This window comes from Aptenodytes patagonicus, chromosome 4, assembly GCF_965638725.1.
Source record: "Aptenodytes patagonicus chromosome 4, bAptPat1.pri.cur, whole genome shotgun sequence".
Lineage (NCBI taxonomy): Eukaryota > Metazoa > Chordata > Aves > Sphenisciformes > Spheniscidae > Aptenodytes > Aptenodytes patagonicus.
Genome location: NC_134952.1, coordinates 31,256,782 through 31,371,856, shown reverse-complemented (window position 1 = coordinate 31,371,856; position 115,075 = coordinate 31,256,782). Strand labels below are relative to the sequence as shown.

General features: G+C 44.0%; 2 protein-coding genes across 4 annotated transcripts; one reads left to right on the top strand and one right to left on the bottom strand.

Annotated features, from left to right (window-relative positions):
- Positions 1-39,054: 39,054 nt before the first annotated feature.
- On the bottom strand, positions 39,055-40,058 carry GSX2 (GS homeobox 2). Its single transcript, XM_076337600.1, has 2 exons — positions 39,587-40,058; positions 39,055-39,395 (listed from the first exon to the last, which is right to left on the bottom strand). The coding sequence occupies exons 1-2, from the start codon at positions 40,056-40,058 to the stop codon at positions 39,055-39,057; spliced, it is 813 nt and encodes a 270-aa protein (XP_076193715.1).
- A 16,635-nt stretch (positions 40,059-56,693) lies between these two features.
- CHIC2 (cysteine rich hydrophobic domain 2) lies at positions 56,694-86,218 on the top strand. 3 transcript variants are annotated; one of them, XM_076336260.1, is made up of 6 exons: positions 56,694-56,844; positions 64,296-64,350; positions 64,500-64,655; positions 78,315-78,371; positions 78,538-78,597; positions 81,393-86,218. In XM_076336260.1, the coding sequence occupies exons 1-6, from the start codon at positions 56,774-56,776 to the stop codon at positions 81,441-81,443; spliced, it is 450 nt and encodes a 149-aa protein (XP_076192375.1). In that variant the 5' UTR covers positions 56,694-56,773; the 3' UTR covers positions 81,444-86,218. The 3 variants fall into 3 exon arrangements, with proteins under 3 accessions (XP_076192375.1, XP_076192374.1, XP_076192377.1); XM_076336259.1 differs by having other exon boundaries at positions 56,694-56,892; XM_076336262.1 differs by lacking the exons at positions 78,315-78,371; positions 78,538-78,597; positions 81,393-86,218 and adding an exon at positions 67,806-69,042 and having other exon boundaries at positions 56,694-56,892.
- Positions 86,219-115,075: the final 28,857 nt, after the last annotated feature.

Sequence of the window (115,075 nt, the reverse complement as noted above, 5' to 3'; positions counted from 1 at the left end):
GTCCTTTGCACACCACTGAGCTTGGGCTTGGGCTAGAGAGCTGGATGGACGGCCGTGAGCCAGCCAGGAGCAGGAGGCACTGAGAGAGAGGGGGAGAGACGAATCACTAACATTTATGAATGAAAGACACAACGAAAGGTAACCTTCGCCAGGAGCCAGCCCCTCCAAACCCCACTGCTCCGACGGGACCGGGAAAGCTCTTCTCTTCCTCTCTGCCTTTGCTTTGCCCAACGCAAACAAACCCCAGTAATAAGCAAGCTAGGGGGCACGGCGAGGGCCGGAGGTGCCTGCGGAGGCGAGGGCAGCGCACGTCCGAGTCCGTCCTGTTTGAACACGCTCCGGACGGAGCTTTGATCCCCGCCGGGGAGCCAGCACCGGGTATCTCTGCTTTGTTGGCCGTCGCTATCTGCTGGCGATAAGGGGCGGCCGGGGGAGCTGCCGGGGAGCTGCCCTCGCAGCAGCCCTTCTGCTGCAGGCTCCGTGCGGGAAAGAGGCGAGCGGGGCCGGCGGGGCGATGCGGCGGCCGCGGGAGAGGGGGCAGTGCAGCCCCAGGAAAGGAGCGGCGCGGGAGGCCCCTGCCCGCCCGCCTGCCTCCTGGGGAGGGCACCGGCCCGAGAGCTGCCCGCGGGGCTTCTCCCGCTTCCTCCCCTCCCGAGTCTGGCCCTCCTCCTCCCCCCACCTCTTTTTTCCTTTTAATATTAAACAAAAGAAAAGTTTGTCCTCAAAGTCAAGCGCCAGGATCCGGTGGTTTTTCTCTTTCCTAAGCGAAGGAGAATTAAGCCTATGAAGCGAAGGTGCCCCGAAGGGAACAGGGGCAGAAACGAGAACCGACGCCCGTGGAAAGCGCGCTCAGGCTGAGGTGCCCCTGGCTGGGCTCGCAGGGTCCCCGGCGGTGACTCCCGGCCCTTTGCACGCCCTCCACTAGTGCATCCTCGGCTCGGGTGAGTGCACAACCCCGCTATTGCTTCCACATGTTCCTCCAGGAAATCATCGGAGTCAGATCTGTGAGCAGCCCCTGGTCGGAATGCTAACAGGATACCGTAATGCTTGTGAATAAACAACAGGCTCCCAGTGAGTCAAAAGCGTGGCAAAAAAAAAAAAACCAAACAAAAAACAACTCAGGAAAAAAAAAACACTGCACCCTGGAACTCTCTACCTGGGGGCGGCGAGCGCACCCAGCAGCCTGAACCCCTTAATTTGTGGAGGGAAAGATCCTATCATGACTTGGGTCGGAGCTGCGGGCTCTCCCAGATTTAAGCCCCACGAAGATGTGAGGTTCAGACCGGCGGCAGCAACTGCCTGGAGCTCCGAGGCGATCCCGCCCGGCCCTGCCGGGCTCGGGCCGTGATTTACCGGCGTGAACGCATCTGGTTTAACGTGCGGGGTGGCGGAGGTGATTCCTGGCCAAGTACCGTCAGGATGGGATGTAATGCGAGAGTTACTCTTGCAAAAAGAAAGGAGCAAAAAGAAGGGGAGGAGGCGCCTTCTGGTTGCAATTACCTGCCTCATTTGAATAATGCCTTTGTCATGATCATTATCGAGCGGTAGTTAACGGCTTCCACGTGGGATCTCACAAGACCCAGCGAAAAACAAAAATTGCAAATTCGGGGAGTGGCAAAGCTGCCTGCCAGGCCAGCCTGGCGCTGCGGGCGGGGAGCCCGCCGGTTTCTGCGGGGACCGGGACAGGGACGGCGGTGCCCCGTCGCCCAAGGCCCCTCCGGGGGGAGCGGAGACACTTTCCCCGACGTGGCTTCCCCCTTCCCCACGCTAAGGGCTGGGCCGCGCCGGCCCCACGCCCGCCGCCCCGGGCGGGGGGGGGACCCGGCCGCCGGGAGTCGCGCCGGGCTCTGCCCGCACGGCCAGGGCCGGGCAGCTGCTGCTGGGCCGATCCCCCTCCAAAGTGCCGACGGTGCCTATGGATTGGTCCCGCGCAGAGGAGGTGGTAGTTAAAATAAACCCTCCAGGACGGCTGCTGAGCTCTACCCCCCGCCCCGTGTGGCGCAGGGGGGGTCCCGTCCAGGGAGGCGCGGGGGACTTGGGGTTAGCGAGAGGACAGGCTGGGGGGGGGGATTTTCACCACTGCAGCCCCCTTCCCCTCCCCCCGAAGGGCTGGAGCATAAGGCATCGCGCTAGCCTGTGTTTATGCGGCAACAGATGGAAGCTGCACATCTTAAACAAAACTGCGGGCTAGGGCTGCTCTCGCCTGTTTATGCTCCCAACCTGCCCCCGCGGGAGGGGGGTCCCCCTCCCCGGGCCCGCAGCGCCGGCAGGCTGCGGGCAGCGGGCACCGACGGGGCGGGTTTTTGCAGGGCGGCTGGCTCCGCTCTCGCACGCTTCCAGCGGGGCTGGGAGCCTGCGAGCCGCCCCGCTCAGCATCCCCCCACCCGGGAGGAGTCTCAATTTGCTGCAAGTAATAAGGCCTTTCCTGCGGCTCTCTCCCAGGGGTGAGCCGGGCAGCGTTTAGCTGGCTGAGGCTATTAGGCAGCCTAATAGGTGGCTCATGTGGGGTCCGAGCGGTCTCCTGCAGCGCAAGGGCGGGTGAGAGGGGGTGCCCCGGCTCGGGGCCCGCGGGAAGCCCCGCCGTGGGGCCGCAGCCTTTTGTCTCGGTGGGAAGGCAGGTCTGGGTTTGATCATCGTTACCCACGTTGCAGCAATGCGCGGTGCGGGGGTCAGCCGCAGCCTGCTCACCCTTTTTACCTTTTGGAGCAGGAACCCCTGCGTGGTGAAGAGCAGCTCCAGCCTGGAGCAGACCCCCTCAAGCCCTGAGAGAGGGAGAAAGCGGAGCGGCCTCTCATCGCTTGTCGCTATAAATCTCTGCTTGCATCTATCGCGGAGGGAGGAGAACACAGCGGTGAGGGTTTCCTGAGACAGAAGGGGAGCAAGTCAGGGGACTGCCAAGCCCCGCAAGCCCCCGGGAGACGCGCGCTGCCCGCAGGAGGGTCCTGTGTGCATTTACAGTCCTACCAGTTTGGTTTTTTCTTTCCCTCTCTTCACAACACCAGATTCCCTCATTTTGTTTGTTCACTAGAATTTGGCTCTGAATAGCAGGGATCCCGTGTCATCGGGAGAGCAGGGAGCCAGACAAAAGAAATTAACATTGCCCAACCTGCCCTCCCCAACCTTTATTTTGATTCCCCACATGGTTGGCTAAGGTAGTTCCCCGTGCCTGTCGTTTTCCCACTGGGGCCGCTGCTGCCACAACGTCGAGCTGTTTTGCTTTCATTGTTGCGTTTGGCTCTTGACATAAAAGATGCCAAAGCAGCCGTGGAAGCCTTATTCTTTGAAAACTAGGCTTTGTTTTTCCTGCTGCTCCCGCCCTGACTTCTTGACTGGGGCAGGATAAACACGCCGCTCTGGCCCAGAAGCGGCCCGAACCCAGTTTAGGGGTGAGGTAAGGCAGCCCAGAAGGCAAGGGGAAAACGGGCCGTTCCTCCAGCTAGCCCTTCGCCGGGGCCCTACTCCGCGCTTCGCTCTGCCCCGGCCCCCAGCCCCCGGGGCGGGGAGCCCCGGGCCCCGCCACCGCACCGGCGGGGCCGGGAGGCAGAGCCGCGGGGAGGCAGAGCCGCTCTCGGTGCGGGCGCCTCCGGAGGTGCCCTTCGCCGCCCGCCGAGGGTGCCCGGGCAGCGCCGCCGCCGCCCGCGACACTAGAGGGCACCGGAGCCCGCGGGAGGAGCGAGCCCAGCCGAGCCGGGGCACCGCATGCCCCGCCAACCTTTGGTGTCTCTGTTGTTAATTAAGGGATCGACCGGGTTTGGAGAGGATGGTGAAGCGGGGCCGCTCCCCCATCCCCGAGAATCTGAGGGCTTCGTCCCTGCAGGTCCAGCCCTGCACAGCCCCGGCCTGCCGTGGGCCGGGCGCAGCAGCTCGGGGGATGGTGGCACGCTGCAAGTAGAGCAGAGAGAGCAATTCCTCCCGCGCCACAAATGGCAAGTTTTCCCTCTGAAATTAAAGGACCTCCTCTGCTGATTCAGCCCAGTTTTGATTTCGGTTCGTAATTCCCGAGACCATTATCTCTGTCTTTGTTCTTTTAAGCTGCAGCAATTAATGGATTACAGCAGGACAAAAACACAGCCAGAGCAGGCTGCTCTGATTCTGTGTCTATTTACCATTAGTACCAGCTTTGACTCCTCTGGCTGCTGTGCTCGGGGACCCAGCCCGGAGATCTGCACGGGGGAGCTGGCTGGTGCAGAGACCACCCTGGACATGGTGGTCACGGCCACCCTGGACATAGTGGTCACGGTCACCCTTGGCACGATGGGCATAGGCCAGCCCTGATCTGTGTCAGCATCAATCCCCATACGTGTCTGGGCTGGCCACATCCACTGTACATCCCTCCCATGGGCACAGAAGAGCCAAGGTAGTCTGAGCATCAAGCGGAGGCAAACTCAGGAGAGACCCAACACGTCTATTTACTGGCTACCCTGAATTGCCCACGCTCCAGACATGGGATGTCATTTTTCTGCTTCATCTCATGACAGGTTTTCTTCTGATGCTTAGTGATTAACAATACATCCCTTTGGGATGATTTGCTGTAGAATAACTGGAGCTATGGCCAAGGTTTCTGAATTTTAAGTTGTTTTCTAAAAAAATTCCTCTCCTCCCTGGATGTTTCATGCTCCAAAATACCATGACAAACACTGTCCCTCTGTTTCTGTGGCATGGAGAGATTCTGAGCATGGGTCTCACCCATCCCAAGGATGAAGAGGAGGGAAAGCCATCAACACCTCCTAAGAGCTTGCAGAGTTGGGGTTTGTGTGGAGATGGTGGAGGTCATGAATTTCACCCAATACTTTCCAAAACAGGTCAGCCCCTAATCCACTATTAGGAACTGCAAGAATCAGTATCCGTGTTGACACAGTCAGCAAAAAACTCCAGACCTGGAAATGAATTTAGTCATTCCTTTTAGTCATTTAATTCAATAATTAAATTTATTTACCAAGCTTGTGCTGGAGGTGCTTTGGCAGGAGGTGTGAATCACATTGTCATTCTTCTTGCAATGCTCTGTGTTTCCTGCGCTTAAACACAAGATTGAAATTAGTCCTATAATGCTGATCTGTGATGGAAGAAATCAAGCAGGCACCAATCGCACCTAGAGCCATTCCAAGAGGTACCAGTGACTGAGGGCCACACGTTCAGTTTTCTTTCTTTAGTTGGGAGACAGGAGGGACTGACACACTGAAAAGTCAGGGGAAACTTTTCTGTCACTTCTAGAAAAGGCTATTTGAGCTTTTCCTTTTGTCTGAGGTCACCAGGTTTCAGCCTGTACCTCATCTAATTCTGCAGGGAGCACTTTCTGCTTCAGTTACACGTTTATTTGCCTGTCCATTGTTGACAGTCCTTTAGAGTACCCGGTTAGATGCACTTCACTTGAGCAAGGTGGTTGCAGAGGGAGAAATGAGAAAGTGAGATGGAGGAAAATGCAGGTACAGGACCTTCCCTGCAGCCATGGATGTGAAGCTACAGCTCAGGCTTAGCTCAGACAGGGTAGCTCTGGCATGGCTCAAGAACAGGGGATACGGCAGCATGTAGGTAGGTTTTGATCCTTGGACTGCTGGCTGTTTGAGTCAGATACTCTGTTTTTTAACCTAAATTATCTTTTGGGAAAGAATCTAATGTGGAAACTGGGCCAGATTCTGCTTTGTGTAAATCTGGTGTAACGCTAACTTCAAGGGAAATATTCTAGATTGAATCTGGTATAATTAAGATTAAAAATTGGCTCTGGAAGTCTTTTCTTTGGCAATAAAGTTAGAGAAGTACTGTGAAGAAAAATAATTCAAACCAGAACATTGTTTCAGTGCTCTTTTAAATAACACACGCTATAGGCACTTTGAAGGCATTTGTTCTCCGTGGCAGCAGTATTTGAAAACTTTCACTTTGGTTCCACTAACCAAGTTAACCCTTGATAACCAGCTGTGTTTAAAATATGTTAAGTACAGAAGCTCATCATTCTGAAGGGCATTCTCCAAATAACCAAAAAAAATATTCCATTAAAATGATATGATTGCTGCTGTGGCAGTAGCAAGCTTCCTCTTGCTAGTGAACATTTCACTGGTCTAGCCACAACACAGGTGTTGCAATGAATCTGAATTTATCTCTCACTTGTCAACAGTTTTTTTCATAGTGCAAACCTTGTTATCTGACTGTTAAACTCAACACACTGAGAAGGAGCAATTTTCAGAAGGCGGTTGCTTAGTATCCCTGGGAAGCAAACTCTGAAAGGAGTCCCTAAAGGAATGCCGAAAAACTGAAGACCCATAAATTACTAGACATTTTTCTAGCTCCCATGAATCAGACAACAAGATGTCCTTTAATAGTTTCCGTGTCCAATATCACTTCATTTGTTAGGCCCATGTCCCTAATAGAAACTATTTCACCATAATTTGATTGCAGTTGGTGAGAAGATGCTGGACAGTTTTTTCCAGGTCTAACATTCAGCCCCAACAAAATGTCGTTCTCTTGAGTGGTCTCAGATTTTCACTACAGGTTAACCACATCTTTCTTCAGGGTGTGTAGGAAAGGAGGGGTAAGATAAGAATCTGCTGCCCCTTTCTTTGATTCCTTGTGGTGTATGAAGAATACAAACTTGGAAAATGTGTTTTGCTCTTTTTAAGTGGGGTTGGGATGTAGGAGGAGTCAAACCTTGTTTGTTATTTCAAAAGTACAGGAATATGAAGCCTTGTCTGCCTTCTTTTCACTAGAGGACTCCTTGCTGAATCGGTGAACAAAGACATCATGGTGAAACTGACTCTTTCACAGAGCAGTCTTTTAAGCTCTTTGTTGAGCAGGTTTGTAGAGTTAGGGAGCAGTGAGACACACATCATGCCCCAACCTCCTGCTGCGATGAGCTTATCCACCATCCTTCCTCTGCCCTGCGCGGGTGCCTCGGAGGGATGCAGGAAGCAAACGTGGGAGAGCCCAGGCTGCCCCTCTGAAAGGACCTGTACTGCAAGAGCCGGGAAGACGGGGCCCATTCTGGTTTTACCCATTTGAGGTTTCTTTCAGAGAAAGGGAATCGTGGGATAATCCCCCACCTTCCTGGCCCCTATTCCCATCCACGTTTTGCTTCTTTTGTCTCATGTTAACAGGCTAAGTGCTGAAGGAATAGCAGTAAGGATACAAAAAATGCCCAAATCAGAACAGTGCTCTTTGCTGGCTCTCTTTGTCCGTCAGTTGAGGACACCGCAAAGAAGGAATAGAGCAGGAACAGGTCACTTCATCTCTATCTTCTATTTTCATAGTCAAAGGGAATAGAAACGTGCTTTTCTCATTGTCAAAAGAATACAGAATCTCCTTTCCTTCTCTCTTTGTGATGGGAGAAAATATTTGTAGAGCCAAAGTAAATCCAAATAAATTCTTGCAATTCCTATCCATCACCGAACTTATATTTTCTTGTCTCAGTTATTTTTCTCCCAATGTGCTTTATACAACTATAAGAAAAAGGTATTATTTAAATCCATGCCTCTATGAAACTTTGTTGGGAACCTCTCGTTAAGAAAGCTGCAAGCAGAGTCTCCGGTGGTCTGAATGAATCTATGAAGCCTGCTCTGATTATCCTTTTCCAAAACATAGTAGGATTTAGTCAACTTGACAAGATGAAGGATTTGAGGAAATGCTTTACTTCAGAAACTTCAGCAGCTGTACAGCTGGGGGCTGATCAAAACAGAGCTCGGAAGTATAACTGTAGCCTCTGCCGTTAACAGGGAAGTCGGAGGCACGCAGTTCTGCCTATGGGAGGTTAAAATATATAGGTAGTTAGACAGTTTGAGTGGACAGAAGCCATTGTAAATATCTGAAGAGCCGAGTGCTTTTTTTTTCTGGGAGACAAATGGTCCCCCAGCCCACTTAGCACCTGCCAGTGCCCCTCTGCTGCCCTTTGCCCCATGGGGCTGCTTGTTCTGACGGCTTCTGAAGCTCTCCCGGCTTCAAATTCCTTCTCCGTATGTTGGCTTTTTTCATTGCTGCCTATCCCAATATTGACTTAGGAAAGAAGGAGAGTTAAAAATAGCTAGCTCCCATACCGTCTACAGACCTTCTGCCTAGCTTTGCTTTAGGCCTGTGAATCACAAGCATTGGTTTAAACCATCATTAACATCTGAATGGACATATGGGAGACAAGAGGAGCTAGGGTAGGCAGTCACCTTGTGTAAGTATCGCCCCTCAATTATTTTGAAGAGCAGGAGAGAAGCAGAATCACAGTGGAGGCTGTCTGCATCCCATTTCAGCAGCGGGGATTATTTGGAATTAAGGATGTAACAAATGTGCTTTCAGAAAACCGTGCTGGATCTCTCAAAAAGTCCGGTGGAGCCTGAGTGAAGCCTGCTCTCATTCATGGGTAGCTTTGTTTCCTTCCTTCTCCTCGCTGCCATCCTTGCCTCTAAACCGCTTTGCCTGGCCAAACCCAGGAGAAGCAAGTGTGAAGTCCCAGGTCACTGGGGTACACAGTACGAAGGGGGAGGTGTGTGGCATGGAGGGGGGGTCTTACTGCAGTGGGTGGCACAGTTTTATGAAGGTCAGTAAACCTGGGTTCCATCAGACCACCAGAGAGAGTGGGTTTCCCAGCTGGAAGCACTCAAACATGTGGCCCTGCACTGAAAAACACCCTCGCTCCAGTCTCCAGGAATGCATCTTTGCCATGGTTAGTAAAAGTGTCCCAGAATATCTCAGCATCGCAGTGTTACACAAGAAGAGCGCCAGACTCTGAGAGAGATGCATTCAAATTGGGATTAAAACCAACTGCTGGCTTCCCACCCAGAAGCAAAAATAAAACGAGTGGTGGCTGTGAGCACATCAGCTCCACCCACCTCCACGGCTTCGTCAGCTCTGCAACTCCTGCAGCATCTCCAGGAGGCACAGCAGAAAGGAGACACCACAAAAGTCAAATCCAAAGTAGGCTGTGGTGAGGTGTCCTTCAGGGAGAAAAGCTTTCTGATCTCTACATAGGTTAAAATGTGCCGGGAGTGACTGTTTTGACCCTGTTTGGATTCTGAGAGCAGGTGGTGAATCCAAAATATCCCAGCACTGTGGCTTTCTTTGGTAAGGAGTCAGTGCTGAGAAATCTGATGTCACCCTGATGTCAGAGCTTGCATGTGACACATTGATATGGCAACGTAATGACTAACCCATGTGGACTTGGGTCTCTACCATTTGCTGGGGAGGCCTGAGGAGCAGTCCCACCACACAGTGAGCCTGCAGATATGGCCGGATGGGTAGGACAGTAACATGCTTGAGGACACGCTTGCTAGCATGCCGTGGCAGCAACCTGGCAGTCCTTGAGGCAGAACGCCCATGGAAGGCATGCAGCCACCAACCACAAGGACCATGGGCTGCTCATGAAGCCACTTTCCTCATCGTGTTTTTGTGGCTTTGGAACCTGAAAAAGAGCATCCCTGTGGCTCCAGCCCTGGAGCATCAGGAGGGTTCAGCTCTGGGGACCACAGGAAGGTGGGAGGAAGGAAGAGGGACTGTACAGAAGCTCTAAAATGGCCAAGCAGCAATTTTATATTTATGCTTTGTTTCATTCTTCAGGTTAACAGTGGAGGCAGAGCTGAGACAGGGTAAGTTTGGGAGGTGTTACACATGTATGATCCCTCCACAGCAGGCTGAAATGCCACTGTTTCACTTCTTTTGCAGGAAGAGGGACCGAGTTTCCCCTGCGCGGTTAAGTGAAATGGGAGCACTAATGATAAAATGGTAAAAATCCACCGTCCCTCACTCCTGTGTTCATTACCACCTGAAGCTTTGCCCACTCCCAACACCTGATGGAGTGCCCCTGATGCCAGAGGTGTCCTGTGGCCTGACAGGCATCTCCAAAGCCAAGCTCTATTGGGAAAGATCTGGGCATAGTCTGTGGTCTCCTGAATCCGGGGATTACGCTGAGACCTGGAACCTGAACCAGACCACAGTGCAAGAAATGCCATGTGCAGAGGGTGCAGGCAGAGCTTGCATCCTCCTAGTCTTTATGGTGGTGGTGACAGGTCTCCAGGCTCATTGAAATGCATTGATGCCAGTCCTTAAATTCCCCATTCGGATGGGGAGTGTTTTTGCTGATGATTAGAGCAGACATAATGATTAGGTCCACATTAGGAGCATGAGTTTGTCTGGGGCAGGGAAAATTCAGGGTAGAAGGAACAGCTAAGCCTGTGGAGAAAGCATAGGCAGAGGCTTGTGTCCTCTTGCTGGGATTTAAGTTAATTATGCACTTAGCAATTCACTAAAGCAGCTACAAGGCTACAAAGGTGCAAGTTTAGACTGCCTACCATTTCTGTTCGTATTAGCTTGGAAACCTTTGGGCCCCTGTATATCACACATGAAATACCTGTCGGAGTTACAGTCCAGGAGACTGGGTTTGGCCAAGTAAATGAAATGGATCAGCTCGTGTTTAGTGCTAGTTGCATAGGAAAAAAAGACCAGTCACTTCTCGGATGGTGACTTCACTGGTGTAAATGAGGGATAACTGTTGAAATCCACAAAGTTACAGTGAGAAAAGAACCGGACCAAGAGGATGAGCCTGTTTTCTTCGAAGTCACAGTGATCACCCATGATGTTTTTCACTTTTGGAAAACTGAAATGGTAAAACAGAAAATCTGTGAGGACAACATTATATGTAACAAACTGTACCTACAGGGGTCTCTTAGAAGTCTCAGAAAAATCAATGTCCCAAAGGTGGGGTTCTAAGAAAAGTTTCTAGTGTTTTCATTTCACTCGTTCAATCTATGTTAAGAATATCACCAAAAGGACTTTGTTTTGGAAACACATAAAAACCAGAGCCAACTTTCCACTTCCAGCATCTCCCATTCAGAAGGAATGTGCAGAAGACCTTGATATGATATGAATTAAAAGGATTCTGTCTTTGCCAGCCCTAAATTCCAGGAAGTGAAACACAGCATCCTCATCTGCTCTTGCAGGGAACATTTGTTTTTACTCTAGCCTAAATACCAGACTGTTTCCTAAATCTCAAGAAGTTGACCGTTCACTTAGATTCCTCAGCCTCTCACAACAGAGCAGCAGGCTCTAAGCAGGCATTTCAAGCGCTCTTGCACGCCGTCCAAAATCAGCTCCTGCCCCTAGGGATTTAGAGGCGCCTCTGGAAGAAACACAATGGGATTCCACTGCATGGAGAACTGGTGGGACAGAGCTAGTAGGACACACAGGCTGCCCAGAGGCCCCTCAGTGGCAAGGGGCAAGAGTGGCAGAGTGATGGGGCCAGGAGATCCTTTGCTATCTGAAGCCAGGCTAACACGCCAGCTCGCGACCCTGCAGGGGAGTAGATTTCATAAAGTAGATTCAGAGCTTCATGAAATCCTTCCACAGCCCTGCAAGGGCTGCTTTCAGTTATTGCTTCTTTCATTCCCCTCTGTAGTGTCTTCCATTATTCTTCTTTCTGCGCATAGGCAGTGGGCATCCTACCTGTCTAGCACACATACTCCCAAAAATGTGAAGAAATTCTCTGGCCCCGGCTTCTGAACTGGCAGATATTACCAAGCCAGTCCCTCACTCCCTCCCGAGTGCGGAGTGCATCACGCTAGCAACATCTGACACTCTTCAAAGAGGTAACACACTGCATCTGGTGGAGATGCTGGATTTGCTGCTATCGTGTAGAGGAAGGATGCAGATAAAGAGGTTTCTGCAATCACCAGACAGCTATTAAAATTTAAAGGTCCTGATGCTGGGGACAATTGGGTCAATAAAAATCTTAAATTTGTTGGGATGCCTATGCCTGCTTCCCTGCCTGCTTCCCCCTCCTCTCACCAAATTCTGCTGACGGTGGCATCCCAGAAGCACAGGACTGGTGCAGCAGAACAAATAGTCAAGCATGCTGATGTGTGGGGGTTTTCTCCTGGTTTACACTGGTGTACGATAATAAAAAGAAAATGCTTACAAAAAAGCTGTGACATACTAAATAGTTTACTAAATATTGTCTGAAGTTGCTGAGGGATTTAAGTAGTGAGCAACATTACTCAGAGGTAGTAGAGTAGCCTTTAATCTTGAAAAACACTTAATTAGACACAACAGCGTATTTTGGTAAGCATCGCTCTTTCCCAAATATAGAAAAAAAAATATTATTGTACTAACTACATAAGAATTAATCAGGGACTCCGTGTGCATTGGGTCAAAACCCCTACCTCTGGATATCGCATATAAAAAGTCCTTCTGCTTGGCCATACTGCTTGGGGCCTGGGTTAAGATCAGTGTTCCCAAAACTCACTATAAGGTGGTTAAAAAACTTCACAACATGCTGTACACATATATGGATCACCTCACGTCAGAGGTCCTCTTTCAGCATCACTATGGAAAAAATATGGGACTGTGAGTACAGCTCAGTAGGGTGGCTTCTATCCAAAATCCCTCTGTGGCTAACAGTGCAAAATCCCTGCTCCAAATGGGTTTCTGGCAGCTGTTAACGTAAATGAAAAAGCTTCAGCTAGCCAAAACAGGTTACTGCTTCTTGTTGGAAATTTTTAACAGATGCTTGTGGGAGGTTTTTTTTATTTTCTCCAAGAAATCTCTTCTTTTTTGACAAAATTAAGAAGGCCCAAATCCTAAAATAGAAAAATCCATTTAAAACACTGTCAGGTTCTCATCTTCCACATTTCTTTATGTTTACTTTTTTCCCCTTTTTTCCCAGAGCATGTAAGAAAAAAAGGGGAAAAAAAAAAAAGAGAGAAGAATGACAAACATCCCTGCTGCGTGGTGACTCTCCCCAGCTCGAGAGCTGACACCAAACGCCCAGGTTATCTCAACTCCGCACTCCGATTGGGCTTGTTTACTACTTTGTGCAACGATGCAGTCATGCTGGCTCGCTTTCAAGCTGTTGCAACAGACAGCCACGTCCTGAGACTCTTCCTCCGTCTGTCTGTCTGCAGACTGAAGCATGTTCCCATTTACTGGACCGGGGACAGGGAAAAATTGGGTCAAGAGAAAGACGGGTCGATGCTTGCTCCTTTGCGGCGAAACCAGCGCTGAAGCTTTGAGCTGTGCTGGTGGCACAGGCAGAGCAGATGCTTGCTGCAGTTCTGGACTGAGTCAGGAGATGATACACGCCCAAGAAAGAAGGAGATTGTGATGGGTTTGGTCAATCTAGGGATCCAAGACTCCTCTAAACAATTTTGAGAACAGAGAGTGGTGAAAAATAGGGACAGGACTGAAGAAATGCAAATAGCTCCTTTCCAGCTTCTCCCTCTGCCACCAGTACCATCTGGTTAGAGCTGATGTGGCTGGGTATGGGTTCAACAGGCAGAGTGACTGTAATCCTAAGTGTTCCTATGGTACATCAAAAGACAGAAGAGTTTGAAAAAATGCATAATTTTATGAAAACGTTGAGAAATGTATGGTATGCTGCCTCAAGAAAATGAGATATGCAGTATTTTCAGTAAAGCAGATAACATTCCTACAAGAAACACTTAGGAGAATGTGACTACACATTATATTTATGCTGATTTTAGACTGATTTTTACTTTATTTGACAACTGCTTTGAACAGAAAATAGCATTTTAGGAAGATTTTCATTTCCTATACTCGTGTCAAAAGGATTTTGAGATGCAAAGGTCATTCATTTTTCTAAAGGGCGTGGTGACGTAGATCAAGAAGTTATATCATGGCATTAAATTTGCTTCATCACAAACTTTGATCATTATCGGGTTGTTATGATTCCTATTAGAGAAAAACTTTGAAAAAATCAAGTCCCGATAGCACAGTTTTGAAATGCTATCTCTAGGATTGCTTTTGAAATGCCTTTGAAATATTTTTGTCACATTATTTGTTCTTACTAGATTGGTTTTTTTAATTTTTGAGTTTTGTATTTTCACAAGGGTCTTTTTAGCAAAAAAAAATCTGAATAGCTCCCTCATCAGAGAGAAAAAATATGTCAAGATTGTTTAGTATATTATATATTACTTGCCACTTTGATAATTACCTATTTTGCAGCCACAGGCATAATTTCAAGTTGGCAGTGTCACCTTAAACTTTGATTTCAAGAACGCTATTTTATTAACATGACCTGACAGATTCCCATAAACTAGCAAAGTTGTGCAATGCTTCTCCTGTGTTTTCATCCCTTAGCACAGATGTGTTTTTTCTCAGAAGAGGAGGGCATTGCAGCATTTCTGGAGCGATGTAGATAACTTTACAAGACACCTCTTCTAGAGAAAAGTTACCATAATCATTTATTTCCTCCTCTAACTCATCCAGGAAGTGTCAAAAGCAGCTTGATTTACTGTCTAGAATAAATGATGGAAAAACAAAACATAGGGAAACATACGAGTAAGCTACATACAGAAGCAATTTATTATTGTACTTTTCTATGCACTTACATGTGCAAACATACTTTTTTCCGGCAACTTTCTTAATTTCTCTACATTTTCCCTTCACACTTGGGTTTGTTTCCAACAATTGTTTTTTTGCTCTTAGTATTTTGTCATTTATTTTTTATTGCAGTAAGTACTAGCCAAGATCAGGGCTCTGCTGTGATGGATGCTTTGTATACATGCACGTACATATATATGGATATATATAAATATACATACAGCCTCTCCCAGAGCCTGCAGTCACATGAGTGCGACAGACCAAGTCAGTGGCTGTGTGACAGTCCTTGTCCCCGGCTCCTGGCTCAGACCTCGGTCGCAGGGGCAGTCAGCAGAGCTCAGCTCTGGCGCAGCCGCCATGCGGAGGTGAAGCTGCTCTGGTCCTGGTTTCAGCCAAGACAGAGGAGCTACCGAGCAGTGAGTGGCACTGAACCACGAGCACTGAGGGGCTCCGCAGACGAACTGATGCTCGGTCTGCACCAGGGAACGCTTCAAACAGACACACCAGGTTTCACAAGGGGAGATTTCAGTTAAACAAGAAGCTTCTCAAAATATTAAAGTTAAAAAGAAATCAGAAAAGGCAAAATCCAGGATTTCTGGCCAAGATAAGACTGTAAGAACAGCTGTACCGAGTCAGACCACAGCCAGCAGTGAGTAACACAGAAATAGAGGCAAATGCATAATGTCACTTTCTTAGAGTATCAATCTAGCCTGCAATAATTTGTATCTCAGAGGGAGTTCCTTCATGTTTGATAGTTCCCGATGTCCATGAATTTTTCCAGTTGCACTTTGTACCCCAGCAGATTTTTAGCCTCTGCACATCCATCATCAAGGAGTTCCTTGGAAAGAAGTGTCAGCAGAGCCTCAGGAGAGATGAGTGCCACTGACAACAGTATGGACACCGGCAAGGTTGGGGAGACTCAAAGACAAAATCAAAACGGGGAAAACAGATTTTGGGGATGCCAATAAAGAAAAACGTAACTTACAGCAGGCAAATAATGGGGAGGAAATTAATAGGAAGGGTCATCATAAATTTCATAAAGAAAAGTACAAGAAGCTTAAAACGAACAGTAAGGGACTCTTTACCTATATTGGAAAGAAGGTCTCATGGAAAGAAGCCGGGGGCCCACTGGATCACTAAGGATAAAAGGAAAAACTCAAAATAAGCACATTGCTAAGAAGTTAAGTGATTTCCCTTCATCTATGTTTACCATCAGAAATATGGAAAGATGCCTGCTCTAAACATGGTCACTTCCTTTAAGAAACATGAAGCCATCTTGGAGATGAAAATGTCAGAAGAAACCAGAGTTTACAGGGTGGTAAGGTGCCAGTGCCAGATGTTGTGTATCTAAAAGCTGTGACGAAGCTCAAGGATGGAGGAGCTGAGCAGCCGGCAACGACACACAGTCCCTGCGGCAGCTCTTCCAGGAGGCCAAAGGACTGCGAAGGCTGCTCTCCAAAAGCCTCTCCAGAGCAGCACAGCAAGGAAGAGTCTGCCAATAAAGTCTATTGACATCAAGTTGGGAAGCATCACTGGTAGGCAAGAGGACCAGGACAGCAGGCAAAAAAGAAGTTGTTAAGGACTGAAGTGAGAGAAATGGGATGAAATCCAGTGTGAGAAAGTGCAAGATCCTGTACCAATGGGCTATGAACAGGTTTTGCTGTGGAACAAGACAGACTGTAGACCGATGGGATAATTTTGAGCTCCTAGACGTGTAATGGCCAAAATAAAAAATTCAAAAAAGGAAACAGGTAACAGGATGTATCAGAATAGGAATTGACATCAGAGAGATGGGAGAATAAATGCCATTATACAAGGCACTGGGTAAGATCTCAACTGAAATACCTTGTACAGCTGTAGTCAAGCATACCCATGAAAGGTAAATCCTTGGTACAGGAGAAGGGCTAGCTTGAAAGTGGGAGGATAAGAGGACACCTAAAGAGCTTGGCTGTGTCAACCTAGCAAACTGAAAACTGAAGAAGTATAAATGTCCTGTAAATGTATCAACAGAGTAAACACCAGAAAGGAGAAGACCCATTTAAGAAAAAGCAAAAGAATAAATGTGTTAACAGATATTGGTAAATAAAATAACAGTAAATAAGTAAATATTGATCGTGCACATATTTAGGCTAGTAATCAAAATGTTTCCAAGCACCAGAGTGATGAGGTTAGAGATGGTCCTCTAAAATGGTGGGCTGGTCACGAGGAGCCTTGCAGCAGCCTGAGAGCAGTGAGGACAGAGCTGTGCCTAGCTTCACCTGGGAGGTGAAAGACCTCTCATGGCCCTAGTCTCAGAGGACTAGGCTCCTTATAATCCTGAAAAGCATTTATTTTGCCAGAAGGATGGGACAGCAAAGGCAAGTGAGCATCGAAACTGCTGTATGACATCCCCAGCTTGGGGAACCAGGCTATGAGCCAATGGCTCCTGTTATGGGGAGGAGGCATCTCCCTCACCAGTAACCTCCCCTATATAGGCACCAGTTCTTCCCTTGCTGGTGGCTGCGGTAACTGCAGTCTGGTTTTCCAGAGCTTTTAGATACGTAGAAGAAGCAAACATTTGCCCATGCTGAGAATTAGTGCTGAATTATGACACTCCACAAACCACTGCAGTGCAGAGAGGAATAAATCTCTTTATTATGATGTTCAAAGGTCCTAAATAAAATGAAAACATTAATTGCACTGATAGTTCATTAATTGGCTAGTTAGAAGCTCAGTGTTTGCTCAGGATTTCCTAGGTTACTGGGCAGGTCATCAGAAAGATCACACTTTTCTGAAGCTTGCAGTGATTAGCTGGTAGCTACAGTTTCTCCCCAGTATTGTGTTAAAATGCTGGGGGAGGGGCAGAAAAAAGGCTGGGACTGGAACCAAGACTGCAACCTGTTAACTTCACTGAGATCTGGCACGCTCCTCTGAGAGCAGCTCCGCACGTTGTTAGTGCATCAGTTTGTGAAGCCTCCCTTCTCACCACGCAACCATTCAGAAGTTGGCTGGAGATGACAGCATATCACAAAATACCTTGGCGATGTGCTGAATTGTCTTATTACACTACCACGAGTAAAGGAATGCTATTGAGTCAGGCATAGCTGGAAGCTGTATTTGCAGAGTGATCTGGACCTCATGTTATTTATATCTGTAAAACGATTAACCCTTGCACTCTTCTTTCAACACATTGGTTCTATTTTCTTTTTGAAACGATACAGGGAACGAAGTTTGTGGGTATTTCTTAAGTAACTCTGTATGTAGCTGCCATCATTGCTTGCTGTCAGGGATTTCTCTCTCTTCAGCACTCACATCTAAGTTTCTTCCAATAATTGTATATAGGGACTGGTACTGTGCCAACCTCCTCTCGCTTGTGTGTACTTGTTGCCTTTTGGTTGCTGAGAGACACAGAACGGAGATTTCCCCACGGTGGAGGGAAATATTTCTTTCTGCTTGCTCAGGCTCACGGGGCAAATACCACCCTTGCTTTGTGAGTTTACCTTGTCATCTCTCCATCTCCTCTTCTTCTCTGCCGCTTCCAGAAACAAGAACGTTTTGCCTTGGACCAAACTTTCTGCTTTCCACTGTTATTTTTGTGAATGCTGTAAGGGAAATGCCTGCTTTTCTTTACTCTAGCAATCACCCAGGCATTTTTTTCACAAAGCTTTGGGAGTATGTACCTGGACAGGGATGCTGGTTCACGTCAGTGGGTGTATGACTCACCCGCCACTTCTGGGGACGTCGTCTGTGACTGAGGGGGCAGAGACCTGTATTTTGAAGCTGAAGGACGATACTTCTGTTTCTATGCTCACAGCTGATTGAGTTTTGGAAATAATTTATGTCAACTGTGTCCTGAGTCTGTGCCACGTGGCTCCACTAACATACCCACAAAATCTATTAGAAAAATACACTGGTTGACTGCATCGATTTAAAATGTTGCATGTTTCCTGCAGAGTGACAAATTCCAGCATTAACCAATGGAAAATGAGGTCTCTGTATCAGCACACATGGAGGCAGGAGGGGATTAGAGTCCTTTCAATAATCAAAAATGTATAAAGTTAAGGTTTGATTCAAAGCCTGAATCAGAACCCATTGAACTTGCTGGAATAAATCCAAAGGCTGCAGTAGGCTTTGGATCAGTTCCAGCCTGAAGAAAATGAATAAGTGAAATCTAATATCCTAAGATATATGGGAGCCCACATTAGGTGAGCTAACAGTTTCGTTTTGGACTTCAACTCTGTGCATCTTGTCAAGTCTGAGGCTTTTTTAGCCTCTTAAAAACAGTTGTAGCATGAATGATCTGAAGAAAATGCAACGTAGACGTCTACGTCATGCAGTGGGGCATGTTACACAGATCTGAAGGCCACTGCTGACTGCACGTTGTCCCCTCAGCTGCATGGCACTGTGCCCAGGCTAATAAGACGTGCTGAGCGACAGAGTTTGCTAGCGTCATAGGAGCTTGGCTTTTAGAGCTTCTCATCTCCTCTGCTCCTTGTGCCCATCCCCACATGGAGACTCCACCAGTTTCTGTTCTATCTTCTCAGCTGCTCATGGGATCGCTCCCCAATATGTTTCTCACAAAATGGGTCATGTCAGCAAAAATCTCCTCTTTAAACCAATTAAGTTAACCTGGTCCATCTCTGTTGTCTATAAAAAGGGAAAGGCTTTGCGGGAGCAGTGCCATGGGCAGATGCAAGTGGTAGGGAGCCGGTGGGAGGGTAAGGACAAACAGCTGCACCAGGATGTCTTCCGCCATCCAGCTGCCACCAAAGAATTTACCCCAAAGAGTTTTGCCCAGAAGTATTACCATGGTCTGTCATCTAAAAATGCCTGTGCCTTTTTACCTTTTAAAAACAGTGCACCAAGTCCCGAATATCTTATTCTCGCCAAGGCTTGCAGCCTTCTGTAACCCAGACTCTCAGACACCGACACAACTATTTTGCCCTTGAGCAGAGCTGCAGCCTAGCCCATGGTCAGGAGTTTGGGATTCACCATGATACCGATAAACGGGCATCAAGTGCACACAGAACAAATACAAAGAAAAAACAGAAAAATCCTTTACTGATTTCATTTTTCACACTTTAATTCTTACAGGAGAGAAAGCAAATGTAGAAGGAGAATGGTATTATTCCACCTGTTATTGGTTTTAAAACAGAAAAACTTTCCTATCATCATGAACACACAAACACTGACATGGTAGGATAATATTTTTCCCAGACTTCGGTTTCAAGTCTTATTCCCTCTTGAGACAGTTGATTATGTTTCTATGCAAGAAGAAAGACTATGATTGCAGGATTCTTGCTAGTGTTGCACTTTCTAAATATTAAAAGGCAGCAGTGGCAATTTTGCTAAAAGGAGATGTGGTATGTAACGTTTTCCCATCATGCTTTAAAGCTGCTTTTAAAGCGGAGCGAATCAGCACTGTTTTCCAAATTATGCCAGGAAGAGGCTATAACTCTTAAGAACTCTGGAGAAATGGAAATAACAGTTGGTCGTTTTACTGCAAAAAGCAGTATTACTCTAATAATGAATCATTTGAAACCTTCACACAGCCCATTATAGCAATATTTTAAATCAAACTGTAAGGGAGTTAACCCCATAAATCTGAAAACGGGCTAAGTCCTCTGGGAACAACATTACTTTCTTGATAGGCCAGATTCTGCACCACTGAAATCAAGAAAGATTTTGGCTTTCCTGGGAAAAGATATGAGGAATTTATGTTTTCAAAGTTCAGCCCACTGTTTTAAATGACAGCCACGCCAACTGAACATATTGAGTGCTGTGTTATAGGCATTTTGTCCCATCAGTCAAAATATTTTCCTGAGCTAGTTAACAAAATGTTGATCAGCTCAGCATAAAGAGGTCCCATTCTTGCCCACATAGGTCCAAATCAGGAGTCCCCCCATTGCACTAACACCACATCACTGCACACCTTATGTATGAGAGGAGAATCAAGAGAACGAAGCAGGTGTATGTTACCTGCCATTTAATATAGACTACTCCAGGAAATTTCTATTCACTTGAGAGACTTCTCAAACTAAATGCCTGTTCACATTAATTTTATTCAGCCATATTATATGTACTGGAAAAAAAATCTGCATACATATATATGTTTGGCATGTTAAAATATAGTTTCCTTTCCATTTAAAAAGGCATCAGTCTTTCTCACCCATCACAAGAAAAGTTCTTTCATCAACCCAGTCCTGATTTCTGGTGTACAGTACAGGTTTCCCAACCCTGTGATACTGCAGAAGTGCTCCATGAATTAGCAGTGTTTAGGAAGAGGAAGCAAAGAATGCCAAGAAATCCTCTTGGATTTGTTTGGAAAATATACCAGCAGAATAACTCTGGGACCAATACGGAAACTTATAAAGATGACCTGAAACTGAGGTCAACATTAATATATAGAAGTAATGTCATTAACAGAAGTGCATTTAACTTTTTATGCTGTGTGTGCTACCTCCATCTAGAACTACTCTATATCATGTGCGAAGGTGCTTTTAGATAAAACCTCACAGAAGTTAATGTGTAGTTACCAATATCATATCATTCTGGTACTAATACCTCTTTTTTTCTTATAAAGCTACCAAAGTAATATAGTAGATATAAGCCAAACCTCTTTGGTTTTGGCCTAGTCTTTGCCTCTTTGCCAAGGCTGCATGAGCTGCGTTCCCACAGCAGCTCTTGACTCCATGATGAGGACAGTAGAAAATCTCATCCACTACTCTGCCGTACAGCAGCAAAGCACGAGCTGCTCTATGAACTCGCTCTGAAGCGCACCTCATGCTCTGACAGCCGTGGTGAAGGTTGGATGGGGATGGAGGAACTGGGAGGAGCAAGGGGCTTGACCCCACTTATCCCATGTTTGCTCGCCAGTGGGTTTCATTTCTTGCCTACCAAAGGACTAATGTTGAGTTACTTGCCCAGACTGCCTATGCATCTGCCCATAATTGCTATTCCTAAGTCAAAGGTATTTCACATTTCCTCTGTTAGATCCCCTGGTTCAAAATAAAGCGCCTTTGAAAGGCTACTACTCACTCTAGGGAATAATCTTCCCCAGGAAGGACTGTAAAAAATTCAGAAGCAGAGGTGAAGATGAAGATATGGAGTGAGGAGAGGGCAGGATTGGAAATTAGACCTCCCACCCACATTAGAAAAAAAAACACCTGAAAATCCTCCCACCTCTTACTACACCACCACCCTGTGCCCAAGTAAAGCAGGACAAACCTACAAAAATCTAGGAAAATCTGGGAAAATTTCATCTATGCCTTTGTATGTCCCTCTCAAAGACAGGAAAGTTTCTGAACTGGCAGGGAATACATCCACAATTGTTTTTCTCCCAAACATTAAGGGTTAACATTTAGTAGTAAGAAAACAAACAGTGGGGGCAAACTTATGAGCAGAAGACACCTGCTGAAGAAGCCTGCTGCAACCTTCAGAGCTATAACATAAAAAGCATCAGAACTTGCCCAAGAGAGTCTATTACCAACTTGAATGAGTTTTTTATGCTGCGAGTCAGACCTGGTGAGAAAGGCACTGGCTGATGGAGCTTGACATATGGGACTGGGAAATGGGAAGCTGTCCAACCTTATTTTAGCGCTATATCCACCGAGAAGGAACCTAGAGCAGGCAGCTCTAGCCATCTAAATGCACGTACCCAGGCTGAGCTGGTCGCCTCTGCATTCAGCGGAAAGAGAGAGGTGTCTCCAGAGAGCGATTCAGAAAAACACTTAATCACATACTTAACCTTCGAAGTGTGCTTAAACGATATTGAATTCTCAAATTAAAAGCCTGGGTACATATCCAGTGTATAGCCATAGTGATGAGAGATGAATCAATGGGCATGACATACCAAGAGCATCAATCTGCTGTTCCCTCCTGTTATAAACTCTTTGCAAGATTTCTCTTTAGAGCACATGCCTGCAATGCCTTTAGCTAATCTGGCCTACTGCAGAAGTGGAAGCAGGATCAGGTCTGTAAAGAAGTCATCAAATAAGAAAGTCTTCTGATTCAAAGGCTTGTTGGACTTGGTTCCCAAGGGGAAATCCCTGTACACTGATGAGTGGGATTAACGATAGCACTGTCAACTCTTCTTGTAAATCCATTACAGTACCTCTAAAATGGCTCACTTGAAACACTATCAACAAGACGGCTCTTTGTGTTCCAAGCAAGAGAAGTGTTTGCTTATAGTGAAGTGTGTGTCTCGCTGATGCTCTTGAGTATTTGGAGCTGAAATCCTCTATGCAGTATAATGATTATGTTTCTCAAAGAATTTGAACACACTGCTGGGTATTCTAGGCATCTTAAAAAATAAAAATAGTCCCTTGACAGTGTTGTATACTTAATTTCAGTACCAAAAAAAAAAAAGAAATGTATGTATGTAAATGCTGAGGCATACTTACATTTTATAACCATTATTTAGAGCAGAGGGTGGGAGGTTGTCTTGTCTTTGACAGTTCTCACATTTCTGCAGTCTGGGTAAATGTGAAAAAACAGGAAGGTCTAACACCCTGTAAAATATATAACACAGCCAATTCTTGTACTTTCGTTTTCTTCCGGCCAGTGAGGGTTCATTTTGCCTTGCTTCAGGCATCCAGTCTAAGAATTTATTTAAGCAGGCTGGAATACAGTCCATGGAGGAAAATAAGTGTGCTGACGTGGCCCGAGCCTGTATTTTTTTACATGTTATTTTATTTTTCCTTGGGTTGTCGTGCTTACAGTAAAATTGTTTTCAAATGTGTGCTTTAATTATTACCATTCAGTATTAACAGAAAATAATCTGTGTACACATTTCAGCTTGAAAAAAAACCAAAACAAAACCAGATAACAATGAAATTTCCACCCAAGGTGCCTTACAATCTAATAGTGCATTTGTGTCTCCTTTTTTTTGGAGAAATAGACGCTTGTTATAGTGCCTCACCATCTTCAGAGCGAAGGCTGCAAGTTCTCACACCAAATACCAGAAATATGTTTATCTTTCCGAATTTGCAGTAAGGCTTTGGTAGTGTTCCTGGATCTCAAAGCCAACAGTCTGACAGCCACAAAATGACAGTAAAACCTAGTGTGCACAGTAATTCAACGTAAAAATTCTCTTACTGAGCGTTTAATAAAGCATATTCATTTTTGTTGTAGGTTTTTGAGGAATAATGCACGATTGAATGCATAGAAGAGTATCATAGGAATAGCTGTCTTATGTTATACTACAACCTAGGTTTTATATGTTGGAAGTTCTTATGTCAGTCAATATTACCTCAGGAACTGACCCCGCAGTCAATGAAATCAAAGAGTACTTTGTCACTGATTTCAGAAAACCATACTCTAAAAGAGTAGGCATTTCTCAAAGTGAAACACTTTCTTCTTCCAAACCTTTTAGGTAATCTATAGGAAGATGTGGAAGACTGGAATGGCAATCTGTTGAATGCAAAAGTGGAGATGGCTCAAGGGTATAGACAAATGCACCAGCACTCCTTCATATTGGGCTGATCTTGAGCAGTGAGTAATATAGCCAACAGCATTTCCAAAATGTGGTCTTGTCCAACAATCTGTACTCAGTGGCCCATTATTTTCATCCTCCTCACTCAACATAAGAACAAGGAATGTCAATAATTGTTCTTTAATAAACAGATCAGGGAAAGCCCCGACAAACAATACTTTCTGCTATTGTAAGAAACTGAGAAACTTAAATAAATAATAATAAATAAATTAATAATAAGCTAAAGCAGTGTAAAGGCAGTGACAGCTTTCCATTCGTTTTTAGCAGAGAGCTATTTTGAATCAAGGTGCAGTACTGTCCTAGGGGTTTGCTCTGCATTGTGAATGGTTCTTTGAGGCTTAACATTGGGCTAATAAAACCTTCGATGAATAGAAAAAGAAAGCCGATGGAAAGTCTCCTGCATTGCTGCTACTTTTGGGTTGCCCACAGCACTGCTGATGACACACTGCAATGGCTCTATAAAAGCGTTCGCTCCTTTTCCTGCATGTATCTAAAAGCAGTACAAAATCAGTCTCTTCAGATTTGCATTTGAATATAAACCTTCAGAGAGAATCTGTTTCATTTAGACAACAAATTAGCACCTCCTGCCATTTTATAACCTGCGTATCTGGAAAATTATCTTGCCTTAATGTTGCTGAGATGCATGAATGCATTATGATGCATTCAAATAAACAGTTGCATTTATTTCAGTCCATAGCACTTTGAGTCTATTCCTTTTGTTCAAACTCTATTCCTTTTACTCAAAATACTGATAATAAATTGAAGATGAGATCACTGACTATACATACATGATGGGTGCTTTCCAAATACCACAATAGCAGAAGGACAATAGTGTCCTAAAAAAGACAGCATTTTTAGATTATTAAGTACCAGCAAGTATTGAAAAATGCAAATGAGGGAAAATAGCTAATTCCTCTGGCATGGATAATTAAAACAGAATTATACAAATATTTTTTGTGTTAGATAGAAAACCTAATTAAGCCCTAAATGTGAAACCACCACCCATCCCATCTTCTTATCTGTACTATGAATCTTTTATTAAAAACAATGTAAAGTATGTTATAAACTTAGCCTGGGTATATTTATTTGCTAAACGATACATAATGCTGGGTTCTCCTGAGTGTTCTGATAAGGTGCCAAGTGTGTGTGTGTGTATATATATATATAGGAGTCACACATCTTTTAATCAGGTTTTAACAAATTCTGTTAACAAATTTGAACATTCTACAAAAAAAATATATACTATGAAGAGTTAGAGGATCAACTAACTGGGGAGACTTGGCTTTCATCCTGGCCCGTACTTACCCTCAGTCCTGCTCCAGGCCTGCTCCGACTTTGGCTTTAAGACTTAGCAGCTAACAGTCCCCAGGAGGTTTTTCTGTACGGACCTGTTTGACCCTCACTGTCATTCACTCCTGAATTCCTGTCCCACTTCCCTTCCAGCTGGATGTAAACCCAGCAAGCTGTACCTACAAACCAGCAAAGCCTTCCCAGTGCTTTCCCAGGAGAGTGGGAAACGGCTGACAGCATGAAGTGGCCCAGGCAAATATCACCGTCCTGCTTCACTTTCTAAAACAATTAAAGCAATATTTTCATGCTGTTTTCCACGCCAGCTAGTTAGTGTGTGTGAGCAAACTCCCATTTACGCATACATCCTGCTTTGCATGTGCAAACATATGCCTGCATGGACACTTCAAGGTCTGCTCGTGTGTCCAGTTGTGTTTGCACATATCTGAGCCAGGCACATGGTTTGAAATGTATGTCCCTTGACCTTTTCTGCTGAGAATAAGCGCAGCTCATCTTAGACAAAAAAAATCTACTTTTTGGAGTGCTCTGAGTGGCTGGAATAGGCTGATACAGCAAGTATTGCCTTAGTCACTGTAACATCACTTTCACGATGTTATAGCACAGTTCAAAGACATTTATTGATTAGCATTAATGTAATTAAAGTGGAAGCTTCTGTTCCTCAAAGATGAAGAAGTATTTGCTAATGCACTGCTCCAGGGCTGTGAGCATGCAGTCGTTCTAGCAGAGAGACCAGCAAATTGGACAAAAAAAAGAGCCAAAGGGTGTTAGGACCACACAAGTGTTCCTTGTTAGGACTGGAACGGGTTACCTTTGTGCCATTCCCATTCTCATTTGCGATCATTGCCCCTCGAATGGATTCATGTTGTGCCATTTTCTCCTCTGGCTACAATAAGAATGAAGTTTTCAAACCCCTGTCCCCTCTTTGATTTGGTGGTCATTCCTGTTCCCCCTTTTACACAGTCTGGCAGCTTGAACAGTAAAATTGCCAACGAATCAAAATATTCCTTTTCATAGGGCAAACTTTTGTTCTCCACTTTCTCTTTTCAGCTTTCACCTTTTGCCTTCACCATACCTTCCAAAGAGGGCCCAGGGGGCAACCACCACCCAGCTCCCCTGACCTGACCCCAAACTTCAATCCTCTCTTCTGCTGCGGTGGTTCTCACTCTCCATTAGATGGCATTAGTTCAAATTCCCGCTTGGAGCAAATCGCTCCAAGGGCTGTGCTCCCCACCAAAGTCCCTCCTGGAGTTGGCTGGACCATGTCTTCTTTCACTCCTTGTCTCAGGCCTGGATGTTGCCCATCCCCAGAGTTGTTAATTCTGTAGGCTTGCCAGTATCCCCTGCCAAAAACATGCCTTTTGCAAATGTATACCGGTTTTATGTGTAAATAATCTTTTAAAACACACAATTTCCTATGAGTTTCTATAGCTCCTTTCAGTGTGTAGAAAGAACTGTGCATGTGCTTGTGTGTTTAATATGCATGAGTATAAAACCAACAGATGAACTATAAACCAGTGTCCAATATTATTCTGCTTGCTTTCAAACTGTAAAGATGTTAGAAGGTGAAAGGGAAGCAAGTGCTTCCTTATCTCATTCCTAAATGACCCCCAAAACAGAAAAAGGGAATAACACAAATCCAGTAAAACAAATTTTTCCGTGTTGTTAGTTCTGAGAAAGATGGTGTTATACAGTAGAAAGACTGGGGTATAATACAGCCAGCTTTCCTATGCAAAAAAAAAATATTTTCTTTCTGCAAAATATGACCTAGGAGATTCCCAAGTTCCCTCAAGATAAGCTGAAGTCTGAATAAGATGAAATGGGAAGGCCAAGGTGAAGATACAGAGGGGGACATGCTTGCTGCGGACTGCGGCTTGCTGCAGAGCCTGGGGAAGCTGAAGCTGGTGGTTCTAAATTAAGGTAAAACAGACATAGCTTTCAAACATTTGTATCTCCTGTTTACTTTTTACACAGAAATTGCTCTTTAATTTCAAATGTCAAATTTCTTCATATGCCCTTGAGCTTGCCTCGAGGGGGAAAACACTAACATAAGGAAAAAAACAGTAGATGTCTTCCACTTCCCTTTAGAGTTATGGGAAGAACTAAACACAAGACTAACAAGGGAAAAAACAGTTATGAAAAAAACAGATCTGTACTGTCCTTTGCTCTAAACATGCACTGTGTTTACTCTCTCCTCTTCCTGCAGTTTCATGCTAGTCTTTTCTTTGCAGGTCAGAACCCCTTAGTTCTAGGGGCAAAGGACTCCCAAAGTATGTCAGCTTTATGGCTTCAGGCATGGCATGTTCCTGCTGATATTCCTGTACCTCAAGCATGGTTTTTTTTGCTGGAAAAACCTCTTTCAAAGGCTGCATTTACACTAAAGATTTTTTTAAACCATCTCAACTTTGACCTAGCAACTATGGGAGTGCAGTTTCTGTCAGCAGCGGATACTGTAAACCTCATTTTCTAAACAGATTAAATTTAATGGGAGTAATCTGCCTGTCTGTCTGTCTCTCAAGCTTGTCCCACCCACTCAGCTCCCCTTTAATTTTGGCATCTATTAGCCAATGTCAATCAGAAAGGAGTAGAAGTCTTAAGGATATACTGATGCTCTCTCCTCCCGTGTAGGTGCAGGGCTGTAAACAGGATGACCTGATCACATCCTCTGGTTTTGTGTACTTCTCAAGAAATGGGATGAAGGCAAGGGCAGAAGTTTCTGTAGGAAAGAAACAAGTGCAAAGGATGGGACAGCCCAGAGAACAAGAGGCAAGGAATGACAGGAGGCAAAGGCCATCTTTTCCGGCAACAACACTGGCTTCTTTCATGAGGCTCCAGCATAAACAAGGCTGATACACATCGTCCTGGCAGCCTGTGCTTCTCAGGATTCACTTTCATTCACTTTCACAGGGTTTCCCTCAATGCAAAAAGTAGCATCATCCCCTTTGCTTTTCTGATGGGCACAATGGCCGGTGCCCTCAGGGTGGTGAGCTCCAGCACTGATGCTCCAATCTCAGCAGCATCAGTGCAGCTGCCGAGGTCAGCACCGTGGCAGGGGACGCACGCCCTCCTACCCCATGGAGACATGCATCTGCTGCCCCTGTCACCTGTACTGATAGTATATGCAGTAAAGGACCCCTCCAAGCATCAAGGTGACAATCTCACTCTTGTTCCCAAATATTTCCAAAGGCATCAAGTCCTGAATCAAGTTATCTGAAAGTCTCAGTGCCTGTTTTGTAAAAGATCTTCAACTAACTGGGGTTTTCTTTCTTCTCATGCTCACCTATAATGGCAGCTATCCCTCAAGGTCTGAGTTGATTCCCTAGAACAAATTTCTAGCTTAAACTCATTCTGAAAATTAGTTCTGAAAATAAAAATATCTGCTCATTTTTATCACAATCTGAGAAAGCCTCAAGAGGCAATTTGTTGTTGCTGAGGCAGCCTAGCCCAGATGGACTTGCATTTGGAACCCACTGAATCTTATCCTTGCCTAAGAAAAAACAAAAACTTGAGAGCTACTTTCCATGCATGCAATCACTTGCTCAAATTTAACAGCAATTGGGAAAGAGAAAAAAACGTTGACAGTTTTACTGCAATTTGACAACATTTGCTGAAAACCCAGTGGACTGAGCTGCCACAATCTATTAAACTGTACATTGCCTAAGCCCGCTCAGTCTTGCATTAATTACAAAAGACAAATCAGATCTTGAAAAATGTTTTTATCAAGAGAAAATGAGGCAATACCAAAAAAAAATCAAAACCTCTGTCTTGTGATCTTCTTCTAATGGCAGCAGCATTTTAATATAATGATTTTAGAACTGGTATCTTTTGCCTGTGAAAAATTGACAGGTCCTGCTAAAAAAAAAAAAAAAAGGAACTCCTGATGACTGTTCATTAACTCATTAAAACCCATCTCTCATTTGCCTGAATTAAAAAAAAAAATGCAATCTCAAAACAAAACTATGGGAGCGGGTGAAAATGATGACGGCAACAAGAACATTGATGCTGTTGGCATCACCTAGCAATTTTTTCTGCTACTATCCCAGCTCCCCCACAGAGGTATTGCAGTTTTTACACAAGCAAGATTGACTCACCAACACAGTTCTCCTGCATTCAGTTGAGTCACTCACATGTCTAAAGACTTCGTGGTGTCTTTACTGTTACTAGTTTAATGAAAGACAGCGTAGGATCCCTGTCTGTCCACTCCAGAGTGGATATGCATCAAAAGCCAGGACTGGTCTTTCAGGGGAACTGAAGCAAGAAGCAATGTATCGCTCCTTTATGGTACCTAAACTGGGGGTGTCTGCTTGCTTTTCTGTAGCAATACTGAGAATATGAAGCCATGACCGCTCTGACAACTGTTCTAGAAGAATGGGATAATGGTGGTAGGTTAGTTAAAATCTAAGTCTACTGGAGAAAAATCAGAATACCAAATTTTTGTTCAAATGCATTGCACATGTCTTATGCCAAGTATACTTCTTGGCTCATTACTATTTGCATCTTCTGCATGAATGGTTGACCACATTCTGGCCTAAGCTTCATGCTATTTTGAGAAGATTGGGAGCACTCGTAGCATAAAAACAGCTTGAATTTTCCCTGTCATTGTATCCTTCTCCAGAAGAAAAGGGAAAGGTCTGTGGTCATGTCCATGCACTTGTGGCCAGGGTTGAAAACTGCGTGATCCCAAGAGCAGTTCTGTGTGCAGTGGCACATAGTTCTGAACTAAAACTCATCTGCTATTACAAGAGTTGAATTATTTAGAGTAAGATGACTATGTCATGCAAGATATTTCTCAGACACTTTGAATTTTGGGGTCTGAAAATGTGTTTTACATACCAACTATAGCCACGCATATGTTACGGCCCGTTGGCTTGGAAAGGTAAAACAGAAAAGCAAACTGATTGTCTGGGTCAATCTTAACCTTAGGTCTCCGGTATCTTCTCTTCTCTGCCTGGCCTTCAGTCTGTCCTAGGGTTTGGTGCCCCTCAGCCTGTGAAAACCCTTTGGCAGGCTTACGGTGGACCCCTGTTGAGTGACGATTAAAAAATAAAGAGAGAGAGAGAGAGAGAGAGAGAATTCTTAGAGAAAACGGATGGCTTTGCTAGTATATTAAACCACAGTTTTACCAGAGCCTGTAGCCCTCTCCTGCACGCCTGGCAGGCAGCCTCCCTTGCTCCTCTTTGCAAGCACCCCGAGGCCGGCGGGGGATGCTCCTGGGGGGCTCCGCGGCCGGCAGCGTCGGACAGGCCCGGGCCCGGGGCTTGTGCCCCCCGGGCAGCGCCCCACCCCGCCCCTCCTCCTCCCACCGCCCCTGCCACCAAATACGTACATAAATAAATAACGGGACTGACACATAAAAGACCAAACAAACATACCCAACACCCAACCCAGAACCGCGGTTGTTGGTATTTTTTCACCGCCCCTTCGCATAATTAATATATTCGCGTTTCCTCCCACTCTCCCAATGGGCTACCAGCTGCAGAGGTCCTGAATAGCGAGCTTAATTGGGCTTTGTCATGCAGAATACCTCCATTTTCTATAGCAGGTTACAAAGGGGCCCTTGGCAGACGTGGCGGGCTCCCCCGGCCGCGGGCCCTGCCCGACTGCGCCCATCACCTCTCCGCACGCCGCGCAGGTAGCGCTGCCGCTACCGGTGCCCAGTGCGGGGTCACCGCCAACCCGCCGCCCCCCGATGCGGGGTCACCTCCAACCCGACGCCCCTCCGGTGCCCGGCGTGAGGTCACCGCCAATCCGCCGCTCCCCGGTGCGGGGTCACCTCCAACCCGACGCCCCTCCGGTGCCCGGTGCGGGGTCACCCCCGCCCGCCTCTCCCCGGAGCTGCCCGGTGCAGGGTCACAGCTCCTGTCCCGCTGCTCCCCTGACTGCTCCCAAACGCCCCCGGGACACTCCGATCTGGCCGTGCAAACACGGCAAGAGTCTCTCAGCCAGGGTACGTTTCCGACAGGATCTAATGTTTTATTACGGCTTGGACCTTATGAACAAATGTTCCCGTTTCATAGCAAATCGGGGTGATTAGGGTTAATTGGCAAACCCCGGACTCCAAAGAGATCTGCCATTATAGGCTAATCATACATTCTCTATATGACATAAATAGTGTAGAGTGTGGAGTGTGGATAGTCACCGTGAATTACAGCTAATTATTATTTGGATACCAAGCTACTACTTCTGCCCGTTGATTGGCACTGTGGCCTTCAGAGTATCTTTTTTTCCCCTCTTGTTTCTTGTTTTGACAGTTTAAATCCAGGTCTATGTGACACAGAAAACTAATAAAATTCTCATTTCATTGTTAATCTGATTTCATCGCGGTGTAGTTTTTTACCCTCACACCTGCGTAGCAGGGTGTAATTCCATTAATAATAATTTAAAAAAATCAACATATTCATTGCATGTCTTTTCCCCGATGATATATTGTGAGCAGTGTGAGTTGAAAAAGAGCCATTTATTCTCACCGTGAATAAGTCTGCCTGGAACTGAAGACTTCACCTGCCTCCTCAGTCAATTAGGAATGTATCGAAAATTCTACCAGAAAACGAGTTAAATTAACCGTTAGCTAATTTCCTTGTGTCCCTCCTACATAATCCCCCCTTTTCAGCTTGCCCCAGAAATTACCACATGTTGCAAGGTTCAAATAGTGCCTAATGAAACAGTGACTAAATGGTTCGCTCAAACCCACGGTGAAGCCCTTTCGCTGTGCCTTCAAAGCCTGGGGGGCTGCAGAGGTCGGGGGTCCCCATCTTAAAATAAAATTTAAAAAAAAATATCTAAAAAATCCTCGGGTTTGGCAGAAAAAATCTCACCCGGCCGGGCTGCGCCCTCCCTCCCTCCCTCCCCGCCGCACACACACCGGGGCTGCGGCACCCCGGGCTACGGCACCCCGGCTGCCCGCCGGGCAGAGGAGAGGTGCCTTCCCACCCGGAGCACGGCGCCCGCGGGACGGGGAACCTGCGGGGACGAGACGCGGGAGAGGCTGCCCGCACACGCGGGACGGCCGCCGCGCGTGGGAGCCTGCCCCCGCGCGGGTGAGAACACGCGTGAGCCGCCTGGGGGATTACATACAACTTCATTTTCAACACCCCGCGTCGGTGCTTTCTCCGAGGGCGTAGAAAGTGGCTTGGGAAGGACCGCCCCTGTGCTGCCGGGGTCTGCCGGGAGGCAGCGTTTCGAGATCTCCCCGCCGCTTTCTCTACATTCATACGGTGCCGAAGCGTTTTCTCCCTTTTTCACAGTGGTTCCACGTAAATTGTAAACCTTGATTTGACCGAGGATCCTTGGTTTGAGGACGGAAAGAAAAACCAGCCCCGGGTCGGAAACCTTCTTCGCAAAACCCGCCCGAAGAGGAGTTTTGCCCCGCGGTTACAAGCTCCTGTTCCTGCCTAAAGCGGCTTCGCTGAAGTGTCATCTACTAAAACTCGGTGAATTCCGCAAAGAGAGTCGAGTCACTTATTTGAAACGGTGAGGCTAATACAAAGTCATCAAAGCACTATGGTTCTTGTCTTTAAGTGACAACCCTCTTTATTGAACTGTTTGAAATACGCCTCCTGCTTTTCAATGTCTCTCTATCCATCTTTGTCTGCTCTTCAGAAAAGTAGACAATATAAAGCAAAGCCTGGCGAGCTCCCCACGCTCTGGCTTGGGCAGTGCCAACGTTAGCCTTGAAATTGTCACTCCTTCATTAATCTGAAACTAGTTATTTTTCCAGAGCACACAGCACACGCTTCCGATCTCTTTGGGTTCGCTTCCAACAGCTTAAATGCCCCCGGACGCGCTGGCTGGGGTCGGGGCCGGGGGGAGGCGCGGAGGGGCCGGGGGCCGGCGCATCGCCCGGAGTGGGGCCGGCTGGAAGGCGCGCAGGGGGGCGGAGAGGAGCGCGGAGCAGATCCTGCGTGAAATCGGCGCTTTCACGGCGAGGGCTGAGCGCGCTGCAGCGCGGACGCACGCCCCGAGGTTTCCCGAGTGGCACATTGCATTCAGGCTGTTTGTTATTCCGCTGTCATGCGGGACTCCCCGGCAGCTGCCCGGCGCACGGCTTTCCGCCCCGCGGAGCGGCCCAGTCACCGGCGGGGGCCCGGCGGGGCGAGGGCGCCTTCCGGGGCCGAGGTCCCGCCGGGCACCCCCGGGCCCGGGCTGCAAACCCGCCCCGGGGATTCTCCCCCAGACCGAAACCCGGTTCAGCCGACGGAGGCGGGCGGAGGCCGCGGGGTGCGGTTCCCGCGCTCGTGTTTCAACTCTTCACAATTACCCCCGATCCTTTTCGAGCAGCCGCGAAGACTTAAAAAAAAAAAAAGAAAAGAAAATAAAAAAGAATAATGGTAATACTCCTGGGCTTTTTTGGCCGGGTTTCTTTCCCGAAGGTCTGCGTGCGGTCATCTTCAGGCCCCGGACCCAGGAGGGGAGCGCTCCCCTCCCTGCCTGCGTCCTGCGGGCTGGTGGCAGGATGCTCGCCGGCTTCCCGGGGCGGTGGCAGCCGGACTCGCCCCTTCCTGGCCGTCTTATCCCTGCGGGCACGACACAAACTCCCGAGTGGGCCTGATCCTTCCGGCCGTGGCCTCGTCCTGCGGCAGAACCGTCGGGCTGAACGGTGCTAGGGGGGAAGAGAGCCGAGCGCTGCCCGAGGAGCAGCTCAGCCCCGGGCAGCGCTGCCGCCGCCTCGGCCGTCCGTGCCCGCAGGGGCAGCGCCAGGCGCCAGGGAGCCGCTCCCGGGGCAATGTCCCAGAGGGGTCGGGTCAGCGGGAGGGGCGGGAGTAGGAAATTAGGACAAGCTAGAGAATGCAGGGGGATTAGATACACCGTCCCTTCTCTTTCCCGGCTCCAAAAACGGAGCTACTGAGGATGGAGAGTTTCCCGTAGTCCCCTGGCCCGGATATCAGGGTCCCTGCGCTGTGAGCCCTCCTCTCCGGGAGCTCTCAGGCCCTGGCTGGCGGGGCCGAGCCCGCTCCGTCCGCAGCCGGCCGGGACCGCTGAGCCCTTCGGTCCGGGGGTCCCTGTCCCCGAGGCACGGGCCCAGGACGTGTCCTGCCACGGTGTCCCGGCCGCATCGCGGGTGGGAGCAGGGAGCTACCAGCAAGGGCTGCGTTCCCCCAAGTCTGGGCGGAGGTGCGAGACGCCGGTGACCGGCGTTGCGGCAAGAGCTCCGACAGCGGGGAAAGGTTTCAGCAGCGCCCGGGGGGACTCCAGGGCAGGACTGGAGAGAGCAGCCGGGAAAGAGCGGTGCTTTCAGCACTGCGAAGTGCCGGCAGCCCGCGGCCGGCGCTGCCCTTGGGCAAACAGGTCCGATCGTAGCGTGGTAGCAGGTTCAAATAGGGGCTTCACAACCGGAGAGGTCCGTGCCGTGGATCTGATCTCGGCCGTGCAGACCGAGGTCAGGGACACTCTTCAAGACGGATGTTTTCCTCCTCCCAGTTTTTTAATTGGAAAGAGTTAAATCGAATTAAAGGAAGCAAATAAATATCTAAGGGGGGGGGAGCTTCGTTGGAGGAACGCTGTGTTTGCTCATTCAAGCCCCGAAAGGTTACAGAAGGTCGGTAGTGGGGTCACCCACAAAAGCGTAACTCGCATCCCTCGTGCAAACGCACGGGTTTAGTTGCGGGCCCTTCCCCTCCCGGCTCCCTGCCTGCGGGGCGGGGGCGGCCGCGGGGGCGGGCTCGGCGCGGCGGCTGCCCGGCGGGTCTCGGCGGCCCGGAGGGGCGGCCGGGGCCTCGCCTTTGGGGCCGTCCTATACCTGAAAGCCACCCGGGACACACGCCGTCGCCTGAAACCGCCACGCCAGGGAACAGGCAGCTCCTCTGCCGTCGAGTTACACCAAGATGAGTGGCTCCAGCAGCAGCGGTCGCAGCTTAGCCGCCACACGCTCCTCTTTTCCTGACTGCCCGGAGTGGGGCACACCTGGTGGATAATGCGCAGTAAGTGCAATAACTGCAGCTGGAGTATGTCGGGACCGTGTCTGGGTCATATCCGGTGCTAAAAACAGGAATAAGGCTGGGAAGTTGCATGGAGCCTCACGGTGTGAGGGCAGTGCCACAGCGGTGGTCTGAACCTCTCCAAGGTTTCGTTCTCGACCTCAAAAGAGAAGCAAATTTATTGCTCCCACGGGAGCAATAAAGATAAATGCAGTCACGTTTCCAGTGCTCTCAAACATCGTCGTGACAAGTCCCAAAGAAAAATAAGAGAGTAGCATTTGTTTCTTATTCACTGCACTTGCAACAAATAAGGCTTGGGATCACACTGAATGGTAAAAGGAAAAAGCTGTTATCTGGGTGCTGTCCCATGTCCCCTAGGCCCTTCAGCCTCCTCTATAGCTTCTGTTCCCAGTCCTGTTGCTGGCCATACCCTCTGCCTCAAGGTCTGCCTCCATGATACCATCTTGTTCTCCCTGTAGACATCCTCTTCCAGCAGGCTGTTGGGCAAAAGACATCCCGCACGGCAGCTGCCCCCCAGATACGGGTTACCCGATTCCTGCCAGACTGGATGGGTGGCAGCTGAGGTCTCTCCCGGATCTGTCCCCCCCAGCCCACTGCTGAGCTCTGCAGAACTTGTAGGAACTCAACATCTTAAAGACCCTCGCAGAGCTATCGTGTCAACCCGCTGTTGGTATTGATCACAGGGTTTAAGAGTTATGAGGGAATAAGGGTAGATGGCAGACAGATAAGCAGAGCGACTGCATAATCCGTATTGCCTTAGAAAACTAACGATAAAAGGAATATTAAATAGGGAGCTGAACACTGCCTGTCTTGGGCACTGAAAGAGCGGGGGCGGGGAAGCCTGCACTTCGAACTTTGTGGAAGAAAAAAAAGAATAAAAAGAGGAAGAAAAAAAAAAGAAGGAAAAAACCCAACACATTATAATGTCAATTTGCCTAAATTTCTAACTGTTGAATGCTGGACTTCGAAGCCCTACGATATATTTACCGCAAGTTAGGGTACGCACAACTTCCAGCAGTGTTCCTGTCACACTGGCTTGGACTCCCCAGTGCTAGATTCAGGTTGAGCTGTTTGTACCAGCCTTCTGAGATGTGTCGGGGCAAACTGTTGCATCATTCCTCTCTTCCAAAATTTTTAACATGAAACATTTACTCTGAAATAAAAAGAAATCTGGTGATGACAGCAACTGTCTCAATGGTATAGCTTGTATGTGATGGTAATATGCCACTACTTCCTTTCCACCCTTGAAAGATACATGCAAACGTTGATTACCACAAGAAATAACAACTAATTTCATTTTCCTTTTACTTTTAAGAAATTGTTAAATACTGCAATGAAGAGATCCCTTCTTGTGTATCTTCTAGAAGCAGAGGGAAATACCCATTTATTCACTGAGGTGCGTATTTCCACAGAGTTACACTGAGAACAGATATACTCTCCCAAGAAGTATCTTTGCAGTTTTAAAATATTTTTGAGTTTTGCAATATCACCCAGTCTTAGATTTCAAAGACCGTGATGCTTTTCCTCCCCCAGCAAAGCTTTGCCTTCCCAGGCTGCTGCAGGCCTGTTGACACACACCCCTCCATTACAGGACTGCGATGACACTGCCGAGAGAGAGTGAGCAGGACTTTCTGTGGTGCTAACACCTCCTCCCAGAGCTTCTAGGTTGGAAAAGACTCGATGGGATTATAGGAGCAAGTGCGACACAGGTGAACTGAAGCAGAGGAACAAGTTTCCAGAGCCCACCTCAGCAGATTTTAGGGTAAGAGAAGGCAGCCCCCTCAGCCACGCCCTCCATGAGGTCCCCTGGGAGGAAGTCACAAGGCCCGCAAGCCTTTGGCCCTCTGGTGTCCCCAGCCTGGCAAGTGAGGGGACTGCCACTTGGGTAAACAACATCCCCACCCGCTCAGCTGGGCTGTGGGCTGCTGGCCTCTGTACAGGCCGCCAGCTGAGGCAGTGAAATGCTTGCGATATGAAAGAGTGAGATTTTGTATTTGTCTTCCAAGTCCAGGCTAAAAACTTCGGTCCTGCCTTTCCTTTCGCCTCCTGTTACACTGCAGGTGTGCTGGGCACTGCCTCTGCCCCGAGCCCTGCAGCTAGTCCAGGCTGTGGGGCAGTGCCCACACCAGGCCCTCTCCATCCTACCCCAGACCTGCCCATGCACCTGACCTCTCCTCCAAGACGAGCAAGCAGTGAGAGCGTCACCGTGCTGGGGCTGCATCTCTCTCCAGCATCCAGCGTGTCTGGGTTATTCACATTGCAACAGAAACCCCAAGCCGGCTTGTTACTTGTTCTCTGATTAGAAGCAGAGCAGGCAAGTGAAATTGGAGACATACTTCTGAGCTGAAGCTCCGAGGTTAGGGGTCAAACACGAGAAATGTAGGGATTGTTCAGGGAATTATTTACCAAAAAGGTCTTGCAATAGTTTTGGAGGCTGAAGTCAAAAGTCTAGGTTGGGTTAGTGGGAAACCCACCCAAGGAAAAGGTGCGAGTGGGGAATAACATAGTGTGCAAAAGGCACTTTCTGATCTGCTCATATGGTGTCTGCCAGGACTGCAGGAACTAGGAAAAAAGTTATAAAGAGGCTCATTTGGGACTGACCAGCTCCATCTCCATCCCACTTTGCATCAGACCCCTGCAAGGAGCTCAGGACAGACTGCCCAAGGCAGGGGCAGGATGGGCCCGTGGCCAGGCACTGCCCAGCGTGGGCTTCAACCTGGAGCACTTCAACGCCGTCTTAGCCTGACCCCACGGGTACGTTTGCTCTCGGATCTGCTCCCGAGCCCGGCCAAGGCACCTGAATGAAACCAGCACCGAAAAGACTGGGTACTGTCCCGGCGCCTGAGGGAAAAAAACCCAATAAAAATGTCCCTGATTTCTGATTAACACCATCCCGGGATAACATAAGCGGAGTTTCAGCCTGGCGAAGGGCCGATGAGCCCAGGCGGCCCCCTTGGTGGGGGAAGAGCCGGGTGGTGCCAGCCGGGGCAGCCGTGCCGGGCAGCATCGCCCCGGCGCGGCGCGGGGTGCCCGGGCGCGCAGCCCCTCGCCCGGCCCCGCTGTCGGGAGCGGCGGCCCCGGGCCAGCGGCAGCCGGGTGTCCCCGGCGCGGTGCCGCCGGGCGAGCAGACGGGAGAAAGCTGTCAGCCGCAGCGAGGGCGTGCGCTGGCTCCGGTTGTAAAGTAACACAAAGCTGCTCGGCTTAGAAAAGCGCCTTCATTTGCATTCCGCTCGGCCGGAGCGGGGTCTCCCACCCTCCTCCGCCCCCCAGCCGGCCCGAGTCACAGGGGAACAGAAAACATATTCGGGTTAGTAGCCGATGGCATTTATTTCTAGTCTTTACGGAGGTCTGACACATACACACCAATGCTTTCACCGTACAAAGGACTGCGAAGAAACGCACCCTGAGCCAGCCAGTCCACCTTCGCTGCTTGGACCGGGCTGGCACTTGGGGGGGAGAGGGGGGAGAGAAAAAAACATTAAATTCTCGTCTGATCTCATTTATTTAAATAAATATAAATATAAATTTTATATAAAACTATTCACAAACAAACCGCCGTCCCAAAGCCAAACGACTTATCTTTATTTCTTTCCTTATTTTTGTTAAGAAGTCCGTCCAGGAGGTTCCCAGCCCTACAGGTTTTTGTTTGCTTTTCAGTTTTTTAATGTCTCGTCTTTCGGTTCCAAATATGTGGGTTTTTTCCTTTAAACTGCCTGGGGGGAAGGCGGGGGGCGGCACCCCGGGCCGTGCGAGTCCAGTCCCGTGTTACATGTTAGGAAGAGCAGGTGCCCGCTCCTGGGGTTACATAAATAACGTTTTAGTTGAACTCTCACGACTAAAACATTTACATTCCAAAAATATGTTTATATATCTCTCTCTATTACTGCGAAGGGATGAAAATGAACCTCCCGGCCGGCGAGGGCCAGCCCGGTGCAGGTCGGCGGGCTGCTGTCCCCGGGGCAGCGGTGCCAGGTGAGCCGCCGTGCCGCCGCCCCGCTCCGGGCTGGAACCCGGCGGCGGGAGCGGAGCTCCGGGCCGGGCTCATAACGGGGAGATCTCTTTATCCTCGGTCGCCGATGAGGGGGACAGAGACTCTTCGTCCTCCGACCTAGGGTAATGCCCCTGGCCGGTGCTGCACTTGCAGCCCCCGTGCGAGTTTCGCTGGGTGCCTTTGCCTTCTTTCTTGTGCTTCACCCTCCTGTTTTGGAACCAGATTTTCACTTGCTTCTCGGACAGGTTCAGGTAGGTGGCTATCTCGATCCTCCGCAGCCGGGACAGGTACATGTTGGAGGAGAATTCCCTCTCCAGCTCCAAGAGCTGGGTGCTGGTGAAAGCTGTCCTCATTCTTTTCCCGTTTTGAATTTGGCTGGAATCGGACCCTCCTGGACGGGAAAGAAGCAAGAACTTCAGTGGGACGGGGGAAAGGAAAGGGGCGGGGGGAGAGAGAAAGAAAGAGAGAAAAGACATTCCCCCGCAGCTTTGCCCCCCGGGGCAGTCGCTCCCCCTCGGGCACCCTCGGGGGAACCCCTTCTCCCGCTGCCCCCCCCCTCCCCGGCGGCCGCAGGGCTCCTACCCATGCCGAGGCAGTGAAACCTCCGGGGGTCGCTGACGCTGTAGGTGGTGGCGGCGCAGGCAGGTGGGTGATGCGCCGGGTGCCCCAGGGCGGCGGCGGCGGCGGCGGCGGGCACGGAGGCGGCGGGCGGCGGGTGCTGCGGCGGGTGGTGAGCGTGGCCGGCCCGCGGGCAGCACTGGGCCTCGCCGGCGGCGGCGGGGAACTGGCTCTTGAGCAGGGGGATGGCCCCGCCGCCGCCGCCGCCGCCGCCGCCGCGGGAGGAGTGCAGGTGCGAGGTGACACAGAGCGGGCAGACGCAGAAAGCGCCGCTCTTGCGGGACGGGCAGCCCGGGCCCGACACCGACATGACGAGGGGGGAAGGCATGCTGAGAGGGATGAAGAAGTCCTGGCCGTGGTGATGCTCAGGCAGGGACGGAGCCGGCCTCGAGGAGTCTTTGATGATTAAGGAGTCGACATAGAAAGAGCGGGACATTTCGGAGGGCTGCCGAAGCCGAGGGCGGCTCTCCCAAAGTCGGGTTTTTCCTGCTTGGCCAAGTTGCCACTGAAGTCCTGGCGAGGCGAGAAGGTGCTTATGTTTGAGAGCTGAACAAAAGGGTCCCTGGAGAGGGCTGGTCTTAAAGTCCCCCCGCCTGGATCCCCTGCGCCGGGGTTTTATATCAACTATTTAAACACGTGATGGCTGAAAGCCTCGCAGATCTAAATCTCCCCGGCTTCCCAGGCGGGCAGGAGAGGCTGCCGGAGGGGCGGGGGGGGGGGGGGGGGGGGAGCAAAGCGGGGAGGTGGCCCAAATTGTGCGTGCTCGCTCGCTGCCCGATGACTTCAGTCCTTCTTCTCCGCCTCAGATAAATTATAGGAGCGGGGAAGCCGGGGAGGGGGCGGCTGCCCCGGGCTGCGCCGCGGCCCCGTCACACGTCGCGCTCGCAGGCACATCCCCCTGTCAACACACCCGGGGGGGGTAAAATCAGTCGGAGGGAATTTCTGCTCGGGGGTTTTCCCCGAGGAGCACGCTCCTTTCCCCGCAGGAAGGGAAGGAGAGAAGGGAGCAGGTGATGCGCTGAAACAAGCAGGTCAACGCCGATCCCCCCGGGGTAAAGTATCATTCGTGGGGCCGCGACTCCCACGGAGGCGTGGGGCCGACACCTTGCCCCGGTCCGGTCCACTCCCTGCAGCAGGAGTCCTCCAGGAGACCCTTTCCGCACCAGAGGAGCCAGGGTCACAGATAGAGGCATAGATAAGTTAGGGATCGCGCTTGTGTGTGTCTGTGCGTACATACGCATGTCGGGTGGGTTGTTTTTTTCTTTTTTCCTCGCCCTTTTCACCCCGAGTGAATCTTGCCAAATTGGCAATTACTCCAACGGACAAAGCCTTCAAATATCTGGACACTTCTCAGCCAAACGGTGTCAAAACGGAAAACTTCCAAGTGAACTTCCCCGACCGCTTCAGGATTGCGGCGCGCAGCGCTAATGAAAGGCGAACATGTCGGGGGGGGATTCTTTGATCTCCACCAAGTTTGCTGAAGCAATCATTCAAAGTAAAATTGGATAAACAGCTAAATACGGTCGGTGGCTCCGGAGCATTTCAGATTGCATTAAAAAGCCAAGGTATTCGCAGCATATCACACGACTTTCCCACTGTTTTATGGGAGTTTAAGACGAGACTTATCGTTAATGGAAGGGCGATCGCATTCTTGTTTGGCAGATGCGAAGCGGCGTTTAAAACCGTCCACGGATCCCATCCCACTTGACTCGGGAAAGGGAAGTGACAACTGTGCTCTAAAGCAGAAAACACAAACTATGCCTGATTACCAGAGGCTGAGAAGAGGCTAGGGAGTGAATCAATAGCCGTAACGTGTTCAGAGGCGGTTATCGCGCACAAGGGCCGGACCGGGACGCGGACATCCTACAAGCCCTCCCGCACACCCACTCTCCTGCTGCTAAAACCCAGCAAAATAAAACTGCTGCCCGCCTTCTGATGGAGACGGCATTTCCTCGCCCCCGGGACCAGCGAGGCTCAGCGGTGCGACTCGAGCCTTGTTAAGAGAGGGGCCAGGTCTCGCGCTGCTGTCCCGTCCTCATCCCCAACCTGCCGCGGGCAGCGCCGCCGGGCAGGACCCCCCCCCCGAGCAAGGGCCGGCTGGACGCTGGACCCCGGCCCCATTCGCCTTCCCCTTCTCCCCCGCCACCTCCCCGACGGCCCTAAGCGGGCACAACGCAACAGTGTTTTTAGGGACACTCCGTACTCGGCGATCTGAGGATTTATGGACGGCAATTAAAGTTTTATGAATTGCAGCTGAGGCTGGTTATGGAGCTATCTGAATGTGATTAGAATTCAATTAGAAAGTGTTTACCGGCCGGCGGGGCTCCGGAGTGTAAACAGACAGCTATTCCAGCAATGCGCTAATCCCGCGTCTTGTGACAACAATTAGGGACTCGCGGGGTTTAGGCGGGTCGGCTCCGACCTCACCTACTTTTCCCCAAACTGCTGCCGAGGGCTCAGCCGAGGCCCCGGAGTCGCCAGGCCCCGGAGCCCCGGGCAGCGGCCGCGTCCGGGACGGCTGCCCGCCCCGCCGCCGAGGCCTCCGGCCGCCGAGGCGCTGGGGACCGCGGCCCCCGGGATGCGACGGGTGCCCCTCCCGGGGGCTCTGCCTCTTGAGCTCCGGTGGGGCCGGTGAGATTTTAATCACGGTCACAGTGCACAGGCGTGGGATTTTGCCCGGCTCTCCCCGTCTAAAACACAGTTCATCTGGCGGAGATTTGAATTAATCTCTGCGTTTTCTTTTTTTTTTTTTTTTTTTTCCCCTTTACGAGAGGCATTCTGGAAAAGAATAATAAAAAAAAACCCCATCGACCTCAGTGGAAAAAACTGTGTGCAGTGATAGAGCGGATCTGGGGAGGGGGCTGTCGTAAGGGAAGGCAGACAGAGCAAGAGTCGGATCAAAATTGCAGTTTGTAATTGTTATAATAAACCAAGTGCAGTGATAAAAGAGAGGAGGGAAAAAAACACCCCTGAAAGCCAGAGCAAGAAAAGGAGTCATTTGAAAGCAAAGATATCCCAAACCAGGCGGAATGATGTAAGGCGTGCGCCCACATCACATCGGCCTCGTTACAATTTTATTTTTCAATAATTCTGTCCGATAAAATTTCATTGTCCATTAAGTAATCCCCGAAATGAGAGCTCTTATGAGCCTATAATGAGCTCTAATTGCTACGACTGGGAGAGCCACGTGGAAGGATTTAGAAGGTATTAAGCAGTTGGGTACAGAGCACAGGCTGTTACCTAGCCATTACTTTCATAATTCAAGGAGAAAATTAGTCCTTTTAAGGGAAAATCCTTTGATTCCCTTCATTCTGCTCGGGGTGACAGAGTATAGCTTTGTCTGCCTTTAGTTCAAGACAGTGTAACAAATGAGAATGTAACGAAATTGCCCCCTTTTGAAAGTGGAGCAGTTCAAAAAGAACATCAGAGCCGCTCCCCTGGTCCGCCGAGCGCAGGACTGGGTGCTGGTCCCTCCTTTCTTCCAGATGTCTCTAACACCTTTATGTAGAAGAGATTCACGGCTTAAATGACAAAAGCAACTCTTTCCCTTCCCTCCCCCACCCCCCGCAGCTCCCGGCAGAAGAAAAAGCCATGCCCGCCCGGAGAAAGCGCCGGCTTTCAGGCGCGCATCTCCGCTGAGTTCACGGGAGGAGCTGCCTCCGTGGAAAGCGCCGCAGCCCGGGGACACGTTTCGACCAGCGAAAAAAAAAAACCCAAAACAAAACAAAACAAAACCCAAAACAACCTCTGCAGAGCGGCCGTGGTGGCAAACGTCACGCCGGGGTGACATGCGGTGGCGCTGGGCAGGATGCGCCCCGGGCTGGGTCAGGGAAAGCCCCCCTCAAACTAAAGCCGCGCGTGGGTGAGCGAGGGGCCGCGGGCTCCTGCGCTATAATCGCATTTATTCGCTAATCTAGCATTGATTTCCTATTAGTTTCCAAAGCGATCGGCGATCTCGAAGCCGGGTTTTGTGAAGCGAAAGCAAGCAAAAGACAGGACTTGCCCCCAGCTCCCATTAAGGAGGTCATTATAAAAGCGTGAACAAGTCTATTAATGTTTTATTGAAAGCGCATCGTTAACTTGTATCCATCCTTTTCTGAAAGTGGCATTGTGATATTGCTGTCTGTGGCACATCTTACCCAATATAGCCCGAGATTTCTCCATTATCTGTAACCAAGCAACACTTTCTGAATACCAAAAATTGAAAAGAACCGCTTAGTCTTCAAGAAAGTCCTCAATAATAGTGGAAAAGAACAAAGATCCAGGAGACAACAAAATGCCACAGGGGTGACTTTTCATGAGCAATTATCTCTCATTAATCAGAAGAACAGCTGCAATATTAATTTTCTCTCTTTCTTCCTCTCTTTTCACAGTCCCCAACATTTGAATAATCATAAATTTTGATTTCATGGAGCGGCAACATTGCCAGCGACTTCGAGACACAAGCTACCTACGCAGGGCGCACGCTTTGCACATAGCTCTTATTTTAAGGCTGCCAAGGAACAAAGTAAAGAAAAGAAAAGAGGGGAAAAGTTTGGGCTGGGTTGCTTTTCCCCCCCTTTGCCTCGGAGCACGGATTAAACCAGCAGCCCCTTCCCTCCACCCCTGCCTCTTTCACTCACGGAAAGTAACGGGCGAATGTACCGAGTGTCTGCGCTAGCTTAAAGCGTGGGAGTTTCAACAACCTCGCTGTCCATTTAACTTCCAAACATGAAGCCAAGCGTTGTAGATCTGTCCAAAGAGACAATCTTTGGGCGTAACACGCATTGTGAGACATCAAAAGGCCCTGGCGTTATATGCACTAAGAAGTGCATTCAGCAAGAAGGGTGCAATGCCTCTCTTTTCAGGGGCTCAGCCGCTGATTGTTTAACAAGCGACGTCGCCGCGGCAAGAAAACCGCGCTCCTCCAAAGATAAGGATGTAACATTAAAACTCGCTTTTCTGGATTTCAAAGAATCTCATTGCAGGGGCCGGCGACCGCCACGCCGGGGATGGGAGCCGTGCCCTGGCGATGGGAGCCGTGCCCTGGCGATGGGAGCGCGCAGAGCCGCCTGCCCAGCCCCTCGCTGCCCGGGGGGACAGGGCAGAGCCGAGGCCGAGACCCCACCACCCCCCCAACTCTGCCCATCTCCGGGCACCCGCATTTCCCTCCTCGGTCCCGGCGGGCAGAGGCGCGGAGCCTCTCCCCGGAGACCTGCTCCCAGCCCGGCAGCGGCTAGTGGGCTTACCCAAGGGTTTGCGGGCTGACTGCGGGCTGAGGAGGGAGGAGCCTGCTTCTCCCCCTTCCCCGCAGATGCAGCCCCCCGGTGCCCTTCCCTTCCGTGGGAGATTTCCTTTGCCCCCATCCCCGGTCATAAATTACCCCACCTCGACTCGGCAAGGCAGCCCCCCCCCCCCGGGAAATCGGGCCGTTTCCGAGGAAATGGGGGGTTTGGCTGAGAGACCTGCGGAGCCCCCCCGCACAGAGGAAGGACGGGCCCCTGGCTCCCCTCCCCCGGGACCGCCGAGCCCCTCTTGCCCCAGCGCCCGCCCGCGCCCCGCCGCGTCTGCCACCGGCGGAGCGGAGGTGCCGTCAGGCGGCGGGGCGCGGAGCTCCGGCGCGGCAGCCCCGGGTCCTGCCGGAGCGTGAGCGGCCGCTTCTTGCTGGGGAGAAACCTGCCCCCTCCTTCACCCCCTCGCAGCCTTTGGAGAGACGACGCTGCTCCCGCTTCGCGTTGTTGGTGCTTTTCACCAAGTTTTTTTTCACCCGATTAGAAGCAAATTTCTACGCGAGTCCTTCAGGGCGGCTGTGATCACTCGCGTTTGAGTGAGTGCTTCAAAAAAGCCCCAGCAGCAGCCTTCAGCCCACTCTCTCCCCTCACGGCCTGACTCTGTGTCTTCTACCTTCACCTGCAGGTCTACCATGATAACTGTCTGTAATGTAATGACCAACCAGCAGGCCTTATTCTGCTACCCTTTTTTATTTGGAGTGGGAACTTTCATTATTCACTTTGTGAGGTTCTTCCTAAGTCAATCAGGTCTGTACTTAAATACGTGGGTGTAAGCCTTAATTCTCTCCCTCTTCAGCCCTCTTAAAAAGAGTGTTAGCTCGTTGATGGGTTCCCTTCAGTGTCTGGATGCAAAGGAAGCTTCTTGTTTGCGCCTTCTCGCCATAGTGAAATCCTCAACGGTGTTTCTGCACTGTCCTCCTACAAGAGATCGTGTGGAGGAGCCAGAGAAGGAAATGCCCAGTGAGATTATTGTTATCCGCAGTCTTGTCTGGTATTTCGCTGAGCCTGGCTTTGCCATGTCCCTGGTACTCTTCAGGTATGGGGCAACATCAGGCCAGACACTCTAGGCAGTCGGGGCCCTGGTTTCATTAACGACCTTTGTTTAGAGCTCTAGCAGCTAAAATTGTTAGCTGCTACAGACGACGTGTATGAGGGAAAGCTGTGATGGTGTATCTTTCAAGGGGATAAAGCTAAACCCCTGCAACAGACTCAGTGGAGGTTTATGGTGGGAGATGGAGCTGAAACCCCAAGCTCATGTGATTCAGAACAAGGATTCAAAATGCTGCTGTGGACTCTGGAACATGCCAACCATGACCAGTTTTGGTTTTACATTGATGTATCACAAATCAATACAAGAGTGACGCTTTGTAGTAATACAGGCCCCAATCCAGCAAAGAACATGAGGTTCTGTGTAATACTAAACATCCTATTCCTTTTCTATCCTTGAAATTCAACCCTGGTGCTTTTCGATCCTTAGGGGTCAGGCTTAGGTTGAAGCATTCTGCTTGACAGTGACCGAAAAGCAGTCTTTTGAATTTGCTTCCAGAGGAAATGTCACTTTTTTTTAGCCAGATTAACGGGAATGGACATTAAATGCTGCTTGTGAGAAAAATGAAGAGGTCATCAAGCATATCATCATATTATAGGAACTACCCGCTTCACAGTCTGAAAATTGTATGAATTTTGAGTTCACTTCATCCAGCCTAAACAAATAAAATGGTTATAGTTTCTTTCCTCTTTCCTGCAATGAATGTATGGATGTGGGATAGATCAAGAACCGTAGAGTGATGAAGGAACTACCTGAAGGAGAGATGACAGTACTCCTGCAGACTCAGGAAGCAGAGGGGAATACAGTTAATGACGGAGTTCCTCAAAGATAAGTCTCAGAAGCAGTTGAATTACTTAGTTTAATTTTTTTTCTTGGCACAGCCAATAGAACTTTTCACTATTCATAGGAGAGAGGTGAAGTCAGTATCTGCGGAGACTGGAGTGCCATACTGGAAGAAGTGGATTCTCTGAGAAGAGGAGTAATAGAAGTGCAATGACAAAGCCAATATGAGCTAGGAGCTGAACATGACATTGTGACTGAGGCACCTGGGCACATTATCCATGTTCACGAAGCATCACTGTGGCATGGTCAGGCGACAGGTATCACAGAGCATAACAGGCAAGGCCCTTCCACTAAGGAGATGGAAATACTAAAGCCACCGTGCATGGGGAAACCTTGTCTGGGAGAGAAGACAGCTTTCCATGTCCATCTCAGAAAAGACTAAATCAGAGCAAGTCCAGAGAATAGTTTTGGGAGTATAGTATTAGAGGAACATGGACCTTCATGAGAAGAGAAGAATCAAAGAGAGGAGACATGACTGTTGCTTGTATCAGTGAGGTAAATATCCACAAGAGAGAAGAGCTATTCCATCTAAAGAAGAGTATCACCACAAGAACAGATGGATAGACTCTGGCCATGTAGAAATTTAGCCTGGAAATAAAAAAAAAAAAGCTTCTAAGTATGAGAGAAATAGAATCACAGAATCATATAATAGTTTGGGTTGGAAGGGACCTTTAAAGGTCATCTAGTCCAACCCCCTTGCAATAAGCAGGGACATCTTCAACTAGATCAGGTTGCTCAGAGCCCCGTCCAGCCTGACCTTGAATGTTTCCAGCAATGGGGCATCCACCACCTCTCTGGACAACCTGTGCCAGTGTGTCACCACCCTCAGCGTAAAACATTTCTTCCTTCTATCTAGTCTTCTAGTCTAAATCTATCCCCCTTTAGTTTAAAGCCATTCCCCCTTGTCCTGTCACAACAGGCCCTGCTCAAAAGTTTGCCGCCATCTTTTTATAAGCCCCCTTGAAGTACTGATAGGCTGCAATAAGGTCTCCCCGAAGCCTTCTCTTCTCTAGGCTGAACAACCCCAACTCTCTCAGCCTTTCTTCAGAGGAGAGGTGTTCCATCCCCCTGATCATTTTTGTGGCCCTCTTCTGGACCCACTCCAACAGGTCCGTGTCTTTCTTATGCTGAGGGCTCTGGAGCTGGACGCAGTACTCCAGGTGGGGTCTCAGCAGAGCAGAGTAGAGGGGCAGAATCCCCTCCCTCGACCTGCTGGCCACGCTGCTTTTGATGCAGCCCATGAAGCTCTGAAACTCATTGTGGGATTTACCAGGGGGAATATGAAATGGAAGTAGTTTTAAGAGAGAACTTGACACACTTCTGACTGTTGTGTAATAGTTCCTGAAGTTACGGGATTTTTTTCTGGAGTGAAGACACACACAAAGACTGATTAATATCCATTTTGACACAGTACTGACTTAATTTTAAGTTGTTGATTATTTGAGGGAATGTGTTTTCTAAGAAAGATGCTGGATTGGTATTCCTAGAAACTAAGGTCCACAGAGCAGCTAGAGCATGGCTGGAAGCAGCACTCTACTGCATCTTCCCTGTCCTCTATCCTGTACCATCCGTGTCCATTGCCTGATTAGTGTTCTGGATACCGCCTCTGCTCCAATAGGAACTGTTTTTGGGTTTTTTTTCCTTTTTACATTTGCTGTTAAGACAAAGGAAGACACTTTCGTGTGCCAAAACAGTGTGTTTTTTTCAGATGTCAGAATAAACATTGGTCTGATTTTGATACGATCTGGAAACCTCTACAAAAAATAAACCTATCGTCTCATTTCTTTAGCTCCCTTTTCACAATATAGTCTTAGCTTTGTCCAAGCAGCTGTTATGTGAAAACAAATCTCTACTGCCTGTGGCTGGAAGCAGCCCTTTTTCGGTTTCATCCTTTTAGATGTATTTGTATCCTCAATTTAAAATACAGGAACAAACCCAAAAGTTTCAGGAAGCGGAGTCTCAGTGAAACACAGGCTACAGACACCCTGCCTCTTGCTTTGCTAGGAAGAAAGTAACATATTAAAGAAGCACACAATATGAGCGTGTCAAAATGGAACCAAAATGAACAATTTTGTTAAGACAATATCAGAAAGTTTTGCATAACCTGCCTCTTCTTATTTATAATGAATACATTGTCCAAGCTTGTATTCGAAGCTCTCTTTGAAAAATCATAGAAACAAAGTAATTTCACATATTTTATGTTCTTGTGTAAGTACATTAGTTCAAAGCTTATTTAGTCTGCTATAGTGTTGAGGCTATGCCAAAATCGAATGGAAAAAGAATGACAGAAGTCCTGAAAATTAGTTTGTAAGGTTCAGAGCACTATTCTAGTGAAAAGGAAAGACATTGAAATAAAAAAAAAACCCAACCATCATGAAGCTTCTGAAGAAGGAAGAAGTATTGGAACCTAAACTGCCAGAAGATGTGACCAGGAAGGTATAAGCCACAATTTTAAAGTGCAAACAAAATATAATTACTTTTATACATTGACCAGATGAAAAAACATCAGCCAAAAAAGAATCCAATGCTTGAAGAGCAGCTTAGACTCAAGTATCTCCACTTTAGCAGTCCGGGTTCTCTCTGCTACACTGCAGCTGAGCCAAAGAACTAATATTCCTATTAAAACACCTATACGTCTACAATACAATTAACACTACAGTGTATAAAAGGTATGACTGTCTGCACTCTCAGACATACTGAGACAGACTTGTTACAAGTCAGAAGACGGAAAGGTTTGGGTAAAATACTACTCTCAGTTACAGAGCCATAAGACAGAGTTACTCTGCAGCTATTCTGAATGGTGCAGTGGGAATAGAATTTGGCCTGGTGTTTTCAAAGGTTAGTTAAACAAAATATGACCTTTTTCAGGCTAGGGGAACAAAAGAGGTCAGCTCATTCTCCAGAGCTACAAAAGGTCTTTCAATGGTACCAAAGAAATAAAAATAAAAGCCATGATCACACTTCCTAGATGCATACATAGAAGCAACACTTGTACGTTAAGGTATCACCCAGTGGGAAAAACCCTGGGAGCTTCCCAATCAGTGAGAGTCCTGCCAGTAATTCACCCACTATGGGAAAGGTGTACAGATTCAAACAATCAATTTTGTCCAAGGTCCCAGAGCAAGATAGTTGCGGAACTGGGATTTGACCCAAAGTCTCCTATCTTTCAGCATCTTGCAGTAAATAACAGTGCTTCATAAGGGATCTTGCAGAATTGCAAGGAGTCTGCTGAATATGATTGCACTTTAATAACTCCTTGGGCAAAGGAAACCTAATGCATCTTCCCCATTCTTTTGTGGGTAAGAGTTTATACAGGTTATTCTCCTGCTCGCAAGGACATTCTGGTACAAGTTGTCCATTGTGTACAAACAGATCAGTTACCCAAACGTCACTGATTTCATTCTCTGCTGCAGGTTGGAATTGTTACTCTAGTCTCTTTGAGGACAGAAAACAACTCTGCTCCAATGTCTTAACCAAGCTGCAATGAGATTTACAAATCTGATCACAAAGTGCCTCTGAATAATGTGTGCAATTCTTTCCTCTGCTCCTTCTTCACACACGCATCAAGAAACTGTAGCATTCGTATGGTGATGGGATAAAGCACAGATTTTCACTCTGCTACAACAGACCCGATGCTTAGGGCGAGACTGCTAGCAGCCGAAAATGAACTCAAAGAAGGAACTGGATCCTGAAGAGAGGCAATTCCTTTCCAATATCTCTCTTGCTTTGAAAGGAAAGTAAATGTCTTTTCAGGTTGCAGATTATTCCCATCTCTCGTGCTTTACCACACAGGCTGGAATTGTTATTTGTTCTTTACCTTCCTTGAGGACCTCATGCTCTAGGAATGTAGCATATTCCACCTCAAATGCTTTTGTCACACTTTAAACAACTTCTCACAACAAGAGCATCTATTTTTTTCATGCTTTGTGGATCATGCCTCATACTATCAGAGAGAAAAATATCTACTTAGAAGCAGAAAAGATGTTATTTTAAAGATGTTCAAAAGGAAATAAAATCGTCATATCTGAAAGAGACAGGTGCTAGAAATCTCTCTTTGCTTATACGCAATAGGAATGAACATGTTAGCATGCCCAAATATTAATGAACGTTGAAGTGTTCAGAGGAAATCTCAATAGTTCATGTTTTGATGATTTTAAATGAAAGACATCCTTCTCTGTTCTCTTTAGATCAACATTTGTCACAGTAATTAATGAGGAAGTAATTATAATGTAATTTGTCAGAATAATCTGACAGGCAAAGAATTATGTTCTCAATCCTAAAGGAATACATAGTTCTAGTTTTCCAACAGACTGGGTACATGTGGGTGGCATAGCAGAGGGTATTTGCCTTTAAGCAGGATAAAAACTTTGGCACTTTCTGTTCTCAAGCAAAAATGGACAGAGGCATTGTCTAATTCTCTAAAATATGTTACACGAAGGCATTTTATCTTAACAACAGATTAGTAAATCTGATTTTAACACTTTCTTCATATAAAATCTACTTCTTTTTATAGTGACTTTGAGATTTGCAGTTCAGTTGCAGTAGTTAAGTAGTCACTCACTGTTTCTTTAAGATGGTGAGTAAACAACTTAGTCATTCAGTCATATTTACCAAGAGAAAAATAACTGTCCTCAAAATAAATACAAACTACAAGATGAGGCATCAAAGGATGGAAAAACAAAGAAACAAGGAAAAATAAAGACATTAAATTAAAATCCCTGCTGATGTTCAGGGGGGTACGATTGTTCACTCCAATAGCAGCTAGAAGAGCCCCACATTTGCCATTGGCTTTTTTGTTTGTTTTGTATTTTTTTTTAGGATAGAAGTTGACCACAGCTTTACCCAACTAACAGCACCTGTATCTCTAACAGATACAGCGGAGGATTCAGCCCACAGTGTTCCCTGATACTTGTTTTCAGCACTTCCAACAGACATTGTTCTTAAAGGCGATCTTCTGAAGAAAGGTTTGGTATCGTACATTTGCCATTTTAAGAATGTCTTAAAACCCTAGAATTTGCTGTTCCATTTGTACGTTTATATGACTTTATGTTTGGTTTTAGTGGACTTTATGCTTTTGTACTTGCACCATTGAAAGCCCCCATCGATTTCAATGCTACATCCGTTTCACATAAAATGAAAAAGAGAATTTTTGTGTGTTTCTGTTTAATTGAACAAAAACGGCAAGGTTTCTGCTATATTAGATTCTTGTATTGATGGGAAGGGAAGAAACAAGTGACCATACATATTTCCTATGTCCGTGAGTCCTACAAGAAAAAAATGCCAATATCATGCCTAAAAACAGCCAAGAGTTTACCTTGCCTGTAGGTTATGTGGAACACAAGTAGGTCTTTAAGTCGAGCGTATCACAAATTCTTTTTGGATTAGGAGATTCTGCCTTCAGTAACGTGTTGTCATGTGGTCCTTGAGAGAGCAGGAGTATCCAACTGCACCCATCCACAGTTTTAACAGACTTGAAACTACAAGGACTCTATTCTTCATTTTGTTATATGTTAAGGAAATTCTGAAAAGGAAGTATCTGCTTTTCTCTTTAGATGAGATCTATGCCTTCTGTACTTTATGACTTATAAAGAGTCTCTTTCAGAAATATTATTTTCTATATGGAGGTATCTTTTGAACTGTCCTCATTAACCTTATATAAATGCAATATAGGAAGCTGGACCAAAAGGAAAACAAAATAAATTGCTTGACAGAAGGAAAAAAGGTTAACAAAAATAAAGTGAATTGGAGCTATTCTTTTTACTCTAAGAGCTCACTCAATTCTGCATCATAAAGTCAGCAACACAACTCTGACTTATTGTAATGATTTGCTGTCAAGACTTCCCTTTGCTTTTCCCACAGAAAACCTTGGTTAGTTCACCTGTGGTTTTACAGAGATTTTGCAAAATAATCAATCAGCAAAAAACAACGCAACAAAACTGGCCAGAGAAACAAAGGCAATCCTGTGGCTCTAACAGTAAGTTCTGCTGTGTTATTTGTAGCTACCTACCCATTCCTGACTTTGCCTTTCCACATTCCTGCAATACCGTAACTAAAAATCTCACTTTTAGGTTTTGTTTTGTTTTATTTTGTTTTGTTGAAACTCAAGGGGTGGTGGTGACGGATGCCATTAGCAGGAATGTTTACATTATCAGTAGCACTTTAGCCAGGCTTGTCGAGAGCAATGGGACATTTAAGCAGGACAGAGGAGCCAACCCAGAAGTGAGACGCTCTGTGTCAAGGGAAGGGACTGATGTGAGAGGAGGTTGCGGGCCAGAAAAAGCGAAGCACGGCCTGATGTGAGCATCCTTGAAGGTTTGCTACAGTCCTGTAGCTTTGCCAAACTCCCTTTGTGGCGTCCATGAATGTATGTTATAGTCTATTATTTCTATCTTCCTCTCTCTGGCTTCTGTACCCTCCTGTCCTCCCCTGCTTGCCCTCTTCCCTTGCTATCACCACCCACTCTTGTTTTCCTTCTTACTACCTCCCTTCTCTTAATTAATCAGGGAAAGAAAAAGAGGAGCTGCTCCTGCCAGCTTTGCTTTGCTGTTGAGTGGTGGTAGGAGTTCAAAGAACAAGGTTACTCCTGCACCTGCTGCTTGTTCTTTGATGCCCTGTTGCGTGAAAAAGTTTCCTTCAGGAGTCCAACAACGTACTAATTAACAAAGGAAAAGACAGGGAGAAACAAGCCAAAGACTGTGGGAGGAACGAGGCAAGTGACAACAGAGAAGATGTTAGAGGGAAGCAGAGGGAAGAAGCAGTGACAAAAGGGGAACTGGGAAAGAAACGCACAGAAAAAGGAGAGGGACAAACGATAAAGGAGAGGAAAACAAATAAAGCAGGAGGCAAACGAGAAAGAGAGGGAACTGGAATAAAGAGCTACAGAAAAAGAAATGTGACAATGATTTAAAGTCCCCTTTAGATTACAGTATGCAGCCCTTGCAGAGCAACTCTGAGGACAGCGAGTACCTCGGTCAGAGCACGTTGTGCGTGGCACCCGTTCTCCCCCACTGAACTGCTAGGTGCAGTAAGCCAATTCACTGGGGAGGGCGCTCCTACCTGGAACAACAGCACAGTGCCCTTCAAGCTGGACTTTAGGCCTGCCCTCTTTTATTTAGATATAAAGAGAGTAAGTGGCTTAAAAATGCAGTCAGTACGAGCCTGGCATTACTCTCACTGTTCCCAGAGAAAGGACAATGCGCTGTGAACAGGAGAGGTGTCCCACCATTTTGGGTCAGAGTACACACCAAAACAGTCACAAGCAAACGCTGTGATATGAAGGCACGGACTCGGGAGTGAGTGGCTGGTGGGGGGGCCGGCGCATGACAGCGAGGTGACAGCAGGGGAGAAGGAGTGACTACTCGCGTGGCACTCCTTGAAACGGAGGAGAGGCCCCATGGTAAGACCTTCTTCAGCGTGTGGCAGGATGCCAGCTGCACAAAACGGGGAGTTTACTTACTGCCTCTAAGGGTGGTCCAGTGCTACTGAAGGTGTCAGCGCCAATGAGACAGAGAGACACAGCAATCTCAAGATCAAGGCAGTTAATTTCTGCCTGAAAAACAAGATTCTAACAGTGCCCATGTGAGATGATGAAAATGTTACTTAAACTGAATTTTTCATAGGTGGCTGCTGGCTGTGTGTACTTCGGGTTTAGTGCCTGTCCCGGAAGGACACTGATATGCTGAAGTACCTTGCGCTCACCACCGCAGTCAGTCACAGCGCTTTGGGCACACCAGGTGCTACAGAATACATGCTGAAACATCATGGGCATCTCAGCCTAGAGACTTAGCACTTTCGCTTAACATCTGCCACAGCTCTTCATCTGTTAAAGGCTACCACATACTGAACAGCTGGAGACAGCAGACCATGGAACAGGTATTTGTTAGGCAAGTAACGTATGCCTAATGCAATAAAGTAATCGAGTGTTCCTGGGACTTTCTTTCTCCTTGTCTTAGCTCAAACCCATCAAGTGAGCTAACCGAGCTTGTCACACCATGCAGCACAGGGATCTCGGACCTCAAACGGGATAGCTGGCCCGGGCAGCACTGCTACAAGGGCTCAAGTGTGATGTAGGTAAGTCCACCCCTTCAATGTCATTTCCAAGATTTCCAGCATGGTGCTGCACAGCATTAACTCTGATTACCCGGCTGCTACTGTGAAACAGTCATCTGGAAACAAACAGGTTACCAAATTCATCTGTAGAGTGAGCTAGCACAAGGAGGCATAGCTTCACTGAAACCAGTGGGTTTCCTCTTGCTTTTGCCAGTGTTAAATTTGGTCCATTTTCTTAATTTCAGGACTGTTAGACAGAAGTAGTGAGTAATCAGTCCCGCTAAATCCAATTTCTATGTGTGAAACACATATGCAAGAACAGTAACTAGGTAAAAAAACACAGACGTAAGCATACTAGTATGAAAGCAAACTATTACTCAGGGGAATTCTCTGTTATTCTGTAGAATTCTGTTATCTGGGAAACGAAACCTGTTACAAATAGCTCACGACAGAAATACTGTCACACTTTTCCAGTGTGACAGTAAAAGATGCTGCTTTTTTCCTTTACAGCAAAGACAGTGTCATGGACCATCTCACAACCACACTCATTCTACCCTGGTTTTACATAGAGCAGTAAGCACTATCACATCTTTGTATACACTTTATTCCCGAGAAATACACCACCAGGATCTTTATGAGTAATAGAGATTAAGCGGCAACGTAGTCTTTCAGAAAATAAGCTGATCAGTATATATACTGTAACCCAACAGGGAAAAAGAACTGCAGGTTTCAGAGGAAAAATGATCTAATACAAGAAAGGGGCTATTGTAATTAAGATATACGGAGTAAAGTGCTAGGAAAGAAAAGGGGAATGTAGAATTCTCTTCATACTCATGAAAAGCAGATTCAGCCCCAGTTTCTTGACCGTTTGGGGCTGAACCCCGTAACTGACATTATCTATACATTAAATACCGCTGCAAGTACATGATCCACTAGTCCACTCTGTCAAATAGAAAAAGATCTGCTCTCCCTTTTTAAAATGTCACTCTGCTACTGCTAAATCCCATGTCAGCACTGCCTTCTCCTGTTGTCACAACAGCCGACAGCCTACCTGTTGCTACGGTCATTATGCTCACACTGGCAGTTTCCAGCCTTTGCTTTAGGTTTTGGTTACGACAAATACCAAAACCGCAGAGAGAGAACAAGAGTCCCATTCATTTTTAGGGTTTTCTGGTTAGCTTTCATATACATAGTCCTAGAAGGGGCCGTTCCTCTGCAATTTCATCGTTTGCCTGCTCTGCGCTCCATGCAAACAACGGTCTCGGCGTGGTGCTTTCCATGGAGGGCTGAAAGGCTCCTGGAGGGATGGCAGACCCAGACACCGACAGCACCAAGGGACACGCGAACATTTGGCACCAGCCTTCATCTGAACAGGCCGGCCTTGGTTAGGGGCCGCTTCCCTCACATCCCCCTGAACTAAGGCAGAGGGCCCAACGGGCAACCCCTCGGCTAACAGCAGGCCCCCAAACCCCTTGGTCGTTTTCATGGATGCCCAAAATGGGGCTAAAACGAGGGGAAAGAAACCACCCGGCTCAAACAAACCAAAAAAACCCCACGCAAAGCACCGTTAAGGGTCGTAGCGAGGCAGGGCCCTCAAGAGGGCAACGCTCGCCCCCGCCGCCTCACCGCCGCCCGCGCGCCCCTCCCGCCTCACGCTGAGGCGGGAGGGGCGCGCGCCCCGCCCCGCCCCGCCCCGCCCTGCGCGGCGGGTGGGCGGGGCGGGCCCCGCGGCCGGATGTTGTTGTTGTTGTTCCTGCCCCGCCCCTCGCCCCCTCCCCCCGCGGAGGGTGACGGGCGCTTCCTCGCCCGGAGCCGCCGCCGTCTCCGCCGCCGCCGCCCGCCGCGGCATCGGGGCGTCCCCGCCGGCCCCCTCCCGCCGGCCTCAGCGGCCGGCCCCGTCGCGTCGCCCCGGCTCCTTTTAGTGGACGCCCGGGCCCGGCCATGGCGGACTTTGACGAGATCTACGAGGAGGAGGAGGACGAGGAGCGGGCGCTGGAGGAGCAGCTCCTCAAGTACTCCCCCGACCCGGTGGTGGTGCGCGGCTCCGGCCATGTCACCGTGTAAGGGCCGCGCCGGGGCCTGCGCGGCCGGGGCGGGCGGTGGAGGCCCGGGCGGCGGGACGGGGGCGGCTGCGTGCCGGGCCTGGGGGCGGCGGTGGCCGGTGGCGCCGAGCCGGCGCTTGCAATTTGGGGCAGGTCGGGTAGGCGGGCGGGGGGAGCGCCGGGCCGGTACTGCTTCCCTCCCCCCCATTCCCCCGACGTCCGTGGGACTGCGAGAGGGCTCTCCTCGGCCCCCGCCGGGCAGCTGGGCGCCGCCTGGGACTCGCAAGCGGGTGCAAACCTCTAACGAGGCGCTGAGGAAACAAGGCTGATTTGGGCTGTGACTGGCAGAGGAATGTGAAGTATTTGTCCAAAGTGATGAGCTGTCAGGAAGTAAGGTGCCTGGTGCCCGTGTTCCTGCGTATAACAGGTATGTGCCAGCACATGACCGGCTGGGCTATTGCTTAGGGTTGTTTATGTATCTGTTACCCACTCCCATTTAATGTGTGGCTGCTGATATAGCTCTGAGGACTAGAAAAGGTGTCCGTGAGTCAGATAGGCGCATGTGAACTCATGTTAAATTGTGATTGATATGTGTTGTTTCGCTGTGTTTAACGTGGGAGTCACTGAGAGTTTTGTTTTGTGAATGTTTGGTATCTCTGATGATCTAGCAGCAAGTGACCATGAGTTAGTGTAGTACTTCTCAATAATGTAGCAGACGAGGGTATCTTCCTTCAGTCAGTTCTGTCAGGCTCACTCTACTGAAGTGTAGTTGTCGTCAGCTATGATGTACAGTTTCAGAGGCTGAAATATCAACCTGGAGACAAAATGTAGCAGTGCAAACTCTTTTTTTTAGTATTCACTGTTCAGCAGGACTAGGCTTGCAATAGAAGCATAAAAGTTGAAGGTATTGTGGTCTATTGCTCTGAGTCCCATGAACTCTAATGATTTTCAGATACTGACCTGTCCAGAAATCCAGGGTTAAATTTGGAGTAATTTTGTGGCACTGTGGTACGTTACTGCTTTACTACTTGGTTGGCATTAAGTAATACTAACCGCCGGGCAGTGCAGTCTGCTGTCTGGTTGGAAACAGGAAGTAAGACTTGATAGACTGAGAGAGGTTTGGAGGGTTGGAAGGACGTGGATGGGCAGGAGGCTGGGGAGGCCCCATAAAGGAACAGAAGCATGTAGCCGAAGCGTTCAGCATATGACTCTCTTTATTGTGAACAAAAGTTGTTACCATCCTATGACTTCTCTGAAAATAAGCTGGTAGCCTTAGCCTGTTTCTGGTAAACAGAGCAAAACCACAATTCGATAGCTTTCATACTAGCAAATGCAGAAGTAGAAAAAACTGAAATGGAAGCAAACACTGGTTTCTTCTCCAATACTGGAAGGTAAGTTGTGCGAGACAAGATCAAGGCCCGTTAGTGGAATTGTGAGGAAGCTTGCGTAGCGTGTCTGTGACTAGTAAGGGCGTTGTGGTTGAAGAAGGATGATTGTCTCATTAATTGTTCATTAATGGTCACTAGCTCGTTATTACTTTAAGATCTTCCTTAAAATATTTGTTCTTTAGGTTTTGGATGAGCAATGAAATACGAACACATACCTCCAAAATTAGGCAATTGATCTTCATCTACTCTCTTTATCGTGCCAGGTGTGAACAGTTTGCTAAATAGCATCAGCCACTTTTACCTTTGTACAGCCTATAACTTTTTTGTCATTGATCGAGAAGCTTATTATTAAAAGTTAGATCACGGTCAGAACATTCACTTGACGGATTTAAGGAATAGGTCAAGTCCTATGTATGTAATGAATTAGTCTTGCCTGGTATAAAAGCATGTATGCGTCTTGAAGGTCTGACAAAAATTATCAGCAGTTAAGCAAATACCAGATTGATCTGTCCCTTGCTCTGCAGTTTAAAGAGTTGCTGACTGCTTCTGCCATGTGTGTAGCTAAACAGAAGCTCTCCTTTCATAGTCTGTTGTCATATTCTCTCTGATCTTACACAGGAGTCATAATGTTGAGTTTGAAATATGTCATTTCCATGACTACAGAGTAATGTCAGAAAGACATTTACTATTACTTGATTTCATCCAACAGACAACGGAAGTGTGTGAGAGCCCTTTCTAAGCTGAGTAGTTAAAAGCAATTAAAGGAAAGCAGGTAAATACTATCCAAATAAAACATATGAAGACCTTGCCTTTCTGGGGTGTAGGGCTTTTGGTTAGCACTAAGAGTTTTCTTCTTAAACTCACTGTTTGGAGCATGCTGCACACAATTCTAAAACTATCTTTTTTTTTTTTTAACATTGGTTTTTAAATACTCAGTTAAACTGTTTTCACACCAGCAGAGTTTAGATAGCTCGGTAGTCAGGAGTAATATTTGACCTGGTTTCTGATAACGTGAGGTGATGTCTTCTAATGGCAAGAAACTTGAAAGCTGAGAAAATATAGAACTTTACTTACAACTTAATTGAAAGTCCAAGGTATTTCATACTTGTTTCTAAAATTGTATTAGGGTGGAAAGAGAGGTACATGATGAGTTTGAAATCGCAAAGAGAATATTTGTGATAGGTGTCTGATTGTGTTTTTCAGTGGCTGTTTTCTTGTGCTTTCCTGTTCCTCAACCAGTTGAGGCATATGTGCATTATATATACCAGACTGTATTAGCTAGTAATACTGGATTTATTAGTCTTTTGCAGTGTAGTCTTTTGCTTATGATGGAGAGCTGTTGTGATGTGCTAGCGAATGCCTTTCTGTGCTGTTTGTCATCTTAGCGCATTGTGTGTTGATGCAAGATAACTGTTTGGAGGGGAAAAAACCTCACAAAATATATTTTCACCCATGTCAGTTTCTTTAATATTAAACTTAAGTCTGCTTATATCTTTTTGAACTTCACTCTGTATCAAGGATATACAAGTGAAAACAGGGCTATGTGAGAATTACGGATGGAGAGTGTTAAGATTTGTGGAACATATATTTATTTTGTAAGGGTTGTGAACATGTGAAACTAAAGAGTATGGTTGAGAGCAGTGAAAAAACGGTTTAGTGTCCCCATAATAGAGGACAAAGAGGAAGAGGATAGCGTGGGTGAGGAAAATCTGAGCTGCAAGCTGAGAAAAGGTTGCAGGTTGGCTGTGTCCCATACTGTCAACTTCTGTACTTTGAAGTTTCCACCTCTCACCATTTCTTTCTCCACTGTACACAAGGGCAGGAACTCAGCTGAACCTTTCAATCAGAGTCATGTTCAAGAAACACTTTTTCAGGTTCCAGGAAGGTTAAAGAAAGTACTCATGCATGAGGTGAGCATGGATCTGTTGAAGACGTGATGTAGAATGGGAAAGACATAGAGCAAGCAGAGAAGAGTACGTGTCACTGAAGATCGAGTATTGTACAAAAGAAATCTAGTGCTATATGAGGACAGCTGTCTGAGGAAATGCATCTCCAAAATACTGATTTCCAGCGTTTGATTTTAAGACACTCTTTGCTGCTGTTTTGTCAGAGCTCTTATGTCTTTACAGTGAACGGGCAGTGGTGTTCTGTGGAGTTTCTAATATTTTAATTTCCAAGTTGCAGCATGCAGTCAAGAGTGAATATACTGAGGTCACATAATTACTTACCAAAGCTTTTAAGGTACGAAGTCACCCTCTTTTACTGCCCACGTATGGTGACAAAACTGTAGTATGGAAAGCTCAGAATGACGTTGGTAGCTGGTTGAGTTAGCTTTGAAGTTTCAGTTTCGCTACCCCACCATGTATTAAATGTTGCCACAAGCCTCAAGTATGGAGTCTTAGTCTCATTTGCTTATAACTTCACCAAAGTGTAACTGTATTGGTCAGAAGTTTCCGTACCTCACTCTGCCTTGGCATCTTTGTAAATTCAGATACCTCTAGAGCTTTTCCAGTAGGGTTGTCTTTGTCAGGCACGGCTTTTGTGATCTCTATGAATATTTGCTTGTGTTTGATGAAGCTGTCAACATTTGAATGCTTTTGGATCATGCAGTCACAAAAAAAGCCTTGTTTCTGTCCTGCTGATTTCCCAGCCGATCTTCAGCATGAGACTGAGCAGGGCTTTCCCTGCTATTACATCTTTTTGTGACTTAACTGAGAGCAGGGAGACTTCCCTGTGCGTCTTAAACGCACTTAACCTGCTCATGCCTCAGAGTAAAGGGCTTCCTTAGTATTCTGGGTAGAGGGACAGCTGAAATTCTGTCTCATCTCTTGGTCAAGGGGCTCAGCTTCATTTTAGTTCTTGCAACAGGAGCTGCTTTGGACTGAATTATCCTTGTAGTTGGCTACTCCCTCATTGCTCAAATTTATATTTAATTCCATTATTCATAGTAAATCTATTCTGGATGTTGAAGCATGAAGTACATGAAGATCATTCTTTGAAGAGTCATCTCTTTAGACATCTGTCTGAGTTGATGAATTAATTATATAGTAAAGTGGTGTTACCTTTTAGTTTTGAGACTTCTGATGGCAGCTGTGTATCTTGAGCTTGGAGTCCTTCTCCAGGCTTGGCTGCTTATGAAATGTATATGGATCCAAGGGTTTTTTTCAGGCTTTGGTTTCCACTTCAACCTACTGGCAATTTTAAGTAGCTTAACTGATAGGGCCTGACGCTTCTTTCTGACATTTACATAACTTTTGCCTTAGCAGTTGGTTTCACTCAGGATTTTGGGGAAAGGGTGGATGGTCCTCCTGTCATGGAGTATTCAACAGGATTTTCAATGGTAGAGGTATGTTTCCAGTAAGTAGGGATTTTCTTTCTTCTGTGTTGAAGTGGGAAAACTTGCCATATATTTCTCTGGTTAACAATTTTCATTTGTTACTTCACCAGTTTTGAGGGATTTGTAGGAGTTACAGAGCTACTGTTCTAATTACAAATACTCAAATATGCTAGGTAACTTAAGTGTAAGTAAGGTCTCCAGGGAGACCTTATTGTAGCCTTTCAATATATAAAGGAGGCTTGTAAGAAAGATGGAGAAAGACTTTTTACCAGGACCTGTAGTGAGCGGACAAGGGGCAATGGTTTTAAACAGAAAGAGCGTAGATTTAGGTTGGATATAAGGAAGACATTTTTTACAATGAGGGTGGTGAGACACTGGAACAGCTTGCCCAGAGAAGTTGTGGGTGCCCCATCATTGGAAGTGGTCAAGGTCCAGTTGGATGGGGCTTTGAGCAACCTGATCTAGTGACAGGGGGGTTGGACTAGATGATCTTTGGTGGTCCCTTCCAACCCAAATGATTCTATGTTTCTATGATTCTACTGCCTGCAGTCAATGACAGGGAGATGACTTGTTTACTTTTCCTTAAGACCATATGTAAAAATCACCTATGGCGTCAAATTCATAAACTGTCTAGCCCAGCGTGCTGTTGCAACCTGTAGCAACAGGCCTTGCTACTTATGGGTTGCATGCAAGTCTAGCTGTTCCTGGTGTCCATTCTCCTTGTACTCTCTGGCATCTGCAGTTGTGTGAGGTGATGTATACTTCAACATCACCTTTTCTTTAGTGTCTGTTTGTCAGGAAACTTGTGTAACCTCTCTTCAAATCTGTTGGCACAGTCTGCGTCACTAATCTCAAGTGGAAACAAACCCAGAATTTTGCTACTTGCAGCTTAAAGAAGCACTTTCTTTTTTCTGTTTTAAACCAATCTCTGACTAGTTTCAGTGAGTGCCCTCTGTTGTGGGATTTGGTGATTAACAGTTAATCATTCACCTTATCCATTGCCTTCCTGATCTTTGCACTTTGATCATATACCCCCTTCAGCCTTCTCTTTTCCAAGTTAGTGTCAGCCTTGTTAGTCTCCTAGGGCAGCTGCTTTATTCCCTTAATTATATTAGTCTTCTTTCTCTCTGCTTTCTCTTAACTCCACCAAGTCCTCCATGAAATGTGGATGCCAGAACTGCACCCAGTACTGAATGTGTGGGTATATGAGGGTTTTATGGAGAGTCAAAATGATGCCCTCTGTGTTCTTAATCACCTTCCTAGTGGTGGCCGGTATTTTATTGCTATTTCTGGCGGCTGCTGCTTGCATTGAGCTGATGTTTAAGAGGATCATGAGTGGTGATAGAAGATCTCTCTTGTGAGCTGTAGCTGCCAAACTTTAGTTGAGTGTCGCATAAGCATAGTTTAGCTTTCCCAAGGTTCACCACCTTTTATTTATGCAGAAGCTCATCTGTCACCTTTTGTCCACTGAGTTTTGTGAGGCCCTTCCACAGTAGCTCACCATTGGTACAGCACTTAACTGCCCATTTGATTACTTGGACAAAGTTCTCCATTGGCATACAGATCATTCAGTTCAGTAAAAAAACCCCAAAACAAAACCAAAACCCTGAGAAATACCTAGCTGCTCAATAAACATATTGTCAAAGCAAATTAGGTCTTTAAAATCTTCAACTATCAAGGCTCAGGTAAGCTTTTCTGCATACAACTGAGCAATGTGTGATAGGTCTTGCTGATAATATTCAAGTCTTGAGCAGTTTAATTTCTGATTTGTGTTGTTTGTAGTATCTGATAGTAAGACTGCTTTGGTTTATATTCAGAAGGTTATTAATAACAACTTGAATTTTACACTGACTGCTGTTTACCAAATTAGTAGCCAGTCATACGGTTTTATTAATGACTTTGTTAGACTGTATAGTCCCTATTAGAAGTTACTGCCCAGACCAGATGCGAGAAAATATTCAAATTTTCTTTGAGGTTCATCCATTCATGAACCCAACCAGCCAACTGTAAGATAGAAAACAATTTTTTTATAGACAAGGTGAAACTCTTCTAATCTTTAGATCTTCTGAAACCCAGAATAGTCAGTAAATCCAGCTCATCTCAAACTGCTTCATAGCTTTACATTCATAATCGGTATGTTTCTTTCAAATTAATTACCATTTAGATCATATTTTGTTAGATAGTATTTTGTGTTCTGAAACTTATTAGTGTATTTTTTTCTGAATGTATGAAGCTGGTATTGATTCCATTTTTTATGCTTAGAACAGTTATTTAGCATGGCCTGAGTGGAATAGCACTGGATGAGCTTTTCTTCAAGATACATCTGTACTGGTGGAGGAGGGGGGTAATTCAAACTGTGGCCTTAACTTACTTCCCCTACTCCCTTAAGTACTTCTCTTCACGTTTCACACTTGCCACTATTGCTTATAAAAAATTTTGCTGAGTCTGGGGAATAGTCAACAGTATCAACAGAACTTTAAGAAGAGACCATAGGCAAGATGGATTTCAAACTGTGTACAATGGTGTACTTTTGTCTGTTAGGATAATTTTAGGAATTGCTTTTAATAACAACTATTTTTTCCTGAAATTAGTGCTGTTGTGATACGAACCCTGAGAGTATTATGAGGTGCTTGTAACTTGTGGCATGGATTGGGGTTATTTATAATTTTGGTATGATCTTCATTTTGTTTTTGCAGGTTTGGACTAAGCAACAAATTTGAAGCAGAATTTCCTTCATCTTTAACTGGAAAGGTGAGTATCTGTGAATAGGAATTTGGAATTAGAGTTAAGATTTTATTACAAAAACAAGACTTCCAGGTGTAGACCATTGTAAGAGTAATAAATAGCACTGCTGTGGTACTAGTTTGTTTTTTGTTTGTTTTTTTTTTTCCCCCTTGTAGGTTGCACCTGAAGAATTTAAAGCCAGCATCAGTAGAGTTAACAGTTGTCTTAAGAAGAACCTTCCAGTTAATGTACGATGGCTACTATGTGGATGCCTTTGCTGCTGCTGCACTTTAGGTTGTAGTATGTGGCCAGTTATCTGCCTCAGTAAAAGAGTAAGTTGAACTATTCATGTAATTTTTGATAGTTAGAATTGTACTGGGTTTGTTCTCATTTTGGCTTTTTTTTCCTCCCCCACTTTTAAAAACTGTGTGCTAGGACTTACTTAAATCAGTTTGATTTCATACATTTTGGTATCAGTTGTCTGTCATACTAGTTAAAGTTACAACAGACACCAGTCAGAACTTTGAGCTTATAACTCACTGAGGGGTAGTATAGCTGAATGTCTTTGCTAGAACTATGTACTGTACAGCACTATTATTGAAGTAACTTTCAACATACTTCTTTAATAGCTGCATCTTCTCTGTGATACACTGTTTGGGATTATCAGAATTTGGCAGTGATTGAGTGGCAGTTTGTTTTGAGGAGCTTCTGATTACACTGTGGCCCAAATAGCCATACATTTTTGTTTAAAAAGGCAATTTTTAAAAAGATAATAATTGATTTTTTCTTTTTGGATTTTCCTTCCAAGCTGTAGATGAGTAAGATTTTTTTTTTTACATTAAGAACTAGAAAGTAGTGTTTTGTCTGTGTACACTTGGCACTTAGTGTATTGTTCACAACAGAAGCTCATTGCATGTACCTATTTTTCACTTCCTTTCCCTCAGTGCAGTTAATCAGGCTACCCTCCCATCTCTTCTGTTTTCCTGTGTATAAAAATTATCTTTGGCTAGTCCTATTCCACTACTTTGCAAAAGTCTGTGCTCCCCATCCTCTTCTCACTATTAGTACTGTTCATCTTTCCATTTCATGGCAAGGCTTGTGTATATTCTGTTTTGTGTAATACCTCTTAATGCTACAAATTGTGTACTGTTCAGTATGCTGAACATCATCATGATTTTCTTTATCAAAGTCCTCATTTTACAGGGTCAGTAAATCAAGGCATTCTAAAAAAAAAATCTATAGGATGAACACTGATCATAACAAAACCTGCATGCATTTTTGTATCATCTAACTTTTTGTGTTAAGATCTTAATCTCTTAAAGGGACTAAGCATTAATTAAGGCTAGTTTTAATTGTATACAAAATAAGGTAGAAAAGCTTCCTGGTAACGTTGGAGTCCATGGAGGAAAAAAAAAAGAAAATGTTGGTGTCAGTGTGAATTGTATCAAACCTTAGGTTTTCTGTCTTTAAGCTGTCACAAACTAGTAAGTCTCCTGTAGTGTGATTGTATATCCATATCCTGAAAGTTTGTTACAAAAAATTAGAATTTGCTGATTGCTTCAACAGATAAGTTGGTGACTTAACTAGCTTGCCAAGAAGACTACCTTGACCATTCTAGGCCTAGCTCTGTTTGTAACAAACACAAGGGAAGCTTGCATTGCTACTGTCCATGTTTAATTTCTAAAGGAGAAAGCTTCTGGTGCTTTTTAGTTTGACCAATTTTTCTCACATAATGCGCTGTTGTAGCAGGTAATGATAGCAGGATGTAACATGGTAGGGGCTGATGCCACAAGTCCTCATCTTCTAAACTGGGGCCTCAATCTATTACCAGAAGTCACAAATAATCAACTTTTTATACATTGTTAAATAAAGTCAGAAAAAAGGCAAGGGCTTGTAGCATCTGGGGCCAGAAAACAGAGCTTGAAGCTGTGGAAGGAGGTTCTGTGTGGGAACCTGGTGAAGCAACAGTTAGAGAAGTGCTTCCGTTGAAGTTTGCATAGGATAGGAGTTAAGGTAAGCTCCCTTCCAAACGGATAAATCTGGAAAAAAAACAAACAAACAAATATGGATACTCTGTTCAGAGGAGGCTGGAAAGAGGTTAGTGGTGTAATTGTTGCTGTAATATATAAACTGCATAAAGACAGAAGAGTCTCAGAAAGAGAATGAACAGCAGGAGCAAGGACAGAAACTTGGGGTTGAAGTTCCGGAAGTCATCCTAGAGGTCCAGACTGTCAGTAAATGTTGCATTTTTTCTGTTAAAGCTGGTACCAGGAGACATATAAGGACCTTTGCACCTTTTCCTGCACTTAAAATTGTGTGACTCAGGCTCAAGCTTGGGTGTCCAGCGTTAGTGAAATTGAGGTTAGGACTCAGCTGCCTAAACACAGTATCTTGTGCCACTGTGGATGGCATAGTGGCACTAGACACTGATGGCACTGAATGCCTGTGTTTAGGCAGTTTGATTATTCCTCCAGAATGAAAATCATTTAAGTCAATCTGGAGACTTCAGATCTTGTGACAACATCATTGTTCATGTCAGCAGCTCAGCAAATGGATGTCTGCTTAGAGGGTTCTCTGTCTGACAGAGAACCCAGAATGTGGTGTTGGTTGGGCATCTGGAGAGTATAATATAGAGAAGAATTAATTAATTTGTGTTCTTAAAGACAAACTGAATGCTTTCCCAAACTATAACTCTTAATCCTGGACCTGGCTGGGAAAGACTTTTTTTCTGGTAGAGGAGGTAAGGAGAAAAGCTGTGGAATATTTTCAATGACATATTTGCAAATTCTAGTATAGGAAACAAGCCCAGGAATTTGTAATGATTCTAGTTGGGGCTACTACTCACAGAAAAGCAGTGAAAAGTTACTGCCACTTGAGTTGCTTGAATAGGTATGGGTGGGTTCAACTTTATTTCTTGGTAGACCCGGATCAGGAAGGTACAAAGTGATTTAAATCCTTTAAATCCCTCTTACCTGGAATTACAGGTTTTGTACCCTTTAACATCTCAGTACTGAATTGCATCCACAAGCTTGTAAGATTTTTCTTTTATGCAGGACTTTCCATCAGTTTGTGTCAAAGCGCTACGATGAGTGCAGGAAACTAATAGTATGTATTTTCCTAGAAATGGGGAAAGTGAGAGGCAGTGCGTGATGTGAATTACCTGGAGCTGCTCAGGAAATTGACAGCAGTTGTAAACATAACCTGGTTCACCTAGGTTCCAATCTGTAATTTGCTCAGTAGATTCCAGTAGAACTGTCACAAGAAGCAACTTCATATTCTTCCACTAAAAAAAAAAAATTAAATCCATAGACTGTTTTGGTTTGTTGCTAGTGCCACAGTTTTGCTGATACACAGCAGACTAATGTATTCAGTGTGAAGTATTCACTTACATTTGAATTCTTGTACTGCTCGTCTCTGACTTTACTGTGTCTTGGAAGAGGGTTGTGTTGATCAAATGATCTTCCATGCTTTGACTTCTTCAGATCTCCTTTCACTGGCCAGACTCCAGCCACAGGTATAGTCACAACAGCCAGGATTCCCGTCTTCAGCAAACAGGGATCCAGGATGACATGTGCCTGTTTCTTCCCTTCAACTTTTAGATGCAGTGGATTCTTTCCCACTGACACTCATAATGTAAAACAATTATAACAAATGAACAATAAATAAAAGGTTACTTATTTTACAGTACCTGTGCTTGTCTGAGAAGTGTTGCCCAGAGAGCACTTTCCTAAGTGATTCCTAGTGAAAGGACAGTTACTTGAAACTGGCCTGTGTTACATCCTTTGCTGCAGTGATCACAAAAAAATCCCAAGACCATATAATTAGAGAGTTTGATTTCTGAAAGCAGGATGGGAGTGTTCCCCTGTAGAACTGAAATTTGTCTAGGACATGTTTTAATCGCACAATAAAAATATACCAGCCTTCACCTTTGCCCTTTCCTACTGAAATAGAAGACTAACAAATTTGTTTTGTTGAATTGCATATACAGTGAACTAACAAGTGGGAGTGTTTCTCAAGTTAAGGGTTTATTAAATGAAACAACAGTTTCAGCTATACAATTGCTTACTTTTAATACAGCAGAATAATTTTTCTCAGAATGACCAATTAAGAAATGCCTGTTCTAATGAGGCTGAATCAATCTACCATGCTCTTAAATTCCTGGTATACTTTGCAGCTCTTTTTAGAGAAACATTTTTTAAGGTTCATGTAGACAAAATGAAAGCTGCAACTTCAGAGTTTGTGAAGTTACAATAATTCTCTTAATCTTTCTCTGTATTCTGTATTTTTACTGCCTTTCATTGACTTTTTTAATTCTAACATGGGAATGTTATCACAATTGTAAATATGATTTTTGAAATTACAGACAATTATTGAAAGTTTGTGTGTAATGGGAATATATGCTTATTTTTGTGCAGTGAAAAATAAGTTATGGGTTTGTCTCCTTAAATCAGCAGGTGCTTCAAACTAGGAATTTATTAAGTCACAGACATTTGTAAGCTTAATTGTTAATTATATCACTTTAATGCATTTCCATGCAATGAAAGCTTTCCCTTCACTGTATTTTTCTTTTCAGTGCTTTGTTCAGTGTTAGTTTTGGAAGTCTTTGTACAGTATTGTTTCCTTTCTTCTTTTGCATTGAGATATTTGAGAAAAAGCCTGCTACTCTTCACCAGTAGAATAAATGTTTAATTTGATTCAATATCTTATTGCCTCTCTCCTTTTATGTGGTCTTGATTTGATTTTAATGAATAAAAGCTGCAAGAAAATTACAGAAAATACAGTCCCTCGTTTGCAGATCTAGATCGTCAATGATCTTCAGCAGTTTTACTCATAGATTGTACCATCCTTTCTGGGACAAGTTCCAGATTGTACCAATGAACATTAAGTCTTTAAGTTATTGTTCTTCAAATAAAAAGAATGACATAGTGAATTATAATTCAAAAAGCAGTACAGGCTGAGGTGCCCATTTGAAACCACTTTTTCAAATGAATTGATACTCATTTTCAGTATTAAGTAAATGCTGTAGTTCCCTATGTGTAAATAGGATAAATAATTTCAGCAGAAATGGTAACAATGAAAGCTATGATAGAATTGCAGTACTGCTAGATTTCTTAAAAGCTGGTATTGTACATGTAAATTGCATGTTTCAGAAGGTTCATGGGCAATCTCTTAAAATGAATAGAATGAGATATTTAATAGCGATCTGTACTAATACTTTCAAGAGCTACTTGTTTGTTTGTGAATTCACACAAAGCTGATGAATGCTGCTTAAGCCTCATCATTAGTTGTCACGTAGCAGTTTACATCTTCAGAGTGCTGTATAAACATAAGCTAATTACACCTTCCAAAGTATTGATTAAATTAAATATGTGGTGGAGGAGCTGGCATGAATTTTCTTAAATACGGTAGTCTTGCTTGTCAGTGGATGATAGTGATGTTAAAATACATTAGCTCAGTTTATTGAAGCTATGAATGCATTACATTTATTTTCAAAACTGAAGAAAATATATATTTTTCTCCTCTGCCTATCTCCTCTGCCTATCTGCCAGGGACTTGGCACTGGAGATACTCTAACACCACAATGCTTTTCCAAGCGGTTCCTCAAGGCAATTATATAAGATGAAAGGTGCCTTGGTTTTGAAGTCTCTGTGACAATTTACATTGTAATTCAGTTTGGAAGAGCCTTTAAAATTGTAATGTATTATGTTTATCCTAACTAGAACACGTGATCTCTATATTGGCTCTAGTCAGCTTAGTAAAACTTTTTTAAGTAGAGCTTGTATGTATCAAATATGAATTCTTAACCATTGTCTTCAAATATATTCAGAGGTCTTTAAAATAATAACTTTTTTTAGTATTAGCTATGAAATGAAAACTTTAAAAGAATCGGAAGATTCAGACCTGGTATATTTTTCTTTAAAAATTGTTCACAATAATTTGGGTCAGAAGAGTCACTAAGTCCTCCACATACTGAACTTAAAGTGGCAAAGCTTGTAGAACACTATAAATGTGAAATCATCATGTGTATAGCTCTGTGATTATTATTTTTTTTTCTATCTCTGACATTAGATTTTATTTCCTTCAGAGCACCCTCTAAAGGTTTATCAGGTTTTCATGTGCTTTCCTAAAGGGCAGAGTAGTGAGTTGGTGCATAACGAGCTGTGGGAGCAGATAGTTCTGCCATGTCTTTTAATTTGTAAACCTTCTTGGGGGGCGGGGGGCAGGGTAGTAAGGTTGGCATTGAAGAATACTTACAAACATAAGTAAATCACAAAATATTAGTTTGTTTCTTTATAGGTCAAATGCAGATCCTTTAGTATTTCAAAAATATGTATTCTAAAGTTAAATTTGTAATTTCAGGTATTCTTAATAATAGGTTTTATATTAATCTTAAATGCAGCATATATCTTTGGTTTCTATAGTGAATATTCTAAATGCTATTTAAAATTTAATTGCATTTGTAATTTCAATGATATCTCTGAACATTCTAATATTAATCAAAATAACACGTGTAGGATTAACATTTCCATGTTATAGTGCCTTTTACATTGTGATGGCTAAGGTATCTAGAAGGAGCCATAGATCATGCAGTGGTCTGGTTTTAATATTGCTTTTTGTATTGCTTTTCATGTCCAATTTGACATGTTTCTGAAAAGGCAAATGTGAGCTAGTTGAAATTCGCATAGAGCTATTTTGAAAGACCATGCTAAAAATGGTCTAGCTAGTTGTCATATTTGGAAATCAGGTTGGGAAGAGTCATTTTTAGGATTCTGTCTTTAGCAACTTGTAGATGATGCCAAATAGGGAGCATATCCAAACACTGTTGAAAAAGGAATTAGAATGCAAAATTATCTGAAATTCATATGATAAAATAAAAATAAGTAGAAAGCACTTCACTGAACAATAACGTGTTAGACTGTGTTACTGTAAAACAAACATAAAACTGGAATGGGCTGCTGGCAAGTCTGAGGTAGTGACACTTCTGTGCCTCTTCTCTTGCTTTTTCTCAAAGTAGTCTTGCTCTGGGATGTATTCACTTTCTCATTTTATTAAACAACCAGGGTAAAACGTTATTTTCTGCGTAAGTGGAGCACTCTCAGTAACTCAAGCACTATGTATAAATAAAGTAACTTGTTATTTAACAAAAAAAAAAGTAGTTCAAGAAACATGACTGCTGACAAAACAGTTAGGAGGGTGAGGGATGCAGTTCTTCTACAAAAGAGAAGACTGGAGGAGTCAATAAGTCTTCTACCGTGCCGAACATAACATGGAAAGTGACTAGGTACTTTTCATTTTGTTCCCCATAAAAAATATTTTTGCTGAATTTTGGAATAAATTGCTGAATTTGGAACAATAATGATGATGGTGATGGAAAATATTTTTTGTAAGTAGCCAGATTTATTTTTTCTAAATTGGTTAACTAGCTACGGGATCAACCTACTTGGGATTCTGTAATTTTCTGGTTCAATCCTAGGCAGGCAAGGCACTGTAGAGGCTGTCCCTTTCAGAGGGATCGTTCTCTTCAGCATGCACACTAGGGAAGTGTTGGATTTTACAGGGCCTTCTTTTAAGTTGTGCTGCCTTTCAGTCTTTCTGGCCATGTAGCTTCTCTTCCATTCTTGGCCCCTGCCCTTAGACAGTCCTAACAGCAGGAATCAAAGGCTTCCTACATACTAATAAATTAAACCTGGGAGTGTTCCTAGGAATTGGCGCTTTATAATTTGTACTCTTAAAAAGGTCCCTGGCAGGCTCTGGGTCTGTATCGTGTAACAATTCCTAGGCATTATCAGAGTGCTCCAGGCACTATGACTGGTTCGGAGGTTATGAAAACTTACTGATATAGATGGTAGGCTGTTCCCTGCCAGCTGGCTTCAAGTGAATGGGAATGTTTCTGGGCACAGTTTAATTTCCTAGTAGTGATGTAACCTGAGATTCTTTAGTTTCTCCACCTGCACTGGCCTTGAACTATGTTCCATAGCATACTACTGGATATTTTGGAATAAATGACAGAGACCCAAATTAATGTCTCTGTAACCTTAAAAGAGAAGATGGAGGTGGAATTTTAATCCATGCTCAGTTTATAATTTCCCAGAGTGGATGACACAGGATGAGTTATTTGGTGGAGTTTCAATCCTATTTTCATCCCTGTTACGGTCAATTCCATCTTACATGTTCATTTTCTGTGGTCCTTTCTGTGAGAATGTCCTTCAGCAGGAGGTGGATGCTTTAGATTGTCATGGCCAGATTTGAATAATTTGTTTGGAGGGAACAGAGCTTCCTGGTTTTTGTTTCCTTATAATGACAGAGAATCAGAGCTAAAATATAATCCTAGAATAAGAGAGTTACAAATCTTTATTTACAAATTCAAGTAACAACTTCAGTTATAATCCTGATGCTTCCTGGATCAGTTCAACATCTGTCTGCCTGTGAAATGTGTTTTTCCACATCTTAGGCCTTCTCAAGGGAAGTGTGTTAATTTTGCCAAGGTCAAGACCACTTCTTCTACAAGGCTTTTCCATAGTATGAAGTTTCCACAATGGTTGGCTCTAGTTGCTGTCACCTCATTACAGAAAGTAGCTAGCTACACTTATTTGGTGACTTAGCTCTTACAGAACAGCTAAAGTATCTAGTGGCTAAAATACCAAGTTAGCGTCTTAAGTCTTTTGCATTGTTTATATTTGAGAGGAAATTTATATAAGACTTTTGTAATCGACTTTTAGGAACTTTCCTTGATGATTTCTCTCTGCCACGTTTCTACTGCAGACCAAAATGACTTTGGAAAATACTCATCCAGTATCTATCAGTTAATACGTTGGTGATAATACTACAAGATGTTCTCCATTGTACTCCTGGATAATGTACACAGGGTGTATGTTTCTGTACGCCTTCTCCATTCGCCACGTATTTCATGGTTTTAGTGCTTTCTTAAACAGTCTAGGAGTTTGAGAATCAAGGTAACCAGAGTCTCTGAGGAATCGTCTTTAGCTTAGATATTAAAAACTGTTACATGCAGTAATGTCAAATAATGCTGCTCTCCTCTTTATATCAGTAGGCAGTGTGGTGGAAGAGACCTTTCCAGAAAGTAGTTGATCTGATTTGCTTCATTAAGCTTAAATTAATCTCTCTGATGTACCAACCCAGGGTTGAGATCCATACAAATTAGGTCAGTTTATGGATCATGTGAGGATATGGGACAATATCCTCAGGGCTATTTTTTAGAATGGGAAGTTTCCTGAGGTCGACTTGATGTCAGTTCTTCTGCTCCAGAATTCTGCTGATTTTATTTCTCTTTGCTTGATCAAGAGCTTTGATCTGTGCTTTGGTCTGGGCTCACTTTCTGCCCAGAATCATCTGTAAGGTAAGACAAGATGCAGCAATAATAATCCTGTTGGACAAGGCAGTTATTTCAAGATTGTACAAAAAGCACCAGAATGCTATATTTATTTCTGGATATTCTTCAAAACGTGTAGTATGGGTTTCACTCACTTTCTTGCATGGATGCTACAGTGGCTTCCGGGATGAGCACCCTTACAATAGTCTCTAGTAAGAAATATCCTAGCTACTAATAGGAAAGATGATGCAAGATACACCTATGTGGTTGAACAGACACCTTTTCAAATTACTGTACGTGCTGAAGCAGGTATTCCAGGATGTCAGGATCTGAAATCAACTCAGGTTTCACCTTCGTCATCTTTGCCCTTCACAAATAGAAAATTCTTCAGTAAGATGGGAATCTTACCAATTTACAGTTTCTAAAGGATTTATTTGTGTTACAGCGTTCAAGGCGGGGACTTTCTCAGCACAGATAAAGGTATATGTAATTCAGTTATGCGTATTCCGAGTACAGCTTTGGCATTTTCGTGGCACCAATATGGGCCTCAAAATTGACTTGGGGGATGTTCTGGCATGTTGAAAGTGAGCATACAGTTGTGTGACTCAGTTATCTTCTAACTTTATATTTCATTGTTTATGCTGATAAGTGATTACTTGGGTATAAATTTTGTAGTCAGGTATATCTTTGTTTGGAGAATGAACAGAAATTCCTGCTTCCATCATTTCTGTCTGAGTGAGCAGAGATGGTATAGTCCAGACCTCTGATAGGATCCTTCGCCTTTCTTCCATGGGGTATAACACAAATTCTGGCCATATGAGAATCAACAAAAATCTGCTTAAATTGGTCTCTTTGTATTTTGAAATTTGAGCATAAAGTGTATTTTTTCAGGGAAATAATCAAAATTATTAATACTTGATTGTGGTGAAGTTTTATATAAAGGAATTTGAAAATCTCCACGTTACTATTTATTGGACTAATGTTGCACTACATTTACATATGTTTTGGAGTTTTCAGATGGGAAGTCAAAGATCAAATGCATGTAGCAGGAGATTCTTCTGTTGTTCCCAGACAACTGTGAGTAAAACTGATAGTGGAGGATCATGTTGTTACTGTCCATGTTGTTATCCCGCTTAAATAAAGACAAAGGGAGGTACTCAAATTAGCACCATTTTGAGAGTCGTGTAAGATCCTTTCGTTTAATATCGTACCAGTCATTCACTGATCTACAGCAGGAGTTGAGGGGGCTTTGGCCCATTCACTAGTACGGTTTAGTGTAGTGTGCATGTTCCAGGTCATGCACTCCAAGAGGGGCCCTGTGGCTGCACAGCCTCCCAGTCCAGATCATAACTGCATCTGGAATTGTAAGCTAACTTCACTAGGTGCTGCAAAGACATAACAGAAAGGTCTTGCAGTTGGTAATACAGGTAACACGCTATTTGTATTCAGTGCTGCCTTGTTTCTGCATGAAAAGTTCATACTTAGTCTTCCTGGTTTTTTTTTTTCCATGTTTAAGGGCAAAACTTTATTTTACTTAATTGGGAGCAGTAAGCATTGGTGAAAGTGTATTCTGAGTTGGGCTCTTGTGGTAATCTGATTTTTCAAAAGACACTGTCAAACATGAATATATTTAAAGAATCAGTTATTTTACAGGAATGTTTCATTAAACATTGCATCTAGATAGTTGATTGAAGAGGTCTGTTTCACAAAATTCTGTGGATAACATTAAAGACTATCTGCTTTTTTCACGGAGTATGTTACAAAGCATGCTTTCTTATCATTGGTATGCTAAAAAGTGTACTTGAATTGCAGTTTTAGCTTTGCTCAAATATTGGATTGGTTTTTTTAAGAAAAAAATTTTAAAAGCTGGATAGTATTAAATCTTCCTAATAAGCAAGTCTCTCTTCCACTTAATTTGCGCTTTTGTTGCAGCTAACAAATAATTTGCTGTATGGGTTTTTCTGTACACCATTGATAGAATATATAAGCTTGTCATCCTAGTGTGCTGGAAATGCTACACTCAAATCAAGTGTTCCTTTCTGGTTTTGTATATCCTCACCTGCTCCTCACTGTAAATCATTGAGATGTCAAGAGCAGTGATTAATTAAGCTGCACGTGCAAGTGCTTTTTTTCACCTGTCAAGTAGGAAGAAAACTTACTATAGTGAATTGTGTGATGCTGTTTAATTCATTTCTTTTTATTCCAAGCTGTGAGGCTTGCAGAAATATTTTACAGTCTAATTTTCATTAACATTTCTGTATTGATAATATGGCGTGATTTGGGAGCTATGACTATCCCAAATTACGCTACAGGAAGGATTGTATTTAAGGTTCTAGGAACGTAGAAAATCGTGGTCTTGAGGCTGCATGTGTTTTAATCTCACACTAGTCAAATTACTTTAAACTGGCTTCTTATTTAAATAAAGCAATTAATAGTACATAACTACCTATCAATTTCTTATTTATGTGTATGTATTGTAATATATATGTAATTTTATTGGAATTGAAAAGCTTGGATGTTTTTCACACTTTGGGGCAAACAATGAAATTAAATTGTATAGTGATCTTAATCTATTATTAAAAGGTCCTGGAAAGGAAGATTACAAGGTAGATTCAGGTTTTGAATCAGTTTTGCCATTGGTTTAGCAGCGGGTGGGCAGGCAGATGCCTGCTCAGAGTAGAACCTATTGCCATTTTTCACCATTGATAGAGTAGCCTTTCAGAGTCAATGAGCTCTGTCAATGTGAGCTTGTCAAGGCTACAACTTCATAGACCTGAGAGGCGGTTTGAGAGGTCAGCCCTTTTCAGGTTTGCTGTGATGCAAATGAACTTTAATGCTTAAACAACTATTGGAATTTTTATGTCTGCTCCTTGTTCTTTTTTCTTCACAAAGTCATTGACGAGACATTCAGTGCTTTTTAAATTGGAAGTTGCATTGTGCTAAAGACCTAGTACAGATTTACGGAGGGCTGAAAGCAGTTAGATCATGTTCTTTTCATGGTGCGATTAGAATCAAATCGATTTCCCTACAGCCTTCAGCATTCAGATGGCAATTTTAACAAAGCTTGGGGGCTAGACAAGGGACAAAACGACTGAACTGAATGTTAATTACACTCTGCAGCCTTATTTTCTTTTGATTTGGAGCTGACTGGCAACTAAATTAACAAAAGTGTGACCATAACTGCTGCCCTATTTTCATTTAAAAGGAGAGCAGACTCTAAAAGGCTATCTTTACAAAGAAACAAGTGAGGTCTACTGATTATTGTTAAAGGGCACTGTCTTTAAAAACATAATAATAACAATAACCCGAAAAATACTCAATTCCCAATAGATGTGATAAATTAGTCACTGGCACACCCACCTTCTGATAATTCCTTGACTTGTGCTTTTTAAAATAAAACTTAATAAAAATTCAGTGTAATGATTACTCATAGATAGCAATGATCTAATTTTTAATCATGTGACCACAGTACATGCTTAGATGTGTTTCCCCACAGCCACTTCAGTATTAAACTAGAGAGAAACCGATGCTTGAAAACCAAGATGTTAATATTTGGGAAATGAATAATTTGTTGTCTAATTTTTATTTTGCTCAGACATTCTTGTTTCTCATGACAGCATTTAGTTTGATTTGTTAAGGTTCATTTACAGTACTTGCATTTTGTAGTAATAACAGCAAGATGCTTTCTCATCCCTTCCCCTCACCCCTCTCTGCCTTGTAAGGAAGCTGCAGCTGCACTAAGTTGTATTTGATCCTTGTCATTGCTCCGTCCTTTTGCACCTGCAGCTCTGTTGGTCTCATCTTAACACCTGGCACCATGAATTATCCTCTTTTTATTCATAGTCAGTAGCAAATCCCATTTAGAGCTAAGCAGTATATATTCTGGCAGTCAAATGACCATAAATGTCAGAATGTATTTCTCAAATGTAAATATAACTGAACAATTATATTCAAAATGCTGTGGAACTTTACAGCACAGGATGTCCTTTAATACTAGCATGCGTAATCTTAAAAAGCTGTGCAGAACAGCTTTCAGGATTCTCTATCTGAAGTGTCAAGTGTGGACAACACAGGCAGTAAAACTTTGCTTTAGAATCCTAAATATTGGGTTTGCTCTTTACACAGATCACAGATTTAGTAATACTCATTTGTGCAATGTACTGTAACTTTCTGCATTTGGTTTTCAGTCTCTAAAATCTGGATATAAATGTAACAAATTTCTCTTTTGTTTAGAGTATTGCATATTTGTACTTGACCTACAGCATTGCAAAATAGTTCGCAACGTTTGTCAGTTTAGATGCCGACCTTCTGAAAAGCAGTGCATTTAGACCACTGATACTGGGGGAGCAGTGTTCCTGCTTTTATACTTAGATCACTTCAAAATTTCTGTGGTTTTAAAGTTATAACTGCTATAAGAACCAGAAAGCATATATATGAACAGTTTTTGTTCCAAAATGGTTGAAGATAGTTATTTGGGTGTCATAAAAAGTTGTTTCTGTTCTAGTTACTATTTAATACCGGAGAAGTTTTGATAGTACTACAGACCACCCTGTACTCAGTCACTGTCCTGTACCTCTCTCCTTTTCACACAAAAGCAGCTGCAAAACAAAGTTTTTCTAAAACCAGTCAAGAGTAAAATTCTTTCTCATTTGTCTTCCAGACACGAAGATCGATTGAGAAGTTATTAGAATGGGAAAACAATAGGTTATACCACAAGGTGAGTGCCGCAGGGAGCAGCTTCGTACTGTTGGAGTTTGAATTGCACAGTATGGAAACAGATGCTTTTGTTGAACGAAAAATATGAAAGGTGGACAAATGGGCTAGTCTGTGTGCTGCAATAAAATACAGCTCATTTTTCTTCTTTTTCTTTCCTCCTTGTCTAGCTGTGCTTGCATTGGAGACTAAGCAAAAGGAAATGTGAAACGAATAACATGATGGAATATGTAAGTTAAAGGGCTGTTTTGTGAGTTTCTCTATTAAATGATCATTTATTTTGCTTCTGATCTTATTCTTTTCATGATTATTAATCAGTAAAGGTGTCAGGAGCTTAATCGCCTGAGTGCAAGGATTTTCTACGGTTCACAGATGCATGGTTTCATGTGCAGGACTGATTTATAAAGTTATGAATGACTTGAAAACAAGGCTTCACTGTGTTCTGAAAAATAATAAATTAATTGCCAAGATAAAATAGCTTGAACATGTGCTGATGGAGTGTGAAATTTTAGATGCTGTATAAAGAATAACCACAACTTTGGTTACGCAGCAAGTCAGATATGGCTGTTTTATATAATGCTAATCAAGTCTAAAAGTATGGAAGAAGACCTTTCAACTAAGCTGTTGGAGCTTAAGAAACCTTTAGCCTTTTTAGATTTTAACTGCCCCTTACCTCAACTGTCTTGAAAGTATCTTTATCTCCAATTGGTGTCACTAAAATATTTTTAAGTCAGTCTCTGGAGTTTTAACTTACTTCAGTCTTTGGCTGAGACTCCATAAGACCTTCTTGGAAATACACAGTGAGAAGTTATATGCGGTTTAAAATAAGTGTCCAGTGTGGGATTTCAGTTTGTTTAGCTTGCAACCTTCTTGCCCTTTTTTGGTGCTGTTTTTATTCCCATTTTCAAAATATCTTGGAGGTACATAGAATAGGATGAAATAAAGCTGCTAAAATGTAAGAAACATTAGAATTTGCATAATTTCTTTTAATGCTCTAGGAAGTAGGCGGTAGGAAGGGTTAACTTTAAAAGTAAAGATTAGCCTTTGAGGAATATCTACTGTATTAGCTCTAACTTATTTGTGATCTTTCATTACATGGTACTTTGTCTGTTCTTTGAAACAACAAAGCTATCATGCATATAAAAATTTTAAGTGATTAAATAGTTGGAAATTATACTAAAAGAATCTTTTTCTTTTAGTCTTCCCCTTTTTCCTGTTCCTGCATTAGATCTTATTTCCAGCCTGAAACATAAGATCTTTAAAATGCATTTTTTTACAGAACGGCTCTATTCAGTTCACTGAATAAGTAGACTTTTTGTGACATCTATTCTACAAAATTTTTTGGTTTAGATGTATGAAATGTGACTGAAAATGGAATAAAGCAAATTTCGAAGAAAGTAGATTTGAGCTTTACCAAAATGAAGGGTTTTTTATTTCACTGAAAATTTTTTTTTCTACAGGAAAACATTAATATGTAAGCATGGGCATGCAGTTTTACAGGATAAAGATCGAAGATTTTATTTTCAATTTGTGAAACATCTAATATATTGTCTCTGGATATATTTAATGAGAAAATTTTTACAAAATTTCTCTGTACCACTTTCTCATTTTCAGTGAACTGATTTGATAGTCTCTTAAAAACTGCCCTGAATGTTGTATTCATGATTTAATTTTAAATAATGAACACTTATCCTGAATTTTTTTCAAAATGGGTGATTTAAATTAGACTCTTGTACCCAAAACTTGGTGCTTTGCCAACTTGAGGTTCTAAATCCACTGTTGTAGATGCTAATTTAAATAAATAATTAAACAAATTAAATAAAGACAAGGTAGTCTTACACCTTTGGCATAAACACAGTGTTCCAGCTTTACTTCTTGCTCCCTTTTTGAAACCTTGCCTGAATATCAGAAGCCCTGGTGTCTCTGAAGCATCCAGTGGTTGACTGGTCAATGGATTTTGAGCAGTTTGCATCACTTCTGAAAATAAGTCACTTCTGAATATCTCTGAAAATAAACTTACACACCTGATTTTAATATTCATTATTTCAAAAGTGTTTGCCTTAGAAATAAAATCAGACTTCCTTCTTTTCTGATGGTCAGTATGCTATCAGAGATAGAAGTGTTCACTCTCTAAGCAGCCAAGTTGTGTTCTCCTTTACAATCAAAAACATTTAGAAATTCCTTTTTGACTTCTTAGAAAGGCAAGGTCCCCTTACAAGTAAATGAAATCCTTAGTTATGTTACCAGATGCATTTATTTGTTTATGAAGACAATCATGCTGCTGTATTATGACACTCTCTCTGAAGAAAGAAAATGCACAAGTGAACATTTACTTTAAGCTTTCTGTTTAAAGTAGGATAAATATTTGGATTGTATGCTGGAGTGTACCCTACCATGTGTACATAGCTCAGAAACACATAGTTTAAATTTGAATCGGGACCATAAGAATAATCATGCAAAAGCAGTAGTCAAGTTTCTTGTTAACTACTTGCAGATTTGTTAGATACAGGAACGTTGCAAAGGTTGATACACCTTTCTGTACAAGTTTTGAACTATAAGCATGATTCAGAAACCTATATTAAGTGGAAACAATTTTGAAGTAAAGGGAATTGCATGTGTAATTGAAAATTAACTTTGCATACATTGTGCCTTCTGGTTTTTTTAAAAATTAATACATTTATCTCTTCTGTAATTTTTTCCTAATAAAGTAAATGAATTATGTTAAAGAATAATTATGTAGTAGCTTATTTCAGTTTGTTTAGATGTGTTAGGTATTGGTAGGCAAACTTTTCTAATTGAATTTGATTCTTTAAGAGTTTTGGTTTTCTACCCCAAAACAATTATATCAAACATAACTTTTCTAACGGTCTCCAACCTAAGAAAAGCACCATGATCTTTGATCATCATCACAACTTGATGTACTTAAAAAAAAAAAAAAAAAAAAAGCATGTGAGTTATCACTGTGATAGATAATAGGACTGCTGCCATCTTCCATTTAATATATATTTGTTTTCTTTTTTTACAGGTCATCCTTATAGAATTTTTACCAAAGACACCGATTTTTCGACCAGATTAGCATTTGATTTATTTATAGAGACTTATTCAAGTATGTTGTCTTTCCAATGGTGCCTTGCTTGGTGCTCTCCTGGTGGTGACATAGCATTGGTTCTACAGAATCTTGTGGTGTTTTCATTCTTTTTTGTTTGGTTTTTTGTTTTGTTTTGCTGTTTGTATTTTTTTTTTTTAAATAAGAGCATGTTCTAAGTGCATTTGGTCAAACTCTGCAAAGTCATTTCACGCAAATGTTAACTACTACTTAAGTTATTGTTACTTTTACTACTTCTGTTTATTAATGTATCTTGATTTTTCAAAGAGTCTTTTATATGTGTGCACGCGTGTGTGTACATATATATATGTATTACTATAAATACACAGCTGAAAATGGTATACAAGCGAGCAGGTATTTTTTTATCCCAAAATGACACAACTGATTCACTGTACATTGTGTAAGTCCTTTTACTCATTCATTTACATGCTGAAGTACCTTCGAAGATCTTCCTAAACTTTTGTCAGTGACTAGTCAATTGTAAATATTTTTATTTCTTTTTGGGATATTGGCTAGCCTCTTCCAACAAAAGAAGGACATAAAGTTCTTTTTGAAACTGTGCTTTTTGGAACCCAAATGTCATTGCATTAGGAGAAATCTCTGCTTTTCATGAAGAAGTCCTGTCAGCTGGTTCTGAAAAAGTTCTAATTTAAAGGTTAAAAAAAAAAAGCAGCAAAATAGAATTATTTTACTCAGACTAGAAGAATCACTGAGAGAATTGCATGCATCTGGTTAGTAGAACTCAAGATCACAAAAATATATTAGTACTGCAGTTTATAATGTAGCTGTTTTAATTCAGGCTAATGCCATGTATCAGCTTTATACCTACTGTTTACCAGATCCTGTACACAGGGGTGCAGAAGGACTTGTTTTACTAAAACTTACTGTCCAAGAGGACCTTTCAGGGTTTTTTGTTTGTTTGTTTTAAAGCCACATAAGCAGAAAAAAGTTACTGAAGAAAACTTGAACAGTACAGTTCCAGATGCAAATGCAGATGCCGTGTATTAAAAATAATCAAAGCAGGGTACACTGGGCAACAGTGTAAGTTTAAATGTGTTAGATAATTATTTATTGCACCCTTGCTTCTGCTCATTTTGGTTTACAAAGCTTATTTTCTGCACAAGTATAAGACTTTTTTTAACTGGATATATGATGTATGTTTGGGTCAGGCCAGTTGTATTTTGTTTCTTCTACTTGTATCTTAGTTGTACATATCTTCACACATAGGTTTTTTTTTTAAATTGCAACTCAATCGTATTTTTAAATTTGCTTTAGGTATCTAAAATTACTGTACATGAACATTAATGTAAGTTAAGAATATGTTCCTTGTACAGTTGTGGTAGCAAGCAATAATGTGAATATATGAAAAAACAGATATACTCTGCTTAATATTTGTATGAATGAAAAGTTGATACCACTACAAGAATAATCTTCTCTTTTTAATCTTTTAAATACAAGTTTTATTTCAAGGTAATATATTATAGGTACCTTGATGCTGTGAACTATTTTTCTATGTCTTCAAAATATTTATTCTCTGTAAAATATTCTCTAGTGAGTATTATATTCCTAAATTGTTGATAGTGGGAGTGGTCTAGAAAGTTTTAAGTTTTCTTAAATCTAAGCCTTCTGTATCTGTTCCCAAAACTCATCCTTTGCTCAGCTTTTGTCTGCGGATTCCTGCTGTTTACTTTGAAAATAGCTCAGCTATGCTTTTCATACAAGCCTACCAGTGTGTTTCTTTGACTTGACAGAATATGATTTTTAGTTAACAAATTAACAAACCAGTTTTATGCTGCCTCAGTCTTCTGGGTCCCACAACGGTTTCTCTCCAAAGTAACTGGTTATAATTTTCTTAAAATCAATTTCAGCCTCTTCTTTAGTACGCATCTGGGTCTGCAGCACTCCTCCTCTCACCCAGAACTATTAGTTATAATCTCGGACCAGTTTCAGCCTGCGAGGGAGGCCAGAAGCCCAACGTTGTTGGCAGCTGAGGTTGTGGAGGTTGGAGGTGCAGGGGAGAGGTTGGAATTGGACAGAAACGATAACTGGTGATAAATACTGGTGACCAGTACAACTGACAACAACCAGTAACAACTGACTGTTGATTTCTTCAAGTGTCAGTTTTCAATAAAATGAATATTGAATCATACAAGGCCTAGATTTTATTGCCAAAATTCTCAGTTGACTGTACAGATAGGTTTGTGTCATGGATGCAGTGTGCCACTGGTTGTTCATTAGTGTGGAGGGATAGGTTGGATATGGCTTGTGATACGTTCATAGCAGCACCACATTCAGCGTGAGCTATTCGCCTTAGTTTACTACCCAAACTTTCCATACTACGTTCTGTGACACCACAACTACCGTGCCAGCAGCACCCAAACGTACCTACAGTAAAGCTAATTTGAGCGTGATGTGTGCTGAAACCAGAGCAGTGAATAGAGTGTGGCTTACAGATTTACAAAGAGTGTCTCGTTAGTAAAGCTTCCACATAAGTGCTAGTGCTGGTTAAGATCTTGTCTACTTTCAGGTGCATCTGCAGTCATCTGCTTGGTTAGCAGGCATTTCTGTATTTTAACTATGACTTTCTCTCTAAGAATTCTAGTATAGGGGTCCAAAGTAGAGCTCTGAGCAAATAAAAAGTTAAATCCCTTAGTAAGGAGGCCAGACTAATTGGATCTTAAAGCATTTCTGATATTTTATTAAAATAATGTCCCTGACTTAAAATACAACCAGGAAACTTGAGAAACTGCATGTATGTATATATAGATGAGTTTTGCTCAAAAGTGTTACTCTCCTAATGTGGTAGTACGCTCACCCAGTAAGAATGTTATAAGACATTTTCATACAGTCCCTTTTGATTCATTAATTACAATGATAGAAATCGAACATGGCAGGAACTTTAATCAACTGTTTAATGCCTGCAGCAGTCATCAGGATTTTCCTTTGATGTTGTTTCTAAAATACTAAATCTATTTATTCTGTGTGCTAGTGAGAAGACGTATATTACCTTTTTTTGTCCAATTGGCAAAGAATGAAGTTGCAACAGTTTGAGCAAGCCTGAAGCTATAGTAGGACTTCAAGGACATAGCCTACTCTTTGCTAAAATAAATATTACATTGTACTAACTTGTTCAGCTTCTTGCAGCTCGGCAATTCCTACAAATAATCTTATCTATTTCCAATTTCCTTGAATAGTAAGTTAGGTACCCACTTGATAATCATCATTTAACAAATGATGCTAATTATATCTGTTTACCATTAGTTTTTCAGGCTAAAGGTGAAAGGCATCAATGACTCCCTGTGAAAGCTAATTATTATTTTTAGATATAGTGGCCTTTAACTGGCCAATAAATTATTTTAAAAATACAGTAAGAAAGAAATCTTTATTTCAATTATTCTTTTAGTGATAGGTAGAAATAAGTCCTGAGGGAGAAAGGCTTTCTGTCTGACCCTATGTGAAGAAATCTGTAGAGCTCATCTGTTGTTAAATAGCTATGATTTGAAGTTTATACTGGGATTGGCAAACTTCACTAGAAATTAAAATGTTTATGGAGACAGGTTACATGAAGCCTGTGAATTTTTTGTAATAGCTCAGTAAGAGTCACTTTAATAAACTATGTATGCAAATCCAAAATTTCCCACGATACTCAAAACCAAGTAGAGTAGATTGTAAAAACTTTTTACAGTACTTAGATGTAAATTATAATCTCTAAATCAATTTGTTAAATGATTTGTTACTTTTCTGTAAATCTCAAGATCATTGTGTTTAAATATAATACTCTGAGATACGTGCTTACTTAAAAGTCGGTTTTCATTTTTTTTCCTAAAAGTCATTATTTAGCCCTGAAGATTGTGGGGAAGAGCTTTAAAATGCAATCTGTAACTGCTCAGAAGCCAGAAGGCGAAGCAAAAGAACTTGTCTTTATTCCCTTCCCTCCACCCCCCCACCCCAAAGTCTTAATTTTAAATTGGTCCCCTTGTTTTGGGAGCGCTAGCTTATGGTTTTTGAGCAGCTGGCAATAATGCAAATTGTCCACCAAAAAACCCCATTTGAATTCTGAACAATTTAAAGAGATCACTTTAATTGAAGAGGCAAAAGACTTGTTAAGCAAAGAAAATCCTTGGTTCTTTTAAGTTCTCCCAGCACTGCTGTTGAGTAATTAAAAGAAGGATCATGATGACCCTACATTAGGTCAAAATCCAGATGATTTTATGTAAAGGAAATGCTCAATTAGAGAGGTCTCAGAGCCCCCAATGTCTTGGATTCATAGTAGCGACTTATTAAGGGTAAGTGGTGCTGGCTAGTTTTGTATCCGTGACTAAAATAATTTATGTTGCTGTTCAACAACCTTGCTTATGAAAAGAAAGCATTTTTAGAAATAAGATCTGTATTCATCACCGCTAATTTGCTGTAATTTCTGTGCTTCTCCCTAAAGCCACATTGCATTTCCATCACAAACAGCTAAGTGTATGATTGTTATAATGCCTTTAATAGCCATATTGTAGGTAGAAATATTAACTTCTCAGGGACTAATAGGAAATATGAAAATGGAGTTAATGAGCTGAATGCCTATCTGCATGAAGGCTTACTTTGCAAACGGCACCCTAGAAAACTTCTGATTGTAATGTGCATGACCATTATGAATGTTATCAATATACAGCTATGAGAGCTCCCTTTACCCTGTACTATTAGGCTGCTGAATGTCAAAGTATGTTGGATAAGGATAAATGAAGTTTTTCTGCTGATTTGGATAGCGTGATTATTTCTAATGGTGCTACCTTCTTAATTCCTGTGTTTATTCTTTGTAAAGTTCTCTCTGTAGGCTGTGTAAATCAGGGGATACTGGCGTAATGAGAAAACAGTATCATTCTTCTTAAGGAAGTGGAAAAATTTCAAGGGGAGAAGTACTCTAGAAGCAAAAAAATTCACTGCTGAAAACATCATGCATTTATTCTTCATTAGTTACAGATATCCATTTGGGTTGTTTTATTGGTAACAGTATTTTGCAATTCATTAATTTTGGAACATCATCTTTTTGCACACTGTTTCAGTCAGCACGGGCTGAATTAGAGACTACTTTTCAAAATTTAAAAAAAATGAATCCTTGTATGAAACTTCATATGTTGACGCTTGTTGTGCTGATGTGTGTATCTCCACCACATGACACCTGGATAATACATCTTTTATAAACTACATTTTATTGTTGTCATGGAAGAGTCCTTTTAAAAAATTCTTCTGCTTCGTTTAGCTCATTAATATTTCATTAAGATTTATTTTCTTGAAAAAACATTCATAAATGCTTGACTCCTCAGAATACAACAGACTATTAGGAAAGATTTAGTGAGGCAAAAGGTGAAACATAGGAATTAGGAGAAGCAACACCCAAAAGATTGAATTTGGGGATTAGGTTTGGAATTCTCTGAATGTGATGGAACATAGTTTTGAACTGAATGAAATGGTATTGAATAATGAAAGTTAAGTAAAAGCTAGCGATCCATTTCAGTAATTACGTAGACTGTCTTAATTTCTATTACTTTTTATTTTAACAAGTGCGTTATTAATTTATTTTGGTTATGCCCTAATTGATAGACAGTTCTGCTATTATGCAGATTTTGAGGTAAGCTTCCTTCTAAACTCAGCATCTCTCAGTTTAAAATATCCAGACCAAAACGGAATCGCTGATGAGAGCTGCGCAGCGAGTACAGAACAGTCTTTTCCTAAGCTGGAGCCTGTAATGCATGGCTAATTGTTTCCAAAGAAAATTCTTGACTTGTCCAGACAGCTCCTGTCATGTGACAGTATATCTAAGGCCCAGGAGTAGGATCCAGTTAGGATAATTTAAGTTCAGGTAAGTAAGAGACTTTTGTAGTTAGTTGTAGCTTTCATGGAGAAGGGAACCATTGACAAATGCTCACTTTTGGAGGGCAGACAGTAGATTTTATAATGTTTATTGAAATACGCTTACCCCTCCCCCCCCCCCTTAATAACTTCATCTTTGAAAGTTACTTTGCCTAGTGTTGAAAACTAGACTTGGTAGTTTGCTGAAGATTTTTTTCTATTGCGGTGTTTTAGGTTTGTGAATCCATTTTTTAAATCACGTTTAGAAATTTTTCAAAAAGTCAGATATCCCGATGCAATATAACTGATGTTTTTAGTGGCTCTTTGTTTAAACTGATTTCATTGTACCAATATAAATATCTCACTCATCCACTCTAAATGTTTATCTCTGATCCTTCTGTGCTTGCAACAGGCTTTCTAACTTGTTAGGGTATGCAGTGTACCTACTTGTTAACATTGTCAATGAGCAGTTTGGTTCAGTGAGATAACAAGGAACGCAGAGTAGTTCCTGATTTGAAAAGTGTAACTCGGATTCTTGTTTCCGTAAAAGACTGAGTGTGGCAATCAGAATACAAAACTAATTCTAAACATAAATTTTACAGAGAACAGTAAACTACAAAGGAGTGCCTAAATGTTGTGTGCTGAATTATTCCTGTGTAATTCATGTTGCTTTAAAAGAATTTGCAGAGGATTGCATCGGGTTGTATGTGCTTAGGAAAAACCTGTTAAACGTACAAAGCAGTAATGTTAAATAAGTCACTGAAAGGATGTTATCTTTCAAGAAGGCAAACTTAAAAAACAATATTTTGGACTATGTTAAAAATCCATTTCCGGCAGAAGATGCGTAAGCAATAATTTAACCTAGAACTGGATGTTAAGGAAGCTGCTATTTATAGAGAGACTTGATGGTAATTTTGCCTCTTGGGCATCTCCTCTCATAACGAGTTTAGAAAGATAGGGTTGCTGCGATTTCCACTATTGTAACATTCCTCTTCAAATATTTTAAGTCCGGGTGAGAGACTGAAAGCTTAGAGGCCAGTACTGTGTTCACAGGGCGCACGGCTTTGGGAGGAGAAGATAGGAAGAAAAGGACTTTTTTTTAAGGCTGCACAATTGTATATATGCATATTTAAGAGTATTTAACCATGTCTGCTAAATTACTGAAGTTAATCTATTGTTGAATTATAGAATATTATTTAATACATCAGCATTGTTTTTTCCTGACCTGACCCAGAATTGGAATGGACTCCAATATAATTTTTTTAAAGCATTTCTTAAGTTGTACGTATGATAAACTAATAAAATAATCATTAACCTATCTACTAAGCCTTACCATTTTTTGTCTATCCAATGTGTTGGGGGGGGGGGTGGTAGGGAGAGGAAGCAAAAGAAAGAAAAACCCGAGCCTTATGATGCAATGGTCTCTTCTAATTTCCAGTTGATACTTTTAGTCTAAATTGGGGGGGGGGGGGGGGGGGGGGGAAGAGAGAAAATGGTTTTGGGTAATTTAGGTGACTCTAGGACTAGAGTTACCAAGTTTAGAGGCATTGCCTGCCGTAAGTGTTTCAGACTGGCTTTTCATTAAGTCTGCATTTGGAGTTCTTTAAGCTTTTCAAGCCCTAATGGTGGTAGGATTTATTATATGTATCACCGTTATGGTTGAATAGTAATGTTGAGGCTATCTGTATGCTCTCGTTTTATACGCTGTTGCTCTCAAACAAGATACGCTTTCCGCCTAGTGAAGGCAGACAGCGTTTATTCAGAAAGGAATCACTCCCACCCGTGTAATCCACGTATTTTTAAGACGGCCAGATATGAAATGCTGGCTAACCTGAGCCGTAGGAACAAAAACTAATCCTGCGCTCCCCGGTGCTCCGAGGACGGTCTTGATCCTCGTCAGCCAGCTGCTTTTCTTTGCGTGAAACGTTTTACAGCTCTTTCGCTACTCTAGTGTGGAAACCTTAACGGCCTCTTTATAATGTGCGTGTGTATGATATATATAATATATCTATGCACACGCGTGTGCTATATATGCACATGTGTAAAAAGCCTGGGTGGGGAGGGGCGCTCCCGCGAGGCACTGTGAAGCATTCCGGGTGTTGTAATTTGGGCTTGCAAAGCGGTATGATACAATGTTGCTGAGCAGAAAAGCGCACGATAGATTTAATGTAGCCAATTGTGTACTTTTGAAAAAAAGAGTAACTGTTCAGTGTGAGTTAATTTTGGATTTTTTCAGCATCTCTCTTTTAGGCTTTGTGCCGCATTCTTCTAGACAAATGCGTATTCCATGTGGGCCACTGTTCTGCTAAATGCTCTCAGTTCTCCTTTTGCAATCAAGATTATGTTGCTAAGGAGATTTTGCTTTTATTGGTGCCATTGATTTGTGTTAATACGTTTTGAATACCTCTCGGTATTCTTCCGTAGACAAGGCCAAAAGAAAAACTTCCCTGAGTTTCCCGATTTACATTACAAATGGAGCGGTGGTGTAATGAAGCCGATATAAAGTGGGCAGTTGAAAGGGAACTAAAGAAGGGCACTCAAGTGAGAAATGAAGAAATGTGCCGAGAGCGGTCTGCGGGCCGCCTTCGGCCCAGCTGCGGGAGCGGGCTCGGGCCGGCGCAGGGGCAGCGGGGAGAGCCCGCGCCTCCGTCCGCCCAGACCACCCACTCGCTGCGGCCCGGCTCCGCGGATTACCCCGCTGCTTCCGACCGGCCGCCACAAAGCGCGCCCCGCTGCCGGGGGTACCGCGGGGCCCCTTTCCGCTGCCGGGGGTACCCCGGGGCCCCTTTCCGCCGCCCCGCCGACGGGGGTACCGCGGGGCCCCCCTCCCGTGCTCGCAGCCGGACCCGCTTTTCTCAGACCCGGGCTGCCCCTTTCAGCGAGAGGCACGGCAGTCCGAGGGGAAGAGGAGGGAAACGGCTCTGCAGAGCTGCAGGAACGTGGCCTCGGCCTCTATGGCGATGACCTGGGCGCCTGTGCCGCCTCCGGGGCTCACCGCCTGCCTTCCCCCTGCGCTCCGGGCGAGGACCCCTTCCACAGTACCCCAGCTCCCCGGGGCTCTCGGCCGGGGTGCAGAAACACAGCGTGACCTCTTTTATTGAGGCACCGCCGTGGCCAGGCTGTGCTGAGAGCCCGCTCTCGGCCACTCCAGCCTCGTGGTGCCCTTGCTGAGGGGACGGTGGAGCTGCCTGGTCACTGCCTGATCCCTCCAAGTCCGCCTGCGCTTTAGAAACAAGCAAACAAACGCCACCACCCCACCCTCCCACCCCCCTGCCCCCACAAAACAACCCCACCAAACAAAAAAGAAAAAACAACGCTTTGAAATAAAAAAATAATTAAAGAACACCCAAAGCCTTTTAACCGTGTGTCCATAGATGACTCTGCTGAAGACAAGCCCCAGGAGGACATCAGGCCTCCTGCTGTCATGTACGTGGGCAAGGAGCTCCCTTGGCTGCTCTCATTCTTCCACATTACATGGACAAGCTCCTGAAGGACCTAAAGGCCTGGTAGTTTTTTATATGAAAAGATTATTCAGAGAACATTCACGCCAAAAAGCCAAAGAGCGTTCCCATCTTCCAGGGTTTGCCGTCACAGAAATCTTCTCCCTGTGGTGATCTAAACCCCTGCCCCCTGCTTGAAGTCGGGACAGCATGGAGAAGGCCTGTGTCTACATCTGCAGACAGGGTAAAGGGGCCTTTGCTGGGTGATGTCTGTACTTGCAAAGCACCTTGGTGGTTGCACTGCAGATACTCAGAGATGAGGACTTCTGTTACGCAGCCCCCCGGTGTCACAGGCACGCAGCCTGAGCCCCATGCCATGTGCTAGTGAATGAGCTGGGAAGGTGCTTCAGGCACCTTGTTTAGGTTTTGGTTTTCCCCTGACATGGGGAGGTCACCCAAAGTCACAGTATTGCCTGACTTCTGATCCAAAGGAGAAACGTGTTTTGAAATAGAAAGGGTTGCTCTACCTTTTGCATCGGGACCAACAGTCTGCTTTATGTTGTGTATTGCTTACTGCGAAAATGTCCCATTGCATTTATGTAGGCTCAGCTTGCTGCTTCACGTTGCTCCATGTTGTTTAACCTAGAGTTCTTCATTCTTAGGCTATTGATCACATTATATATAGCGTAAACTTTCCTTCTTGCACTCTCACTCTCAGCAGTATTGAGCCCCTGCCAGTAGGATGGGAACTCAGGCTTGCTGAATAGATGGGAGGAGTAGAAAAGCTCAGTCTCTTCACTCGTTCTCTACGTGACCTTTTGAGGACTCCAGGTATTAAGTGACTTATTCCTATTTGTGTGCCTTTGAAGATCTGGATCTTGAGTAGTTATTTAATAAAATAAGAGAGAAATGCGTAAGGATAGCTATTCTATCCAAATTATGCAAAGATCCTTTTAGCAGCAGGTCTTACTCAGGATTTTGTGCTATTCTGTGTTAATGTCACGGTTCTAAGCAAAATCCTTCATCGTGTTTCAAGAGCGTGTGCCCAAACACATTATCTTTAATATGCTTTTTCATACCTTTTCCAACACGCTCTATGGAAAGGGCCTGTTTTTATATGAGATAATGAGTTTTGAGGTTAATGAGGATAGGGCCCAGAATTCCTACTGTATTGTGTGCCATTGAGTATACAGTAGAAATAAATTGAGAGGCAGACAGTGTTTTAAAATCCTCTTTCATTTAGGCATTTTGTTTAGCATTCAGAACACAGCCACATTACATGATTAGCTGATTTTAATGAGTGTCCTCTAATCAGTTAAATGAAAGTGTGTGGAAAACCTAAAAAGATTACTTTATATTTGCGGAGACAGTCTGTTTACACTGTTATACCTCAGCTAAGAGGATACTTGGCATGTATGATGCATCTAAGAGAAAAATGTGGAAGGCCAAAGAAACCCTAAAGACAATTGGATCCAGCCCATTCTCCCTCTCCCCACAATGCAAGCTCTGATGACTTAGTATTTTAATTAATGTCAACCCTTACCATCAGTGCTCATGGGAACAATCATTAAACCAACACAGAAACATTTTAAATGGCTGGCAGCCTACCAGATACTGAGCTAAGCATTCCCATGGTAGAGTGGATGGTTTCATAGCCAATTTTGCACTGGATTAAATACATTCTCTAGTAGTACTGGCTCGAAAGGCTATTATTTTCGTACTAAACAATGCAGTATGGTTTCTAAGTTCTTCTATTTTAAAATGTTTTTATATTTACTTCCCAACACTTGTATCAATGTTATTTATATGGATGTGGTTGACTTTTACTCTTTGTTGTTACTAAAACTTGTTTTTCTTTTTCCTCCTTTTCCCCCCTTTTTTGGTTTCCTTGCTGCTAAACCAAAACCATAGTTTTCTTTTTTTTCTCTCAGATAATTCGCATGATCAGACACAGCCTAAACCAACAATCGGTTTCCTATGTAGCTCTAAAAATTGCTGGCTGAATGAATTTTAAAATTGGATGACTAATATATTTTTGGTTTCGTATTATATTACTTTTGCACAGCAGGAACTGGGTCACATCTCTAACTACCTCGTAGGTACTCTGCTGTCCTCACCGCTGCAATATTTGCTTGCCAAGTGTACTAAGTAGCCTGATCTTTCTTATTCCTCGAAGGCCTTTTTTTCCCTCCTCCCATCTTCTGTGTTTGCTGTTTGCTCAAATTGTTTAAACATGGAGCTCAATGACAGGCTATTAGCGCTGACTGGAGCCACACATAATGTGGCCACATGTTGTGTAAGCTTCACAACTTGTCTGCTAATTCGCCTCAGGCCTGACCTGAAATACCCTTGCTATTCTAGCTCTTAGCCCTTCCCGAGCAGAGACAGACACTCGTGCTAACTGGTATGACACATCGGTGAGGTCTTTGATTTGGGGCCAAATCCTGCCTCGCTTTCTGCTGGAGGTAGTGCCACGGCAGTTGGCGAATCTGCCTGAGAAGGAGAAGAGGACAGAGCCAGCTGTGTTGTGCGGGTGGGGATGAGGGCGAAAGCTCTTCCCTTTCTGGTGCGACCCGTCGGGAGTGAAAGCCCGCGGTTGCAGTGCATCCGGCAGGCAGCACAAGAGGCGCTGCTCTCCTCTGCCCGCGGCTGTGTGAATCCCACTGACGGCTCCCTGGGGAAAATACGATTTCCATAGAAAGTCCACAAGCTACGAGGAGGGAGGATGGCAGGGGAAGCCCAGGCTGGCAAGCAGGGAGAGCATTCTCCATTTCATTCTTGTCATCGGGATCTCTGATGCCACTGTGATGGGTACGGAAAGGAGGGAGATTTTGGTCGAGTGGGCAAAAAAAAGGGCATCCCATTTAGGAAGAAGATGAAGACAATGAAATATATAGTGAGGAGCTCAGAGAATTTACTCATTAGAGGAGGTGCTTATTGGACAGAAAATAAATGGACCTGGAAGGATCTGAGTGGTGGAAAGTCAAAAGATCAATGCAGATATGTAGCACTGGTATCCAAAAAAGAAATCAGTTGGGGAAACGGATTTCAGATGATGAGGTAGATTGATTAGGAAAAAGGGTGCATGGTAGATTAGGCTATAGGATTGATGGGTTGATACGGCTGATCAGAGAATGGAAATAAATAGAGGAAACCTTAAAAAGGCCATAGAAGCCCCAGCAACAGTGTATAAACAGTGTTAAAAAGGACTGTAAATCCAAGAGTAGACTAGAAAAGGGGAACAGGAAAGTTTCGGGAGGGTAGAATTTAGGAGAGCATGGAAAAGTAAAGTTTAGTAAAAATTAGCAAATTATGAGCAAGGGAAGACAAATAACACAGAAAGAAAAAGTAAAAGAGGAAATTCCAAAGACCAGGAGGGAAAGGATTTAGAGGTGAAAAGGCAGGAGTTATGTGAATTAAAAGCATGGGGGGGAAAAAGTGAGGTGATCACAGAGAAAAGGGAAAAAAAGGAGCAGGAGGAGTATACACACAATGTACAGCCTGCGTACAGTCTCTTTAGGAATAGCTTTAAACCTCCTAAAATGTGGACAGCTTTGGAAGCAGTAAACCCCATGATCACCAGCTCTGTTTCAGTGTATCCATCTTCATCCTATAGGATGAAAAATTGGGAAGCTCCTTACCGTTCCTATTTAATGAATGCACTTTCACACTCATGCGGTTTTTAAGTTACAGGAAGAACTCTTGCCCCATTTTATTCTTCTTTCTGCATACTGCCACCCTGAAATGCTTCCAATATTCAGTCCCCCATCTATCTCAGAGATCGAGACCCACAGCATGCTCTTCCGCTGTGCTTTCAGATCCTTGTCGAGCTTTTCTTCATTCACAACCTGAATTCCCTGACACAGGGAGATACGAGTAGCAGGGGAGGCTGCATTTTACCCTTAATAAGCTGCTGCAAACATCTTTCCCCATTAAACTGTGACTTTTTTTCCTGAAGATGAAGGGTTGTTTTCAAAAGCACTGTAACGATCTAAGGTTTTCTTTTTCCCTTCAATTCAGTTTATGACCCATATTACAAATGTAGGCTATAAAACCTTCAGTTGCTACAATGTCCAGAAAGTCTCTGGCAAAGTCATCATCTGTTTCATAAAGGTGAAATTTGCTGCAGACAGATGAATAGAGTTTCTCTAGCTGAGGCATATAATTAGACCAACAGAATTTTCATGCAAATTCCTCCCCTAGGAATAATGAACAAATATACAGAATTTAGCATGCCATGCCAGACCACGGGCTAAGGACAGATGTTCAAAGGATCTATAAAAAATTGAAGCCAGGCAGCTAAAAACAATTTAAAGTTGATGTAACCAAGTCTGTGACAAAGATCTTGTCTTTTCTTGAAATGCATGTATGAAGTGTGTGGTGCTCTAATTTACATAGCAAAGAGGTGTTCTTATTTATATAGTAAAGCTTAAAAGTTCAAATTAGGATAGTAAGCTTGTTTTCCTACATGCTGTACAAATACGTGTGTTAGAGATGGACCTTGTTTCAAAGAACGTGCAAGTAGTTAAACAAGAGAGGCAAGCAGAAAAGCTGAGTACAAGCAAAATATCTTGTTAGTTCCCTTAGAAATAATGGTGGTGCTTCATCATTTCCCCCTACTCGTTTCAACCGTGCCAAAGCTGGCCCTGCCTGTCACTGCTAATGCATACCAAGCATCCTCTGTCACCCCCCCCTAGCAAGGATTTAGCTGGGGGGGAGGTGTGTGTTAATCAACACGATTCTTCTGTGATTTTTTTTTTTTTCCTTCTGAGAAGCGATTGTCTTTCTCAGGTCTGGTATGAATAAAAAGAAAGAGGAAAACCAGCATAGCTGACAAAAAAAACCCAAGACAATTTGGTTTTCTTCCCAAAATACAAGGCATCTCACCCCTGAAAAGTTTTGCTTCTGTCTAGCAGTGTATAGATGTCTTGCTTTTCCCCATTCAGGTTAGTTGAATGTTAAAACTGATTTTCAAAGATTCTTTTTCTTTCACCCTAGTCAGCAGAGCACTGACTCAGCATCCCAACAACAATGCATTTAGAGCAGGCATTAGTTTTGAAAATGTTGTTTCAACTCTGTGAGAGACCATGGCAACAAAGATAGGATGAAGACCTTTGAAGAAACCTTTGAATACTGTTTAGAAGAAGGAGAATGGATAGGAAAACAGAGGGAAAGAGAGTAGGATTCATTTGCTTCTTAGTGATGCTACCATTTTAAGGGGCAGTACTAATTCCTATAATAGATTTCACTCCTGGGCAAAGAATGCTACCGAAAAGCCCCGAATGAGTGCCACTTCCCATTGAGATAATGTCTAGGGTTGTACTGAGGGTTTTTTTCCCCCGTGTTTGTTTTGACAAGTAGATTCTTTTGCTTTATCTCTCTTAAACAAGAGAAGTTTTAAGGCTTAAAGATTTGAGCCCTCTGAGAAATCAAAACTTCAGTCTTTGAGATTGCGCTAAGTATATTTACTCAAGGTTTATGACAAATCCCACAGAAGTAAGGAGAATGCTTAATACAATTCAAATAGGCTGGAACTTACCATCTAAATAAGGACTAATCTACTGCCTGCCTGTGCTTCCCTAGGAAGAGACACCACCACTCCCAGTGTAAAACAAAAGAGGACTTTAGGGAAATAGAAAGTCTGAAAATCCTCATAGTCTATTCATGGGTTGTCTCCTTTTAACTGACATTTCAAAAGTTATGCCCGCTCATGACAAATGCACTTTTCAGGTTTTGCAAGTTTCATTCTTTTTATGATTTTCAGTCCGTGCTAAGAAAATCCTATAATACTTTATCTTGCTCTAGCTATAAACATGGAAGAATTTTGATCAAAGGAAACTATTTTAACAGCTGTCTTTCAAGGCAACATGTGCAGCTCTCTTGGCAGCTTCAGCTAGTAAGGTCTGAAGAAAACAGAAGTCTTTGCAAAGTCTTTGCATGTTTGAGGTGTCAAAAATATTGAATATATTGCCTTTGCTTAGCGCTTTCTGGGATCTCAAAAGCCGTGGTCAGGCAATAAAAATGCCCTGCAGCAGGAACCCTTAATTTAGTTCAAAGAGATCGGAATGATTGCTTTTGTGGGTTTTTTTTTCCTAGTGTTCATAATCTGCCTTATCCAATGATTTGTCAGCAGAAATAGAATTTTATTTTCTTGGATAAATATGGTCTGGGATTAGTTACAGGAGAAAAGGAGGGACTGTTGCTCTTTTTGCCAAAACAGAGAAGAGGGACTCCCCTCCCATTACCTTTTCACAGCCAGGGAAATGAACACTTCCATTATGCTGGACAATGAGGAGCAGAAGTAGCAGGTGGTGACTGCTACTAATCAGAAAGTTAAGTAATAGCCGTACTTGAGCACTTTCTAAAGGATTACTGTTTATGGGAAGATTTGTCCCCTATCTGGGCACCACTGGAAAGAAAACAGAGTGAGAAAGATGAAAAGGTGCCTATTAGTTACAGATTTTCCGTCCCCTCCCCAGCTCCACACACTGCCTGCTGCCCTCCCTTTACTGCCCCAACCTGTTCAAATGACTCCAGCAGACAACTGGTAAACCCATAAGAATAGATCCTTTACTTAATCCCGTCCCTGCTCCTACTTTCCTGCTTAGAAAAAGGCCAGCCTTTGCCTCAACACACCGGCTGGTGACCCTGTGAGCTGTTGCTTGGCTGACCAAAAGGAACATTTGATTCTTCTGGGGTAGGCTTATAAATATAAGTTCTCTACCTGTAACAGCACTTCTTGGCAGGGAAGGGAAAGGAAGCTATTATTGCCATTTTTACTCTGGGAATTACTTATATATTATCTGATAGATACCAATAAAGAGGCCTAGATTTGCTGAAGAGATGTAACCATATGTCCCAAACCCTTCTTCATAAGGTACCACAATGTTAGTTCACCACCATGAAAAGAATCACAGAACCGTAGAATGGTTTGGGTTGGAAGGGACCTCCAAAGTGCCTCTAGTCCAACCCCCCCCGCCATGAGCAGGGACATCTTCCCCTAGACCAGGTTGCTCAGAGCCCCGTCCAACCTGACCTTGAACACTTCCGGTGATGGGGCATCCACAAGTTCTCTGGGTAACCTGTGCCAGTGTCTCACCACCCTCAGCGTAAAAAGTTTCTTCCTTATGTCCAATCTAAATCTACCCTCTTTCAGGCTGGTCCCACTGATTGCCCAATCTTGTTGACTTCATTGTTGAAGGCAGGAGTAGTTTTCCAAATCCTCAGGTAGGTCACAGTTTGAGTTGACACTGTTACAAACCCTTAGTTTTTCTGTCTCTCACACTTTTCTCTGATCCTGAGTCAACAAATAATGACACGTCACCCAGACATACAAATGCAAAAGTAGTTCAAATTTGATATTCAAATCCAAGTCCCAAAACTGCAGAAGTCATGAGCCTCATCAGACTCCTAACATCTCACAGGCTGCCCTCGGGATCCAGGGGGGCATTAGGAGCCCAGGTACTTTGCTAAGCCAGGACCCAGCAGCTGTCCTGTTGTGTTCACTGCTTCTTGTGCAGGGAGGAGAGTAAGTGATAGAGACAAAGTGATACAGCACTGCCCCACATCTTGCTAAGGAGAGGCTAGCTTGCGTATATTTTGTATGCCTTCTTGAATTTGTCCACACGTCAAAGGTACCTCAACAGTGTTTTGTAGGCGTTTTTTGTTTGGGGGTATCTTTTTAGACTATGCTATATGGGGCCGACATTTTTTAATTCTTGGATCAATACAGGGCATGTCATTCCTTCATGCTATGAACTGCAGTTTTTCAGGTCACCCCTCTGGACTAATGTGATTAATACAAATTAGGTATGATCCCCTGGACCTTGCTATACTGCCAGCATGTCCTGGAAGCATAAAAGGGTATCCTAAAGATCACCAAGTACAGAGCCCTCTAAATTTGCCACAATTCCTCCAGGACAAAACCTTCTTTTAAATACTGTTTGCTGGAGCCATTTCAGTACCACTGTTTGCTTTCTTATCTGTTGACATGGTGGCTTAGCTTCCTCAGAACATTTTTGTCTGAAAGATCATTATTTTCTTTTCCAAGCGTCCCATGAACAGACCGATTGTACTTCATCAATTTTAAATTTTGACCGTCTGCCAATTGCTTTCAAATCTAAAGCCAATCAAAATTTAAGGAGATTCAGAAAACAGTGAAAGAGGAGCACATCCACTTCAAAAAGGTTACCCAACTGTTTGTTGTTGTTGTTTCATTTTGTCTCAGGCTTTATAATGATGGCTTTCAGCATCTTGGCTCTGTTTATAAGTCCTTGTTTAGAAGTCGGGGCTGTGCCCGCCCTTCCCCAGGGTACAGGCGCACAAGCGGGCTGCTGTGTGGTTCGTCATTCGCATTCGATCCTCTGCTGACTGCAAAGTCCGGTCTGGTGAACAATTGCCAAGAGAGATGCCTTCTGTATTTACGCGGAGGGACTTCACTTTCACAGCTGCTGATTATCATAAATAACGTGGCTTGGAAACACCATATAATGTCTGTGGGTTTTTATGGGCGTCTAATTTTGCTTGTTTTAACAGCCTACAGATAAGCCTGATGGTTGGTTACAGACATTTTATGAGTAAGACTCTAACCTAGCTGCATGTCAGGGAACTAATAAATGCCGTTAGTACCTAGAATAACTAAGGCCCAATGCTACTTATCTTCTCAGGACTGAAATACTTCATGCTATAATACCTCTGACATCAATATGATCCCAGAAGGATGAATTCACTGAAGTTTTCTTCTAAAAATTGGAAACTTTAACAGAAATCATAAGAAATTATGTAAAAACCTACTGCTGTATCTCAGGTTTTCAGGCTGTGCTGCTTTACTGACCGCAGGGTCTATATCTTCCGAGGCCATTGCCCGCATGAGCAGACCTGCTGACCTCCATGGTCATCAGGAAACCTTGTACCAGTAGGAGGTGGGGGCAGACGGCTTCCCGCTTTACGGTGACACCCTGATTTCTCTGGTCTCCCATATTGGCATCCTACCGAGAATTTAAAAAATGAGTGCTTCACTGCAATGACTTGTGGTTGGTTTTCATTATCCAAACTAAGACAAAATGAAAAACATTTCATACGGACAGCTTTGATTTTTTTCAAAGCTGCTAGTCTTTGTACTTGTGATTGCTTTGTTATATACCAAGCACTTCAGTGCTATTCACTTGAGACTGAAAACTTTAGAAAAACACTGGTTTTTGAAGGTTTAAAGAGTTACTTTCCTCCTCCTATCAACAATAGGAACGGTTTGGAAGGTATTTTGGCTGTAGAGGAAAAAACAAACAGTAAAATGGAGTTGCTGCTTATATAAATGTAAGACAGGCTTTTGCCATATTCTTCATGTTGAATAAAAGAGTTTGGCAACAGGCAAAGGACTAACATTACTAGCGGTTTACTAATGAACAGTACTGATAATGATTGCTGCCATTGCTACAGTAGTTGAAGGTGACAACGCACACTTACGGGGTTCCTTTTTGGGGCCACAGGAAATAAAAAGTAACTGAGGCAAATGGGTTCACTCTGTGCTCCATGTGCTTGGGTAGTAGCAAGGTAAAAGGAGTGCTAAGAGACAGTCTCAGCTCTGATAAGTCAGGTTTTGTACACAGAAGGCGGACATGCATGCTGAAAGAGTGGAATCAAAGTGGAAAATTACTTTTCAGAAATCAGCTTAAGCCATAAGACTGCATCTGTGTCCTTTGGGGGAGGAAAGAAGAGCCACATCCCACTGCTTTTCTTCTGCCAAACTTGAAATGAGAAATGTTGCCCAGGTGCCAGTGCCTAGAGGAGGATTTCCAGGCTGTGAATCTCAGCCTCAGAGAGGAGATGAAGCTGCAAGGAAGAGCCTGTATCTCAGAGAGGGCTGAATTGCAACCATACTTCTCTCTCTGGTGTTCCCAGGGTGTTGTCTTCAGCTCTTCTCCAGTCAGCGTGTTGGCAGTTGCAAGTCCCATTCAAGTACTCCTAACTCTCCCTTTACAGTGTGTTACGTTATTTTCTGCAGGAACTATGGTGTCTAACTCAGGAATTTAACTCTGGAAAACATAAGCTGAAAGTTATGAGTGGCAATGAAGAACGTAACCCTTGTGGTACAGGCCATAAGCCAAGGTAGACCTGCTGTGACTGTACGTGGTTCATTTTCCTAGGAAATCAGTCTCTCCCCCCTTATTTTTTTTTTAGTGTTGACAAAGTGTAAAAGAGGACAGTGGAAGAGTAGAAAATACCCAGCAAAGTGAAGGGCATATGATTTTAGTTATAGTTTAATTTTTAGTATAATAAATGAAATAGGAACGATCGCAAAATATCTTCTAAGTAAGTATTTCTATATTTAAACTGATAGTTTGTGGGATGCCATTTTGAAGTGCTAGGGTGAAAAGATGACTGAAGTTGTGAAGTGTTTAAGATAGTGATTTACATAGGTCTAAAAAACGCCCAGAAGGAGACAACTTTTTTTCATAGAATTCATGGACCACTACTGGGGGTAAAGAAGGCTTTCTTTCTCTTCATGAAGCTTTGTGTGATGTGAACAGATTTTGCATAGACGAGGCAGACTGCTGGAGGAACAGAAAGATTGGGTTTGTTTTCTTTGGAAGAGTCAGTTTTAGCCTGCCTCCGACAGAAAACAACCAGATTGTTTGGGCTCTTGTTCACTTATGTCACTGCTGGGGTTCTGTGCTCTTGCCCTCCTGGGAGAGCTCTTGCATTCCCTTCCGTATTGCTGTCTCTCAGGCTGTTGATAGCATCATTAAGCACAATAACACAGTTTAGAAAAAATAACGAAGTACCAATTGCAACAAAAATCAGATATGAATCTGTAATGTTCCAAGCAGTGCAGCGTTCTTCTCTAACTGCATTGCCAAGCTAACCACTAAGATATAGCTTTTAAGTTTTAAATGCAGGGCTGTTTTTAATCAATATTCAGTATATCCTTGTTAAATGATGTTTTGCAATACTGTCTGGGAAAGTATCTACCCTCTAAAGTAACTTTATAAACATGTCAATAGTAACTATATGAGAAATCTTAGCATGCTTTTGCTTTTGTGTGAAGTACAAAATATACTTTTAGATGTGGTTTCGGTAGTTATGAGTATGGCATATCTGATGGTGATGTACGATGAGGCAAGCTCTCATTAGTATCCACACATTAAGAAAAAAATGTGTGAATCCTACACCTACAACCTTAATTGAAGTTAAAGGTTGCTAGCCTGCATGGACCACCAGTATCATCTAAAGAAGAAAAAAGAAACAAATGTTTAAGCCATTGAGCATCCCACCCACGCTTCCACTCATTAGTTCCACTCAGCCTGTACTAACACTGCAGTTGTGCATCGGTAGTGTGCTATGACCATCTGGCTAACCCCAGAAAGACATGTGGGCAGCTTATCTTCAAAGATGAATACCGGCTTTTAGCAACAGCACTAACAGCTGTATCAAGCCAAAGAATGGAAAGTAGACCTCCTAAGTTCATCTTCTTCCATAAAGAACCAAATGACCTGGGTTTGACAGTGCCGTTTTAAATGAAGACACTTGGTCAGATTTGCATGTACTTCCCTGTGTCTTTGTAAAATGTACTATACAGCTGATTATAGTTACAGAGCATCAATTATGGCATGAATCTATAGGATATATTAGCAGATGGATATTTTTCCCTTGCCTAGTGGAAATGAGGAATACTCTATGGAGATAAAAGATGGGGAAGTTACCCATAACAGTTCATGTGATCTTTAGCTTTCTCTTCCTAGTAAGCACTACATAATTACTGTGAGCTGTTTGAAACTCTTTTTGGAGGTGTCTTTTTTAACTCTTGCAAGTGTACATCTACAACATTTAGAAAATAGTTTTGGACAGAGGGATAGAATATTTTTATTTCAAATCAAGGCCATGTATCCCATCCAGCAATGAGAAGTGTTGCATTGCTTCCTGGATTACTCAGTGTCTCCACTTCCTGCTTACCTGTTGTGAAACTAATGTGTTCCAGAAAGGATAGAGTTACTTGAGCATCTGAATTCCTACAGGGAGCATGAGGGTGAAGTACTTTTTAATCGTTTGTCTCTACAAATGATGCAAAACCAAGTACGTGGAGGAAAGACTTACATATCGGGAAGTGTGCTGCTTCATTCATCACCCTAAGAATGAATCATGAATCATGCATACAAACTGAGATTTGATTCTTTCTGCCTCTTGGCCATGACATTATTTTTCCTCATTCATTTTATGTGAAACAGGAAATGTCTTCTCCCTTAAGAGAGCACCTTCGTGTCATCTGCTTTGTTAAATGATTCCGTAAGATTAATTCTCCTTATGAAAGTGTAGCCACAATTAAGATGCTGAATGCATACTTACCACTAGCAAAGAATAAGGATCATGCAGAATAGTCATATTTAAGATAAAAATAAAAGGAAAAATGCTTCTCACTTTTTAAAGGGGAATGCCGCCATTATCTGCATATATATGACTGTGGAATCATCTGGTCCTGAATGGATCGTAGTGCTGTGAGCTTGCAGCGGTTTTACAATTACTTGATCAGACACCCTACAGAAGTGTACATGCAAATATATAAATGTTCTTTGTACAAATGATAGTTCCAGTGACAAACTTGCAAATAGATCATTATACAGGCAAGGTCACTCACTACGCATAACCAAGAAACAGAAAAAGAAGAAGATGAACATTCATAATACTTTGCTAAGCGATTCTTTTCATCTCAACCCATTCCCTTTCTTCTAAGCTCCATTATTAGCCATACACATGGCAACTACAGATATACGACTGTGTGCTGGGAAGATAAAGGGCAGGTAGAAAAAATTCCTCTGATCTTTTCTTATCCCCCCATCTGCAGGGTGCCCTGGAAGAAGCAGATGGAATAAACAAAATACGCAGATCCACCTCCAGACTGGCTTTCCATAGTCATGACTATCACCAGGCTCTTGCTGGTGTTTCCCAAAGAAACCATACCTTGCTCACACATCTAAATTCACTATCTTCTGCTGTGATAACACACTTTTTTTCTAAACTGAGGATGCTCTCCCCCAACCCTTTAGTAACTAACCACAGGGCCTTTTAGACAGATTGTCCAACTGTCACACTGACAGCCTTTTAACTCTACACCTTCCTCCAGCACCACTTATTCTCCCACCACCCCCAACCCCACTTCATTATATAAACCCCTAAGACCCTCCCTCTCCTTGCTGCTTTGTAAAGATGACTCGGGAACTGAACCCAGCTGCTTCTCGTTTCTGAGGTAACTGCAGGCATTTCTACAGCTGCTTCAGGGATGGGCTGAGGTTTTAAATGGCTGGTGGTAGGGGTGGCTTTTCTTTTTCCCCTACACTCGGTTTCTGACCTCATACGCTGATACCCATTGGCAAAGCAATGAGTATCTAACTGACGATGTGAAAATACCTTGGTCCTAAGCACCACTTTTTTTCAGAAAGCAGGAGGGGATTCATCACATCTGCAGCAGAAAAGGTACAGGTTACGGGCTGGGTTTTATCGTGAGGTGTATATGCTAACTTGTAATCAGACACACATGGCACATTCATTTAGGAGGTTAACTTGCAAACATTTTGATTACTTCAACTTGCTTTAGCAAGCTTTTCATCACAATTGAACTCTATCTGAATAAAACAGGAAGAACTGCTGCCTGATTATCAATATATTTCACATGATTTAAGTTGTGTAAAATGTGAGTTGAAAGAGCTACATTAAAACCGCAGAGCCAAGCAGTCAGAAGATTGACTTAAAATTGCCTGTATGGCCGCAATTTTGCTTCTAAGTGCATACTTGCTGTGGTGTTCTCTAGTGATTTATGATTGCGTACTGTTTATTTTCTATTTCATCCTTGCTCAGAACACTTAGAAAATACTTTAAGCTGTTTAGTGTGAAATCTTGTTTCATGTCAGGACTTTAGAGTAGAAACAAAATCCAGTGTTCCCAGCAGAATTCGGTAGCTTTGACTGTGACTATTTTTGCTCTTGCACTTATCTCGCTTATGACAGCAGCTTTTAGCATGGGGTTCTGCGGCACTGCTAGAAAGTGCATCCCATGCACTGGAGGGACACCAGGATCCTGTGGATTAAAAATCAAGACCGTAAATACAGATGGAATCCAATGGGCGCATTAAAGCTTCTAAATGATTCTGTATGAGAAATGGCTTGTGCTCTGCTGATCTGTTGTATGGCTCTGTGTACTTGCTCAGTGGAAATCTTGGCGAGGATGTGGGATGCTGCAGGGCTAGTTATGTGAAGAAGCTTTGCTTATCCAGAACTATGCATACATCTGCAGCTGCAACTGCTGTCTTTGTCTGTTTAACTTTGTAAAAATAAAGATAGGTTAACCTTTGTCTGCAGACAGGCTCCCCAACTCTCCCCGAGTCCTTCATTCTTGAAGCCTAGATCCCAGGGAGGTCATTGTGTAAGAGCCACAGGCAGAGCTTTTAGGGGGTCACAAAGTGCAGTTAGGGTGCTATTACACCTGGATGCTAGCTGCATCGACAGCACTGCAAGCCTGTCCTGTTGTAGGGTCAGACTGGTGTCTGCCTGCCTTGAGGGTGGGAAGGGAAGTGGGAGAACTGCAAAGAGCAATGCTCCTGTGGTTCACTGGTCTGACGCAGGGAAGAATTAGCTGTGCACCTTTGATATTTGACTTCTGGTTTTCTTCTGTCCTTGTTATATTTCTCTTTTTTAAAAAAAAAAAAAGTAGGGCACGTTTGATTGTAGGAGTTAATTGTTCTTAAGGGCATGGTATTTGGGTGAATACAGCAGAGCTAAGCATGCCCTAAGAAATGGCTTTGGTTTGGGGGAGTTACTGAATACCGAAATAAAGAGCTGCCATGGGCGGTTTTGTGGAAGACCCATATGCCATGCTTGATCATGAATACAAAGGATCAGAGAAAGTCAGAAAGGTGCATTAAAGACCTGGTTGCCTCCTTTTGTGTGTTAACCAAAAGGTGTTTGATACACAGTTTTTATGGCATTGACAGTATGGAGATGGCCATGGGTTCAAATACCACAACAGGGTCAGCTGACTGCTAATTCTACCAGTTTGAAAAATTAACCCTGATAGTGAAGTGCAGCAAGTTTACTGAGAAATTCTGATAAGGGAAGAAGGATTTTTTTTTTCTTTTAAAATACCTTGACTTGTCGTTTTTTTTTCTCTTAATACCTCTGTGTGTTGGTGTGTCTACTTTGGAAAAGAGAAGGGCAAAATGCTTGTTCATACAGGAAGTCACAAGGTAGCTTACATGCAAGTATTTTATCTTAAATACTGAATAGTAAGAAATACTTGTATTGACTTTAAGTGATTACTGCTGGTTTTATATGGCCTTAGAAAGGAATATTTTTCTGCAGATCCCTTAATTCTCATGGCTTGTGACTGTGTAAATTTGTCTTCTCTTCTTTTCATAATAGAACACAAAATTGGTATTGTACTGACATTTGTTGCACTGACTTATTGATACCTTTTCATACGAGAAGCTTTTCCAGGAGCAGCACTTGTGTAAGCTGAAGCATTTCTGGAAATGACAGCAACTATCTGATTTTGTACGTTGGTCCAGAAATGGTCTGACTGGCAGTGTGGGCAGGTGCCTTACCCTCCTTTATTAGAGGAAAATAAGGAGTATGTACTGCCTGGTTTTAAGATGTCGTCTTTTAAACTTTCACATCCCTAAAAGTATGTTTTATTTTCCCCCAATAACTGTAAACATAGTCTGGTAGCATCTTTAGTCGCTGTCTGTGAACTCACTGCTTTGTGATACTTTAAAAGGAAAAGGAATTCTTCAGTAGGTAAACGGGTGTTTTCTATGAAGTAAATCTATGAAAGAAACACTTTCAATTCTGGATCATTTAAACATAACTTGGTCATTTATGTATTTAAGTTGGTGCAAACCAATGGAAATTTCATTGCAGTACATATATGTATCTAGGTCACATCATGATTTAGTGCTCAAGTTTCTCTCCTACTTGATTATTTTTAAAGACTCTAGGTAGTTTAAGGTCTCAAAACTTACTTTTCAAAGTACATTTTAATGATCTTGTTTTACACTGTTTGAAACTTTACCCAATGAGTGTCAATACTGCAAAAAGTAGTGATTATATATTAGTCTTACCTATAAGCACAGGACAAAGTAATCCATAGGGATATCTAGTGCAACTTGTCACTTGCTGTCCATGCATTTGTGTGAATCACACTGCCTGAAGTAAAAGTCTTCCTTTCTCCAGACTTATGCCTCTGTCTGTATACGTTAGGCAAATTCACCACTGGGGAGAAAAGGGAATTAGTCACCAGTATCAAAACATGAGTAGTTGTGCTCTCAAGCACAGTGTGCATCTGACTAGTGAGTAATTCTTAGGTAAACACCTACTTGGGAATATTAGGCAGAAAAAGGCCCTTAAAAAAAAAAAAAAACAAACAAACTGCAAATGTAGTCAGATTCTCCTATTTTTGAAATAAATTACTTCCATGTGTGTTAAGAGAACCATTGCTAGGTGGACCTCCTGAAGTTATTCCAGTATAATTCAATTCCAACTTACATAATACATTAAAAATATCTCATCTGCTAGTATATGTACAAACTGACCCAGGACTGTACGTTCAAGACCACTTTATAAGGAAAACGTGGTTGAGCAAAGAGAAACAGATGTTTCCTGCCTAGTAGCATGAAGTGAGTTAGTGTGTTGGAAAGCCACCTAAAGTTAACGGAAGGACATCCACGATTGCAGTTGCCATGATATTCTCCCTAAGCAGCTTCAGGACTAAAGATTTTGATTTTTAGCAGCTTTATAAGGGGACCAGCATCCACTGTAAATGCAATTACAAAAGCAGAATCATAGTCATAGAATCATAGAACAGTTTGGGTTGGAAGGGACCTCTAAAGGTCATCTAGTCCAACCCCCCTGCAATAAGCAGGGACATCTTCAACTAGATCAGGTTGCTCAGAGCCCCGTCCAACCTGACCTTGAATGTTTCCAGGGATGGGGCATCCACCACCTCTCTGGGCAACCTGTGCCAGTGTTTCACCACCCTCAGCGTAAAACATTTCTTCCTTCTATCTAGTCTAAATCTACCCCCCTCTAGTTTAAAGCCATTCCCCCTTGTCCTGTCACAACAGGCCCTGCTCAAAAGTTTGCCGCCATCTTTTTTTATAAGCCCCCTTGAAGTACTGATAGGCTGCAATAAGGTCTCCCTGAAGCCTTCTCTTCTCTAGGCACTCCCTCTGAGTGCTGAGGGAGCTGGTGGAGGTGCTCGCCAAGCCGCTCTCCATCATTTATCAGCAGTCCTGGTTAACGGGGGAGGTCCCGGAAGACTGGAGGCTTGCCAATGTGACGCCCATCCACAAGAAGGGCTGGAAGGAGGATCCGGGGAACTACAGGCCTGTCAGCCTGACCTTGGTGCCGGGGAAGATGATGGAGCAGTTCATCTTGAGGGCGCTCACAAGGCATGAGCGGGACAACCAGGGGATCCGGCCCAGCCAGCACGGGTTCATGAGAGGCAGGTCCTGCTTGACCAACCTGATCTCCTTCTATGACCAGGTGACCCGCCTAGTGGATGAGGGAAAGGCTGTGGATGTGGTCTACCTGGACTTCAGCAAGGCCTTTGACACTGTCTCCCACAGCATTCTCCTAGAGAAGCTGGCGGCTCACGGCTTAGACAGGTGGACTCTGCGCTGGGTCAAAAACTGGCTGGACGGCTGGGCCCAGAGAGTTGTGGTGAATGGAGTTACATCCAGTTGGCGGCCGGTCACGAGCGGTGTTCCCCAGGGCTCAGTACTGGGGCCGGTCTTGTTTAATATCTTTATTGATGATCTGGATGAGGGGATTGAGTGCACCCTCAGTAAGTTTGCAGACGACACCAAGCTGGGCGGGAGTGTTGATCTGCTCGAGGGTAGGAAGGCTCTGCAGAGGGACCTGGACAGGCTGGATCGATGGGCCCAGGCCAACTGTATGAGGTTCAACAAGGCCAAGTGCCGGGTCCTGCACTTTGGCCACAACAACCCCATGCAGCGCTACAGGCTTGGGGAAGAGTGGCTGGAAAGCTGCCCAGCAGAGAAGGACCTGGGGGTGTTGGTCGACAGCCGGCTGAACATGAGCCGGCAGTGTGCCCAGGCGGCCAAGAAGGCCAATGGCATCCTGGCCTGTATCAGCAATAGTGTGGCCAGCAGGAGTAGGGAAGTGATCGTGCCCCTGTACTCGGCCCTGGTGAGGCCGCACCTCGAATACTGTGTTCAGTTTTGGGCCCCTCACTACAAGAAGGACGTTGAGGTGCTGGAGTGTGTCCAGAGAAGGGCAACGAGGCTGGTGAGGGGTCTGGAGAACAAGTCTTATGAGGAGTGGCTGAGGGAACTGGGGTTGTTTAGCCTGGAGAAAAGGAGGCTGAGGGGAGACCTCATCGCTCTCTACAACTCCCTGAAAGGAGGTTGTAGCGAGGTGGGTGTTGGTCTTTTCTCTGAAGTAACAAGCGATAGGACGAGAGGAAATGGCCTCAAGTTGTGCCAGGGGAGGTTTAGATTGGATGTAAGGAAAAATTTCTTTACTGAAAGAGTGGTGAAACATTGGAACAGGCTGCCCAGGGAAGTGGTGGAGTCCCCGTCCCTGGAGGTATTTAAAAGACGTGTAGATGAGGCGCTTAGGGACATGGTTTAGTGGGCCTGGTGGTGTTGGGTTGACGGTTGGACTCGATGATCTTAGAGGTCTTTTCCAACCTCAATGATTCTATGATTCTATGATTCTAAAAACCCCAACTCTCTCAGCCTTTCTTCATAGGAGAGGTGTTCCATCCCCCGATCATTTTTGTGGCCCTCTTCTGGACCTACTCCAACAGGTTCATGTCTTTCTTATGCTGAGGGCTCCAGAGCTGGACGCAGTACTCCAGGTGGGGTCTGAGCAGAGTAGAGGGGCAGAATCACCTCCCTCGACCTGCTGGCCACGCTGCTTTTGATGCAGCCGAGGATACGATTGGCCTTCTGGGCTGCGAGCGCACATTGCTGGCTCATGGCCAGCTTTCCATCCACCAGTACCCCCAAGTCCTTCTCGGCAGGGCTGCTCTCAATCCCTTCATCCCCCAGCCTGTATTGATACCGGGGGTTGCCCCGACCCAGGTGCAGGACCTTGCACTTGGCCTTGTTAAACCTCATGAGGTTCACACAGGCCCGCTTCTTGAGTTTGTCCAGGTCCCTCTGAATGGCATCCCGTCCCTCTGGTGTGTCAACCGCACCACGCAGCTTGGTGTCATCTGCAAACTTGCTGAGGGTGCACTCGATCCCACTGTCTATGGCATTGATGAAGATATTAAACAGTACCGGTCCCAATACGGACCCCTGCGGGACACCACTTGTCACCAACCTCCATCTGGACATTGAGCCGTTGACCACTACCCTCTGGATGCGACCATCTAACCAATTCCTCACCCAGCGGACAGTCCACCCATCAAATCCATACCTCTCCAGTTTAGAGAGAAGGGTGTTGTGGGGGACTGTGTCAAAGGCCTTACAGAGGTCCAGATACAACAACTGTAGCCCTTCCCATGTCCACTGATGTAGTCACTCCATCACAGAAGGCCAGTAGGTTACTCAGGCAGGACTTGCCCTTGGTGAAGCCATGCTGGCTGTCTCGAATCACCTCCCTGTCCTCCCTGTGCCTTAGCATAGCTTCCAGGAGGATCTGTTCCATGATCTTCCCAGGCACAGATGTGAGACTGACTGGCCTGTAGTTCCCTGGGTCTTCCTTTTTTCCCTTTTTAAAAATGGGGGTTATGTTTCCCCTTTTCCAGTCAGTGGGACCTTCACCAGACTGCCACGACTTCTCGGATACGATGGGTAGTGGCTTAGCAACTTCATCGGCCAGTTCCTTCAGGACCCGCGGATGGATCTCCTTGGGTCCCATGGACTTGTGCACCTTCAGGTGCCTTAGATGGTCTCAAACCTGATGTTCTCCCACAGTGGGCGGCTCTTCATTCTCCTAGTCCCCTCCTTTGCCTTCTGCGGCTTGGGTGGTGAGGCTCGAGCACTTGCCAGTGAAGACTGAGGCAAAAAAGTCATTGAGTACCTCTGCCTTCTGTGTCCTGGGTAACCAGGTCTCCCGTTTCTTTCCGGGGAGACAAGGATTACAAGATCAGGAATCAGCAACAAATGACACTGAGTAGATGAAGGTTTTGGTCTTGGTTCGTGTCAATCCTTGGGGGTGCCCACCACACCAGATGGTGGCATGGGCTGTAGGGCGGCACTGGAGGTTCAAGCACAGTGGCTCAGGTACCTGTGCCATCAGGATGCTGTGTTGTGGTGGCTTGTCAGCTGCCAGTACCTCAGCTTACTTAAGGCTGCCTTGTATGTTTCCCCCTGACTGGATACGTACTGAGAGTCCTTGAAAATCCAGACTAAGGAGTTTTATAGCCACAGAAACAATATAAGAAACTAAGGATGGGGGGGAAGTAATGCAAAAGGCCACCTGTTTCTCCAAAATGCAAGGCAGCTGTGGCTTCTCCTCTGGCTACATGTTTTCTTCTGCATAATGTCCCCTCTTTCTAGGCTCCTCTTTTTCCCAAGGCCACTTCTGCTGCTCCTGGACTGCTGTTAATATCCCACCTGTAGGATGCTCTAACAGCATCACCACAGCTTTCCAATTTCACCTTACAAGCTAGAGTAAGTGTCTGGAAACAGAGGTTCAAACCCCTTATGTATAGCACAGGTTGAAATCTGCATATCCCACTTGCACGGAGAGTGCCACAGATGCCTGTTTATAAGCCACCCCCAATATATTCACTCTCTAACATCTCAGAATGCACAGAAGAATAGTCAGAGTTCCTCAGATGATACAGGAAAAGTTCATGAGGCAACAAGACATGGAGCTGTGCATTTGTCCTGGAATGGCAAAAGGCTTGTGTTTTGTGCCTACTTTTACAACTGTTTCTGTATTTTACCGCATGAATAATTTCAGAAAGATGATCCTTTATTTACCATTGAACTTACTGCTTAACTTAAAGAAGCTTGTGCAGCTTTTGGTTTTTTTCCAGAGGGAGCTTTTACTCCAGATTATTTCTGTGATGGAATAGTATGGAGGAGTGATGGGTTCAGAAAAGGTAAATCTTGGCTTTATCAGTGCTATATGCAAACAGAGTGACTGGTGCAGTCTGGAGCTCTTTCCTGAAGGCATCAAGCAGGAGGCTGGTTGCTGGAAATGGAAAAATGAATAGAAAGATAGTGGGCAGCTCAGCACCCTATAATCACTGCTTGAGCTAATTTCTATTGAATTTCTATTGAAATTTGGGATTTCTGTCAATCTTCTGTTCCTACAAGGCTTCCTGAGAGACACTTTACAAAGTGAAACCAAGGGGGGGGGTGGGGTGGGGGGGAGTTACTGAAAGCCTACGTGTGTGAAGGCTTTTATCTAATGATTGATGGTATGGCTTGTGATTATACTTTGAAAATGGTGAAAAGAAAACTGATACAGTGGTTTTGTTGTACCATTTCCATTCAGAATGAAGAGTAATCTATTTTGACTTTTCTGTATTATTTTATTGGAAAAAACTCTTTCACTTTTATGCAGTATTCCGGCAACTATTACTTCCATTGATTTGTGGTCATTTCTGGTTTTAAGAACTGAGCAATAAGTACATGGGGAAAATTGTACATTGTAATTGTACATTCAACTACGTTGAAACTAAGTCTGACTTAGGAATAAGAATAGGTTTTTTTTTTTATCTGTGAACACTAGAGTGCATTTGCTTTAGTCATGCTATACTTCCTAAGGAAGAAGAGGTTACAATTGGGAAACGGTTATTTTTAGACTCAAGTTTTCTGTTTTTTCAATATTTTGTCTGGGCAAGAAAACTGGAAACAAATTGAACACTAGGGATTCATGAAGAGAGGAGGCTGCTTGTAACATCCTCATGGGACTGATGAGGTTTTGTGAATTGCTACCACTCATTTTACTTGTTTGAGTTTCCAGGGAAGGCCAATAGATGTGAATGCACTTTTAATGGGCTGCAGCTCTCCACTGCTGTTACCCCCTATGTGCATATGACCTCAAGGTCTCCCACCCCCATAGCAGGGAGGTAGTTGCCTCTGAGTTAGCTGATCCGTGCAACTCCAGAACCATGTTCTCTGGAAAATTTATCTTTTCAACTATCATATAAAATAAGTGGGAGTAGTTGGGACATCTGTCAGTTTATGGAGTAAGAAGGGGGTGGGAGGGCAGATGGCACGATAGGAAAATACACACCTTTATTTCTAACCCCGGCTTCTCAGTAGTGCAGCGAGCAACTGCACCCCAGTAGACAGCAGTTCTTAATTTATGACAACAATAGTAAGATTGAAATGCTGCAAATATAATAACTTTCTTACAGCTAAATAATACTTAAAGAAAAATAGAGTAGAGGAAAGAGCATTGTCTGTTAACTTCCATTTCCGAACCTTGACCTATTACTGCGATTGCACAGCCGCTTCTTGTTCTCAAAACAATCCTGTGTACTGTGATGGTAGATCCATCACAGTCTGTTTTCTGCTTCTGATTTTGTTCGAGTCAGTGACTGAAGACATTGGTGGTTTTTGTTGGGAAAAGCTTGTATTTGGTTGAAATGCACTGTGCTTTTTCCTACAGGTTTATTCCCAGGAGTTCCTGTGATGTATAATCTTAGTATTGACGATATAGCTGCTACCTTGACAGGTTGGTGGTGGCTCCATTTTGAAAGCCACCCTTCTCCAGCCACAACTGGGGTAACTCTGGTGTTCTCTCCAGCTATTCTCTGCTCCTGTTTCCTAGGGTGTGACAGCTCTTATTCAGTAACTTCAGAGCTTATTTCTGTCCTTTGATTCCTGAAACTTCTTAAGACATTTGTCACTTCTGCCCGTAAGCCTGCTGAGAAGGTATTCCTAAAATACAGACAGAATTCATTTATCGAATTCTTAAATATTCCAGTGACTCTTCTATTAACTTGTTTGCCTTGGCATAAGTACATACATAACTAGAAGGAAAAAGTCCCCAGTTGAACTCTCCTGGACTGTCTAACCCCCAGTGCACACTGAGCTTTGTACTTTACTTCTCAGTGGGCTGTGCAGCAGCTTTGTTAGAAGTTCATTGCTACTGGGTGGGATAGATATCATCCATCCTGATGACAGAAAAGAAACCTTAGGCTGTCGGTATTGTTGCTGGTGTTTTTATGTGTTTTATTCCACTTAAAACTGGTGGCAGTGGGCATGGGGGTCCATGAGAATGGGGTGAGGGAGTTGCCTGGAGCACAGCTCAGCTCCGTGTGGTGGCTGCTCTCCAGTCCTCCTCCCCACGCAGTGGGGCACAAAGGGGTGTACCAGGCATCACCCCAGCCCAGCACATGCTGATCCAGGAGCAGAGAAGCTCTTCCAGTAGCTCATGAGAGCATGCCTGTGAAGCACAAATGCAGTGGTGGGAGGAGGAAAGGACTGTCTAGCAGAAACTTTGCTTTTAGAAAAGTATCAGTGAAGGAAATTAATGTTTTGTATTACAGAGGGCACATGAAATCATTAAGTCCTATGCACCATCGGCATTATACATTCCTAGAGCCATCAGGGTTCTGGTCACTTAACATGGTATTGATCCTGCATTATTTAGGAACAGTTTAAACATGCAATGGAGAGCATTACATTTATGACAGTTATATAAGTCCTTCAACAGATTACTGCAGTTAAATGAAAACTACTGCCACTTAATCTAGTCACAAAACTGCAAAATTATTCCAATACTTATCATAATTATGATGACATTAAGTTATTTCTGTTTGGTTTTGTTTCTTTGTAAATGAGATTTAAGTATCGTATCCTACGAAGATGGCACCTGTAGCTGCGTGAATCCCAGGTGCACGAATTCTGTTTGTCTGCTAATCCCTTGCTGGTTCTGGGCTCTTTGGCAGCTAAGCATTTCCTGGGGTGCACTGTAATAACAGGCAGCTGTCCTGTCAGCTCCACTGAAAAAGGAGATAATATGGCAGGCAATGTTCACTTTCTCCTAGACCTGCTTCTTACAGTTCTCCAAACTGATTCAAGCAACTGCTCTTAGCAGATCATGTTGTTCGTGTAGAAGAACGATTTTTAGGGAACAAACTTACAAATTATCTGCCGCAGAGGAGGCAGCGTGCAGTAGTTTGCAATCAAAACACTTGTGAGTAGTCAATGTGTTTGCATGGAAGAATGGCAGTTAAATTGTGGGAGATGGGCTGTTTGTTTTGATACAGCTGAATTTTCCCACGAACTTTCATCTGCAAGAAGGCTCTGTGCAATGGTGAACAGGCCCTTCTGGATTCTGGCTTTTCATCTCTGCCCCAGTCATCTTGTCACCCTGGGGACTGAAAAAGAAGAGGTGTTGA

Excerpts from the sequence above, each read along its gene's own strand:
- GSX2 (XM_076337600.1), bottom strand. The coding sequence starts at position 40,058 with ATGTCCCGCTCTTTCTATGTCGACTCCTTAATCATCAAAGACTCCTCG. Across the intron at positions 39,396-39,586 it reads GTTTCACTGCCTCGGCATGG|GAGGGTCCGATTCCAGCCAA; the intron begins GTAGGAGCCCTG and ends TTTCCCGTCCAG.
- CHIC2 (XM_076336259.1), top strand. The coding sequence starts at position 56,774 with ATGGCGGACTTTGACGAGATCTACGAGGAGGAGGAGGACGAGGAGCGG. Across the intron at positions 56,893-64,295 it reads GGCTCCGGCCATGTCACCGT|GTTTGGACTAAGCAACAAAT; the intron begins GTAAGGGCCGCG and ends TTGTTTTTGCAG. Across the intron at positions 78,598-81,392 it reads CGAATAACATGATGGAATAT|GTCATCCTTATAGAATTTTT; the intron begins GTAAGTTAAAGG and ends CTTTTTTTACAG.